Here is a 121,896-nt window from a genome sequence, read left to right as displayed (position 1 = left end):
GCACAGCAAGATAGCATCAGTATAAGTGAAAGGCTTTGAATTGAGAAAATTTTGTAGAAAATCATAAAAGAGGATACTATTTACTTTCTCTGTCTTCTGCTTGAACACATAGGCATGAACACACAGACAGACAGACAGACAGACACACACACACACACAAACACACACACACACCATATCACACACTAATTCTTGGTGGTCACGTACTGAGGAATATTAAATTAAAAATTTATAACCTTGAACTCATGAAAATGTCCTCTTGACCTTTATAATTGCCATTGATCATGAATACTATTTTGTAAACCATGGATCCACATATGTGAAATAAATCAGTTGTCAGAATAAAGTAAGGGCATGACATATTAATATTAGAAAATTCAAAAAAATAGTTTATTATTTTTTGGTGTGTGTGTGTGTGTGTGTGTGTGTGTGTGTGTGTGTGCATGTGTGCATGTGTGTGCTGCATGTCTGTGTGTTCACATAGGTCTTCTGATTCCACAGCATGTGTATAGGCCAGATGGCCAATTTCTGTAATGGGTCATTATCTATGGATTCCTATGATTAAAGTGAGGGTGTTAAGCTTGTTCTGCAAGTCCTTTTTCCCTTTTGCTGGCCCAACATAATTGTCAAAATTTAAATGAATTTCTTATAAGCAATTGATGAAGGTTATTTACTCATCATGAAGTTAGAAGTTCATATTGAAGCTCAGCAAGCCTCTGGAGTGACAGTTCCATTTTATGTCAGCATAGGAGACTTGGATATCATTTGATAAGGGCTTATGACTAGTTTTATTAATATTCGTAAAATGACCAAATTGTTTGATCCTTGAAGAAGATACCATTAAATTGGAAGACAAATAACAAGAGCCAAATAAGTCAAGTAGCTACTGAGATGCAGTCACTGACTGAGCTGAGTGTGAGCAAACATCAAAGAAGCAGGGAGCTGTACTGAGCCTAAGTAACGATACAAGCAAAAGCACTAAAATTGCTTGAGTGAGTCATATAGGTATGGGCAAAGCACTTCAACTTGGGACTTCACTTGACTTAGGCTGCATAAAATCTACCTTCTAGAAATATACCTAACAATGAAGTAGCTCATCTCATCTCACCTGCATGAAGCTGTATACATATCAAACAATGGACTAAGACTCCTTGCACATAACATTATTTATTAACTTCTCTTTCATGATCAACTTCCATTCAAAAGTATTCAAGAGCATATCCACATACTGGAGGGAGAAGTCTGTTTCAACTGGCCTGAGCCAGTTTAGAATATATACTCAGTAAGTCGTATTGAATCCTCTGGAAAAACTTTCAAAGGAAACATCCTGTTTAATGTCATATACCTAGTGATAATTGAATATGCATTTGGTTAAATCAAATGCATCATGGAGACTGATGTTCACAGTAAATTAAGGCTTACTTAATCAAAAAAACGTCAATCAAAACAGAAATATCCACACTGAACTCTGAGTAAGCAATTCCTCCTTCTCAGGAAGTCCACAAATTAAGGCTACACTGAATACCAGTGTTTCTCACTTTGCTTTTGAATAAAATTTCTTTGTCACCTTGCTCTCTGTGACTTCTTATAATAAGATTCAAACATCCTGGAAACACCTCACCTAGACAGTAAACTCAGATAAAACTGGTAAGCATCTTCTTCAAATAATGACATGAATCACTGAAGCTCTGAAAGAATTCTCCTGTTACTTTCTTGTAAGAACTTCTAAGAATGACACAAGCCATGTCTAATCTCATGCCTATTCAATGAAATCACAAGTTGTAAAAAAATTCATCCTAGTGTTATGTTTTTTACCAATTTCAACTTTAAGATACTAAGTACAATCACATTAGTATTCCTTTTTTCTCAGAAGTTTTGATAATGTCACCTAAAATTAAGCAAGAGGAGGATCCTTAATGAATTTCTCTAAAATACATTTGCATGATAGATAAAATATTAGCTCTAGAATGAGAATATTAGAAAATGCTTGTTTCTGTGTTACTGCATTGAAAATGTAATTTATAACCCTTTGTCATTTTCAAAATGCAGATATTCATAGTATACATATTAGTTACATGGACTATTAATAATAATAAAACTTTATAATAATAATTGAAGAACAGAGCCAGTACTTTGAGACAATAATGCTTCTGCCACCTTTAATGTATATAGTTTTTGCTATAGGTACACAATGATTTCTACATATGAAAGTCTAAATGCTCTACAGCTCATGCTTTCTGGTTTCAAGAAGTGAAAACATCAGTAATAGCTTTTAACTTCAAAATCAAAATGAAAAGAAAATGCATGAGCAGAAATCACAGAAGGAAAATAAAAAAAGGGAAAGAAGAAAGCATGGAAGGAAGGAAAGAAGGAAGGAAGGAGGAGAGGAAGGAAGGAAGGAAGGGAACAAAGAAGAAACAGGAAGAGATTGGTAAGTTGTTCATTTGACAGGCTACATGCCAGTATGGAAGACACCCTTGGATGAGTTCCAAAACTGTAAAAGATCAGGCATGGTTGTTTGTATCTATAATTTATTGGTGAATATCAGACATTAAAAGTCATCACTGGATATATAGTGAGCTTCAGGCAAGTCTGGGATTTATGAGACCCTGTGGAAGAGAGAGAGAGAGAGAGAGAGAGAGAGAGAGAGAGAGAGAGAGAGAGAGAGAGAGAAGGAGCAAGGGACCTAGGGGTAGAGGAAGAAAGGAAGGACTGACTTTGAGCGATAGCGATGCAAGATGGCAGCCACCACAGGCTCGGGAGTAAAAGTCCTTCGAATTTTCCGACTGTTGGAAGAGCTGGAAGAAGGCAAGAAAGGAGTAGGTGACAGCACAGTTAGCTAGGGTCTGGAGGAGGATGAAGACATGACACTCACAAGATGGATAGGCATGTTAATTGGGCCTCCACAAACAATTTATGAAAACCAAATATACCGCCTTAAGATAGAGCGTGGGCCTAAGTATCGAGAAGCATCCCAGTCTGTGAGATTTGTAACAAGAGTCAATATGAACGGCTTGAGCAGTTCCAATGGAGTGGTGGATCCACGAGCCATGGCAGTGCTGGAAAAGTAGCAGAATTCCCACAGCATCAAAGTCATCCTGCAGGAACTGAGGCGCTTGATGATTTCAAAAGAGAACATGAAGCTGCCACAGCCACCAGAAGAACTGTGTTACAGCAATTAGTCACCAAGGCCCCGGCCTCCCTTCCCCATCCAACCCAAGTCTTCATTTTCCACAGTAGTGAATTCTCTAGATCCATCTGTCGACCTCAAAGTACTGGAGAGGAAGCCCCACTCAGACTTCATCCGGAGACACTGCTCTAATACTAACTTCTTGTCCATTTGAAATACCTAAGTTGTGCTGTGTAACATCATCTGTCAAGTATAACTGCTCTCTGCCTGGTTGAACTTCTGGGATCAATAAGGTGTGTTGAAATCGGTTTCCTTTGGGAGCGGTGGGCACAGCTAATGCAACTGTGGACAGCCAGATCTCACACAATCACCTGCTGCTGGCAATTGGCCTGGGTATGCCTTTGACCGCCCTGCTATCCACCACAGCTGTGTGGTGGCCCTTAGAATAGATGGGGAGGCTTCAGATAGCAGCTGTGGGACTGACCACCACTAGGCTTGGGGTGCTTTGGCTGCACCCCTGCTTTCTTAAGTCTTAAGTGATTGCCCCATCCAAGCCATGGTCCCCACTCCTTCACTCCCACCCTTGGCTAAAGCTTAGATTGTAACCTCCCCTCCCTCTGAAATTGGCCGCGAGTGAGGAATTCACAGCTTCCCATCTCCCCACCTTTATCAAGGGGTGCTGCTTTCCCCTCCTCAAGTCCCTTGTTGCCCATCACCACCCAACACCTGCTGTGGACAGAAGCCACCAGATGAGGTTGAGAAAGGCTGGCCTCCCTCACTTAGCTCCAGACCACACATGTTCACCTGCTATCAGCCTGGGAAGGGAGCACCGGGTCCTCGGCCCTGCCACCACCATCAGCTCTTGAGCTTTGAGCTCAGGTCTAGAGGTGAACAGAGCAGTCACATGGCGACTCAGATGGGCCAGCACTCAGGGTCCTTGGATATATGCCTAGTGAAAGGCCATGTGGAGAGTCCTTGGTGCACATGGTTCTGAGTTGGTTCCTTTTCCCATAATTGCTTTGCTTTTACACACTGAAGAGGTTTGAACAGGGCTTCAGCCACCCTGACCACCCATCTGGTCTGGTGTGGAGCCTGACAGCTGGAACACGAAGCCCTGACCCTGCAAACATGGGTTTCAGTGTTGCTCCTCAGACCCTCAGCAGGGACCCAGAGGAGCTCTGTGTCACCATGTTCACAGATCGTTTGCAGATTGGTGGGCCTGGCTCCTGGCTCACTGTCATGCTCCCCAACCTGTTCAGGACCACTAAATGTTGAAATGTGGATGCATACTGAAATAAAGGCAATTTGCTGTGTTGCGAAGGGGAAGAAAAAGGACTGAGCAAATGAAGGAAACAATGGTGATTCTTTCTTAATCCATTCAAGCCTCATTAAGTTTCAAATTTTTCAAACTAGACATATGTACAGCAAAATTCAAAAAGATAATGATTAGAAAAACCACATGGCAGTCACCTGGGCAGGGAATTTGCTCACAGTGGTAGAATATAAATGAGCTGAGTTGATTGTATAAGAATAAGGCAAATCCTCAACTGATTGATTTGAAGTATCTTTTCCCACATATGAGCTTACTTTAATGTGATGAATGGTGGACATACCAAGCTTTAATGAATTATAATTTTTAAGCCTTCTCTATTCCTATTTTTAGTCATGGTGACTTCATGCAGGATTTTCTGATAGTATATGTCAGTATGATATCATCTTACTAAAATCAATAGGAAATACAGTTCAAAATTATGAATCCCAATTTATTAAAGATGAATATTTACCCAAAATTGTTTGTATCAAATGCGATAAACTTGTTTTCATGAAGAAGAAAGGCACACAGAACTAAACCCTTAACAAAAATTAAAAGCAGGACCTATAGAAAAGGCTCGTGGGTTTTACTTGGTCTCTAGTAGAGAACCTAAGTTCAGTGTCCAGTATCTATACTTGGTGGGTCATTACTACTTGTCAATCGAGCTCAGGAAATTGGGTACCCACTCCTACATTTTGCAAGCAACTGTACTCATTTGTGCACACATGTTAAGATGCTTCATGCTTTTAAATATGAAAAACTAAAAAAAAGTCAAAAAGAAAATGAAGGACAAAGAACAATGATTTGAATGCAAGCCGTGTTAATACTGTACATGTCTATAAAAAAATTCACTTAACATAACCTTGAAACAGCATAATTCAGATAGTTAAAATGCAATCCCATACCACTACCCAGTATTTAATATCAAATTATTATCTATAGTGATTCAAATCAATAATTTCTACAGGTGCATTTAATAGTCTTTGTTCATTAAACTAATCAAAATTTATGTTGTAGTTTTTTGAAGAGAAAGAATTTTATGGATCATGTTTACTACTTGGTCTTTTCTTCCTGTGTCATAAACACATGGGAGAGGCCTCTGTCCAACAATCCCATGACTTTTACTGTGGCCATGCAGTTACAAAGCAGCCAGGCCCAAATCCAATATGGCTCACTGCATATCCCCCGTTATTCTTTTATAAAAGACTATTAGGTGGAAGTAGTGGTCTGAGAGAGATCAGACATGCCTCACAGAGTGCCCAGCTCGGCCATGGCGAGCCACTCTTGCAGTTAGGACTGCAACCCAATGGCTATGAATGAACTTATGCTGTAACACACCATTCTGGGCTATACGTGTGTGTTTATTGGGGGAGAAACTGGGCAGAGGAGCATTTGACTGGCCCGTACATTTAAACGGGATGTAGCCACCTCTGTCTTAGGATCGACCTCTCAAACCCCAGCCTTATCCGTCATAGGATCACCTTGTCACCCCCAAGGTTCCTGTCTTAGATTGGTCAAGGGTCAGAGGAAGTTGCCCGTCCCTGAGGATAGCTACATTGGATCATCCTCTCATTCCTCTTACTTTACCCCAGGGGCGAAAGAGCAGGGGCCAGATGGCATTAATTTAAGAGATTGTGGAAGTTGAGCCTCTCCCGATAAGTAGTGGGCACCTCATCTGGTTCTCCTCAGCTGCTACCACCAAGGGCCGTAGTCAAGCTGCTCCTATAATAAAATTTAGAATTCCCAATTGTTAGCAACTACTCCAGAAAGTTCACCCACTGTGCTTGCCTAACAATAGATTGGGGGAGGGTAACTCCAGACACTGCAGACACAATGGCTGCAGCAGTAATGGCTGCTACAATAGCAGCCATTCCCAGGACAGTTCAGGATCGGTCATTCTTCTCTGGAACAACCAGCAGACAATGGAACCATTTCTGAGATCTGCACAACCAGGGCAGAGTTCCCCAGTCCACAGCAGCTTCACACAGATGGCATTCCTGTGAAGCTACAGACTGCAAGATAACAACACCAGTCAAGGCAGCAAGAGTCACCAGGGGAATGAGGGGGGCAGGGGTAACAGCTGGAGTCCAGTCTTCTCCAGCAATCAGCAGTGCACAGAGGGTTGGAGCGCAGGCCGCAGTGGGACGGGACACAATGACTGCAGCAACGCCAGAATTTCTGTGATGACAAAAGATGAGGGGGAATCCTCCGTCTTCCTCTAAGGGCACAGGAATGACTCCAGGAACCCGAACCATGAGAGCTGAATCTTCATGCTCCCAGGATCAGCATGTCTCACCAGCCACTCAGGCAGCTGGCACACTCCTGTAGCATCCTGTAGAAAAAACACAAAGATTCCCTCTTCCCCATATAAAATACCTGGACAGGATCATGCCAATATGTGGATCTTTCTATTTCACCTAGGCAGAAGTATGCCTAGTTGTAGGGTGCCATAAACCTTGGCATTCAAATTTTAAAATTGAAATAAAAAGAGTATTATTTAGCATACAGGGATAACTCCCCCTTTTTATTTATTGAAATTTTGTTAAAATATTATTTATTAAGATAAGTCCTCGAGGATTAAATTGAGGACACTGAGTATTTATAAATTGACTTGTTTACCAAATTATTGTTTTGGTGATATAAAGAATGAGATTTTTTGACTAATTGTTTCTATGTAAGGCCTATAATCTGCCTGGTATCATTGTCCTCCCTTGCTAAGGGGTCCAGGCAATCCAGTTTGAGTTCTTAAATGGCCTATAAAGGAACAGTACTTAGTGCTCTTAACCACTAAGCCATCTCTCCAGCCCCTCACCAGCTTTATTTGCCTAAACATAAGCATTAATTAGAAATGTCAAATCCTGTAAACAAGGTCCAGATTTAGCCTTATTTAGAAATCCCTGAGTTGGCAGGGTGAGGCTGGGCATTGAAAGTAAGCAAATGGAGTCTTCCTCTTTTCGTGAGGGTGTGTTATCAACTCCATTACCATTTTCAAAGAGCTGGGTCTATGGTTTTGTTTAGTTCTCTGAGCCAGAGCACTGAAAGGACAGTGAGTTGTCAGACAATTTACACTGAAATCATCACTCACTGATTTCATGTAGAAAACTTGCCTCTAGCAAAGTATTAAGTAATTGAAATCAATTGTAAACCACAAGCCACACATTGGCTATCTGTATATGAATTGAAAGCTTGATTTTTTAACATTTAAAAACAGTGGCTGCAGGACATAATCTAATAATCTGTGCTGAAGCAGCAGAAACTCAAGAGAATAAACAAGTGATCCAATCATAAATGTAGCCTTTTCATTAGATGAAACACCTATAAATACAGTAAGCACATTTTCTATGGGTTGCATGAACAATTTACAGTAAATCCAAAAGCATGCAAAGAGTAAAATTATCAATTTTGCCTGAAAAATTTGTATAAGTGATAGGCCAAATATCAGTATTTTGTAATAACCAATTTGATTGATGTTTGGAATAAGGTATGTTTCACCAGGTTTCTTTTTAAAATACTTCCATGACTCTAGCCTACAATTCTGTATTAACACAACTGAAGCTATATCTCCAATGAGGAAAACAAAGTTAAGTCCTCTGGTAAGGTGAGGTACTTTGGCAATTAACATATCCTTAGAAGCTTAAAATTAGTTTTAAATATTCTTTTCTGGAGTAGTGTAACAGCTATTCCCCAAATATTAAAGCTCATTTTGAGAGCAAAGATTTGTAGTAAAAATTTCCATATACACTGAAAGATTTAAAGTTCTAACTTTTTACATTGAAGAAGCGACAAAATTACATAATACAAGGCTGTTAGCAATCCTCTAAATCTATCTTGAAATGGCGGTTGAAGTAAGCAAACAGGCTGTAATGCTCTCACAAGTTCTAAAACCTCATCAATCCTTCGTAAATCCTGTAACAATCTCTACCTGTTTGATTTTTTTCTCAATTATAAATAAGTTTGAGTTAGTCAATGTAACACTGGCAATCCTTAATCACAATCCTTAAATTCTCCTTGAAACACCAGAGCACAACCACAACTTTGGGAAGTCACCAGAGTTCTGAGTATGTGACTAGGCAGCTGTCCTTGGGGCAGTGGAATTAGCATTAAAATACAGATAACTTCAGGGCAAACCACAACTTTAGAAAGCAAAACTCAACCTCTAACAATCTAGTCTCCAAAATCCAGTCTCCAAAACACCAAGTCTATCCTTCATGCTACAAAGTTTGACTGCCAATTCCTACATATGAATGCACGATGGTGTGGTCTCCAATACCTCAATAAAGAGACATTGTCCTAAATTCTTTTAGAAGCCTGGTTTCTAGAATAAGAGTTCCATAAAAATATTTTCTCAATTTAGACCTATTTCCCTAGGTTGGCTCAGGCTGCATGTTGTCTAGGATGACTTTATCCAAATTACCAGCTTTATGTCAACTTTTTGGTACTGACATTATACCTTTTTAACCATATCCTATAACTTAAAAGCCAATAGTCCATAACCAAGGCATGTAGAGCATATTTATACATTTAAAACCAATAAGAAACAAAATTGAAGTGGCTACACATATCTTTAATATTTAGACCAAGCACCAATTTTACTTTTTCTAGCTGTAATATTAAGAGATGTACCTTGTCACCTGCTAAGAATAAGTCAGGGATTTTTCTAAGAGAAACAACCATCCGCTCCCTTAACATAGAAGCTGAGGAGCTGCTGGCGCCTTTAAGATCAGCTCATGTAGACGCTCACCCCCGGGCAGCTTCTCCAGCTGACCTATGCTCCTAGCTACAGGTGCAGGGCTCTAAAGGCCGATTGAAACTGCTCTTTATTCATTTTTTCCTTTTTGAAACGAGTTAAAACCAAATCAAGATGTGAACGATTGACAGATAAAGTTTTTACCATTTTTTCTTTTGAACATGAAACATAAAACATTTAAACAAGAGAAACAAAAACCACAGACATAAACTGACAGACATGGACAGCTTGGTACACCAAGGACAGACAATAGACATAAAGGGAAAAAACTAGATGGTGTCCCACCGAAGGGACACACATATCCTACCTATGGAACCCAGAACCAGAAATAAGCATTTCTCCAATAGGAACCAGCAGAGAGGTAGGACGTCTCCTGCTTTCCCTCTGTTCCTAGGAGAGCTCTGAAAAGGTTTTTCTCTTTCTCCAAAGCATCTGCGGAGAGTCCGGGAGGACTGTTTTTCCCAAACCCATTCTCTCTCATGTCTAGGGTGTAAACTATCTCTAGTCAGGGTACAAAGACTAAAATATAACTCTAACAGAACGCATATGCAAAAACACTTTACCGTTACCTTGTCCCTTTTTTATGACAAGATTTACTCAGGCTAGTCCAAATCATCCAGGCCTTTTCTGGCCCATCTTACCCCAATCCGTCCCTTCTCCTATGCCGGCCGTGCTCCAGGGACGTCCCTTAGGTGGTACCCCCTTTCTTCTCCGATCTCGGTGGGACCTCCATTTGTCGGCGCCAGCACTGACACTGTACCGAGAATCGGGCGAAAGCCTACGGGATGAAAGAAACACACATACACACACACAGGTTATCGTGTCAAGCCAGGAGAGGAAGAGAGAGGAATATATATTAGAGACAGAGACAGAGACAGAGACAGAGACAGAGGAAGAGTTGAAGAGCGAGAGTGAGGAAGAAGAGTGAGAGTCTCCTGTAGCTTTATTCACCACTTATATACCCAAGTCTCCAGGTAGAAAATAACTGGGAAGCACAGTGGGAAACCCTGGCTCGTGACTACCTGGCTCATGACTTCGGTAACAAAAGACCAACTAGGAGACCTGAATTAATTAGGGAGAAATCCGAGAAGACCAGCCTAAATCTCCAGGATAAAGGCTGAGGAAGCAAAAGGCAGAAGTAAATTGACCACCACCCAGGTGTGGTCCAGGTGTGTTAGTTCCACATGCATCAGCCGGGCTCAGCAGAGGTCATGCAGTGGAGACACCGGGTTTACTACTTGGTCTTTTCTTCCTGTGTCGTAAATACATGGGAGAGGCCTCTGTCCAACAATCCCATGACTTTTACTGTGGCAGTTACAAAGCAGCCAGGCCCAAATCCAATATGGCTCACTACACATGATCATGGTGAAGCCAATGAGACACACCAGAATCTTCCAGGGGGATACCTCTATTCAGGTACAGTGAAGGAATCTAATCCATATTTTTAAAATAGCTGGATGGTTTAAGGGTTTGTTGAGACAAATAAGAGAAGGGGCTCCTCCTGGAACAGGACAAGTGATGCAAAGATTGCTTTCCGGCACAAAACAGAAAGCTTCATGTTTGTGGAGAGATCTAGCTCAAATGACTAAGGTAGAGAATGACTGGACAAAATCACATGTCATTAACTGGCCTCCCCACATGCCCCTGAAGATGCAGGTCCTCACAGCAATGCACCTTTCTTAGTGAGAATTGGGGGTATATATGAATAACTTTTTTCTTGATGTCACAACTCTAATGCCAACCCTCAGCCTTTGAGAAACCTTTTCCACATCCCTGCTCTTCTAACCAGCTTCAGGTTGTAAGGCCCAGATATGAACTCTCCAGGAGCCCTCAAATGAGATAGAAATGACAGGCTGCTACTCAGACTCTGTCAGTTATCCAAGATCTATGAAGCATGAAGGCACCATCTTCATATACGGGGAAAAAGGGGGAGGAAGAACAAAATCACAATAAACACCATCTATTTGGCATTTCCACCATTCTCTCCTCCTTACAAACTACTTAATTCCTGGATTCTCACACGATCTCTGTTAAGAAAATGAGCTCTGGGCTTTTTCTTCATCCCTCAAAGCCCTGTGCAAGTCTAAAGAGAAGCTCCCACATAGCACCCTCCACACATAATGACATGTAGTGTTGTGATGTGTGATCAACCTATCTTCCTAATAAACTGCAGATTCTCGAAGAGCAGGAGCATTTGCTTTACAAACATGCAGTTTCTTGAAAAAGGGCTATCTCCACAGAAAGCCTTGTAAATTTTCATATAAATGAACACTTGGATGCGACCTAGGTCAGTCAATAGACAGTTATAATGGTTTGTCAATGTTTATGGTGAACACGAGGACAACCTGACCCTGAGACCTAACCCTACCTGCTGTTGCTTGGCACTGTGGACACAGATGTTCATTCTGGACTCTTCACAGAACCCCTTTGCCTCCAAATAGGATGCTGGCAGTTCAGACTGCTCCACCAGCAGTTCTCTGTTCTCATTCAGCAAAATCTGTATATGGTTCTTCAATTGAGTTTGTTCACACAGGAGCTGGGAGTGCCTGATGCTGAACCAGAAACAAAAAATGGTAAATCCCAGCCAGCTTCTATGTACCTATCACTCTTGCCAGTACAATCATTACTTCAAGGATCCTCATCCCCAGATATCCCCAGAATAACAGTATACAAGTTAGCACCAATTACAGGAGGTCAAGTCCAGAATCCACATTCCACATGAATCAAAGTACTTCTGAAAATCCTGACACTAAGAGAGTTTATATGAATCAAGGAAGAAGAAATGGTCCATATGGGTGCTTATATGTCCATGGTATGCTAAAACCAACTTCACATAGTGGGGAAATCACCTCTGAGGGGTAATTGAAGACCCAATAGCTATACAATCTTTCCATGTGTTTCTCATGGATCACAGATCTTTAAATCTCCTGTCAGAGACCTAGAGGTTCACAGTTGATTGATATTCCCATCATGGTGCGAACCTCTTCTATGTAGAGGATCATTAATGTGGAAAACAATTGGAGGGTCTTAAACACTCTTCACAGGTAGGACGACTGAGTCCAAGAGCTACAAATCTAAGACCCTTGCCAGGAGGCAGGTTTCTTGTTAAGAGTCAGACACTACAGAACCAGAGCCCTGACTTTTGTTCAAAGTCATACAGGACAGAAGCATTCCCTGCCTAGTGCTGGGTTCTCATCTCTGTCAGTGACTCACCGGTAGGAACTGTTCACTCATATGAGCTCCTTGTACCTCTCCATAGCATCACTTATTGAGTTGGTTATCATTTGCAAAGCCATCATTCTCATCGCATGTTCAGATTGAAGTATTGGCAATTCAACATCCAGACTGTGTTAGGGCATGGCCCAAGGAACAAATAACCATTTGAACCCATGATTTCAGAATTAGGTGAAATGTAAAAAAAAAAAAAAATCCAATAAAAATTCAAATTTAAGAAATGAGAGGGGAGGGAAGAATGCGACAAACACAAAGACTGGAGTAAAAACACAACAGTGAGACTCCAACAACAATTCTTTCAAGGAAATATTTCTGCGCAAATCAGCAAACATTTATTTTGAAATAAGGACTCCTAAAAAGGCTATGGAGATGTGGTTCTGCAAAGACCCTCTGTACTGGAATGGGTGGAACCTGTGAAATGCCTGTTTGGGAACAACAAATGTTCAGAATTTGTTACCACAATCACCATTTCTAGGTCCGTTGATAGCTTAAAAAAAAAAAAAAAAGAACAATAGAGTCAAAAAAATAATGAAGTTCAAATCAGTCAAAAAAGATTACGTGAAATCAGACTATTGACTGGATTACTTAAACCCAGTTTATACCACATACTTGCTCCTTTGAACTGGGTCCTATTTGTGCTGATTAAACTTATTATCCTGAGCACAGGACAACAGAGCCAGGTTACCAATTCCAAGGAACTGACTTTCAAGAGTTGGCCAGGTAAGCATGAAGGCATTGACTAATTCTGTAAGAAGTTTCCTCCAGTCTGTGTCACAGCCTTGGGTCCAACAGATAATTATGATGAGATTTCTTTTGTTTGAAAACAGGGATTCTCAAACCTTGTTTCCTATTCTTACCTGAATTCCCAGAGGGCATAACTACTTTGACAGGGAAGAGGATTTGTAACCCCTCCTTCCCTCAGGAGAGTCCTATCTACCACCAAAGTAAATAGAAGATGCAAAGAGTTCTGTTGATCCATGTGGGCTTCCACACTATCATGACCTGCAAACTGTCCATCAGACAGATCCTTAGATCCCATCAAACTCCCCACACTCCCTGACCATAAGCATAAAACCCACAAATACTTTCACATACATATATACCATCCCATATACAAACACAATTAGGATGCCAATTACATCAATGGAGGTGCCATAGAATCTGTGTATAATGAACAAAATCAGAGTAAAAGAGTGATGGCATACAGGAATCTCATTCCCTCACTTAGATGCATCAAGTGTGACCAGGTCCTTCCGTCTGTTGACAGAATCTACCTTAATACAAGCTCAGGGACAAGTGCAAAGGAGGTTGACCCAAAACACAGCACCTAGGTTATCTCACAAGCCAATGCCTGCCAAAGCTTCTTAAGATCCAGGATGAGAGGTGAAACTCTCTCATGATATGAGGTAATGTTGTGTTAGCAGAGAGAGAGAGAGAGAGAGCACAAGACAGCGAACAGGTTACTGGGCATAATGACTACCTGTAGTCCCAATCATCATAGATATAAAGGTCCAGGATTTGATAAAGTTCATGCCTCTCGAATTTACATTTCTGGATTTCAAATTTGAGTTCCTCCAGTTCTGATGACATTTTGGGATGATGCCTTCCTACCAAAACCTGTAGATAGATAAACCCAAGTGAATTTGCATACTTGATGGCCCATAGGAGGAAAAGACAAATGTAAATCCCAAAAGGCAGTTGAGGAAGAGGAAATGGTAGAGACTGGGTGAATCCCTCCAGCTAGGCAAGTCCCGGGCAGTGGCTGCTCAGTGTGTGGAAGTCAGATCCACAAAGGCATAAAGCAAAGAAAGAAATAAGCATGGTTTCCTATAACCCAATTCCACTTTGGGGTTGTTGTCTGGAACACAGTGTGACTGTTGATCTTACTTGGAACTGGAAGAGATTGCAATATGACACTAACCTCAAAAGAGACATTTGTGCTTTGGGTCCCTTAATTCACAAACTCAGTTCCACAGAAGGCTAAGGTTTTTGCCAGGGGCTGATCATATTTAGCAGGAGAAAAAAAGGCTACTCCTCAATTTCTTAAGTACCAAACATACACACACACGCACACAGGCACACAGGCATGCATGCACGCACAAACCCAAATCCCATGGTTGCTATTCGTTTCATCAGATAATCTATCCCCAAGTAGCCTGATGTTCCCAAGAACATTCCATGCTGCAACATCTCAACAGGTGTTTTCTTTAATCTTTTACCTTCTACTCCAAAGTTCTGCTCAGTTTGAGAAAGTTCTGTGGATCGCTGCTCAGAAACTTTCTTCTTCAATGTTTGAATCACCATTAAAACAGCAAGAAGCAGCTGGTGGAATTAAATTCAGTAATGTCATTTACTTAAACCAATTTATCCTAAACATTAGTTCAACATGGAGCCATAAAACTATTTCGGTATTCATTTCTTCTGTTGTGCTAAATACTTTGAATATAAGACATATTTTATTCTTCCAGCATAGCTCACTCTGAACTAGCCACATTGCAAGTACTGGGTAGCCACAGGGCTGGTGGCCATGGGGTTGGTAGTGAAGCCCCAGCGTTTGTGGTTCATTAATGTGGTTCATTTTACTACCACAAGTGTGAGATCTCCTTGAATAGTTTGTTTTAATTTTTAAAGATTTTGTGTATAATTTAGTGTAAAATGATTTTGCTTCAATTCCTACTGTATTATTTCCTTCTCTAGAAAATTAGTTATTACTGTATTACTTGTTTGGAAAAAGAATGATGTTAGCCCCATGGCTCTGATTATTGCTAGTATATTATCTTGAACTCAAGAAGAACTGAGCCAGGACCTGGAAATTTCTGTTTAAACTTGAGGAGAGTAGATGAGTTAGAAACCTGTAAGTTATGTGTCTTAGTGATCTTCATTTCCAGAGATGAGTCTCTCCCCAATTTTCCTTTGAAAACTCTGAGTTCTAAAACTCCTGTTAGGATGAGTTTTCCTTTGGGGGGGGGAGGTTGCGCTGAATTTTATTATTGTTGATTTTTATATGTGTGTGGGGGTGTAGTGAGCACACACACACACATGCACACATTTGTGTGCACATGCATTTGCCAGAGCACACAATGTAGATGTTAGAAGAATGTTGAAGAAGTCATTCTCACCTTCTGCCATACAGAATCTGGGAATGGAACTCAGGCTGTCAGGCCTGATGACAAGTGCCTTTACTTCCTGAGCCATCTCACTAGCCCCACCAGTGTGATATGCTAAGAAAACATAGCCTTTTGTGTTGTTGCCTGTCAAGTAATCTGCCAAGTATTTGGAGCCACTGTTTCCAGGGCAGAGAATAGATCTTCTCTGTCCCACACCCTGCCCCCATGGCTGGCCATCTAAACTCCCTGTGCTAGTTTTGCCAACTTGATACAAACTAGAGTCATCTGGAAGCAGGAACATCAGTTGAGGAAATGTTTCCATCTTACTGGCCTGTAGGAATGTCTCGGTAGATTGTCTTGATTGCTGACTGGTGTGGGAGGCCCCCTGTCCGCTCTGGGCAGTGAAGTGCCTGGGCATGTGTTTCTGGGAGGTATAAGGAAGGCAGCTGAATGTGATCCTGGAGAGAAGCCAGCAAGCAGCACTCCTCTACAGTCCCCAACTCTGCTCCTGCCTGAGTGCCTGCTTGGCTTCCCTCAATGATCAGACCTGTAAGTCAAATAAATCCCTCCTCCCAGAGTTTACATGGTGTTTAACATAGCACTACAAAGCAAACTAGGCCCACCATCATGACTGAACAGCAACTAGCAGATGTTCGCTGGTTGAGCTGCTCAGTGGACTCTAAGACACCCACGGCATGTGTGCTAATAAAGGGTTGTCTGAGTTTTAGAGATCCAAAGTCAAGAAGTTGTTGGCCATGGCTGTTTGTGAAAAGGATTCTGAGAGATTCCCTCTTTGCCATTCATGTTGGAATCTCACTGTTTACCTCAAAGCAGGAATAAAGTCTAGAGCTCACCGCCTGTGAGTGAGTGGTAGGGTCCTTCAGAGTCCAGAGTAATTATTTGAACACGAGAAGGGGAGGGGAGAGGAAATGTCTCGCTTTTATCCAGTGCTCAGTGAAGTCAGCCCTGGACAAATGTATATATAAAAAGCACTAAGTGAGATCAGCAGGTTGGGTGTGTGTGTGTCTGGGTGTGTGCTCACGTGCATGTGTGTGTGCCCGTGAGTGTGTGTACATATATACTTGTACAGGAGGTTATGAGTTTGAGAGGAGTGTTAATGGAGACATGGGAGGGGTTGGAGGAAGAGAGGGAGTGGAAGAAATGATGCAAATACAATGTGAAATTTTCAAAAATTAAAAAAGTATTTGAAATTAAAATTTTAAATGGCAGAGAAATACACATTTAAAAATATTTAAATTAGACAAGAATATTATATGGCTGGCAAAATTCCTGAATTTTCCAGCTACCCCAGCATTTATAGAAAGAATCATTTCTCAATCAAAATAGTGTGGTCTAGAAAGAAGAGTCATAAAATATCAACAACTTCAAATGTGTAGCCATATATACCCTTGTGAAAAATTTTATGTGTTTTATATAATGAAAATAATATAAACCCATTAAATACACTAAGAAAAGCAGAGATAGTTTTAGAGACATGTTTAGCAAGGAAACTGATTAAAGTGAATGAATATGTATCAAGAATAGTTATTCTACTGGGATGACACCATAATATCTAGGCAATATGAAAACGTTTACACTTTACATAAATGTATATAGTGATGTTATTTTTAATTTTGGGAAGTTATTTTTGAGGTTTTCTTTTTTTCTTATTTCATTTTAATGTAGCTATTTTGTGTGGGCGAGGGGAGCACATAGGCACAAGGAGGACAGAAGATAACTTGTTAGAATCAGCTCTGGTCTCCTACCATGTGGATCTTAGGGAATTAAACTCAAGTTGTCATATGCCTGTGGCCAACCCTGGCCTTCACCTACTAAATCATTTTAGCAGACTTGTTTTTGAGATAAGTTTTAAGTGAGAGGATTTCGAAGGTTCCTAAATATAATGAAAACCAAACAAACACTTAAAATAATTGATGCAATTACTTAATTTGAATTCACTTGCATCTCTTTTCATACTTAAAGCCATAAATTATGGAGTCTCTCTGAGTTTATCTCCAACCTGGAAGCAGGGCCCCAATGCCCGTAACACAGTGAAGGACAGAGGTTGCCCGTTCTGCCTCTGTGAGAAGCAAGAGAGGGCTGTACTCCCTTACTGTCTTCTTTGGCATCTCCTAGAAGTGACTTATGAGGCTTTCTAAATTGAAATGCACCATGTGCCACCATGATGTCTGAAGTACCTAACCCTACAGGGTAACCCTGTGATGGATGAAGAAACAGGCTCAGCTGAAGCAAAGTTTCTGGAAACCATCAGTTCTAAAGCAGGAGAACTTTTTTTGTTAACCAGCATCATGTTTTCCTTTGCCATCCTGCTCTGACCATCAGATTTCTACAAGCACTTAGGGTCACTCAAGTATTTGGTCAGTTGCTCTCTTGTTCTGAGTCGGTGCCTTTGTTGATGGGGCTGGAGAAGATGCTTCAGTGCCCAGATTCCAAGTGGAAAGACCCGAGCCGGTGTAGCATAGGGAACTCTGGAAACAACTTTGAGCTCTGTGGTTGGGTGAGCCATTGGCTAATCCTTGCTGTTTGGTTGAAGGTGAATAGAATTCTGGGAAGAGCAGTATTGGAATATTTCTGATGTTGTACTGATAGACAGGTTAAAAAAAAAAAAACCTTTACACATGGAGCAGGGTTTGCAGGGCACTGCCTCAGGAGTTGAGAGTTCTTGCTGATTTTACAGAGGACCGGAGTTCAGTTCCTAGCATACAAATCAGGTGGATCAAAACCATTCCATTTCCAGAAGACCCAGTACCATCTTCTGTCCTGTATGGGCACATGCATATATGTCATATATGCTCAAAAAGGAGCACTTGAACCAGTGCATATGTATGCACTGGTGCACATTTTGAGAATACACATGCACACACAAACACACACACACACACACACATACACAAACACATGTACACACACATGCCCAAACATATACATACACATACACAAACACATGTACACACACATGCCCAAACATATACACACACATACACAAAACTGTACACACACACACACAGAGAGCTTTAAAAAGAATATAGCATGTGTTTGTATATTTCATATAATTATTTTAAGTACCAAATTAAAGTGTTTAAAAATATATCAGCACTTCTCACAATAGACACTCTTTTAAGTAGATGTTATGGTGTTTCCTACCCACTTCACTCACTCCTGGGGTGAGCCACTCTCAAATTTCCTTCCTGGGAGTGGTTTCATTATAAAAGTCCCTAGCAACAGAGCCTGTGCTTTTCTCACACAGGATTTTAGGAGTTAGCAAAGGTCTTCTGGTTTTATGGAACAAAATAACTTCAGATTGCTTAAAATTTTATTTGTTTTTTGTTTGCTTTTTTAGATAATGAGTGCTCTGCTGCATGTACACCGGCATGCCAGAAGTGGGCCCCAGATCCCCTCATAGACAGATGGTCCTGAGCCACCAAGTGCTTGCTGAGAGTTGAACTCAGGACCTCGGGAAGAGCAGCCAGTGCTCTTAACCATCTCTCCAGCCCCCAGAGAATATTATTATCCTAGAAAAAATGAACATGGTAGAAATTGAAGTTTTTCCCATTTACTTACGTATTTAATAATATTTGCAATTTTAAACTTCTTTATGATCGCCCGGGAGGGCCTGAGCATTTTTGTTCAATCCTTTGTAGGAAGCAAGGAGGAAATTATAGTTGTTTTCTTGGCTATTTTCAGTTCACGGAGTTTATGCCTCCAGCAGAGCACAGGGAAAGCACCTTGCTTGGACCAAACCAGCTACCAGGTTCCTCTCTTCTTCCTGCAGAGGAGAAAGTTCAACCTCAGAATGTACTATTTTGCTGCTGAATTTATGTGGTTTGAAGGTTGGGGTCCCAGAGAGCTGATTAAAAGTAGGGTATTAGCTCTTAGAAGTTTATCTCCATGTAAAACACCTGCAATATTTTGTTTCTGCTACACCCACTGCTCAGTCTGTGAGGTCATTTTCAGAGGATTTGCTGACATAGGAGGGTCCACCTGAGTGTGAGCAGCAGCATCCCATAGGCTGGGGTCTCATCAGAGTAAGGGGGAGCAAGGACAGCATGCCTAATCCCCTTTTTATTCTGTTCCTGTGTGCTGACACGGGCTGAGCTGTTGAAAAAATGCCTGCAGCTAGATCCTTCCCAGTTGAGAGCCACCTGACATTAGTGCTAAGAATCAAACATGGGTCACCTGGAAGAGTCACAAACGCTCTGAACTGCTGAGCCATCTCCCCATCACCCAAGACTCCAGCTTTTATACTAAGGCAAATGACATTACAAGGAACACTCTCTGACTGACATCTTACAGGAGCTACTTTGACTGTTGTAATCGACTACTATGGAGCAACGCAAGGAGCAGGGAGATACTCAGGAAGCCATCACAGCTGAGGTCAGCTGATGAGGACCTGGTGGGGCTGAGCAAGAGCAGAGAGGGTGAAAAGTGGACGGAGGCTCAGCACACTTGGATCACAAACACTGTGGACCGTGGTGCATTGCCTGGGACATGAGAGAAAGAAGGAGGGGGAGTCAGGTAAGACATTGACCTAGTAAACAAGAGGCTGGACTTGTCATAGACTCAGAAATAGAAGACAGAGTCGTTCAAGTTTCAGGAATGTCCCTGGCTAGTTTGGGACAAGCTAAGTTTTGAGAGATCTACCAGACACTGGAATTCCCAGGGGAAATGAGCAACTGGCTATGAGTCTGGGGACACTGCCTTTGGATTACACAGGGCAGCATGCCAGCATGTAGCTAAAGCCATGAAAATGCATGGGAATGGGAGAAGAGAAGAGATGACGAACAAGAGTCTGTGTGGCTCTTCAATCCAGGGGAGAACAGTGGGGAAACTGAGGTTTCCTCAGCAAAGCAGGGTTCCTGAAGACCAAATGGAGAGCAGATACAAGACAATGGAGCAGCCAGTATCAAAACAGAAAACAGGACTAAGAGCCACTGGATTTCTGGATGTAGCAGTCACTGCTAATTTGAACAAAAGCAGTTTGTTACACAGTGAGTCAACTGAGAATTGCAAAAGGGGATAGGACACAGAAAGGGATCTCCAGGGAGTTCTGCTCTAGAAGATAGGAGAAGAAGGGTTATTAGCTGTGGCAGTGGGGTTGACAGAGGTGTTTGTTTGTATAAGAAGGTAAGTAGCACATAGTGTTTAAAATGGGAATTGTGACGACTGCTCTTGCTTATGGAATTGATGGTATTAAGCACCTAGGAGATTAGTAAAGCATGCCTCTGAGTGGCTGGGATGCGGTCTTAGAATGGAACAGCTCACCGTGGATGTGGGTGGCTCTCCAGAGGCTGTGGGTTCCAATTCAGATAAAGGATGTTGGGAGATAGGTCAAGATTACACTCTGGTTCCTGGCCCCCATGTCAATTGGCTGTTCCTCGATTGGAGCTTTCCTCCCACCCTAGTTTCCTCCCAGGATATTCTGCCTCTCCACAGGAACCAGCTGACCTGGACTGAAACCACAAGCAAGGAAACAAAAGCAAAAGATTTCCCTCCTTTACATGATTTCTAACAGACAGTTTGTCCCACCAGTAAGTCTGACAAACACAAGACTAACCCTGGCACTCATGGGCTGGGAGTTTAACAGAAGAGAAAGAAATAGCTTCAGATAAAGGCAGCACTGTTCACAGATGGGAACACGGGGTGCATGGGACACTTGTCCGAAGGAGTTTGGAAAGCTTCTTTTCTTTTCTAGCCATTTCTGTTTTCTCTGAGAAATAGGCCAATGGCTGAAGGCACAGATAGGAAAGGAGAGTGAGGAAGATGGAGAGCAGCCACTGTCATGTAGGAAAGTGTAGGATAGAGTCAGAATGTCTAGACTAGGGAACAACATATATACACTCGAAAGACAACTTAAAGATCGTATGTATTGGTAAGTTTCCTCTGGCCATTTCTCCAGTAGCATGTGTGCAGGTTTAGAGAACACTCAGGGAGTCAGCTTTTGAAAAAGTATATCTTATGCATGTGTTAGTTCAGGGAGTAACCAGGTCAAGGACATGGCCCTGAGGCTTGGATAGAGTAGTCACCTACATTGTTGGAAGAACATATCTTTCAGAGCTGTGGTAACTGAGCACTGTTTACATTTGCTCACGTGATCCCCATTCCGCATGCTCTTCAAATTATTGTGGAAATGAAATGCAAGATAGAAACAAGGACGGAGTCTACTCTTCATTAATGTGAAATTATGAAGTGCTGGGCTCCCCTACAGGTAAAGGAGAGCCTGATGGGTGGGCTGGATTCCTTGTTGCTATGAACTACAGTGATGACTTAGTATGTTCACAGTTTTAGCAAGAGCTGAGTGAAATGAAGGCTATGGATATCAACTGTGCCCCTTCACAGAACCATAATGAGAGGCTGGCATGTGGGTGGAAGTGTTTGTGCTGCAAAATTAGAGTCCCAATCCCCCTCTCACACTTCCATTTTTAATACGCTCAATAATTTAATGAATGACGTGGAATTCAGTTTTGCTTTGTGATTTGAATCCACCTAGTCTTTTGTGTGTGTACAGCATTGATGTGTACAAGAAGCAGTGCTGGCAAGAGATGCTCTTAAATGATCTTTCATCTATTTTAAGAATATCTGGGATCTTGGTGTGGGAAGGGAAGTGATATGGCACATGCGGCCTGTCCCTGGGACCACATAAACTTTTAGCGTCTTGGGTCTGCTGTTGCCAAGTAGTGTTCTTGGAACCTCACTTTGTGCATCTGGGAAATGGGGTGATGACAGCCTTAGGGGTTGTGCCCATGAGAATGATGATGACCATGCTTGCAGAGGAGCATGGGTATTATTTATTGTCATTGCTGTGGTTGGCAGTGAAGAGAAGAAAAGAGACGGGGATCTGCCCTGCCTTGTTTCAGAGTACTGACCATCTTGGTTTAATTAAAAGCTTTATGTCTACTGATAATTTTATTCTCAACCAGTTATTTCTTCTGCAAAACCTTCACATATTCGAGATTGGAGGTGATTTTAACTGGTATCCTTGCACTTAAATAAGAATAAGATTGTCGGCCAGTTTGGTAACAAAACAGCTTATATACAGTATTTAAGGATGGAGTTGCTCTCTCCCATATATAAGCCATTAGTCATGCAGCCATTGAAATGCAAACCCATCACAGTGAAATAATATAAAAAAATTTCTCCTTCTCACTTGCACGAGCTACATGGTGTATTCGAGTATTTGGTCACCACACATTGCCTGGTGGCTGCAGCACTCAACAATGAGGACAAAGAACACATCTGTCACTTTTCTGTTGCCCTCAGGCTAATGCCCTAAATAAAATTCCTTAAACATACAGCAGAAAACCAAAGACATCAGGGCACCTTGTCAAGAAAGACAAATTTTCCCACAAGATTGAATAAAATTGGCCATAAGTTTTTTATGGAAGGTGTGGGGAAAAAATAAATATTTTAAAACTATTTTAGAAGTTTTAACAGTATACTTCATTTTTCATAGCAGAAATTCATGCAGTCAATAAATATTCATCAGGTTTATACCATGTACTATCCTCTAAGTGAGGGAATGGGTGTGGATAGATGAGAGAGGAGTGTTCAGGGACATGTGGGGGAAAGTAGACTGGATAACACTGGGAATAAAGAGAAGGAAGTAGACTTAGGAGAGCAGAATTAAGCAGGTCCCCTTAGATAGGAGTTTCGAGAAAACTATGATGAGTGGACATGGTGGGGCTCTCTGAAGAAGAGTGTCTTCAGAGGGTATTATGTCCCTGAAACTGGAGTTAATGTGTTTGGAAGTCACCATGTGAGTGCTGGGTACCAAACCTGTGTTATTATAAAAAATAAAAATGGTTTCTTTTATTCCCCACTAGTATCAACACACGTGTCATCTGTGGGTTATTTTCATCTCAGTCAGCAAATATGTCACCTGCTAAGCTCCCTCCCATCTCACACTGCTGATGGCTACTCTCTGAAACCGGCAGCAATCTATCTACCCATTAAGTCCCCAAGGCAGGTTGTTTCCACACCAAGCATACACACCCCAATTTCGTGGCAGGCTTGGTGCTTCCTGCCATCACACCTTCTCTTGAACTCAATTAAGTCACCACATGAAAGAACACATCACATAATAACCTCTGATCCAATTGATAAGATAATTTGCCCATCTAGACAACACAAAGTCCTGTACATACCCATCCCTTGGAAATATTCACTATTACCTGTATCTATACACAGAAAAGAATCTTAACATCTGCTGCCATGTTCTCCCAGGTCCTTTCCCTCCCTCTGACTCCTTCTCTCCTGATTCTCCTTCACTTCTAAAGAGAGTTCCCACTTCCCTTCCTTTTTGTCCAATGACAGGCCTTGTTTTTTCTGGCCTACCTTCACCTGCATAATACCATCAACCTACAGACCTGCATGCTCTGTAATTGTACCAAGCATTCTTAACTACTTGGCCAACTCTCCTGTCCTGACTTGTGCAGTTTCGTGCTCAGTCTTAAGGAAGAGTGGTCTGTCATAGAGAAATAGCATTGGAGGCCAACTTTTAGAGTTGAGAGCTAAATTACCTAAACTGTTGTTCATAAATTACATAATCTATGGCTTTTTAGTACAAGGAAGAGATTAAGATTAAAAGAGTAGAGTGCTCTTGTCACCTGAGTACAGGAAAGTCGCCTCTTAAAATGAGGGTCATATTATCTGGTATGGGGAAGGAAAATGGGAAATCTAGGAAAACTTTCCTAGATGTTATAGTTTGTGATAGGAAGAAGGGAAGGTGAGAATTACTTTTCTTATGCTGCTGTTTTTACTAATACTAAGGGGTCCTGTGTTGGATAGTATGTCCTGAACCAACCCAAGAAGGCTGATGTGAAACAAAAACAGACATTTAAAGTTCGTAAACTTACAAGAGCTTTTCAAGGTAAAACTATCAAGACTGGGAGTGATGGCATCCACCTACAATCCCAGCACATGAGAGCATGAGAGGCTTAGATAGGGAGTACAAGGTCAGCCTGGGCTATGGAAGGAAGGAAGGAAAAGCAGAGCAAGTCTTTCTTTGATTATATATATATATATATATGTATATATATATATATATATATATGTATATGTATATATATCCATATATATATGGATATATATATGGATATGGATATATATTAGTATTGGCTTTATTATATGGGGTGCACCTTCGCCTGGAGTTGTATAGATGGTTGGATACAAATGTATAGAGATCACTTCAAAAATAAGACATTTAAAATAGAATAGCATGAAAACTAGTAGACTAGCCAGGCCTGGTGGCACATGTATGCCCTGTAATACTAAAAGCACATTACAATACTTGCAAGCATGTAGAAGTTGGGCAGAAGCAGAAGTAGAAAGATCAGGAGTTCAAATCCAGCCATGGATTCCCCATGTCTTCTCTTAGAAAAATTAAAAGAAAAACAAATAATATGAAAGACTAGTAAGTAGTATTTATATAAACCCTACAGACAGATAAATCACCCACTAAATTCTAAACACTGCTTTCAAACATAGGAATAATTCAGATCAGGCTGCAAATTATCACCACCATCGTAGCATCAGATGTTCTAAGGAGAGACATCCTTGTGCCTTTTGCCCCTGGGAATAGAGGTTCCAAGGAATTGTATTTTTCCAAGGAGTCTCCTTGGGGAAAAAAGAAGTAGAAGAAGAAAAGAAAGGAACTTGTTCCCTAGAAAAGGTTTCACAAGGAGAGAGTGCCACTGAGACAGTGCCAGGATCAACAATGGGTGGAATGGACCACATCCTGACCACTTTGTATTCAAGCCTAATCCTGTGCAGGAGCCTGAAGATGGACTTGGCTGGATGAGTCAGTGGGTCTCATTATTTGGTTTCCTCCTAATGTGGCTAGTTGTATATGTACACACACACACACACACACACACACACACACACACACACACACACACACACACACACACAGGCACAGGCACAGACACACACACATTTGGTGGTCATTTATCCAAACTTGTTAGAGCGCCCAGGGCCCAGACATTGACTGTAGGACTTGGGTTAAGGGATGACTCTGTACTTAAGGTGTTTGCTATTTACTTGAGCAAAAGCTGAAGTAATGTGGAATTACATGTCATGCTCCTAGAAATCCTGGATCTTATTCTTAAGAGCTGAGTAAAGCAATGTGTTGGAACTCAGAAAACACAAATACTTCAAAGTGAAGCCTGATGTTTTTGTTTGTTTGTCTGTTTTTTGTTTGTTTTTTAAATTAACAAACCAGCTTTAGGAGTTCTGGCTTGCAATCAGTCCTCCTTTGCACCTGAAATAAAAGCTAGGTATCATTTCTGAAGCTCCTTTATCTGTGTAAAGGTCCTAAGGATGAACTTCCTGATGGATAACAAGCAGGAGACAAGAAGAGAACTCACGCCCATAGATCCCAGACAGACTGTGCTCCCAGATGCTGTCACTTCTATGTGCCTGGCCCATGTCCCCTATAAAGCACTGACTCCTCCTCTGAAATTGGTGTGGCCTCACTTCTGTCCTCCTCATAAAGAATCCTTAAGCCACAATCGTCAGGGCTCGTCTCTGAGTTTCATGCTCAGCGTGACAGCTGTCTACTTGCACATTAGTAATTCTGTTCCTTTATTTCTGCCAATCGTTGATTTGTTTCTGCAAACTCAATTACCAAAGCCCCAAAGACTGGATGGAAGGAAGGTCAGTTTCTGGAGATGCACACCTGCAAGGACCTTAATCGGCATCTGTTTCTGCTCTGTCTCAGCACAACAGGAGCCACTGTAGAGCATAAGCCACATCTGAGTTAAAGATCACAGTCTGATTAGAATGTGGAAATTGTTAAGCAATGAAATGTTCTAGATCTTGTCCTATATTTACTTCCTTCATAGTTACTTATTATCAATGCCTATATGTTCCCTGATATCACTGTTGAGAAAGGTAGGCTGATTCCACAACAGGCTTCAACTTGGCAGTTAAGGAGACTAGGCCTAAATATCTGTTTCCATGAACTGGGCAATTCCAGGCCTCAGCAGTTAGCCTGAGGCAAGGACTAAGGGTCACCAGCAGTTTTCAGACCTGCCTGACAAATTTCCAGTCCTGACACTCCCATATAGTTGAGATGGACCTGACATTATCATAGAGGTCACTCTCTTAGTCAGATTCCTATTCCTCCACAAACATCAAGACCAAGAAGCAAGTTGGGGAGGAAAGAGTTTATTCGGCTTAAACTTCCACATTGCTGTTCATCACCAAAGGAAGCCAGGACTGAAACTCAAGCAGGTCAAGAAACAGGAGCTAGTGCAGAGGTCATGGAGGGATGTTACTTACTGCCTTCCCTCCCCTGGCTTGCTCAGCTTGCTCTCTTATAGAACCCAAGAACTCCTGCTGAGGGACAGCACCACCCACAATGGGCTGGATCCTCCCATCTTGATCACTAGTTGAGATCACTGCCCTGCATATTGGTCTCATGGAGACATTTCCTCAAATGATTCTCCTTTCTCTGTGATAACTTCAGCTTGTGTCAAGTTGACACACAAACCAGCCAGTACAGTCACCTACCCCAGGATTCCCTAATGTACTTTAAATCATGCCTGCAAACTCATTGGTAGTCTCTCTGACTTGCTAATGGGGGACTCCAGCATGCTGGATTTCTGCAGAATAACACACTCAATGAGTCCGGGTATCATTCTTTGGCAAGCCATGGGCCCTCATTCTTGTGACTATTATGTAAAATGTTTGAGATGTTGTAATTTAGATCACAACAACCCTAAAGGTGCAAATGTCATCTGACAGCATCTGAAACCTATACCAGAGATTTCCCTCCTGGGGTATTAGCCAACTTATCCTATATTTCCCTATTAATTCACTTAGTAAATTGATTCTAGACTGTCTTTTGTTTTATTATTATAAAAGATCATGTTACTATCCCCCTGGTGTCAGGTCCATAGGAAACTTCAGTTCCCCGAATCCCAAGGGGAAGTCCAATGAGCTCAGCCTGTGGCAGTTAGGTAAGAGTCAGCATTCCTCTGGAACTTGTGAAACTACCTTCTGTTCCTCTTACCCAGGAGAAGGGACACATGGGTACCTGTGGTTCTCATTACCCTGTGAGAGATCCAGGCTTCTTCAATGTTACAGGTAACCAGGTATTATTGCACATTTCAGAGTCCATGCCAGCATACCAGCCTCCTGCGTTCACAGGCTCCCTGCCCCCAGCCAGTCAAATTCCTTACAACCCTGCTATTCTCCCTCTTTTATCTGTTCTCTATGCTCCTGCAGAGAGTCTGGCCCTGTCCAGTCTGTTGGCAATGTTCAGTTTACAGCTTTCTTTTTCTGCTCTGGACTCTTCTAGATTCCTCTGTCTGCGCTCTTGCGCTCTCTCTCTCTCTCTCTCTCTCTCTCTCTCTCTCTCTCTCTCTCTCTCTCTCTTTCTCTCTCTCTCATCTTATATCCAGCAAGTTGAATCCACCTTTCTGGTCACATTTATTTGACTCTTAGCCCCTTGGATGCAAGACCTTTGCTTTGTGCCAACATGTGTAAAATGCATATCTGAATACAGAGCTTAATACGAAATACATCAGTGTTAATGACGTCATTGGTAATGTCTATACTGATCATATGTTAAATGATAATGCATTGACTAGAACCATGATGTATTCCTCAAATTTCGCTCATTTCTTTTGACCTATTATTTTTAAAATATAGGACTATTAGAAAATTTGAAATCACAAATGTGATTTGTATTTTATTTCCATTATGCGTTGCTGGTCTAATTTTTTCTTTTGCTTAACCTTTAAAAAAATGCCTTTTCATAGAAGAAAGTTATGTTTCTCCCCAGTGTCTTTCTGTTGTGGAGGAAAGGGATCCATGAAGCACTGGTGACATGGTTCCTTCCTCCAGTAGGCTTCTCTGCTTTAACAAGTGGCTCCCAAGCTGGTCCTGCTGCAGAGCCCTACTCATAAGGTTTTTGACTGGAGACTTACCCTAAAGCCACCAGCTAGCTAGCACACTGAATTAATGTCTCCATCTCCTGGCTCAGTGTTGCTGATGCATGCCATTTCTGCTGACTCTGGAGAGCAGAGCTGTCGGCGCCAGCACAGACACGGTACCGAGAATCGGGCGAAAGCCTACAGGATGAAAGAAACACACATACACACACACAGGTTATCGTGTCAAGCCAGGAGAGGAAGAGAGGAAAAGAGAGAGAGAGAGTGGAAGAGCAGAAGGAAGAGTCAGACAATTCACACTGAAATCATCACTCACTGATTTCATGTAGAAAACCTGCCTTTAATAAAGCATTAAGTGATTGTAAAATTTGAGGACTAGTAGTATCTAAAAAAAAAACGAAAACTTTTAATCAATTGTAAAACCACAAGCCACACATTGGCTATCAGTATATGAATTGAAAGCTTGATTTTTAACATTTAAAAACAGTGGCAACAACACGTAATTTAATAGTCTGTGTTGAAGCTTGGGGAACTGAAGAGAATAAACAAGTGATCCAATCGTACATGTAGCCTTTTCATTAGATGAACCACCTATAAATACACTAAGCGCATTTTCTATGGGTTGCATGCACAAATGTACAGGAAATACAAAAGAATGCAAGGAATAAAATTATCAATTTTGCCTGAAATTTGTATATGTAATAGGCCAAATATTTGTATTTTGTAATAACCAATTTGATTGCTGTTTGGAATAAGGTATGTTTCACCAGGTTTCTTTTTAAAATACTTCCATGACTCTAGCCTACAATTTTGTACTAATGACAAAAGCTTTATCTCCAATGAGGATAACAAAGTTAAGTCCTCTGGTAAGGTGAGGTACTTTGGCAATTAACATATCCTTAGAAGCTTAAAATTAGTTTCAAATATTCTTTTCTGGAGTAGTGTAACAGCTACTCCCCAAATATTAAAGCTCATTTTGAGAGCAAAGATTTGTAGTAAAAATTTCCATATACACTGAAAGATTCAAAGTTCTAACTTCTTACATTGAAGAAGCAAAAAAATTACATAATAAGGCTATTAGCCATTCTTTTGTAAAAATTTTTAATGATATCACTTTATGGGCTCTCTAAAATTATAAGCAAGCTCACAAAATAAAAACAATCGCCAGGATGTAAACAAACTGCATAAAAACAATCCTCTAAATCTGTCTTGAAATGGCGGTTGAAGTAAGCAAACAAGCTCTAATGCTCTCACAAGTTCTAAAACCTCATCAATCCTTCGTAAATCTTGTAACAATCTCTACCTGTTTGATTTTTTCTCAATTATAAATAAGTTTGAGTTAGTCAATGAAACACTGGCAATCCTTAATCACAATCCTTAAATTCTCCTTGTAACACCAGAGCACAACCACAAGGTCACCTGAGTTCTGAGTAGTGACTAGGCAGCTGTCCTTGGGGCAGTGGAATTAGCATTAAAATACAGATAACTTCAGGGCAAACCACAACTTTGGAAAGCAAAACTTAACCTCTAACAAACTAGTCTCCAAAATTCAGTCTCCAAAACACCGAGTCTATCCTTCATGCTACAAAGTTTGACTGCCAATTCCTACATATGAACGCACGATGGTGCGGTCTCCAATACCTCAACAAAGAGACATTGTCCTAAATTCTTTTAGAAGCCTGGTTTCTAGAGTACGAATTCTATAAAAATATTTTCTCAATTTAGACCTGTTTCCCTAGGTTGGCTCATGCCACATGTTGTCCAGAATGACTCCATCCAAATTACCAGCTTTATGTCAACTTTCTGTCACCAATATTATACCTTTTTAATCATATCCAATAACTTAAAAGCCAATAGTCCATAACCAAGGCATGTAGAGCACATTTATACATTTAAAACCAATCAGAAACAAAATTGAAGTTGCTACACCTATCTTTAATATTTAGACCAAGCACCATTTTTACTTTTCTAGCTATGATTTTAAGAGAAGCACCTTGTCACCTGCTAAGTCTCATAATAAGTCAGGGATTTTTCTAAAAGAAACAACCATCCGCTCCCTTAACATAGAAGCTGAGGAGCTGTTGGTGCCTTTAAGATCAGCTCGTGGAGACGCTTAGCCCTCGGGCAGCTTCTCCAGCTGACCTATGCTCCAAGCTACAGGTGCAGGGCTCTAAAGGTCGATTGAAACTGCTTTTCACTCATTTGTTCCTTCTCGAAAGGAGTTAAAACCAAAACAAGGTGTGAACGATTGACAGATAAAGTTTTTACCATTTTTCCTTTTGAACATGAAACATAAAACATCTAAACAACGAGAAACAAAAACCACAGACATAAACTGACAGACATGGACAGCTTGGTGCACCAAGGACAGACAATAGACATAAAGGGAAAAAACTAGATGGTGTCCCACCGAAGGGACACACATATCCTACCTATGGAACCCAGAACCAGAAATAAGCATTTCTCCAATAGGAGCCAGCAGAGAGGCAGGACGTCTCCTGCTTTCTCTCTGTTCGTAGGAGAGCTCTGAAAAGATTTTTCTCTTTCTCCAAAACATCTGCGGAGAGTCCGGGAGGACTGTTTTTCCCAAACCCATTCTCTCTCATGTCTAGGGTGTAAACTATCTCTAGTCAGGGTCCAAAGACTAAAATATAACTCTAACAGAACGCATATGCAAAAACACTTTACCATGACCTTGTCCCTTTTTTATGACAAGTTTTACTCAGGCTAGCCCAAATCATCCAGGCCTTTTCTGGCCCATCTTACCTCCAATCCGTCCCTTCTCCTATGCCGGCCGTGCTCCAGGGACTTCCCTTAGGTGGTACCCCCTTTCTTCTCCGATCTCGGTGGGACCTCCATTTGTCGGCGCCAGCACCGACACGGTACCGAGAATCGGGCGAAAGCCTACAGGATGAAAGAAACACACATACACACACACAGGTTATCGTGTCAAACCAGGAGAGGAAGAGAGGAAGAGAGAGAGAGAGAGGGGGGGGGGAGGAAGAGCGGAAGGAAGAGTGAGAGTGAGGAAAAAGAGTGAGAGACTCCTGTAGCTTTATTCACCACTTATATACCCAAGTCTCCAGATAGAAAATAACTGGGAAGCACAGTGGGAAACCCTGGCTCGTGACTACCTGGCTCATGACTTCGGTAACAAAAGACCAACTAGGAGACCTGAATTAATTAGGGAGAAATCCCAGAAGACCAGCCTAAATCTCAAGGATAAAGGCTGAGGAAGTAAAAGGCAGAAGTAAATTGACCACCACCCAGGTGTGGTCCAGGTGTGTCAGTTCCACATGCATCAGCCGGGCTCAGCAGAGGTCATGCAGTGGAGACACCGGGTGTTACTACTTGGTCTTTTCTTCCCGTGCCGTAAATACACGGGAGAGGCCTTGAAAGACCCCAGCTTAGCAGCAGTAATGCCATTTTGCAAGGCTGTACTTAAGATGACTGGTTCAGAGAAAGGTTAGAACACTGAGTACACAGCGGTTGCCAAGCAGGATGTGTTTGGTTGAAGGCCTGGCAACAGGACGACTGCGGTTGAGCACCTGACAATGAGAAAAGCCCCGGGAGAGGTCCCACACCCTGGTGGGGGGGCCGAGTCAGCCGTTATGTTTCAGGAAGGTAGCTAAGAAACTTGCCCCTGGGCTGAACCCTTGCCACATTAGAATCCACCAATTATATCCCTGTAACCATGCATCTGCTTCTGTATGCTTGCTTCTGCTCCCCAAAATCCTATAAAAAGCCCATCCTTGGTTCCGTGGGGCGCGCCAGTCCCCCGAGTGACTGAAGCGCCCTCAGGTGCCTGTGCCTGTGTATCCCGACAATAAACCAAATCCTCTTGCTGATTGCATCCTGTGGTGTCTCGGTCTGGTCATTAGAGTTGGAGGGTCTCCATCCCGAGGGAAAGTTCTCCCTGAGAGCTTTTCATTTGGTGCGTTGGCCAGGAAAGGAGATCCTCCACCCAGGGACCACCGACCACCCACTGGGATGTAAGCCGGCCGGCGTCTGTCTGATTCTGTCTCGTTCTGCCTTATTCTGACTTTTCTGTGAGCGCTCAGCCAGGTCTGTTCTGTGAGCGCTCAGCCAGGTTGTTTGGAATTTGGGCGGGACGAAGAAGGAGCTGACGAGCTCGGACTTCTCGCCCCGCAGCCCTGGAAGACGTTCCAAGGGTGTTAGGGGCCCGACTTTTCGGGGCCCAATCTGGGACTCTGGTTAGAGGAGGAGGATCCGGACTTACGGCACCTCTGTCTGTATTTTTGGCTTTCAGAGGGCCCCGGACCTTTGCCACCTCCATCTGACTTTTTGCTTTCAGTTTGGTACCAAAGCCGTGCAGCACGCCTGTCTGTTGTTTGTTTGACTGTTGGTGTTGTTTGTTTTCTCTGTGTCCTAATCTTCCTTAGAACTAACATGGGACAGTCTCTACCTTTGTGAAATCAGAGCCTTCTAAGAAACCTGTCCTCCCGGCAGACCCAAACTCCCCTCTCATAGATCTTCTCTCTGACAGGCCCGGCTGAAACGGAGGAGGCAGAGCCGCCGGCGGGCCACAGTCTGATAAGGGTTTCTCCCCTGTCGCAGGGAGATTGCGCAATAAGCGCTAGGTGATGCCAGATTCAACCTCCCAGACTTTCCCACTTAGACAGGGAACCGGTGGCCAGACCCAATACTGGCCGTTTTCAGCAGCTGACATTTACAATTGGAAACAACACAACCCTTCTTTCTCCAAAGATCCGGTGGCACTCACCGACCTAATAGAATCTGTTTTACTTACCCACCAGCCTACTTGGGATGACTGCCAACAGCTCTTACAGGCCCTCTTAACCTCAGAAGAAAAACAAAGAGTGTTCCTAGAGGCCAGAAAGCATGTTCTGGGAGATGATGGGCGTCCCACCCAGCTGCCTGAGGAAATTGATGCTACATTCCCACTTAAGAGACCAAACTGGGATTTTAATACAGCTGAAGGTAAGGGACACCTACGCCTTTATCGCCAGTTGCTTCTAGCGGGTCTCCGAGGGGCTATACGACGCCCTACTAATTTGGCTCAGGTAAAACAGGTATTACAGGAAGACTAAGTTACAGAGGTTAAAAAATTTACAGGGCTATACATTACAGGATTTACTTAAAGAAGCTGAAAGAAAAAGAAGATAGAGTTCGCAGAGAGAGGGAAGAGAGAGAATTGAGTCGAATCTTGGCCGCCGTAGTTCAGGGCCAAGAAAGGAAGGGAGATAGGGGGGAGCTCGAAAGGGGCTGAAGCTGGATAAAGATCAATGTGCCTATTGCAAAGAGAACGGGCACTGGGCCAGAGAGTGCCCCAAGAAGCCTGGCGGACCCCGAAAGCCTCGACCACGAACCTCCCTCTTGGCTCTAGATAAAGATTAGGGAGGTCAGGGCCAGGAGCACCCCCCTGAGCCCAGGGTAACGCTTAAAGTTGGGGGGCAGCCAGTTACTTTCCTGGTAGACACAGGATCCCAGCATTCAGTCCTCACCCAAGCTTCAGGACAACTCAGCGACCGGACGGCCTGGGTACAAGGAGCTACTGGTGAGAAACAATACCGATGGACTACGGACCGCCGGGTTCAGCTGGCTAACGGTAAGGTGACCCATTCCTTCTTACATGTTCCGAACTGCCCGTACCCTCTGCTGGGCCATGACCTGCTCACCAAACTAAAAGCACAAATTCATTTTGAGGAAGGAGGGGCCCAAATAACTGGACCCCACAGAACTCCCCTTCAAGTTCTAACCCTACAATTAGAGGATGAATATAGACTATATGAACCGGGACAGGACAAGCCACAATCCCTAGAAATAGACACTTGGGTCACGAATTTTCCACTGGCTTGGGCAGAGACTGGTGGGATGGGGTTGGCGCTCCAACAGCCCCCCTTAATTCCAGTCTCCATAAAACAATACCCCCTGTCACATGAAGCTTATCAAGGTATAAGGCCTCACATTACGAGGCTTCTGGATCAAGGCATCCTAGTTCCCTGCCGGTCGCCTTGGAATACGCCTCTTCTGCCTGTTAAGAAACCCGGCACTGGAGATTATAGGCCAGTACAAGACTTGAGAGAGGTCAACAAGAGGGTAGAAGATATTCATCCGACTGTTCCAAACCCTTACAATTTGCTCAGTAACTGTTCATCGATGAGAAACAGGGGTATGCTAAAGGGGTCCTAACACAAAGGTTGGGACCCTGGAAACGCCCTGTGGCCTACCTGTCTAAGAAATTAGACCCTGTGGCCTCCGGCTGGCCACCGTGCCTAAAGATGGTGGCTGCTATTGCTGTCCTGATCAAGGACACTAGAAAATTGACTTTGGGACAGCCACTCACCATCCTAACATCCCACGCAGTGGAGGCCTTAGTAAAGCAGCCCCCAGACCTCTGGCTCTCTAATTCTCGCATGACCCACTACCAAGCCTTGTTACTGGATGCAGAACGGGTTCAGTTTGGGCCCGTAGTCGCCCTCAATCCTGCCACCTTGCTTCCTCTACCAGAGGAGGCAGAACAGCATGACTGCCTACAAATCCTCGCAGAAGTACATGGAACCAGGCCGGACCTATCGGACCAGCCTCTTCAGAATGCTGACCACACATGGTACACGGATGGCAACAGCTTCTTGGCAGAGGGAGAGCAAAAGGCTGGAGCTGCGGTCACTACGGAGGACAAAGTGATTTGGGCGAAAGCCCTGCCTGCTGGTACCTCCGCACAACGGGCTGAACTCATCGCCTTGACTCAGGCGCTCAAGACGGCAAAAGGTAAGAGGCTAAATATATATACAGACAGCCATTATGCCTTTGCCACGGCACACATCCACGGGGAGATCTACCGGAGGCGGGGGCTGCTCACATCTGAGGATAAAGATATTAAAAATAAGGCTGAAATTCTGGCCCTCTTAGAAGCCCTATTCTTGCCCAAAAGACTGAGTATTATGCATTGTCCAGGACACCAGAAAGGGCATAACCCAGAGGCACGTGGAAACCGGCTGGCCGATGCCACGGCGCGAGAAGCGGCAATGAGCAAACAAATCTTGCCCTTAAATAGCCCAGACCAACCCACGCCCCCACCAGTGGGACAAACCAGTTGGGTTTATGCCCATGAGGACATAGAGCTCCTAAAAAAAAAAAATGGGGGCCATCTACCACCCTCAACTAAAACAGTGGGTCTACAAAGAAAAGACAGTTATGCCAATAAAAATGACTTTTGAATTGATCTCCTTTCTACATAAATTAACCCATTTGGGGTTTAAGAAGATGAAAACCTTACTAGATCGAGAAGAGATAAATCTGTGTTTTTTAAATCGGGACAAAGAGATACAAAAGGTGACTGAGAGTTGCAAAGCGTGCGCTCAGGTTAACCCGAGAAGGACCATGATTGGACAAGGAGTTCATCCTAGGGGACACCGTCCCGACATCCATTGAGAAATTGATTTTACTGAAATTAAACCAGGTATATATGGATACAAGTATCTCCTAGTGTTTGTAGACACCTTCTCAGGATGGGTCGAAGCCTTCCCCACAAAGCACGAGACTGCAAAAATGGTCACCAAGAAGCTCCTCGAGGAAATCTTTCTCAGGTATGGCATGCCTCAAGCGTTGGGGTCGGACAACGGGCCCGCTTTCGTCTCCCAAGTAAGTCAGTTGGTGGCCAAATTGCTGGGGATTGATTGGAAATTACATTGTGCCTATAGACCCCAGAGTTCAGGTCAGGTAGAACGCATGAATAAAACAATTAAGGAGACTTTATCCAAACTTACGCTTGCAACTGGCTCAAAGGATTGGGTGGCCCTCCTTCCCCTAGTTCTATATCGGGCCCGGAATACCCCGGGCCCCCATGGTCTAACTCCTTTTGAAATAATGTATGGAGCACCACCCCCATTTGTCCATTTCTTTGATTCAAACATTGCTGATTTTGCTGACAGCCCTTCTCTGAGGGCCCATTTACAGGCCCTACAGATTGTGCAGAGAGACGTCTGGAGACCTTTGGCCGCTGCTTACCAGGACAAGCTTGAGCATCCGGTGGTGCCACACCCGTTCCAGATTGGAGACACCGTGTGGGTGCACAGACACCAGACCCTCTACAACACCACTCAGAAGATTCCCATCGGGAACTACTTCCTGCAAGCCCCAAAAGGCACATACTGGGCCTACAATACCGGACTAACACCCTGCATCTCAGCCACAGTCCTCAACCAATCCTCTGACTATTGTGTATTAATAGAAATTTGGCCCAAAGTCACCTACCATGAATCCGAGTATATATACTCATTTTTCGAGAGACAGACTCGTTTCCGACAAGAGCCTGCCACCCTGACTTTAGCTTTACTCCTAGGAGGAATCACCTTGGGGGAAGTGGCCGCGGGTATAGGGACCAGGACCACTGCACTCATTGAAACTGGCCATTTCCGTCAGTTACAAGCAGCCATGAATGCAGATCTTAAAGCTATAGAAGAGTCTGTGAGTACATTAGAAAAGTCCTTAACATCGTTGTCTGAAGTGGTCCTCCAAAATAGACGAGGGCTAGATATGTTGTTCCTCCGCGAGGGTAGATTATGTGCTGCTCTAAAAGAAGAGTGCTGTTTCTATACAGACCATACTAAAATAGTAAGAGATAATATGGCTAAGCTTCGAGAATGCCTGGCCCAAAGACAAAAACTGTTTGATTCCCAACAGGGATGGTTCGAGGGGTGGTTTAACCGATCCCCTTGGTTTCCTACCCTCCTGTCTACCCTGATGGGACCCCTACTTATTCTTCTCCTAATTCTTCTTTTTGGACCCTGCATCCTTAATAGGCTGGTACAGTTCATGAGGGATAGACTTTCAATCATTCAGACCCTCGTACTGACGCAGCAATACCATAGGCTGAGACAACAAGAGACAGAAATTTCTTGACCAAGTCGAGTGAAAGATTTCACTCAAAGTTAACAAAAAAAAAAAAATGAGGGAATGAAAGACCCCAGCTTAGCAGCAGTAATGCCATTTTGCAAGGCTGTACTTAAGATGACTGGTTCAGAGAAAGGTTAGAACACTGAGTACACAGCGGTTGCCAAGCAGGATGTGTTTGGTTGAAGGCCTGGCAACAGGACGACTGCGGTTGAGCACCTGACAATGAGAAAAGCCCCGGGAGAGGTCCCACACCCTGGTGGGGGGGCCGAGTCAGCCGTTATGTTTCAGGAAGGTAGCTAAGAAACTTGCCCCTGGGCTGAACCCTTGCCACATTAGAATCCACCAATTATATCCCTGTAACCATGCATCTGCTTCTGTATGCTTGCTTCTGCTCCCCAAAATCCTATAAAAAGCCCATCCTTGGTTCCGTGGGGCGCGCCAGTCCCCCGAGTGACTGAAGCGCCCTCAGGTGCCTGTGCCTGTGTATCCCGACATTAAACCAAATCCTCTTGCTGATTGTATCCTGTGGTGTCTCGGTCTGGTCATTAGAGTTAGAGGGTCTCCATCCCGAGGGAAAGTTCTCCCTGAGAGCTTTTCAGCCTCTGTCCAACAATCCCATGACTTCTTAACTGTGGCCATGCAGTTACAAAGCGGCCAGACCCAAATCCAATATGGCACTACATGTTCCCACACCTCGGTACATTTTGCTCTCTTTTACAAACCCATATTTGTAATCTCCCATGTATCTTACTTTCTTCTGAGCATGTCTCTTTCTCTTAAGCTTCATGATTATGTCTAAAATAAAAATTATCTTTAATAAAAGGCTCCAACTCTTCTGATAAACTGTTTAATCCCAAAATTCTTTTCAATATTGAAGCTGGGAATCCTGGATTGTCCTTAGTCAAAGTTCCTAAAATTCCCAGGGAACTCATCAAGTTGCCAAGGTCAGCAGAATGGAGTTGTGTCTCTTTTCCCTCAATGCTGAGGTGTGCTGGCATTTGAGAAGCGGCTTTCGTTGAGAAGTTAGTTCCCTTAGTATACCTGAGGAAAAGGACCAACCTCATCCTGTCAGACACAGGGACACAGAGGAGAAAACTACTTACTAAATTTGATACAATCCTTCCTAAATTCCCCATTGGATCCCACTTATTCCTTTATCATCTGATGTAAGCTGACCTCATGCCTGTCCACTCTTTATCAAAATGGTATCTACAAAACAATACAAGCAAAAAAAAAAAAAAAAGCAACAACAACACATTTGCTGGGGCCTCCTGCATTAGCCCTTATTCAAGAAAATTCCTCCACAGACTTCTGTATAGCCACGTTTAAGGGGAGAATTTTTCAACAGAAGTTCCTTCTTACCTGTTGATCCTGGTTTTTGCCAAGGTGACCAAAAAGAAAAAATAAATCTAACCAGACAATCTGTAAGCAGCTGCATCAAGGGAGGGGTTCCTGGAATGTATAAGTACATCAATTCATCGAAGGGATAGTTATCTCTTGTATCCTTTTAAGGTCTTTAGATGACTTATGTTTCAAGGTTATAGTTTTCTAAGTTTGTTTTCTGTCCATTTGATTGACAAATCCATCTGAATTAATTTGATGGGAGGAGCCTATGCTATGTATCTATATTATAGGCCTTGAATAATTCAGACTGTCATGTTTCCACTCAGAGACAGAAATATAATTCATATCTTATTCTTTTGACCAAAAACCATGTAAGGGACTGGAGCGATAGCTTGGTGATTAAGAGGCCCAGTTGCTCATCCACAGCACCCAAGTTCAAGTCTCAGCACCCACTTCATGACTCATAACCATTTGCAGGGTATAAAAACACCTAAATGAAATGTAAAAAACAATGTTATTGATCTTGGTGACACACATACCTTAATCTCAGCATTTGGAAGGCAGAAGCCCAAAGATCTCTGTGAGATTTAGGTCAGCCTAGTCTACAGAGTGAGTCCCTGGATAGCCAGGGCTGCACAGTAAAACCTTGTTCCAAATATATACCTTTAAAAAGCAATGATATTGAAGCTGTAGTAAAAAAAAAAAAAGTGTCCAACTTCTCCAACAAGGATAAGATGGGACAGATGCACTGCTGAATTATACCAGATATTTTAAGACTTTACACGTGTGTGTGTGTGTGTGTGTGTGTGTGTGTGTGTGTGTGAGTGTGTGTGTGTGTGTGTGTGTGTGTGTGTGTGATGTACTTGTTATGGAGAGAGTCAATTTATACCTTCGGGAGAGTGAGGTCAAGTGTGTGGGTGTGTGTAGAGTAACGTTTTGTAATTTGTGGATTGCAACCACTTTGTAAGGTTATAGTTAGGGGTCACCAAAGCACAAGGACTCTATTAAAGGGCTACAGCTTTAGGAAGAGTGAGAAGCACTGATATACAGGCTAGAGATCAATATTAAAGGACTTTTTTTATTGTTAAAAAAGATTCTTTTGAATAGCCAGAGGAATCCTGATCAAAACCACAAATGCTCCCAGTATCACATTACCTAATTTCAAAATTAGACTGAGTCAGGATAATAAAAGGCAGGATTTTATTTAAACACATGCATTATGTGTCAATGGAATAGAAGAGAGGACTGAGAAATAACTCATGTAGTTACAGCCATCTGATCCTTACTTAATAAAGGTGTGTTGGAGAACAGGTAGTCTTAAACAGGTGATGTCAGGCAAATTGAGTAGCTACACATTGAAGAGTAACACTAGATCCCCGTCTCTCCTGCTCTATGCAAATCAACTCAAAATGGATCAAACTCGGTAACTTAAGACCCCAAAGTATTCTGGAGAGGATATCTTTGCTCAATCATTCATGTAACCCAGATTAATCTCCATCCTATAAAGAAGTAAAGTAGGGAAAGACAGTGTGGCACATTCCAATCCTAACCAGTGCCTGCATAAACAGGCAAACTCTGTGAAGTCTAGGCCATCCTCTTTACATAGCTTGTTTTAGACCATCTAGGGCTTTACAGTAAGATCTTATCTAAAAACAAAACCAAAATAAAACAATGATAGCTAATAAACAATATAATTAGATGGGCAAATGATCTGAATAAAAATTTCTGTCTCTCTATCAGTTTCTGTTTCTCTGTGTCTTTGTGACTCTGTCTCTCATATGTGTGCATGTGTGTGTTTCTGTGTGTGTGTGTGTGCGTGTGTGAGGGTGTGTGTATGAATCGGGCCTGCAGCCAGAACTGGATGCTGGGTAAATATTCTACCACTAAGCCACAATTCCAGCCTTAAACTCCTAAACAGATGTACAGAAAACCAATAAATATGATTTTAGCCACCAAGGGAATACAAACAGAAACTCCACTGAAATTCCATGTCGCCTCATGCAAAAGGATGACTCTGTATGTAAAGAAACTTAGATCCTGGCCTGTTGACCCAGGTTCAATTCTTCGAACCAATGTAAAGGTGGAAGAAGGAACCGATTCCATAAAGACTCTCTCCAACCCTCAGCTCTGCCCTGTGGTACACATATCCCCTGACATATATATCAGTCACACATCCAAATAGTATTTGTGGTTTTAGTTTTTAATACAGAAATAAATGACTATAGGTTTACATAGCTGGTAGGAATGTGAATTATCATAATGGCTGTAGAGACTAATATGGAGGCTACTGAAGGAATTAAAAACAAAACCACTATCATAATCCATATATACCACTTCTGGTGGATACTCAAGGAAAAATATGGGGTCATCCTCAGAGTTTATCAGAACATGATCCGATGAAAAATTATTTTTTTTTTGCAGAAATGCCTGATGTCTAGAGTGTGCCTGTGACTGAGCCTCCAGCTTATGTGGGACTTTGTCCGGGATCCAGACTTCCAATTCCTACAGGACCAGAGAGTACCTTGCAACCACATTTCCAGACCAGGTCAGTACAGGGCCTGAGGTTTGGTTCCAGTTTGCTCAGGTTTCCCTCGAAATACTGCAATTTTGCTTCCAGTGGTATCTGACACCAATATGGGTATGAAATCCTGAAGTCTGAGGTGCCAAAGGTTACTGTCAGGCCTCAAGTCTTCCTTTCTATGTTTCTAGAGGTTACTTTGGGCCTGTAGCTCTGTGTTTAGTCACCTGATTGTAGACAGGCTATCTGGTCTGCAATTGGGTATCCAGTCTCCAACAGGTTTGTAGAATCTGGGGGTGACCAAACTTTTGACTCCATCTGGTCACCTTGGTGCTTAAGGTGTTGCCCCATGCTTGATCCTGTTGGCACATAGCGAGTACTAGATTGCCTAAGTCACTCATCTGAAATCAAAGTCAAATTCCCCCAGTCATCATAGCTGGACTGCATGCAGATCTAAGTTACAGAAACCAAAGTATCCAATACATAAATAATTGAAATGTCCAAGAAAGAATTTACAGCCTTACTATTCAAAAGAATTGATGATCATAGGAGTCAAATACATTCATGAATTAAGGAAATATATCTAAAACCTTGTCCAGATAGCCTCAAAAGTAAACGTAATAGTTAACAGAACAGTAGTAGAATTTCAAAATATAGAGGAAAAACTTTGGAAGGAGATTGAATCTTTGAAAACTAAACTAGTAAAAATATTTGAAGAGGATGGTCAAACTGGTAGAAACCACAACAAAGACTGTCATTAAGAGATAAGATTACTGGATTCAGTCCCCACCTCCAAAATAAAAATAAAGGAAAAGAAAAAAAAAAAGAGATAAGATCATGCACAAGAACAAATCTCAGGCATAGAGGACAAGAGGGAAAATAAGAAGCATAAACAATATTCCAAAGATCCTGGGACACATTAAAGAGTCCAAACCTAAGAATTCATGGGGTATAGCAGGGAACAGCCGAAGTAACATTGATTGGATGAGACAGACTTATATTTCAGTGAAATTCTAGCAGAAATCATCACAAATTTATAGAAATAATTAAGCTTGCAAGTATAACATCCATGTAGAAATCCAAACAGACAGAACCAGAGAAGAAATTCTCTGTGACATACAATCAGGATGTCAAAAATACAAAATAAATAAATAATTCTAGCCAGGCAGTGATGGTGTATGCCTTGTGTTTAATCCTACCATTTGTGGGACAGAGGCAGGCAGATCCCTATGAGTTCAAGGCCATACTGGTCAAAAGATCGAGTTCCAGGAAAACTAGAGCTCCACAGTAAAACCCTGTCTTAAAAAAGAAAGGAAGGAAGGAAGGAAGGAAGGGAGAAAAGAGAAGGAAAGAAAACTAAAAGAAATAATCCTAAAAGCAGCATACAAGAAAACAACAGCTAACAAAGAACTGAACCTTGAAGCTGTGTTATGCTCTGGGAGCTAGAGATCTGAGATTAATGTCCTAACTTCCATCTCATCTACAGCCAGGAGTGGGTGGGAGCAAAGTCCTTCACTTCAAAGCTCAAGCTTGCTCCTCTGGTTAGGCAGCTGCCTTGTTCCTGAGATTCATGCTAGGGGCTTCTGTATTTAATATTCCTGTAACTCTCCCTCCTTGGTATTTCTGCAGCTGGGTTTGAATACGCAAAGGCCGTCAAACCTTGTATTCCTCTTGAAGTATTCCTGGATTAGAAGTTAACTCAGAGCACACCAAGCAATTAGTAGTAATCAGCTGAGCTATTTACAGGTATACATGTAGAGTCTTTCCTGAATTATGAAGTGCATATGGGCTCTCAAATGTTGAATAGAGAAGTGGCCATCTGTCTATCCACCCTGTCTTCCCCATTGGTTATCAGGATCATATGCAATCTGAGTGCCCTGGCTTCTTAGATGTTTTCCTGACTCTAGAGTCTCCATTGTCTGGTGTTATTCCCATATGCTGGGAAGAACTCAACTGTGTTCTGAAGGATACACAGGGTTTGTGGAAGGAGATGAATATGAATGAGCCTTCTAGATATAGAACAAGGGGGCACCTGGGAAGAAGCAGATCTGGCTGAAGAAAAGTGTTCTTCAGGCATCCGTCATGTCAGTGACATAAGGTGGTGGAAATTAAGAAGGTAGCCTGAGCAAGGTTTCCCTGTAGAGACAGTGGGTTATCTAGAAGACAGCTAGAATTTTTAACCCAGAGGCCAGGGAGTTGTTCTAAGTATATCCTCTCCAAACTCACTCTATGGTGCCTGCATTAGGTTTAAAATGGACCTAACTCATCCACTAGACAGCAACAATGATGCATATAAAAGGCCTAGTCTACTTGAGTTCTGAAACTCAAAACGAGCCAACACAATTCCAGATCCAACCCAGGTCACCTAAAAAGCAATTTTAAAAAGGAATGAATGCTGCCATTTATCAAGAGCTTAAAAGCAGGACAATTCCACTTATTACCCCTAGAAATTCATTTTTTGGGTTCGATGGCAACTCTCTATGTAACTGACGAGACCAGCGGCAACTACACTGCCTCAACACAGAGACCCGATCGGACAAGGCACAAGCAGCGGAGGGTCAAAGAAGGATACGTGCTCCAAGAATCCCAGCCTATGAAAACAAGTATGTGAAGTTTTTCAAGAATAAACCAGAACTTCCCCCAGGGCAGTGCCCTGACGCCACCACACAGGTCACCCCATCCAGACCTGACAGTGGTGAAGCAGGCCTCTCCAAGACAGACAAATGCAACCTGAAGGAGAAGAGGAGCCAGCCACAGGAGAAAGATGCAGAGGCCTTGAGCAGGACCCTTGATAAGGTGTCTGTGGGACACTCAGCCCAGACACCCAGTGCTCACCATGGCCCCCAAGCCACATCTCTAGCTGCCTTCCATGCACCCGATTCTGCTGCTACCACAGAGAAAGCCAAGAAGATCAAGCACCTAAGGAAGAATCTGATAGGTGGAGGAGCTGCAGTAGCACTTCCAGGCCGGGAAGTTCAGCAGAGAACAGCTGAAGAAGCTGACATGGCACAGGGTTCTGGAGGAGGAGCTGGAGGACTTGGAGTTGGGCCTCTGAGGCTTCAGGAATAGTGGAGTGGACTGAAGAACAAACCATGGGGTGCTCTGGGGTCCAGGGAGCATGGGCCACAACAGTCAGGAGGGGCACTCCCATACTGGCTCACTTTCCCCTCCTGTGGCCTGACTCTGTCCGCTAGAGGCTAGGATCTCTCTTCTTCATCCCTTCTCCTTCTCAGCTCCCATTTTTGAACTTTTCCCTTCTATCCCATTGTTCACAATCTCAGTGATGACCCCAGATACCTCTGCTGCTGATATAGGTGTCTTGTTGAAAAGGAACCCTGAGAGGGTGGGAGTCTGTCAGGGATCTGAGACTGAGGGTACAAAGAGTACCCAAGATTTGGAGTCTTAGTTCCTGTTCAGTGTTTATGAATAACTTCTGTGGCCACCAAAACCACCACCATCTCCACCAACTACTCCTCCTCCTCCTCCTCCTCCTCCTCCTCCTCCTCCTCCTCCTCCTCTTCTTTCTCCTCCTCCTCCTTTTCATCTTTTATTTAAGAATGTAAGAATAAATTCAAGTAGATGACAAAAAAAAGTTCACTTACTGTTTGTAGCAAACCTATGTCCTGTTGAGATATAGTGGTTTCCATAGATTTATTTATTCGCTTGTATTTGTTTGTTTCTTTGTTATTATGTCCACAGGTGTTTTGCTTGCATGTATATCTGTGCACTAGTGTGTGTGCCTGGTGTGTAGAAAGATCAGAAGAGGGCATGAGATCCCTGGGACTAGAGTTATGGAGTGTTGAGAGCTGCCATGTGGGTACTAGGGATCCAAACCAGGTCTTCTGAAAGAGCAGCCACTGTGCTTAACTGCTGATTCATTTCTCCAGCTCATTTCCATATTTCAAATACAGAAAAGAGGAACTCTTTTGATTAACCATCCAGGTAGACAAGGCCAAACAACGACCACACCCAGATTCCTTTTTCCAGTGTATAGGCTCTGAACTTTTGTTTTGTTTTGTTTTGTTCTGTTTCCAATGACATGTGAAGGGACAGCCTGTATCTCTTAAGCTGAGAAGGGCCTGAATACATAGCCCTATTTTTATTGAAGCAGGGAATTTTGGGCGCTCCTACCCTAGAAATCTGTCAATCTGAGCTTCTTCAAGATCTGATCAACTTGTGAGGAATTAACCCAGCACCATTGGTCACAAATTCATTTTTTCAGTATTTTTTTCATTTATTGAATATTTTTACTTACATTTCAAGTGTTATTTCCTGTCCTGGTTCCTGGACATAAGCCCTCTATCCCATCCCCCTTCTTCTATAATGGCGTTCTCCACCCAATCCCCCCCCCCAATACACCTACACTGGGGGATCCAGCCTTGGCAGGACCAAGGGCCTCTCCTTCCATTGGTGCCCAACAAGGCCATCCTTTGGTACATATGCAGCTGGAGCCATGGATCAGTCCATGTATAGTCCTTGGGTAATGGTTTAGTCCCTGGGAGCTCTAGTTGGTTGGCATTGTTATTCTTATGGGGTTGCAAACCCCTTCAGCTCTTCCAATACTTTCACTATTTCCTCCAATGGGAAGGCCAGTCTCAGTTCAATGTTTGCTGCTAGCATTCACCTCTCAAGAGGCAGGACCACCGAAATGCAGATGCTTCATTCCTTGTTAAAAGGGAGAACAAATATATTCATAGGTGGGGATATGGAAGCAAGAGGTTGGAACAGACACTGAAAAAATGATCATTCAGAGACTGCCCCACATGGGTATATAGGTGTGTGTGTGTGTGTGTGTGTGTGTGTGTGTACACACACACACACACACACACACATATACACACACACACACACACACACACACACACACACACATATATATATATATATATATATATATATACACATATATATTGCAACCAAAAGTAGATAAGATTGATGAAGCTAAGGAGTGCATGAAGACAGGAGCCTGCTATAGCGATCTACTGGGAGGCACAGATGAACCATGTCAATTATAGAGGTGAATGCTAGACACACAAACACACACATACACACATACACACAAACTCACACAAACGAACACACACTCATACAAACCCATAAACACACACATACATATATACACATAAACACACACACATACTCACACACATACCCACACACCCTCTCAGACACCAACACAAACACACATGCACACTCACACAGACAGAGACACACATATACACTGACACACACACACACATACACAAACACTCACTCACACACTCATACACTCATTCACACACAGACACACAGACACACACACACATACACACATACACATGCACAGACACTCTCACACATACAAACACACAAACACTCACACATACACACACAGACATAGACACACAAACACACACACTCGCATACATCCACAAAAACACACACACACACAAACTCACACACTCACTCACACACACATAGACACACACACAAACGAACACACACACATACACACACATAAACACACACACATACACACATACATATACACATGTAAACACACACACATACTCACACACAAACACTCTCTCACACACCCACACATGAACCCTTACACACAGATTCACACACACACATATACTGACACACTCGCACACAAATACAAACACACACACGCATACACACACACACCCTCACACACAAAGGAAACTAAGTTTTTATCCAGCAGGTTTCCTGTTCAGTGAGGAATTAGTGGGAGCTATGATGTGTACAAGTCTCTTAGACTCCAGCAGGCTGTGCTGTCCTGGCCTGTACTTATTTCCACTTCAGAAAATCTTTCTAAGCAGATACTTGCTGGTCCTACCTGAGTTACAAACTTTGCACAGATAACCTAAACAACACAACACCAAATTCCCCAGAGAGAGGATTTGAAGAAAAGCCTTCAGTAAGCTTTATGTTGACTCATCATAGGCCCCTCACTAAAACTACCCTGCTGCCTTCATAGAAGACCTTGGAAGCATCAGAGGAAGACAGTGACTCAATGCCAGTTTTCAGGAACTTTTCGTAACATTATAGTTCACGTGATATTAAAACAACCTCAATATCAGTCAGAAGGAGAATAATGAAATAAACGACAGTGACTTTTCTGAACTACAACTTTCTGTACAGGACTGACAGGGAATCTATCCTGAAAGAATGCCAGGCCAACGATATAGTCAGGAAAACAATGTCAGCAGAGGGATGCACACTATAAGATTCCATGTAAGATCATGGTGAAGCCAATAAGACAAACCAGGATCTTCAAGGGGGATACCTCTACTCAGGTAAAGTGAAGAAATCTAAGCCTTATTTTTAAAATAGTTGAATGGCTAAAGAATGTGTTGAGACAAATAAGAGAGGGGGCTCTACCTGGAACTGGACAAGTAATGCAAAGACTGCTGGCCAGCACAAAATAGGAAGCTGAAGGTTTGCTGAGAGACCTAGGCTAAAAGGTCTAAGTTAGAGAATGACTGGACAAAATCAGATGTCATTATCTGGTGTCCCCAAATACCCACAAATTATAGGTCACCACAGCAATGTACACACACACAAACACACACACACACACACACACACACACACACACACACACAAACACACACACACACCAAAAATCAGAAGTTGGCAGAAAACAATGAAGTTTGCATCATGCTGGAGGAACAACATAAAATAGACTACTCAAAGCAGGTATTTTAAGAATATCTACTCAGCTCTTTTTCCCTAGAGGAATAAAAGGGCCTAGATAGCACTCTTCTTGATGAGAATGGGGGTATATATGGATAACTTTGTTCTTGAAGTCTCAAATCTCTCATGCCAATTCTCTGCGTTTGAGAACCCCTTTCCACATCCCTGCTCTTCCAACCAGCTTCAGAGTATAAGGACAAGATATGAACTCTCTAGCAACACCCAAACAAAACAGGACTGACATGCTGCTACTCAGGCACTGTCTGGTACCCAAGATTTAGGAAGCATGAAGAGATGGTCTTGATATACAGGGAAAACGGGGGAGAAAGTACAAATCCACCAAAAGAGGACAATGAGAACCATTTCTTTAGCATTTCCACCAGGCTCTCCTCCTCGCAAACTACTATCTTCCTGGAATCTCACAGGATCCCTGTAAAGAAAATGAGCTCCAGGCTTTTGCTTCATCCCTCAAAGCCCTGTGCAAGTCTAAAGAGGGGCTCCCACATAGCACCCTCCACACATAATGGCATGTAGTGCTGTGATGTGTGATCAACCTATCTCCCTTAATAAATTGCAGATTTTCAAAGAGCAGGAGCATTTGCTTTCCAAACATGAAGTTTCTTGAAAAAGGGCTATCTCCACAGAAAGCCTTGTAAATGATTACATAAATGAACACTTGGATGGGACACAGGTCAGTACATGTAACAGTAATGGACAGTTACATTGGTTTGTCTATGTTTATGATAAGACATGAGGACAACCTGTCCCTGAGGCCTAACCCTACCTGCTGTTGCTTGGCTCTGGGGACACAGATGTAATTGCTGGCCTCCTCACTGAACTTCTTTGCTTTCTCATAGGATGCTGGCAGTTTAGTCTGCTCCACCAGCAGTTGTCTGTTCTCATTCAGCAAAATCCTTATATTGTTCTTCAATTGAGTCCATTCACGCAGGAGCTGGAAGTGCGTGTTGCTGAACCACAAACAATAAATGTCAAATTCCAGGCAGCTTCTATTTGCCTGTCACTCCTGCAAGTACAATAATCCCTTCAAGGGCCCTCATCTACAGACATCAACAGGCTAGAGCCACAGTATACAAGTTAGCACCAATTAGAGGAGCCAAATCCAGAGGCCACATTCACTGTGAATCAAAGTACTCCTGAAAATCCTGATACTAAGATGTTTTATATACATCAAGGTAGAAGAATTGGACCATATGGGTGCTCATATGTCCATAGTATGCTAAAACCATCTGCAAGTAGAGGGCAAATCCCCTCTGATGGATGATAGAAGACCCAATAGCTATACAATCTTTGCATGTGTATCTCATGGACCACAGAGAACCTGTCAGTGTCCTAGAAGTTCAGAGTTGATTGATATTCCCATCATGGTGCAAATCTTTTCTATGTAGAGGAGCGAACGTTAATGGGGAAAATAACAATTGGAGGGTCTTCTAAACTCTTCACATATAGGACCACTGAGTCCTAAAGTTACAAATCCAAGACCCTGTGCCAGGAGGCAGGCTTTCCTGTTAAGAGTCAGACACTATAGAGCCAGAGCCCTGATTTTGTTCAAAGTCATATAGGACAGAAGCACTCCCTGCCTAGTGCTGGGTTCTCATCTCTCTCAGGGACTCACCGGTAGGAACTATTCACTTGTATGAGCTCCTTGTACCTCTCCATGGCATAACTTATTGAGTTGGTCACCATTTGCATAGCCATCATTCTCATCTCATGTTCAGATTGAAGTATTAGCAATTCGAGATCCAGCCTGTCTTAGGGCATGGCCCAAGGAACAAATAACTGTTTGAATTCATGATTTCAGAATTAGTTGAAATGTAAATAAGAAATATCCATTAAAAAATTCAAATTCAAGAGTGGGGAGGGAAGAATGTGGCAAACACAAAGACCAGAGTAAAACCACAACAGTGAGACAACAACAACAATTATTTCAAGGAAATATTTCTACGTGAATCAGCAAACATTTCTTTTGAAATAAGGACTCTTTAAAAGGCTGTGGAGATATGGTTCTGCAAAGACTCCTCTGTACTAGAGTGGGTGGAGCCTGTAAAATGCCTGTTTAGGAATAACAAATGTCCAGAATTTATTACCACAATCACCATTTCTAGGTCACAATAAACGGTCCCTGATAGCTAAAAAAAAAAGTAAAGTCAAAAAATAAATGAAGTTCAAATCAGGCAAAAAAAGATTACCTGAAATCAGACTATTGACTTGATTACTTAAAACCAATTTATGGCACATACTTGCTCCTTTGAACTGTGTCCTATTTGTGCTGATTAAACTTATTATCCTGAGCACAGGACAACAGAGCCAGGTTACCAGGTCCAAGGAGCTGACTGTCAAGAGTTGGCCAGGTAAGCATGAAGGCATTGACTAATTCTGTAAGAAGTTTCCTCCAGTCTGTGCCACAGCCTTGGGTCCAACAGATAGTTATGATGACATTTCTTTTGTTTTGAAAGCAGGGATTCTCAAACCTTGCTTCCTATTGTTACATGAATTCCCAGAGGGCATAACTACTTAGACAGGGAAGAGGATTTGTAACCCCTCCTTCCCTCAGGAGAGTCCTATCTACCACCAAAGTAAATAGAAGGTGCAAAGAGTTCTGTTGGTCCATGTGGGCTTCCACGCTATCATGACCTGCAAACTGTCCATCAGACAGATCCTCAGATCCCATCAAAGGTCCCAGTCTCCAGGTCCTGAGCAAAACACCCAGAAATACATTCATATAAATACATACCAACCCATATACAAACACAATTAGAATGCCAACTACTTCCATGGAGATGCCATAGAATCAGTGTATAGTGAACAAAATCAGAGTAAATGAGTGATGGCATGCAGGAATTTCATTCCCTCAGTTAGATGCATCAAGTCTAACCAGGTCCTTCCAGCTATTGAGAGAACGTATGCTAATCCAAGGAGCTCAGGGTCAAGTAAAAAGGAGGTTGACCCTAAACACACAGCACCTAGCTTATCTCACAAGCCTATGCCTGCCAAGTCTCCTCAAAATCCAGGATGAGAGGTGAAACTCTCTCGTGATATGAGGAAATCTTGGGTTAGCAGAGACAGAGCACAAGACAGCGAACAGGTTACTGGGCATAATGACTACCTGTAGTCCCAATCATCATAGATATAAAGGTCCAGGATTTGATAAAGTTCATGCCTCTCGAATTTACATTTCTGGATTTCAAATTTGAGTTCCTACAGTTCCTTTAGATGCTTCTCTTGCTTACTGATGACATTTGGGGATGATGCCCTCCTACCAAAACCTGTAGATAGATAAACCCAAGTGAATTTGCATATTTGATGGCCCATGGGAGGAAAAGAGCATTCTGAATCCCAAAAGGAGGTTGAGGAAGAGGAAATGGTAGGGACTAGGTGAATGCCTGAAACAGCAGAAAAGCTTTCTTCGAGCTGGATTCCTTTTTTTTAAGATTTATTTATTTATTTTGTATATGAGTACACTGTTGCTGTCTTCAGACACACCAGAAGAAGGCATCAGATCCCTTTACAGATGGTTGTGAGTCACCATGTGGTTGCTGGGATTTGAATTCAGGACCTCTGGAAGAGCAGTTGGTGCTCTTAACCACTGAGCCATCTCTCCAGCCCTCGAGCTGGATTCTTAAGCTACGTCCCTCTTTCCAACCTCTAATGCCATACATGTGCCAAGCTCACTATTATAGAACCCCTCACCCTGAAACGTATAACCTGACTCAGACATAAACATGTGGGACATTGTTATCTCATATCAGATGTGGTGCAGGTAAATCCTGGAGTTCATAATGTTTAGCACCATCAAACTCTAGTCATATGTGTTCCAGCCCAAAGTGTCTAAGACCTAAACTCATGACTAGGGGTGCATCTTTCCTTGTTCTTGTCATCAGAGACTTATGTAACCTACAGTAATCTAGAGGATGAAGTGCTTTAACTCCCAACCATTTATGGTCACATTGTTAATCTCACAGTGCCTTCCTCTGGCATTCATTGACACAATTAAAAAGCTTCTAGAAAAGAAACTGAAGGCTTACCAATTTCTCACTTTCTCTCAAATTAATAATCAGGAACTCCTGACTCTTGGTTTGCCTTTGAGAAATCCTAAGGCTCATGCTTGTAAGGCCTAGTCTTAGAAGGCACATCTCAAACCTACCTCCTCAAGGAAGTTCCCCAACTCTGCCCAGGACTCACCAAGCCTTCCCCAGAATGATTTCATCCTTCCTGTTTTACTAGACAGGAGGTCAGCTTCCTTCTGCCTTGGTGTGGTCTCTCCTTGATCTCCACTCTCCTTCCAAAATAGCCTGAGCAGCTGGCAAAACATGCCTGTTTGTGAGCCCAAAGGGAACTGAAGGAATTTCCCAAAGGCAGTTGGTGTCACCACAACACAATCACAGAAGATTCTAGGGATCTCTTAGATACAATAGATTGTCCAATGAAGGGCTTACTGATGATGTCACTGGGAAGTTCTATGGCCTACCTGCTAACTAGCTTTCCCCAAATTGATCAATTTCTGTGGGGGCCCTTTCCTGCAGTCTCTAATGTGTCACCAGAAATACCGTTTGGCAACAACTATTCCAAAGCTAGATATTTCTCTCTCTTTCAAAAGTCATCAATGCTTTTGCTGGGGAGAATGGCTTACATCCCTGAATTGGATAAGAGATTTTTCTTAGCACCCAAATCTCTAGGGACCATGGATGAGGGAGATTTTTCTACCACCTTAGACAATGGATGTGATATACATTTCTATTCCCAAGGGTTTCCCTTTTTCTGGAGGCCAATATCTTTCTTCTATACTTTGATTGTGTAAAACCTGGAAATATTTGCTTACTGTGCAGTCCTTGACACGTTGACATTGTTTCATTTAGACATCCATGTATTCCACAAAATCAATGGTCTATAATCCTATTTTTTTGTAATAAAACTCCCTTTTCTTGGGAATATAGGGATCAACTACAGGGCATATATAAAATTATAAATTTCTGTGCCTTTTATTTACTAAGTTGGACATCCTCACTTTTTGAAACACAACAAGACAATTAAATTGGACATCAGTGAGCAAACGTCAACCTGGACCTTGTGTTACTACATTGTAACGACATAGCCATCACTTCTCCAATACCATTCTTCCTGAATTTCCAAGTCCTATCATAAGGATATTGGGGGCTGCACTGTGATCTTTTACTCATATCACACATAAAAATCAGGAGGATGGGCACAGAATGGAAATGCCTAAGGTCAGGTTAAACCTCAATTTTAATGGGTCCATAAGTTCAGGAGGGAGTCCATTTGGCATTGTCATATATGGATTCTGTGTTCTTATCCTAGGTGTTGTAATGCCACCTGAATGTGTGCTATAATGCCACCTAACCTCACTAATGTCAGAGTGAAGCTCATGTATGACTTTTGTGGGAAGAGCAATGCTTTTTACTACCATCTCCATTTGTACAACATCACTATGCAAAGCTAAAAACAGAGGGGTGGAGATTGTGGAGTCCTTAGAAGTTGAGGGTCTTTTCTTTTGATTAAGGCACATATTTTTCCTATGTAATTTTTCCCTTGCTTTTTCACTAGTGATGGTGACATCTTTCCTGGCCTGAGATATACTGGGGTCCAATTTTTGGATTACCAGAGCTTCTATTTTAGATATGACAGGCCCACCAAGGATCCTACTGCATACAGAAGGTATGAATAAGTCCCAGTTGCTAGAGTAAGTTCAAAAAGTCTGTGACAACAAAGACCTGATTGAGAAAACAAGCTGTTCATCAAGATCATAGTTGTATGATAGTAAAAAAAATGTGAATAAGGCATCAGGTGAAAAGATCAATTAGGAGGTCATAGGCCTAGAAGGGGTAGCCTTTGCTCTCAGCGGAGCTGCCATTCTTTCACCCATTCCTTGACCCCTGCCACAAGACCAGAGATTTCCCCAAACAACTGGCTGGCCTTACTCAAAGACCTGGCAGGGCTTCTCCCTGTAGAATAGGAACTGCAGAGTCCTTGAGGATCCACCAAGAGGTCTCCTCCACACAAGTTCCTTGTTGTCAAAGGAAAATATTCCTGTAGAATCCTGCCATAGCAGTAGGAATTTCAACTAGGCTGCTCTTAGGTCCAGCTCACTGGATGCAGGCCTGAGGCCCAGAGGTATCTGGGGAAAGAAGCAGCACACACTACCTCACAGCTCTCTCTTTGTTGGATGCAACTGCTAGAACTGTAATAGGATTTTTGTTTCTTCGTTTGTTTAATAGAAATACCTACAAAGCTGGTTAAAGTTGCAACATGCCTTTAATACCAGCGTGCAGAATTTTTTTAAATCACTGTTTTATGTCTGGATATTGTTTTTACTCCCCTCAGCAAATATCACTGTGCTTAGAATGTTAAGCACATGCTCTGGAGAGACCTATTATTCAAGTTAGGCAAAGCTTTTGTTCTTCCCAACCAGTCCACAGATGATGCCATTACTTACTTTCAAATAAGAAAACAATAATAGAGAGGTGAGTTAATCTGTAAGCTATCACAGAAGAAACACATCATGACTGTGGAATGGCACCCCAATCTTTTGCATTTTCTAAGTTCTTTTATTTCTTCTTTTTGTTTTTGACATTTTTATTGGATTTTTTTGGGTATATTTCATTTTTTTTTTCAATCCTCACAGGTATCCTTTATTCCTCTCCTCCCATTTAAAAGTAGGAATTTCACCTGTAATTGTTAGTCCAGATAGTTCGGTCTCTGGCTTAGATGTCCCCTTGGCCTGTTGCCTTAGCATAAGCTGTGTTAGAGGCAGGCTCAATGGTTCAGGACTGAACAAATAATAAATTCCACTACATCTGGATTCCTAGCCTTACAGTCAGAAAGGGACTATATTTCTATTCACTATGGAAAAAAAAAACAAAAAAACAAAAAGCAGACCCAGTTCATTAACAAGTAAAAAAAATTTCTCAAGTATATTAAAGGGTTTACCATGGTCATACAGTTTTTCAAATACCTGGCATTCATCGTTTTTCAAATCCAAAAATTTCTTTCTTGTTCACATTTTCTTTTTTTGATTATTTCTTAGTTTTTTTTTTAAATTTGATTTTTAATTGATATATTTCTTTATTTACATTTCAAATGTTATTCCCTTTCCAGGTTTCCAGTCCATAAGTCCCCCTCCAGCGCCCCCCCCCCGACCCCATGTGAGTCTTTCACTTGTTTCGTTAAAGTAACTGAAAGATAATTTATATTATTTGGGCCTATTGTGAAGGGTATCATTTCCCTAATTTCTTTCTCAGCCTGTTTACCCATTGAATAGAGGAAGGATACTTAATTCTTTGAGTTAATTTTATACTCCAACAGTTTGATGAATTTGTTGATCAGATTAAGTAATGCTCTGGTGGAAGTTTCGTGTCACGTAAGTATACTATCATATCATCTTCAAATATTATTATTTTCACTTCTTCCCTTCTAATTTGTATCCCTTTGACCTACTTTCATTGTCTGATTGCTATAGCTAGGACTTCAAGTGCCATATTGAAAAAGTAGGGAGAGAGTGGGCAGCCTTGTCTAGTCCCTGATTTTAGAAAACCTGATTTTCCTTCAAGTTTTCTCAATTTAGTTTGATGTGAGTTACTGGATTGCTGTATTTTGCTTTTACTATGTTAAGATATAGGCCTTGAATTCCTGATCTATCCAGGACTTTATTCATGAAAGGGTATTGAATTTTGTCAAATGATTTCTCAGCATCTAATGAAATGATCATGGGTTTTTTTCCATTGAGTTTGTTTACATGGTGTATTTCGTTGATGGATTTCCTTATATTAAAACATTCCTGCATCCCTGTGATGAGGCCTACTTGATCAAGATGGATGATTGTTTTGATGTGTACTTGGATTCAGTTTGCAAGAAATTTATTGAGCATTTTTGCATCGATATTCATAAAGGAAATTGGTCTGAAGTTCTCTATCTTTGTTGTATCTTTGTGTGGTTTAGGTGTAAGAGTAGTTGTGGCTTCATAGAAGGGACTTGGTAGTACTCTGTCTGTTTCTGTTTTGTGGAATAGTTTGCACAGTATTGGTATGAAGTCTTCCATGAAGGTCTAATAGAATTCTGCACTAAACCCATCAGGTCCTGGGCTCTTTTTGGATGGGAGACTTTTAATAACTGCTTCTATTTCTTTAGGAGTTATGGGGTTTTTCCATGGTTTATTTGTTCCTGATTTAACTTTGGTATCTGGTATCGGTCTAGAAAATTGTCCATCTCTTACACAATTTCGAGTTGTGTTGAATATAGGTTTTTGTAGTACAATCTGATGAGTTTATTTAATTTCTTCAGATTCTGTTATTGTGACTCCCTCTTCAGACGTCATTTTATTAATTGGCATACACTCTCTGTGACCTCAGGTTAGTCTGCCTAAGGGTTTATCTATCTTATTGATTTTCTCAAAGAACCAGCTCCTGGTTTTGTTGACTCTTTGTAGAGACCTTTTTGTTTCTTCTTGGTTGATTTCATCCCTGAGTTTGATTATTTCCTGCCTTCTACTGCTCTTGGGTTTATTTAATGCTTGTTCTAGAGCTTTTAGGTGTGCTGTCAAGCTGCTGACATATGCTCTTTCCTGTTTCTTTTTGCAGGCACTCAGAGCTATGAGTGTTCCTCTCAGTGCTGCTTTCATTGTGTCCCATAAGTTTGGGTATGTTGTATCTTCATTTTCACTAAATTCTAAGAAGTCTTTAATTTCTTTCTTATTTCTTCAATGACTAAGTTGACATTGAGTTCATCTTCCATGTATATATGGGCTTTCTGTCATTTTTGTTGTTATTGATGACCAGCCTTAGTCCATTGTTATCCAATAGGATGAATGAGATTACTTTTATCTTCCTGTATCAGTTGAGGCCTGTTTTGTGACCGATTATATGGTCAATTTTGGAGAAGGTACCATGAGGTGATGAGAAGAAGGTATATCCTTTGGTTTTAGGGTGGAATATTCTATAAATATCTGTTCAATCCATTTGTTTCATAACTTCTGTTAGTTTCTCTATGTCTCTGGTTAATTTCTGTTTCCCCGAACTGTCCATTGGTGAAAGTGGGGTGTAGAACTATTATTGTTTGAGGAGCAATGTGTGATTTGAGATTTAGTAAGGTTTCTCATGGTTTAGGGACACAACTGCTATACAACTGACAACTATAGCAATCACCCAGAACATCTGCACAAAGCCCGTGACGGTTGGCCACATGAGGATGAGTGGCTTTCAAAGTTCATCATGATTTTTGGTAAGATCTTCCTTGTAATTGATGGCTTGACTTCCCACAAACATGTTCCAGTTTTGTAGAATCTCCTCCTTGGTTAGCATCTCATCCTTTCAGTGGCGAATCTCATCCTTGTCCAGCTTCCCATCCTTGTTCAGATCTGGGAAATCATTGAACTGCTCCCATTTGGACAAAACCCAGTCTGGCTCAGGGCCATTGTCCTCATGGGAAAAACATATCCACAATATACTCATCCTGGTCCACAAGTCCTTCCCTGTTCTTGTCGATATCCTCCAGGGTTTCCAGAACTACAATCTCCTTCATATGTTTCAACTGCTCTGGGTTCAGAAAGGCAATGAATCCCTCCCGAGTACCTGTCAGGTTGCTGTCAATGTCTGAAGCCTTAAACCTCCTCTCATCTCATGGAGGCATTTTTTTAAAGGTGTGATGATCAGAGCTATCTTGGAATTCAGCAAGGTTTCCCAGGTAGTAGCCATAAGTGGACTGCTTGTATTCTTCCCAGGAGATCTTTTCGTCTATGTCCCTATCATAATCCTTCCAGAGTTTAGCCACATTATGGTAGATGTATCTTTTTGGTACCTGTTTGATCCAAACTTTCAGCTGCTCAGTAGTAACAAGGCCGCCTCCATCACTGTCTATTGGATCAACAATTTTCCCCAGCCTCTCCTTGCTCTCATCCAGGCTTAGCTATCAAAGGTCTTGGAATGCTCCTTGCCCAGGAAGACCTCATGATCATACAGGAAGGTGTGCTTGTCCTCTGGTGGCCACTGGCGCAGCTCTGAATCGGGACAAACTATGTGCTCCTTGCTCATCATGCTCTTGGACCTGAACGCCAGCACCAGTGCCAGCAGCAGCCCATGGAGAGTCCCAGGCTGACACCTGGCACCAGAGTCACGAACAAAGGGAGGCAGCAGGGAAGTAGGGGGCTAGCAGCACCTTATCCGCTGTCCCCTCCCCAGAGAGGGATTTTGTTACATTTCAAATGTTATCCCTTTTGCTGGTTTCCCATCCATAAAACCCCTTATTCTCCCCCTCCCCCTTCTACTATGAGGGTGTTACCACACCCACCCAACCACCCAGGCCTACCTGCCTCCCTGTTCTGACTTTCCCCTACACTGGGGCATCAAGCCTTGATAAGATTAAGGGCTTCTCCTCCCATTGGTGCCCAACAAGGCCATCCTCTTCTACATATGCAGCTATAGTCATGGGTCTGTCCATGTGTACTCTTTGGATGATAGTGTCAGCCCTGGGAGCTCTGGGTGTTCCTTATTGTTGTTCTTATGGGGCTGTAAACCCCTTCAGCTCCCTCAATCCTTTCTCTTACTCCTCCATTGAGGATCCTGTTCTCAGCTAAGTGGTCGGCTGTAAGCATCTGCCTCTGTATTTGTTATGCTCTTTAGTCTACTTATTGAACAGATCACCACAGAAGAACAAAGATGTATTGTCTTGGAGTGATGTTGTATCGACAAATAGATGATTTCTTACTTCTTAATGATGATTGTAAAAGAATTCCTAAAATTAGATTAGTAATTCAAAGCCCGTTTATAATAGGACTGCTCTTATGTTCTCTCTGATAATCAAAATTGCATTGAAAACTCTGCCATTCTTAAAGTGTCATGAGTAAATTACTTCTGCAATACCAAGCGGGCATCTCCAAATTAGAGCCCATTCTAAGAGCGTATAAACCAATTAACCAAAGTTCATAAAAAGAGAATTAATGACTTAATATAGGTGCAAGGACCAAACATAAAAAATTGACTGGATTTGCCTATAGGTAATTTCACTTACTCTTTTCTCACAAAAATTACAGTTTTTACTCTCCACGAACCTGTAGAGCCAGTGACAGATGATGACAGTTTATCCTGATAATTACTCTTAATGGATATGCATGTAAATATTCTCTGTTGTAAACTTATTATTCAACTTATGATTTGAATTCGTGTGCAAACTTGTGGTGAACTTTTTACCATGTGATGATGTATTCAGAAAGATATACAAATGCTGAGGACAAAGCAAGAGAAAGCTTTTTACACAGAACTGAACCGAAGAGGACAAAACTCAAGAAGAACTTAGAAGTAAAGGCATAGTGTTGAGAATAAGGCCTTGAGAGTAAGGAAATTATTGTGACATAAGAGCAAGAGGAAAGGAGATAAGAAGAGTGCAAAGAGAACTTTTTAAGCGATCTTTTTGGAGGCAAACTTTTGTACAAACTTTTAGGAAAACTGAAGAACTTATAAATAAATGTTAAAATCACTGTTCATTAGCCTTCAGCATGGCTCACTGGCTAGCCTCTGCTCTTCAGTCAGGCTCACTGGCTAGCCTCTGCTCTTCAGTCAGCCTCATGGGCTAGACTCTGCTCTTCAGCCTTCAGCGAGGCTCACTGGCTAGCCTCTACTCTTCAGTCAGCCTCATGGGCTAGCCTCTGCTTTTCAGTCATGCTCACTGGCTAGCCTCTGCTCTTCAGTCAGGCTCAATGGCTAGACTCTGCTCTTCAGTCAGGCTCACTGGCTAGCCTTTGCTCTTCAGCTAGGCTCACTGGCTAGCCTTTGCTCTTCAGCTGGGCTCACTGCCTAGCCTCTCCTCTTCAGCTGGGCTCACTGGTCTATGGGGTCCTAGCACATTGCTTAACCATCTGCTCATGACTGCCTGACCACACTGACCACCTGACCGCACTTATTTCTTAAAGCCATTCTCTAGAAAGATCACAAGAAACCAAAGAGAAACACCACCGGGACCTTTTCCCATGGGCTCCGCTTAACCTTAAGTAATTTTGTTACTGCTTTAAAAAAGTGAAATACAATTTTTGCTATTCATATGGCCAAGAGAGCTGTGCAGTAGTCATTGCTTTATGGAATTTGGTACTAAATCAAAAGATTCCTTTATTCTATTACAATGTTATCTGTATGTTGTATGATGTATCTTTAGAAAACACAACACTAAATTCCTAAAATTTACATGTTTTAAGACATCAGTTCATGGAGAAACATAACTGCTTACCTATCTAGACTGACCTTTTTTGCTATATTGCAGGTACAATCAAGTTTCTACACTACTTCCATGATTTTCAAGAAGGCTTAAGACAAAAATAACTTGAACATAATGGCCAGAAAGGGGATTCTGTCAAGTTGTCTTATGTGGGACAAGATACCAAGATATGACTGGTAAACCTAAAACCACCTGTTCCCAAAACTAACAGAACGTATAGAAAATACATACTTTCTTACCATTCCTCTGCCCTGATGGTTAAGTGATTTATTGAGCACCTACTATGATCTTACCACTGTGCATCTAAGGGTGAAATGGTGAATAAAAAACTTAATAAAAAGCTTCATTAAGGAATAAAGAAAAATGAAACATAACTTTGAAACTCAGATTCCATTTAAGCAACACTACGATTTCTTAACTGGTGATTTCTGAAAATTTCATCATTTTTTACATGGGCTTCAACAGTAATGATACTCAGTCTCGATTTTGTTAGTCGCAAATATGCAAGTCACACTTCTTTCTTGGCTCCCACAACTGTCAACGGGAACAACACTGTCACTGTCCATTGTGCTTCCCTATCAATCCTGCTCTGGATGGTATAAATTCGAGTCTTTTAAATGTGAATACAGGCCACCAAAAATCCTTGAGGGGAAATTACACAAACCGGTATATTCTCTAAAACATTCACATAGAATTTTACTGATATCACAATGCAAATTCACTAAATATATTTAACCAATAAAAGCAGAAATATTGAATAGGTCTACAAAAAGGATCGGTAATCATATATACTTGAAAACAACTATCATGGAAACAAAGGATGTAATAGGAGATAAGATACATCACTAAAAGCTACACAAGCAGCAAAAAAGACACTACATTTCTTGGTTTAAAAGTTAGGTGATGGGGGTTGGGGATTTAGCTCAGTGGTAGAGCGCTTGCCTAGCAAGTGCAAGGCCCTGGGTTCGGTCCCCAGCTCCTGAAAAAAAAAAAAAGAAAAAAAAAGTTAGGTGATACACTTGATCTTTAAAGACAGGCAATGAACTTGATCTTGAAGCTCTCCAACTGTGCCCTGTCTGCATAGAAACTAAAGCAGTAGACGACAAGGCTAGATGCAGTTTTACAATGGCCTCTTTTTTTTTTTTTTTTTTTTTGTACAATATACTTACTTATACGTTAGACAATGCAGCTGTCTTCAAACACACCAGAAGAGGGCATCAAATCTCATTACAGATGGTTGTGAGCCACCATGTGGTTGCTGGGATTTGAACTCAGGACCTCTGGAAGAACACTTAGTGCTCTTAACCACTGAGCCATCTCTCCAGCCCTCATAACGGCCTCTTACACGGCATCAAAGTGCTCTACTTCACTAGATGGATCCAGGGTGATAACAGAGAAACGTTCACAGTTCCTGAGCACTTCTGAGTTCAAATACCTCCAGCGCCAACTCTGTGCTCTTGGCACATTCTGACCTGTATCCTAATTGTTATCAGCCACAAAAAGGACGGGTTAGCACCACACAGTATTCACTGCCCTATTCTAAAAACCCTTTCGATTCTGAAAAAGCAACATTCCATGCTTGCTCCATATTTGAGGAAGCCAAATGGTTGGTCTGGCTCAAGGCTTTACTTTTCTTAGCTTAGCAACTTTCTTTTTCCACTTCTTGTCACAGGAAATATTTTTTATGCTGCAACTACACTGCAATATTTGAACGAAACCACCATAAACTCTGGGTGTCACCTCCTGAAATTTAAAATTCACCTAGCAATTCGTGGCCTTCTAAACAGCACCATGGAAAATAAACGAAAACAAGCAAAACCATTCCAAAGGCACTTGCTGATCTGGAGGCCTGCTCAGAGCAGGTAGGGGAAGAATTAAATTATGCGGAGCTGTAATCTCTCAGAGCTTTGCAGGCTAAAAAAGAGGGAATCTCTGTTTCTGTTCCCTTTCTCCAAGTAATTGAAGGAGGGGTATTTTACATCCTCCCAATACAATCCCTTGCAAGGGGCAACCAATTACAAATAGATTAGAAGAAATCTATTAAATAATATATATATTCATTGCCTGAGGTTTTAAGAAAATATATTCCCACGATCCCCGATTCCCGTTCTTTAACATACAATAGAAATATTACAGGGAGCCCGCCACCAGGCTAAGCTGCCTCTGAAAAGCCTGTCCTGCCCTGGGAGGTACAAGGCCATTTAATTCAAGTCAATCTAGAGAGAGGTGAGAGCCCCAAGTTGCTCTGGGGATGTCAGAGCACAACTCTCATGCACACTCCAAATCACCTGTCCAATCTTTCTCAATGCCATGGGCTTTGCAATCCCTGCTTCAGCTCTCCAAACATCCCTGAATCCTCGCTTCCCCTACCCAATGGGCTCACTTTGCAACGCCTCCTTTTGGCACTGCTTCCCCAGGGCTGGGAGAGTGAGTTCAAGAATGCCCGCGGGTCTCCTACCTACATTGATGCTGCTGCTCTGGCAGCTTGCTGTCCCTGGGGACCAGACCTGCGGCAAGGCTAGGGGTCTGTGCGAATGCCATGCCTCGAGGTACCCTGGCAGGACTGGCCCGGGCTATGTCCCTGGACACTCCGAGGCTGAGGTCACCATTGGAAACCCCGCCACTGTCAAAGCACGCCGGACCGTGGCCCAGGTGACCCCCAGCGCCGCTACTGCCCCCTTACCTGGCTGCTTCTTCCACGTTTTCTTTTCTTTTTTTCTTTCTCTTTTTGATCGCGATGTGGCGCCTGCAAAGAGCTCGCCTCCAGCAAGGAGGACATCATGCAGGCAGAATCACCTCTTTGGCCTGCGGCGGTCGGAGAGGGAGAGAGAGTTTAGTCACTCTCAGCGGCGGCCCCACTGCTGGCACTTGTGAAAGAAAACCACGCCCAAGCACACGCGCCACTGCAGTCGCCAAAAATGTCGTGCGCGCTGCTTCCCGTCAGGCCCTGCGCTCACCTACGAATTCCCAGTGCCTTAAGGTCCCACGCTCACTGAAGAGCTCTGTGTGCCCTCAGTCCAGGCTCATGCTGGGTGGAGCCGGGGTGGGGAGGATACATGCAGCCACTCCGCAACACGGGCAACGCGGGGAGGCGCGTAATGCGGAGGTCCGGGCTCCAACAAGGCCCCTAAGTCCCCTCTCGTGGCTCTGTGGAGGCCCAGGGCTGCTTCTGAGCGCCCCCAGGCACACCATGATCTGCCCACGGCCATCGCCTGCTGAGCTGCACGCTGCCCCCTACAGGCCGCGGGGATCTGTTCAGGCGCCAGTGCGAGCATTGGGATTGTGTTTGAAACTCTCCTAAACCGGCTCAGCAGGGCACAAGCCACCCCCACCTGTCCTCACCTGAAGGCATCCTTAGGGGGCAGCTAGCTCACATCCCACAGGTAGGCCCCTGGGCACCTGGCCATGGTCTTGGTTCTGCACCTTGTTGCCAGCCCCCCACTCACAACCCGGTCCCTTCCATCCTGCTCCCACCGAACTTCCTCAGTGGAGCAAACCCATTTCACATACAGAAATCAATTCCTTATATGTCCCTGGACTGCTAAACCCAACAGGACAGAATGAAGGGGTCTTCCTGTAGGAGTTCTCTAAAAGTAATGTTTTCACTAATCACCTAAATGATCCTGCCATTCCTGTAGTAGACTCTAATCTTCTGCATTTACATGTCAATAAAAAAAATTGATGTAGCCAACAAAGATTCTTCAACCCTTTCACTGAGAGCTCTGAAGTGAGTAGGGGCATCCTGAGAGTCATACACCCAGAATGGGTTGTTGTTTTAGTTGTTTGTTTGGCTGTTGTTTATGGACCTACTGTCTAATTCACAAATGCCCTCCAAAATGAACACTTGTCTAGTTCACTCTAAATTCCCAACAGATCGTATCAGGGAGATTTCGTTGAAATAAACTTGGGATTTAAATTAAAACCTTCCCCAAAGCATTTTGGCAGATCTGTAACTAATGATGCCAGACACCCAAGGCCTGTACCAGGTTCTGATTGATCCCTGACCTAAGTACTTGTCTCCCACAAACTCCTGCTCACACATGGGTTAGAAAGATACTGGCTCCACAAGCAGCCAACGGTTTGGTACCTTGATATGGTGACAGGAAGAGGCGTGTTCCTGGAACATGCAATTCTTGGCTCGCAACCGGATTTTTAAGCTCAGTTAAGAGGTTTTTTTCCTTACAAACAATACAGTAAGCAAGTATTTCTCCTCCTTCATGCCGATGCCTCTTCAGTTACTAAGGGATTTCCATCACGCCTGTTCTGTGAGGAATGGTGTTCAAGACATTGTAAATAGTATGCCAAAATCTTTGCTGAAGTGTTTTCATGGCATTGTAAATTTCATAGAAGTTAGAGTTCTTTGCACATGCACTTATCCATCCATATTGACCTATAAAACATTTTAGTCTTCTACTACAGAGTCAACTAACTGGGACTCACAGGGGCTCACAGAGATTGAACCAGCAAACAAAGAGCATACAGGGAGCTAGACCTAGGCCTCCTACACATAGTAGCAGATGTGCTAATTGGTCTTCATGTGAGTCCCCTAACAATTGGAGTAGAGATTGTTGCCAACTCTGTTGCCTGCTATTGGTTCTTCTTCCCCTAACTGGACGGCCTGTTTGTGCCTCGGTGGGAGAGGATGCGCTTAGTCTTGCTATGAATGGGAGTTTCCAGGGTGTGGCAGTACCCAAGTGGGACTTCCCCTTCTCTAAGAAGAAGGGAGGAGGAGGAGGTAGTGGGGGAAGGATTTGTAAGTGTTGAACTGGGAGGAGAAGAGGGATGAGGGGCTTATTAGGATGTAAGGTAAAAAAAAAAAAAGAAACAAGGAAAAAAAACAATAATCCCTAAAAAATAAAAACTGCTTTAGTCTTCTAAATCTAAGCTGCTGATTCCAAAGAGAGAGAACTAGAACCCTGAGAGAGACAGATGATCTCTTTGAAAAAGAAAGGTGCCTGCTTAGCAAACAGAGACTGTCTCAGAGAAGTGCACTCATCAATTCTGAAAGGCAGGTTGGTGTAACAAGGATCACAGGTTGGGAATATTCCCAGGATGAAAATGAAAGAACATATGAGAACTAGGGCATTCCTTGTGCAGCCAGCACAGTCATCGAATGCAGGCAAGAACAGAAGAGCAGAGAGGACTGAAAGGTGTATTAGTGGTCCTCCTGGCATGTGCGGCTGATTCCAAGCCTCAGGTAAGAGGCTTGAATTCTAAGAATTCAAGAATTCTAAGAACATCTAAGATTTCTGGGGTGAGTAGGACATCAGAGAGTAGTTCACATCCAGGTTGTCCGCAAAGCATGCTTATGTCCGTCTGAGCTGACACCACTCCCTTGTGACAGAAGGAAAAACAGCATAGCAAGAGCAGGCACACATTTGTTCCCATTTCACAGACAAGATGCTAAGGCATAACTGAAATTATGCAGCTCTTCTAGAGCCAACCCTGTTTATGTCACAACTGATCAATTTCAAGGACGCCATCCACTAAAGTACAGGTCAATAGAATGGGTAGTTGTAGACAGGACCATCGTTTCCAGAACAGTCCCACGACAGTCACCTGGATAGTTAATACCTTAACCAGAGCACTGAGGTTTGGAGAATGCCCATCTTCTTGTTCTTTCCCCATTTTCCTCCCTGGAACCACAGGACTAAGAAATACTTCCGAATATCCAGGAACCATCACCATCTTGGTAAGCTTGAGGCTCGTCCATGTAGCTCAGCAAAGAAGCAGTGAGTTTGTATCAGGCACGTGGTTTCATTTGACGGTTTCTCAAAGTCTCCTCTCTTAACTCACACAAATACACATGGGCTGTTACTGCTCTTTCCCCATTTTATGGAGAGAAATAAGGAGTCAGGATGATGAGTGTCCTGACAAAGAAGTGAGATCTCTCTTATACTCATGAATAGCTTAAACCTCACCTTACTCTACCAAAGACATCTCCAATCTCTGAACTGCACAGAGAAGACTCTGCTGCCTCCTCCACTCCTCCTGTATTTAAAGGAGTGTGAGTCTTGAACCTCCAGGATGATGGTGGGATGTATATAAGGCAGAAGGATTCTGGAAGAAAAAGATTAAAACCAGAGCTTCCTTTTACTCCAGCTGCTCCAAACTAAAGAACTGGTGGGGCTTGAGCTCGGTCCCATCTGGTGGACATCTGACCTCAAGCTCCTCTGAAAGGGAACATTTGAGATTAAATGAAGGAGACACAGAGAGAACTGCTTGTACTAATTTCACCCTGGTCGGGGTGGAGGCTAACGAGAGAACTTTCCCCAAACTGCCTGCCAGAGTCCTGTTTCATTTAGATGATGCAATGGCTTATCTAGGAAGTCCAACAAAGTGTCTCCAATCAGCCTGTGACAAAATGTTCCTCAGCAAGGCCATTGACTGCACAGGGTTGGCTACATGACTCAGGCAGGAGGGGTCTCTGCAAAGGGCAAGTGCTGAGATGACTAAGAATCCCAGGACACTGAGAGCAGATGATCAGCAAGAATTAAACTGAATGCTGAGAATAGGAACCTATGGGTGGGTCATAACATCCTGGAAGCTCCCTCTGTAAGCACATATGGGAACAGCAGGGGACCCTGAGAAATATGACTGCAGGTGAAGGCACTATAATATATGACAGAATCTTCAGACAAATTGAAAAGAAAGTCCACGGCTGACAGGGGCACAGGAGAAGTAAAGCAGACTACGCAACATATGGAGAGTATACAGAGAACAAAGGGTTAAAACATGCTCTTTCGTTACACAAACTAATTGTATATAGAAATAGACAAATGCCCTTCTGCTGAAACAAGAAACAAGAGCATCAATTCTACGACACCATATTCTCCCATTACATTTACAATTAAATAAAAAGAATAGTGTTCTACAGAGACAAGGTCAGAAAAATAAAAGCCAATGTTCCACACTAGTCCTCTCAGAAGGAAACTAGAGTAACAACGAACACATATTAACTCTGTACCCAAAATGCCTAGCACGGAAGTAATGAGCCAAAACACAGTAAGAAAGTAAAAACACAATCATATAAAATAATCCAACACAAAAGTAGTATGCATTCTGACAAATCAGGACAAACTGGCAGACTATTAACCACTAAAAAAACAGCAAAAAGGTACTGTGATCAGCGAAAGGTTAAATTGATTTTTATTACATTTTAAGAAACACTGTTCAGTGTTAGTTATTCAGCTTAGTGGTAAAGGGTTTGGCCTGGGTTTCATCCCCAGCCTGCAAACAAAGGAACCAAAAAAAGCCATTATTCTGAGCTGCAAGTGTCTGACTAATTGATTTAATAGTCATACTTTCCTGACTTTGCACAGGCATGTAATAAAAACACATAGTCATAAACAGAAAACAGTTGGGTGAGCTAGGTGATATTTTCCCAGTACATTAGTTATGAGTTCTTTCAAAGCTTTTAAACAATAAGTCATTCCTATACTACTTAAATTGCTCTAAGATAAAGTTTTAAGGTACAGCATGCTTTCTTCAAAACAGTATGAATTTTTTGAGCCCCAACTTCATCATAAAATTACAAAACCTGAGTAACATTTTACAATTAAAGAAAAAGAGGAGGGAACCCATCCTACAGAGAAACAGTCAAGATTCTCCCTGGAGTAGAGTGTTTGTATCCGTGTACTTGACTATAAAAAATTAGCAACACAGGTATGGCTCCTTCTACACCAACTGCCACTAAGTACCATTTGGACATTCCATCACAATGTTCTCCAGAAGAAAGATTGCAAACAAACACAAAAAAGAATGAAATTTAATATCTTTTTTATCAGGCTGGAGAGCCAGCTTGGTGGTTAAGAGCTCTACTTCTCCAGTGCTCCCAAGTTCAATTCCCAGCAACCACATGGTGACTGACAACTATCTTTAGTGGGATCCAATGCCCTCTTCTGTCTGGTGCTCTCTTCTATCATGCAGGCACACTTGCAAACGAATGCTCATGTACATAAATAAATAAATCTTTAAAAACTAAAACCTTCTAATCAAGTTAATGTATCTACATCTAGAAGCTAGAAAAGGGTCACAGCAATATTAAAAATTAAAATAATTCAGAAATGGCAAAGGGATGTAAGAGAGTCATAAAATTCACTGGACAAGATAGTGTATGCCTGGAATCCCAACACTCACAAGGCTGAGGGTGGTGGATTGCCTTGTGTTCAAGGCTAGCCTAGACTACAGTCTGAGACCTTATATTAGAAAACAAAACAATTGGGGAGGAGATGGAGAGAGAGACAGAGAGACAGAGAGACATAGAGACATAGAGGGAGAGGGAGACACAGACAGAGAGAGAGAGACAGGGACAGAGAGAGACCTCGATGTCATTTCTTGCACTGATGGCAAGCTACTGAAGAATGTGAATGTCTCCTACCAAACACTGAGATAAAGCTAATAACAGAATGGGTTTCTTATTAAGGTACCATAAAATGTAGATGGAAAAGTAAAGGAATGTATCATAAATAAAAGAGAAATCACACATTGGAAAGCCTAAATTTAGAAGACTATGTATGTTTAAGTCATAGGGGAAGGGATGAGATGATGTGGGGGAGAGAATAATTGGAATAAATTGTATAGTGTATGAAAATGTTAACTAAGAGCAACCAATGAAAAGAGAAAAGCAGGTTTAATTTACAATGAAATTGAGTTCCCATATGACACTATGTAACATTTTGTAAATATTAATTATATTAATTATCTGCAATAAAAATCAATTGTTATTAATGATGTGGTTGTGTTCATACAAATTTCAAATATTTTAGATTCTTTTTATTTATTTGCTTATTTATTGATTGATTTTTTAAGATAGGGTTTTGCTATGTAGACCAGATTAACCTCAAAAAGGAGATCCACCTGCCTATGCCACCCAAGAGCTAGGATCAAAAGTGTATACTCACCCATGAAATTTACATTCTGAAAGTGATAATAAAATTACAGCTATCAACTTGGTACAATTACTGAACAGTGATCAACTGAATAGAAATATCAGAAACACATTTAAGGCATTAGATTACAGTTGTCAAAAGAATCTTGAACAGCATATATAATTCAAAACACCCAGGAGACACATTTTGAAGAAAAAAACAAAAAAGTGGGAAAGATAGTTGAAATATTTTTCATCTATTAAACATTTTAAAGTGCATTCGATATGAAGGCTGTGATATACTTCACATTTTTGCTTATATACCACCTTCAATTTTATGTGCATTCTGCAAATATTGTCCATGTTTATTCAGGCTCTTACTATTTCCCCATGACTGATGACATTCACAGAAATCAGATTGAGCAAACTGTATATGTTGAGGTATAATAGAATTGGATTCTAACAGTATAGCATAAAAATATGTATATATAACTTCCCATATATGTGTATATGCATATGTAAATGCCTAAAGAAAATGAGTATCACTATATCATTGTGGTAATATTTTCGTCAAAATCCTGAGAACGTTGAAATGGCATCAATAGTAACCAGATTGGCAAAAAAAAAAAAAAAAAAAATCCACAAAGTAAAACACTTATAAAAAAATCTAACAATACTAGCAAAAGATACAAAAATATTAAAGTCTCAATGAAATACTGTATAATATTTTTCAACTCTAGAATATGTATTTTTGTACAACTATCAATAAAAGGCATGAATTTTGAAGAATTCAAAAGTAGTGCAGTATAATTATGCAGTGGTCATTACTGTTGCATACTATTTTACATAACTGCATACACTCTCTTTCTTTTGTTCCGTGGTCTAGTGATGAACTTGGGTAGATTTATGGGGAACCATTGCATTGTAGACTTGAACTGGATTAATTTGGGGGATAGTAAGTCATATATTGGTAAAGTTGCTTTAAAAATAAACCTCTGGATATTGGTAACAGCAAGTAATTCTCCCTGAAGGAAAAACCAGACAGCAGGAATCTAGACCACTGTTGTCCATGAGTAATTTCTAGATGATAGAAATATTCAATATCTGCTGTGCTTCTGGCTATGGATTCTGGCTGGCTATTTGCCTCCTGCTTTGCCTGCTGTGACTAAAGAGGAAGATTTTAGTTCTAAGTTTAGTTCATCTCAAATAGCCATGTGTGACCAGTGGGTGCCATTTGGACAGTGTAGCCACAGAAAACTGAAGCAGTATAACCAAAGACTCACCTAGGAGTCAGTTGACCTCCTAGATGTGACTTGGGAAAAGGTTGGCAATGTAGCCTCTTGTGGGGCTTACCTTTACCAAAAGCAAACTGTGAATCCTTTACTCTTCTGCAATAGTCAGAATGTAACTGGTCTCACACCCACCCCAACCCTCACCAAAGACACTTGATAGGGAGCTTAATCCACTGTGTCCTTTAGATTTCAGTTTAGTAAGCACTTCCTTCAAAGTGGAGCAGACTGAGATTGCCAAGTCCAATGAAGAATGAGATTGGACACACATACTTGGGGAAGGCTGGGTCCAAGGGCTGGAGAAAATGCAGTATCCCAGAAGCTGAGCATGTTTATTATATAGTTGGCCAGGAGCAGGGTTGTTGCACACAGCAGCAAGGAGGTGGGCATTACATGCTGATAAACAAGGAGGGGAGGACTATGTATATGTAAATGACAAGGGGCAGATTTAGCTAATCTCAGTAGGAGCAGTCTCTGCAGGGAGCAGTCTTCAGGCTGTAAATATCCAGATGGGGCCAGGGAGAAAGGTAAAGTAGACTTTTTCTGCACACACTATCAACACCATCCTGAGAAGGATTTGCCATGTGTCTGAGCCTCAAGGGCATGGGGGCCTTTGCCTTTTCCCCATGGATAAATGGCTTTGTGTCCTTGGCATGGACATGCTCATGGTTACTGCACACATTCACTCAGGGCTTCACTTCCTTGGGGCTTCCTCTGCTCCCACAGTGAGATCTCCAAAGAAAAACAGAAACCAAAAAAAAAAAAAAAAAATTGTGCAGTGAAGTGGTTAATTCTCTAAGGTGTACAGATCCAGTGTCCTAAATCTAGGACTTCCTCACAAGCTACAGAAAATCCTGTGGACCTAAAATAAGAAAGAAAAATTAAATAAATAATATAAAATACAACAACAACAACAACAACAAAATCACCACCTCCAACCACAACAAAAACAAAATACAAACAACAAAAAAATAAAAAAAAGACCCATGCTCCCCCCCAAAAAATGAAAGGGAGAAAAAAATTCTAAAAGTTTTTCATAGAAAATTGTTTAAGCAAAACACACGGGAATTGTACATAAAAGTGTTAGTGTGCTGAGATGTGAGGCCCACTCACAGCATGCAGCATTTGGAAGTCTCAGACAACTTAACAGAAGAAGACTCCTGATTATTCTTTGTGACCACTCTCCACATACTACTTACAGCTTAATACTAACCTTCATAATTGAGTTGGGGACAGTATTCACCATAGCAGCATATTGAAGCATTAGTGCACAAAGACACACACACACACACACACACACACACAAACACACACTCACACACATGCACACACATTCGAACACACACACACTCACATACACAGTCACACACACACACAAAACACACACACACAAAACACACACACACAAAACACACACACACAAAACACACACACACACACTCAGTAGCACACAGGAGAAATGTATATTCTATGAAGTTTCTTGGCATATTTTTATTTGTAAGCCTCAATGCTGGAGTAGTCTTGGTATTCCTTAAAGGGGGGCGGTGGGGTCAGGCTTCATTTTCCCCTTTTTGAAATGACAGATATCTGTGTGTTTAACTTACTCTGATGGCTTTTAAGGCTGCCTCAGCCTATTTGAAAGCATCCAGGTCACCTTGGTAAGGACAGTGGTTGTTCTTCTTATTCGCAACTGGTTTGTATCAGAAGAGTTTTTCGCATCCTTACCAATATTAGAAGTTTGCTGACACAAGCAGCTTCACAAACAGTAAAATTATTGTGGTTGTGCCTTTCTGGAGGACATTAAAATTTACATGTTTTCGATATCGCTTTTTTTTCTTATCACTTAGTCCTACTTTAGTGCTGTTCAAATGTGGCAATTCAGCCAGCATCCCTTTGCTCCAGGCACTCAGCACCCCATTCCAGTCACTGATCTGGTGTATACTTGGTCCCAGAGATGGACAGCAGAGGGACTTGACACACAGCATCCACACTGCTCCATTGCTTTGCTTTTTGTAAATTCTTTACAATGGCTATTTCTTGATTTATAATTACTATGACCATGACTTGTCTTGATATTTCGAGACAGCATCTTATTACGTGGCCCAGGCTTGCCTTGATTTCCCAATTCTCTGGCCTTAGTCTTCCACCATTTCCTGATTCTCAGTTTATTATTAGAGGTAGTTGTATGGCTCTATTTTCTAATCAAATGTTCTTCTGGCTTTATTACTTTGCCCTTTCCACAGACTTTTACTAATTATGCATAGTAGATGGTATTTAATATTTAAATACTGGTACATTAACTCATTAGTCCCCAAGACAAGTCTGAATTAAACACTCGTTTTCATCCTCACCGTGCAGATACGGGAATTGAGTCAAACACAGGTAAAATAACTTCTCCACAGTTGAACATCTAACCGGTGTGAGAGCCAAGGTTTGAGTCCAGCTACAAAGTAGATTGGCATATAATGGGTTGGTCTGGTCCTGCTGTATATTCAAATGGTAAATTCTGTTCCCTAAGGTCTGGTCGCTCCAGGACAAGGAGATCCTCATGTGTACCAGATTTTTGTTTCTTTGTTTGTTTGTTTTTGTCTCTCGAGTTATCCCTTACTGGTTAATAAAAATCCCTACAACATGGGCTGGGCAGAAGAGAGGGGACAGAGCAAAGTTTTCCAGGGCTTGGGGGCTCTGGCAGGGTCCACAAGGAGAAGAAAAGGACATGGGAGGAGAAGGAAGGAGACACCACCCCATAGGGTAGGTGGATTGTGAGTATATTTCCATGAGGGCCAGCCTGTTAGAACAGGTGTGGCCCAGGCAGGGCATGGTAGGACATACCTCAGGGTTATTGACAGGGAAGCAGGAAAATTGCACAGAGGGTTGATGCCTGCCCAGTTCTAGTACTTGGACGCTTATTATAAATCTAAAAGTTTTGTGTTTTTTATTTGGGAACTAAATGATCTATGGTGGGGTAGAAACCCCCTAATAATATTTATTGTTGCAATGGACACTCAATTATTGTGGTTTTAAATATAACACACATTGAATTTCACAGTTCAGATGAGAGGCTTTTTATATTTCCAATGTGACTGTACACCTGAGGTCATATCTACATATAGAGAAGTAACATGGCAGAAATACCTAGAACATGTTAAGGTCACCACACCGACCAAATGAAAGCTACAAGCTCTACAGACTATGATGGATGAGGAGAAGGCTAAGTACTCTCTAGGAGTCCCCTTCCCTAGACTTGGGATAATACTACCAGTAAGCCAAGACTATATTCCTCTTTCATTTCTCATGGAGCCAGTGGTAGACCCACATGTATGATTTCTTTGACTGCAGTGTTTTTTTTTTTTTTTTTTTCCAAGCGCTGCCCTGTTTGAGGACTTGGAAATGGTAAGCACCATCAGAGGAAGGCCAGCATATGAATTCTGTGTAACTCTGCTCTGACAGCATATAGCACAATCCTATCAAGTACTGGAGGCCTTTCAAGAAAGATTAATAAACCTCTAGGATCAAAAGGAAGCAACCCGAGGGCCACATGGCTATAAATCAAGTCTGAAACTATAGCCGAGTATGAAAGTTCAGCCTTGGATTTTATGTCAAACAGCATTAGCATCCAAAAGAAAAACAAAACTGAAATGGCAAGATGGCGGGGATATCTAAGTCATATAGAAAAATCCCAGTGCAAAGACATCTAGGAAAGAGACATATCCACAAAGCTTTCACCAAGAATCCCTATTCTGTGTTCTATAACATTATATATACATACACAGAGTGAATCCTCATTTATGGTCAGTTATGGGGATTGATTCTTGGAACTTACCTTTGAGATAGAAATAGATGTATTTGACAAGTGCTCTTGGGGACCATGGCTGTGACAAAGAGGAGAGAAGAAGATTGGGCAGAGAGCACTCTGCCTCTATTGCAGTCACAAGAGTCTGCAGGCAGCCCTGTGTGGGGCTCAGGAGTGTGGCCTGACCCTGAAGCCTTAGCCTGAACTGGAACAAACAGGAGGCCCAGCCTTAAATTCACCATTGACTAAGGACTAGGATCCTGGTCAGAGGACATAAGCTCAGGAGAGTTGAAGGCCCTTGGATTGAATTCCAGGCAGCTGAGAGAACATGTGCCTCAATCCTGATAGCAGAGTGAGTTATACATGATAGATTGTATTCCATTTCAGCTTTCACAGCTCTAGGGGATGGGCTGGGCACAGGGGAGGGCCAGGAGAGGGGAAACAGGCAGACTTAGGTATTCTAGTTTTGTTTATTCAAGATTCCACTTCTCTGTTGTATCCCTGATAGACAGACAGGTAGGCAGGAATATTTGTTTGTTTGGCTTGGGGTTTCGGTTTGGTCCATTTGTTGGTGGATTTTGTTTTGTTTTGTTTCATTTTGTTTTTTGTGAAGTGTGGTGACTTGGTGCCTACACGAGCCATGGCAGGAAAAATAAATAAGTAAAGATCTCTGAAACACAAATCTGGGGTGGGCTCTAGCATGTCCCTGGGCACGAACGCATGCACACTTTGTTGACACGCACTCAAGGACACACTGGCTTCTACAATGTTTGGTTTCTGAGTGTGTGTCATACAGAACCTAACAGAATATATAATGAACTCTGGCAGTGACAGCAGAAACAACCTATGAGAAGGCGTCCTTGCAATATTAGTAACTGTAAAAAAGGGCAGGCTAGCCAGATGAGAGTTATCTTAACCAATCTGATGTAGGCCTCCTTCACATGGCATCTAGGCCTTAACGGTTCCCTTAGGCCATCACATTGTTTTACCTAGACCTTTAACAGCCAGCAGCTTTGCCCTCTGAGCCACCAGTCTACAGAGGACTTCATAGAGAAACCCTGTCTGAAAAACTAGGGGAGGGAGACAAACAGATTAACAGATCTCCCTCCCTCCCTCCCTCTCTCTCTCTCTCTCTCTCTCTCTCTCTCTCTCTCTCTCTCTCTCTCTCTCTCTCTCTCTGCGCATGTGTTTGTGTGTTCAACCGGGGAGGCAATGGCAGATAAATGTTTGCCCTTCCTCTGTAAGCCAGGCCATTCCATTACTGCCTTTCCTTTTTCTTAGTTTGTTTGGTTCATTCCAAGTTAATTGTATCTGTCTCTTTATTTTCCTCTTCATTTCTTTAGTGGAGTCAGGGGTATTTGCACAAAAGCCCTGGAAATCAGTACGTGGATCAGGTCTGCAGCCTGCTCACAGAGTTCTACCCACCTCCACCTCTCAAGTGATGCAATTAAAGACCTGCAGCACCACACCTGGCTTATTTTCACATGTGCATTTACTTTAGTTCCAATGTTCATTCAGGTCTGTTAGAGGGGGGAGGGAAGGAGGGAAGAGAGACAAAGAGTGACAGAGAAACAGTGACAGAGAGGGAGAATTGTAGGTTATTGTTCCATCTCTTCAATTACTGTCTATTGGTCGCCATCGTGACAACCATGCCCTGCAACCCTACCTTGGGTAAGATCAAGCATAATGGCGGCAACCATATAATTCACGCTTAGTCGCACTGAACACTCCGGTCATCACTACCTGTGGAGAATTGTAAGGGGGCTCCTCTGATCTAGAGAGTAGTACCCTTGAATGAAATGAGGATCACAACAAGCATTATTTGTTTTGAAATGTAAGACGTGGAAAGAACTATATGTGTGGATTTACAGAGAGACAGACAGGACAGGACAGGACAGGACAGGACAGGACAGGACAGGACAGGACAGGACAGCAGAAAAAAACAAGAACACAAACAAAACTCAAAATGGAAGTCTGATTACAAATAGTCTCTGTCTGCACTGTCCCTCTAGTGTTGGTGGTCCAGCTTATAAAAGCTTATACATGGGTGGGTGCGGAAAATGCTGCTGGGTGTTCAGTTCAGTCCAAGATTATTGCGGATAACTAGACAACAAATAAAGCAGTTAGACTGACTTCTACAGTGTTTGGTTTCTGAGTGTGTTATCACACAGAAGAACCTAATAGAATATTTAATGAATTCTGGCAGTAACAGCAGAAACAACCAATGAGAAAGTGTCCTTATAATATTAGCAAGTGCAACAAAATGGCAGACTAGCCAGGTAACAGTTCCATAGCCATTAACTCATCTGACATAGGCCTTCTTCACATTGCATCTAGATAAGCCTTCCTATCTTCCTCTCCAGTGCTGAGACCAAAGTGAGATCAAAGTCATGCATCACCATGGGTGCCTTCCTTTTTATTTGTTTCTTTCATCCTAGGAAGTGTGTGTGTGTGTGTGTGTGTGTGTGTGTGTGTAGGGGAGAGAAAGGAGAGGGAGAGAGAGAGAGCTTTAGAGAGAGAGAGAGCTTTAGAGAGAGAGAGAGAGAGAGAGAGAGAGAGAGAGAACTTTAAAATCAGCACTCAAGCCTTTTTTCTTCCTATCCCTATCCTAATACCCACAAACCAGCAATAAAACCACCAGCACCAGAGCAGTAGAAGATGAAATCTCTAGTCTGAAAAACTAGAGGGAGATAAACAGATCTCTCTCTCTCTGTCTCTGTCTCTTTCTCTCTCTCTCTCTCTCTCTTCCTCATAATTTGTTAAAGTGTTCCCTTTGTGCTGTGTGGATTCTACTTTATTAGCAAGTTTCACATCGTACTAGCTACAAAGAGGAGTCAACAGTCTCTTGGCGGGCAGGCAGTTGTTGCCTGCTTTAAATATTTTTTGGTGTGTTTGTTTGTTGGTTTGTTTCAAAACCCAGGGCCTGTCTTCGTTCAACAGATCCAAACCCAGTTCTCCAAGGGGAAAATGGAGTCAAGTCCGAAGTCACTGGCATTTAAGTCATCTGCCATTGACAGTCATAGGAGATGGGAATATCGTGCTTTCTCCGATGGAGATTCAGCTGGGTATGCATCAACCACATATAAGGGCAGGCCTTGGGTAGAACGGGGTGGTGGATGGGGAGGAAGGATCTGGAAAGAGCTTTGAGATGGGAAACTATGATCAGAATGTTGCACAGAAAACAATATTTGTATTAAAAAAAAAAAAAACAGCTCCCAATATCTATCCAAAGAGGAAAGGAAAAAAAAAAAAAAACCAATAGCAGAACTTTACTAACTGCAAGTGCTCCATGTATCCAACCACCCCACTCCCAGATAGGTAGATGATAGTTTGCACTTCTGTCCCAGTTGGGCTATCGAGGTTAAGAAAAGGGGAACCACCTCTGTGGTTATGTGATCCACCCACGAAATAAAATAAAAGGAGTGGGTAGACATGCCTGGCATCTTAAGATGCTCAATTTCTTTGCAAGCTTCATTTTGTTTTATTCTTTTAAAAGTTTATTTATTTATTTTCATTTATATGAGTACACTAAAGCCCTTTAAATATACACACGGCAGTAGAGTACATGGGATATCCCTTTGCAGAGGGTTGTGAGCCACTATATGGTTTCTGTGGAATGGAACTCGGGACCTCTGGAAGAGCAGAGCAGTGAGTGCTCTTAACCTCGGAGCCATCTCTCCAGCCCTTCACAAGCTTTATTTAAGTAAACATTAAACATGAATCAGAAACGCCAAATCCTGTAGTTATGGTCCAGATTCAGCCTTACTTAGAAATCCAGAGTTGGCTGGGTGTTGAGAGTGAGCACATCTGAGGGTGTGCTATCAACTCCATTACACTTTCCAAACAGCTGGGTGTGAGTCTAACTAAGGTTTTCTTCAGTCATTTGCCATGAGCCAGAGCACTGAGAGGACATTGAGGTATCAGACATTCACACTGAAATCATCACTCACTGATTTCAGGCAGAAAACTTGCCCCTCCCCACCCCCCTGTAAAGAGGCACAGCCTGGCTCAGCACTGAAGCAAAGGATGCTAGGGCAGCAGCAGTATTTCCCGGACAGACCTTCAGGGACATGCATATACTCCAGGCCCACCCCACCCCCTCTCAGCTACCTCCAGTCCACCCCTCCCCCTCCACACATACAGGGAGGAGGCCTTGTGTGTGTGTGTGTGTGTTGGGGGAGATGGAAATATATCTTGAGTGAGAGTTCGGGTCTCCCAAACAAATAAATAACTAGAAACTTCATTTATTTACTTTATTTCATCGAGCATATCGTGGAAGAGGGAAAATGAACAGGGAAACTAGGCCAACTGGTAGAGCTCCTTTCAGTTTGTTTCAAAAAGGAAGAGCCAAAGAAACAACACTCCCTGGTTTTCGTGAAAGGAACAGAATGGGAAAAGTTGAAACATCTGCTCGCCACTTAATACTTTGGCTTTTAATAAAAGGGCCAACAGATCTACCTCCTATTTGGTAAAAAAGAGAATAAAAAAACCACAAAAACGTTCTGTCAGCCAACTTCCCTTTAAACCTCTGTTAAACAGGAAGACTGTTTTTTTAAACATCATTGTAAATATTTAAATATGTATTTGTGTGTGTGGGTCTGTGTGTGTGTGTGACCGTGTGTGTGTGTGTGTGTGTGTGTGTGTGTGTGTGTCTGTGTCTGTCTGTCTGTCTGTCTGTCTGTCACTGTCTTCTGTATGGAGAGGATGTGCTGTAACACTCGGGATGGGGTGTTCTGGGGCCCACGGGTGATGCTGCACACCCCCCCCCCCAGTCAACATCCCCGCAGGTCCTTCCCAGTGGTCCCGTAGCCGGTTTCTGCGCACCGCCACAGTGGAAGTGCGCCCAGTGGAGGCCAGTCGCTAACCCGGGAGGGGGGGGAGGGGGGGCGGTCAACCACCAACCCCAACCCCGGCCCCACCCGCGCGCCCCCACCACACCCCGTGCCCGCCGCCTGAGCGCGCGCAGAACCCCCTGTTGGGAGGAGCGGGGACGGCGACGGCGGGACGCGTGGAGGGAGGAGAAAAACGCATGGGTGGAGGGGTCGGGAGGAACGGGGAGCTGGAAAGATCCGCTGGGATCACCGGCACAGCCGAACACGTGCCTGAGGGTTGAATCCTCCGAGCGGACTGCGAGGACCCCACTCGTTTACCTCATAACGGTTTCACGCCCTCTTGAACTCTCTCTTCAAAGTTCTTTTCAACTTTTCCTTACTGTACTTGTTGGCTATCGGTCTTGTGCCGGTATTTAGCCTTAAATGGAGTTTACCACCCGCTTTGAGCTGCATTCCCAAGCAACCCGACTCCAGGAAGACCCGGGCATGGCGCTACCGGCCTCACACCGTCCACGGGCTGGGCCTCGATCAGAAGGACTTGGGACCCCCACGAGCGGCGCTGGGGAGTGGGTCTTCCGTACGCCACATTTGCCGCGCTACAGCACACGGCGGGGTTTCGGCGCTGGGCTCTTCCCTGTTCACTCGCCACTACTGAGGGAATCCTGGTTAGTTTCTTTTCCTCCGCTGACTAATATGCTTAAATTCAGTGGGTCCCCACAGCTGATCTGAGGTCGCGGTCGAGAGGAGAAAGAGGAAAGGAGGGCGCTGGCGGCCGAGGGCGGACGGATGGAGAGGAGAGCGAGAGGGCGCCAGGGTCCCAGGCTGGGGCCTGCGACCTCTCTACCCCGGCCAGCTCCCACATCCCGGGGGCAAGTCGCATTAGCGCGCGGACGCCACGGCGTCCCGCCGGCTGGCACCCGACCGGTCTGCCCCTGGCAGAGGGAGGAGGGGAGGAGAGGTACTAGAGACCGGCCCCGGCGGGTGCGGTATGCCCCTCCACCCCCATCCAACCCTCGCAGGTCGCTCTCTCTGTGCGCACAGGCCGGTGCATGGCGGCAGCGGATGCACTGAGCCAGTGGGCGGGGCCCGCCTCCCACCAGACCAGAGGCATGATGACCGACCCGGCGACAGGGCCTATCTCGCGCCCAGGCACCCGACCAGCAAACGCCGACTCGTTCCCACTGTGGGGGAGAGCGGGCAAGGATGGGAGCGGGAGCGGCTGAGCGAGCAGGAAGGAGCCAGGAGGAGGGTGGCCGGCGCGTGGCGACACATCCACCGCTAAGAGTCGTATCGGTATCTGGGGTGTGAGCGAACTCGTCTGGGTGCTAACAACGGCACCAGCTCACCCGTCCGCCCCTGCTGCATGGGAAGAGAGGGGCCAAGGCGAGGCGGCTCCACCTCAGGCCAGCCAGCGGGAAACTAAAGGATACATGTGAAATGAAAAAAAAAAAGACAGGGTCGGCAACGGAAAGGCAGGACACATGGGACATGGGACGCCGCCAACCCAGCACCCGGCGGCGGCCGGCCAATGGGCGGGCAAGTCGGGTGCTAGGGCTGGGACCCCACAGGCTCCCAGAGGGGGCTCGCGACACGGCCCCCCGACCGCCGCCTCTGGAAGCGCCGGCGGCCGGAGGGTGCCCGCTGAGTCTGAAGGAGCACCAGGTGGGAGGAGGAACCGGGAAGCCCTCCCACGGACGACCGACGGGCGGTAGGGCGACCCTCCCCCACCCCAGGGTTTTAAACCTCCGCGCTGGAACAGGACAGGTAGGTACCCGGAGAGGAGCGGGGCGGGCACGCGAGGCCCAGAAGGCGGGGTGGGTGTGTGAGCCCACCCGCGGCACAGGCACCCCCCGCACACGACAGAGCCACCCCAGCACCGTCAGAGCGGGAGAGCTGTGGTGGAGGGGCGGCAGGTGCCATGAGGAGAGCGAGCGTGTCCCGGCCACAGCCCGGGAAGAGATCATGTACCCCCCCACCCCCCCCCTCCGTGCACACGAGATGAGATTATGGAGCCGGTCCAGAAAGAGGCAAAATGACCTCGGTCCGCCTAGGGCCGTGGCTGGCTGGCGGGCAAGGGAGGAGCAGGCGGCGGCAGCGGAGGCAGCAGTGGCAGAGGCGGGCGCACGGAGGCGAGGACGGAAGCAGAGGAGGGAGAGAGAGAGAGAGAACGGAGGAGGTCCCTCGACAGACCAGACCCGACCCCCCACCGCACAGCTCCGTAACGACCCCCGCCTTTCCCGAAACGCTCACTTGGCCGACCGTCAGCGGCGTGCACAAGAAGGCGACTGGGACCCAGGGACGCGCCTCCTGGTGAGAGGAGGGACTCACACGGGCCTGAGAAAGGACCGGACACCCCCTCGGCCTTCTCCGTTAATGATCCTTCCGCCGGTTCACAGAAACCTCATTACGACTTTTACTTCCTCTAGATAGTCAAGTTCGACGCGCTCCACCAGGGCCGTGGGCCGACCCCGGCGGGGCCAATGCAAGGGCCTCACTAAACCATCCACTGGGTAGTAGCGAAGGGCCAGTGTGTACAAAGGACAGGGACTTAATCAGCGCAAGCTTCTGACCCGCACTTACTGGGAATTCCTCGTTCCTGGGGAATAATTGCAATCCCTGATCTCCATCACGAATGAGGTTCAATAGGTTACCCGCGCCACCTGTGTAAGTCAGTGTAGCACGCGTGCAGCCCTGGACATGTAAGGGCATCCCAGACCTGTTATTGCTCCATCATGGGTGGCTGAACGCCACTTGTCCCTCTAAGAAGTTGGGGGACACAGACCGCTCGGGGGGCGCGTAACTAGTTAGCATACCAGCGTCTCGTTCGTTATCAGAATTAACCAGATATATCGCTCCACCAAATAAGAACGGCCATGCACCACCATCCACAGAATCGAGAAAGAGCTATCAATCTGTCAATCCTGTCTGTATCCTGGCCAGGTGAGGTTTCCCATGTTGAGTCAAATTAATCTACAGGCTCCACTCCTGGTGGTGCCCTTCCGTCAATTCCGTTAAGTTTCATCTTTGCAACCATACTCCCCTGGAACCCAAAGACTTTGGTTTCCCGGAAGCTGCTTGACTATCATGGGAATAACGCTGCCACATCGCCAGTCTGCTTCTGTTTAGTTATGTACCCCCATTTATTTTTATTTTTCTTTCTCTCTTTCTCTTTCTTTTCCTTTCATTGGGGGAGGGGATTTTTTTTAATTCACATTTTAAATATGATTTTCCTGATTTGCCCTCTAGAAACCAGCTACTATTTCCCCTCATGCCTCCTGTTCTATGAGGGCAGTTCCTCACTCACCCACTCACTCCTTCCAACCTGCCCATTCTGACAGTTCCCCACACTGGGGCATGAAGCCTTGACAGGACCAAGGGCATTTGCTCCCATTGGTGCCTGAAAAGGATATCTTCTGCTTCATATGCAGATGGAGCCATAGGCTCATCCTGTGTATTCTTGGGATGGTTGTTTAGTCCATGGAAGATGGAAGGCAGGATGGAGGATGGTGGTTGATATTGTTCTTCTTATGGGGTGGCAAACCCCGTCAACTACTTCAGTTCTTTCTCTAACTCCTCTTTTTGGAACCTAGTTCTCAGATCAATACTTGACTGCAAGCATTCTCTCTCCCTTCTTCCCTCCCTCTCTTCTTCCCTCCCTCCCCACACCGTTCTATGTTTCTATGTTTGTGTGTTTGTGTGTCTCTGTGTGTTTGTGTGTCTGTCTGTCTGTCTGTGTGCCTGTCTGTATGTCTTTCTAAGTGAATGTCACTTTTCTTTTTTAGATAAAGTGATGAGATAAGAGTCTTACACAAGCTATGCAAATACGTCCTTTAGGCTGAGGCCAGAGTATTTTTTCCCTCTGTTCTACTATTTATAGACCTAATACTAGGAGCTTCTAGCCTCCATGTAATCCAACCTTCCAAGCTGACTGATTCAATATGGTTTCTCTTGGCATCTTCATGCGTTGTTCTACTTGTACTCACATTAACTTGGACAATGTGTTACAATCTTCTGGATCCTTCTAATTCTCCAGCTTTTTCTGTTTTCCCCAGTGAATAGTTTGTTCTCGCAGAACCTGAATCTGTAAAATCATGTCCAGAAAGCTTCCGTAAACACATGCCACACACCACAACTTCTCTTTCTTGTTCTACTTGTCTCTGTCTTTCTATTATCTATTTTTGTCTCTCTTTCTCTACTCTTGTGTATTCTCTTATTCCTAACCTGTTCTCATGTGAATTGGGCATATTTTATCTGTGATACATTCTGTCACTTTTTCTTTGAATTACTACTTTATCTGGCCCTCAATTATATGACACTTTCAAACATGGCTACTTCCTTATATGAACTAACCTTACAATGTACAATCATTTTGCTAATATTTATCTACCTAGTTCTTACCTGGACCTATTGGTTGTAAAGAATTAACCTTACAGGATGCCTATATTTATGGCAGAATCTTTCTGACCTTTCATATATGATGTCCTGTGTCTCAAAGATGAGGGTACTAGAATAAAATTATTCTACACATTTACTAGAACGTTGAAAGATTCAACTTAAGTCTTATTTTATGATCCCATTAGCAGCCATCAGTCCAAAACACAAAATCACTAAAACAAATCCTAGTTGCATCAGGTAGGGTGGGAAGATATCCCAGTGATTACACAGGCATGAAATGTTAGAGAGACATGGGAAGAAGATTGTTTATTGGTCTATATTTATGGCTTGCTCAGCCTGTGTTTTTATAAAAGCTAGAACAATAAACCCAGGAGTGGGACAACCTACAGGGAGCTGGGCCCTCCAACAAAATTATTGATCAAGAAAGTGCCCACAGGCTTTTTCATAGGACAATCTTATGAAGAACTTTTTTCTTAGTTAAGATTTCTTCTTCCGTGGTTGGGGATTTAGCTCAGTGGTAGAGTGCTTGCCTAGTAAGCGCAAGGCCCTGGGTTCCTTCCCCAGCTCCGGAAAAAAAGAAAAAAGAAAAAGAAAAAAAAAGATTTCTTCTTCCTCTTCCAAGTTATCTCTAGTTTTATATCACATTGATAAAAAAACCTTCCTATATAGTTTGTAGGTGAGAGTTTGTGGGTGTATATCTCTAAGCATGTGTATTGAAGTGATATTAAAAATTTTACAAAAAAAATGGCTAATAATAACCTGTGTGTGTGTTTCTTTAATTCCGCAGGGTTTCGCCCGATTCTCGGTACCGTCTCGGTGCGGGCATGGGGCACCGACAGTGCATGTCAGTGAAATTATGTGTGAATATGTGTTTCTGCATGCCCACAGATATTATATGTATCATAATAGGGTATTAAAGAGGACAATGACTTAATCTAAAGAAATGCTTTAGATTATAGCGTATATCAGCAAGAAAACATTCTTTTTTTTGGCATGGGGTAGCAATTGGGCTTGCAACAATAAATTATGAAATATACTAGGAAGAGTGAAATAGCTCAGTAGCTAAAGATATTTGTTGCCAAGGCTGTTAACCTTGGTTTGTTCCTTGGGACATACACAATGGAAGGAGGAAATGGATGCCATAAATTGTACTCCGTCATCCACATGTGTGCTATCACATGCAGAAACAAGCAAATACTCAACTAAAAGAATCAGAAAATTAGAATTCTATAAATATAGGACTTAAAATATATGCATAAATTAAAGTAAGGAAATAGATTGACATGAGATATGGTAAGAATTCTGTAAAGCTGATACATACCCAGACTTAGAGAAAGTATCTCTATACATATGTGTGTTCCGTTTCTCCAGTTTCTGGAGGAAGAAAAAAATTACATACATGGAATTTCTGCCTAGTATTACAGAGCAACAGAACATAATATTGAGAATTTAAAAAAGAATACATATATAGTTCATATGAAGGCAACTTGGTCTTGCAGAGATAAGCTAAACAACTCCTGGATACTATAAGTTCAGACTCATGAACATGTATTACTCAGATTGGTGAATCAAAAAACTTAAATATGGGACATGTAGATTCCAGAGACTTTGCCACAGTGGAATTGTGTAACCAGGGTGACCAGACAATAGCACTTGCATTTGTATTACTTAGATTTATACGGACTTTTCCTTCCATGGTGGAGGAATAGGCATCTACACTGAAATGTACTATATGTAACTAGAGAAATAAAACAAAATGTTCTCCTTTATAACCAAATCAGGAATACTACTAGGAGATTCCAGGTTTCTTAGTCACATCGTGAAATAGAATCAAGTGACCTTGTTCAAATATGATTTTCTTCATTCTTTCTGAGATATGAGGTAGAGGATGAAAGAAAATACCCCAACATCCTGGGTTTAGGGTAATATATTAGTTTAAAATCTCAAGTGTACGGAGTTCAAGGGGATCTGACATCCATCAGGAGTCATGGAGCACTTCCACTGGACTCTCCACAGTGGTTGCCTGTGCAGAATTTAGTTGCTGAATCAGCACTTATTTTTCAAATTTATAAGACATCAAAATGTAGACAAGAGGGATCATCCTCATATTCATTTACAAAGCACCCCCACAAGTTTTCTATTGTCTTACTTGAAAAGGATAAATTTAAAAGAGTAAAACTCCGTCATCTCTCCAGTATCCTGTTAAAATAAGTTAAAAAAAATGATTTCTATTGCCTAAAGACAAGGAGGCTGAATGAATATAATGATTCTGAGGTTATTTTTAAAGATGAAATTCATTATGATAGACAATAGGCATAATATATCTAAACCTTAGAAAAGATAAAGTGCAAACAATAAGGAACAGTGTGCTGTATGAGAGATGTTGCGGGGTAAAAATTGACATGAAACTTTCTAAAGAGGCTTGAGTCTGCTTATAAGGTCGCAGTAATTTGTGTGTACATGTTTGTGTCGGGGTACATGTGTCTACAGGTGCATGTCCACAGGTGGGAATAAGGAGGTCAAAGGTCAATACTGGGTATCATTCTCAGTCACTCTCTACTGTATTGATTTTGTGACATGGTCTCAAGCTGACCATGGAATTACCAATTTAGCTAGACTGCGGCTCTGTCAAGCCACAGGGTTTCTTTCTTCTCCATTTCACAGGCACCAGGATGATTAGCTTGGAACACAGTCCCATGACTTTTTACATGTTCTCTGGAGACTGCACTCAGATCCTCATGCATGTATTAGAAATAATTTAGCAGAGGTGCTACCTCTTTCTGGCGGTGGCCATGTAGCTGCTGCAAGGAATAGCATATGAGTGCTTCAGTGACAGGATTCTACTGTGGAAAGTCCATTTAAACCACTTTTCAGTTGACAAGGGGAATTTGGTGGTCTTTATATTTAGTACCAAGTTTGCATGCCCTACAAGCTCTCCTTTCCTTCATTGTACTGCATATAGTCATTATAAAAATTGTATCACTTCATCAGTCATGGACAAGGCCATCTGGAGTCACACAGGCTAAGTCACTGTGGATGATTCTACATCTTTCTCAAAACTCTTTCAAGGGATAAAATGTTCTTCACCTCTTTTTGAATCTATCAATCCTCCAGATGTTACCATAAATCCTGGGAATTTGAGACTTATACTCATATCTTTAGAGAAGTACCCAGTCACACTGAGCAAGTCTGTGTCAGTTGTGGAGAGAGGTAGGTCCTGCTTACATAACTATTTTTTTTATTAACTTGAGTATTTCTTATATACATTTCGAGTGTTATTCCCTTTCCCGGTTTCCGGGCAAACATCCCCCTCCCCACTCCCCTTCCTTATGGGTGTTCCCCTCCCAACCCTCCCCCCATTGCCGCCCTCCCCCCATAGACTAGTTCACTGGGGGTTCAGTCTTAGCAGGACCCAGGGCTTCCCCTTCCACTGGTGCTCTTACTAGGATATTCATTGCTACCTATGGGGTCAGAGTCCAGGGTCAGTCCATGTATAGTCTTTAGGTAGTGGCTTAGTCCCTGGAAGCTCTGGTTGCTTGGCATTGTTGTACTTTTGGGGTCTCGAGCCCCTTCAAGCTCTTCCAGTTCTTTCTCTGATTCCTTCAATGGGGGACCTATTCTCAGTTCAGTGGTTTGCTGCTGGCATTTGCCTCTGTATTTGCTGTATTCTGGCTGTGTCTCTCAGGAGCGATCTACATCCGGCTCCTGTCGGTCTGCACTTCTTTGCTTCATCCATCTTGTCTAATTGGGTGGCTGTATATGTATGGGCCACATGTGGGGCAGGCTCTGAATGGGTGTTCCTTCAGTCTCTGTTTTAATCTTTGCCTCTCCCTTCCCTTCCAAGGGTATTCTTTTTCCTCATTTAAAGAAGGAGTGAAGCATTCACATTTTGATCATCCGTCTTGAGTTTCGTTTGTTCTAGGGATCTAGGGTAACTCAAGCATTTGGGCTAATAGCCACTTATCAATGAGTGCATACCAAGTATGTCTTTCTGTGATTGGGTTAGCTCACTCAGGATGATATTTTCCAGTTCCAACCATTTGCTACGAATTTCATAAACTCGTTGTTTTTGATAGCTGAGTAATATTCCATTGTGTAGATGTACCACATTTTCTGTATCCATTCCTCTGTTGAAGGGCATCTGGGTTCTTTCCAGCTTCTGGCTATTATAAATAAGGCTGCGATGATCATAGTGGAGCATGATTCTTTTTTATATGTTGAGGCATCTTTTGGGTATATGCCCAAGAGAGGTATAGCTGGATCCTCAGGCAGTTCAATGTCCAATTTTCTGAGGAACCTCCAGACTGATTTCCAGAATGGTTTTACCAGTCTGCAATCCCACCAACAATGGAGGAGTGTTCCTCTTTCTCCACATCCTCGCCAGCATCTGCTGTCACCTGAGTTTTTGAACTTAGCCATTCTCACTGGTGTGAGGTGAAATCTCAGGGTTGTTTTGATTTGCATTTCCCTTATGACTAAAGATGTTGAACATTTCTTTAGGTGTTTCTCAGCCATTCGGCATTCCTCAGCTGTGAATTCTTTGTTTAGCTCTGAACCCCATTTTTTAATAGGGTTATTTGTTTCCCTGCGGTATAACTTCTTGATTTCTTTGTATATTTTGGATATAAGGCCTCTATCTGTTGTAGGATTGGTAAAGATCGTTTCCCAATCTGTTGGTTGCCGTTTTGTCCTAACCACAGTGTCCTTTGCCTTACAGAAGCTTTGCAGTTTTATGAGATCCCATTTGTCGATTCTTGATCTTAGAGCATAAGCCATTGGTGTTTTGTTCAGGAAATTTTTTCCAGTGCCTATGTGTTCCAGATGCTTCCCTAGTTTTTCTTCTATTAGTTTGAGTGTGTCTGGTTTGATGTGGAGGTCCTTGATCCACTTGGACTTAAGCTTTGTACAGGGTGATAAGCATGGATCGATCTGCATTCTTCTACATGTTGCCCTCCAGTTGAACCAGCACCATTTGCTGAAAATGCTATCTTTTTTCCAGTGGATGATTTTGGCTCCTTTGTCAAAAATCAAGTGACCATAGGTGTGCGGGTTCATTTCTGGGTCTTCAATTCTATTCCATTGGTCTATCTGTCTGTCTCTGTACCAATACCATGCAGTTTTTATCACTATTGCTCTGTAATACTGCTTGAGTTCAGGGATAGTGATTCCCCCTGAAGTCCTTTTATTGTTGAGGATAACTTTAGCTATCCTGGGTTTTTTGTTATTCCAGATGAATTTGCAAATTGTTCTGTCTAACTCTTTGAAGAATTGGATTGGTATTTTGATGGGGATTGCATTGAATCTGTAGATCGCTTTTGGTAAAATGACCATTTTTACTATATTAATCCTGCCAATCCATGAGCATGGGAGATCTTTCCATCTTCTGAGGTCTTCTTCAATTTCTTTCCTCAGTGTCTTGAAGTTCTTATTGTACAGATCTTTTACTTGATTGGTTAAAGTCACACCGAGTTACTTTATATTATTTGGGTCTATTATGAAGGGTGTCGTTTCCCTAATTTCTTTCTCGGCTTGTTTCTCTTTTGTATAGAGGAAGGCAACTGATTTATTTGAGTTAATTTTATACCCAGACACTTTGCTGAAGTTGTTTATCAGCTTTAGTAGTTCTCTGGTGGAACTTTTGGGATCACTTAAATATACTATCATGTCATCTGCAAATAGTGATATTTTGACCTCTTCTTTTCCGATCTGTATCCCCTTGATCTCCTTTTGTTGTCTGATTGCTCTGGATAGAACTTCAAGAACTATATTGAATAAGTAGGGAGAGAGTGGGCAGCCTTGTCTAGTCCCTGATTTTAGTGGGATTGCTTCAAGTTTCTCTCCATTTAGTTTAATGTTAGCAACTGGTTTGCTGTATATGGCTTTTACTATGTTTAGGTATGGGCCTTGAATTCCTATTCTTTCCAGGACTTTTATCATGAAGGGGTGTTGAATTTTGTCAAATGCTTTCTCAGCATCTAATGAAATGATCATGTGGTTTTGTTCTTTCAGTTTGTTTATGTAATGGATCAAGTTGATGGTTTTCCGTATATTAAACCATCCCTGCATGCCTAGGATGAAGCCTATTTGATCATGGTGGATGATTGTTTTGATGTGCTCTTGAATTCGGTTTGCCAGAATTTTATTGAATATTTTTGCGTCGATATTCATAAGGGAAATTGGTCTGAAGTTCTCTTTCTTTGTTGTGTCTTTGTGTGGTTTAGGTATAAGAGTAATTGTGGCTTCATAGAAGGAATTCGGTAGGGCTCCATCTGTTTCAATTTTGTGGAATAGTTTGGATAATATTGGTATGAGGTCTTCTATGAAGGTTTGATAGAATTCTGCACTAAACCCGTCTGGACCTGGGCTCTTTTTGGTTGGGAGACCATTAATGACTGCTTCTATTTCCTTAGGAGTTATGGGGTTGTTTAACTGGTTTATCTGTTCCTGATTTAACTTCGATACCTGGTATCTGTCTAGGAAATTGTCCATTTCCTGAAGATTTTCAAATTTTGTTGAATATAGGTTTTTATAGTAAGATCTGATGATTTTTTGAATTTCCTCTGAATCTGTAGTTATGTCTCCCTTTTCATTTCTGATTTTCTTAATTTGGACGCACTCTCTGTGTCCTCTCATTAGTCTGGCTAAGGGTTTATCTATCTTGTTGATTTTCTCAAAGAACCAACTTTTGGTTCTGTTGATTCTTTCTATGGTCCTTTTTGTTTCTACTTGGTTGATTTCAGCTCTGAGTTTGATTATTTCCTGCCTTCTACTCCTCCTGGGTGTATTTGCTTCTTTTTGTTCTAGAGCTTTTAGGTGTGCTGTCAAGCTGCTGACATATGCTCTTTCATGTTTGTTTCTACAGGCACTCAGCGCTGAGTTTTCCTCTGAGCACAGCTTTCATTGTGTCCCATAAGTTTGGGTATGTTGTATCTTCATTTTCATTAAATTCTAAAAAGTTTTTAATTTCTTTCTTTATTTCTTCCTTGACCAGGTTATCATTGAGTAGAGAATTGTTCAATTTCCACGTATATGTGGGCATTCTTCCCTTATTGTTATTGAAGACCTGTTTTAGGCCGTGGTGGTCCGATAGCACGCATGGGATTATTTCTATCTTTCTGTACCTGTTGAGGCCCGTTTTTTGACCAATTATATGGTCAATTTTGGAGAAAGTACCATGAGGAGCTGAGAAGAAGGTATATCCTTTTGCTTTAGGATAGAATGTTCTATAAATATCCGTTAAGTCCATTTGGCTCATGACTTCTCTTAGTCTGTCGACATCACTGTTTAATTTCTGTTTCCATGATCTGTCCATTGATGAGAGTGGTGTGTTGAAATCTCCCACTATTATTGTGTGAGGTGCAATGTGTGTTTTGAGCTTTAGTAAGGTTTCTTTTACGTATGTAGGTGCCCTTGTATTTGGGGCATAGATATTTAGGATTGAGAGTTCATCTTGGTGGATTTTTCCTTTGATGAATATGAAGTGTCCTTCCTTATCTTTTTTGATGACTTTTAGTTGAAAATTGATTTTATTTGATATTAGAATGGCTACTCCAGCTTGCTTCTTCTGACCATTTGCTTGGAAAGTTGTTTTCCAGCCTTTCACTCTGAGGTAGTGTCTGTCCTTGTCTCTGAGGTGAGTTTCCTGTAGGCAGCAGAATACAGGGTCCTCGTTGCGTATCCAGTTTGTTAATCTATGTCTTTTTATTGGGGAGTTGAGGCCATTGATATTGAGAGATATTACGGAATAGTGATTATTGCTTCCCTTTATATTCATATTTGGATGTGAGGTTATGTTTGTGTGCTTTCATTCTCTTTGTTTTGTTGCCAAGACGATTAGTTTCTTGCTTCTTCTAGGGTATAGCTTGCCTCCTTATGTTGGGCTTTACCATTTATTATCCTTTGTAGTGCTGGATTTGTAGAAAGATATTGTGTAAATTTGGTTTTGTCATGGAATATCTTGGTTTCTCCATCAATATTAATTGAGAGTTTTGCTGGATACAGTAACCTGGGCTGGCATTTGTGTTCTCTTAGGGTCTGTATGAAATCAGTCCTTGATCTTCTGGCCTTCATAGTTTCTGGCGAGAAGTCTGGTGTGATTCTGATAGGTCTCCCTTTATATGTTACTTGCCCTTTTTCCCTTACTGCTTTTAATATTCTTTCTTTATTTTGTGCGTTTGGTGTTTTGACAATTATGTGATGGGAGGTGTTTCTTTTCTGGTCCAATCTATTTGGAGTTCTGTAGGCTTCTTGTATGTCTATGGGTATCTCTTTTTTTAGGTTAGGGAAGTTTTCTTCTATGATTTTGTTGAAGATATTTACTGGTCCTTTGAGCTGGTAGTCTTCACTCTCTTCTATACCTATTATCCTTAGGTTTGATCTTCTCATTGAGTCCTGGATTTCCTGTATGTTTTGGACCAGTAGCTTTTTCCGCTTTACATTATCTTTGACAGTTGAGTCAATGATTTCTATGGAATCTTCTGCTCCTGAGATTCTCTCTTCCATCTCTTGTATTCTGTTGGTGAACCTTGTATCTACAGCTCCTTGTCTCTTCTTTTGGTTTTCTATATCCAGGGTTGTTTCCATGTGTTCTTTCTTGATTGCTTCTATTTCCATTTTTAATTCCTTCAACTGTTTGATTGTGTTTTCCTGGAATTCATTCAGGGATTTTTGTGTCTCCTCTCTATGGGCTTCTACTTGTTTATTTATGTTTTCCTGGAATTCTTTCAGGGATTTTTGTGTCTCCTCTCTATGGGCTTCTACTTGTTTATTTATTTTTTCCTGGAATTCTTTCAGGGATTTTTGTGTCTCCTCTCTATGGGCTTCTACTTGTTTATTTATGTTTTCCTGGAATTCTTTCAGGGATTTTTGCGATTCTTTCAGGCATTTTTGCGATTCCTCTCCGTAGGCTTCTACTTGTTCTCTAAGGGAGTTCTTCATGTCTTTCTTGAAGTCCTCCAGCATCATGACCAAATATGATTTTGAAAATAGATCTTGCTTTTCTGGTGTGTTTGGATATTCCATGTTTGTTTTGATGGGAGAATTGGGCTCCGATGGTGCCATGTAGTCTTGGTTTCTGTTGCTTGGGTTCCTGCGCTTGCCTCTCGCCATCAGATTATCTCTAGTGTTACTTTGTTCTGCTATTTCTGACAGTGGCTAGACTGTCCTATAAGCCTGTGTGTCAGGAGTGCTGTAGACCTGTTTTCCTCTCTTTCAGTCAGTTATGGGGACAGAGTGTTCTGCTTTCGGGCATGTAGTTTTTCCTCTCTACAGGTCTTCAGCTGTTCCTGTGGGCCTGTGTCTTGAGTTCACCAGGCAGCTTTCTTGCAGCAGAAAATTTGGTCTTACCTGTGGTCCCGAGGCTCAAGTTCGCTCGTGGGGTGCTGCCCACGGGCTCTCTGCAGCGGCAGCAACCAGGAAGACCTGTGCCGCCCCTTCCGGGAGCTTCAGTGCACCAGGGTTCCAGATGGTCTTTGGCTTTTTCCTCTGGCGTCCGAGATGTGTGTGCAGGGAGCAGTCTCTTCTGGTTTCCCAGGCTTGTCTGCCTCTCTGAAGGTTTAGCTCTCCCTCCCACGGGATTTGGGTGCAGAGTATTGTTTATCCGGTCTGTTTCTTTCAGGTTCCGGCGGTGTCTCAGGCAGGGGTCCTGCCGCTCATGGGCCCTCCCCCACGGGAGCCCAGAGGCCTTATACAGTTTCCTCTTGGGCCAGGGATGTGGGCAGGGGTGAGCAGAGTTGGTGGTCTCTTCCGCTCTGCAGCCTCAGGAGTGCCCACCTGACCAGGTGGTTGGGTCTCTCTCTCACCGGGTCTGGGAGCAGAGAGCTGCTGCGGGCCGGGATCCGCGGGTTACATAACTATTTTTAAGAAGCTATATCTGATCAATAGAGACATGGAAAATGCAAAGATTATGTTGGGTTGATAGAGACTTGAAAATGGCTCTTAGAATGATTACATCTTACAGAGATCTATATCTTAGATGTCTAGAAGATCTGCTTTGTAAAATGAACTTGTCTGTCTGCAATTAAAAGGGAATTATGATAGGAGGTAATAACTAGAGATAGTTTACCAACAAATGTTTAATTCGGCCTCTCACCATGCATAACTATGTAACCATATTTGCTACCAGACGGGTATGTCTTCCTGTTTACAGGACATGCCTGGCCAGACATCTCTTTTGTCTTACTGAAATTGTGCTTTTTAATGCAAAATAAGTTTAGGTGGTGATTGATCCAAGGTATGGGAGAAGGAGGAAGGGGAACTATTGGGGGCTTTGTGTAAAGATAGAGTTTTTGAAATGTGGATATTATAATTTTTTTTAATAATGTAAGCAATGATATCACTGCTTGGGTAAGCACAATTGTCATTGTATAAATATAGAAGGCTCAAGTTATTTGTGGCCACTTGCCTGAAAATCAAAAGGTGGTCAGTGTCTTCACTTTTGTTAACTCCCCTTCTCCATTTCAGGACTTAAACATTATAGCTAGAATTGGCATTGGCATCTTCTTGGTTCCTAAATTTTAATTTTTTAAAAATTTTTATTAGATATATTTCTTTATTACATTTCAAAAATTATTCCCCTTCCCAATTTCCTGTATATAAGCCCCCATTTTTCCCACCCCCCTCCTCCACACAAGTATTCCCCCTAAACATCCACTTTATTTCCCCCCCATATTCCCCTGCACTGGTGGTCCAACCTTGGCAAGACCAGGGGCTTCCCCTTCCCCTGGTGCCCCAACAAGTCTGTTCTCTGCTATATATTCGGTTGGAGCCCTGGATTATTCCATGTATAGTCTTTCGAAACTGGTTTAGACCCTGGAAGCTCTGTTTGGATGGCATTGTTGTTTTGATGGGGTTGCATGCTCCTTCAACTCTTTCAATATTTCGACTAATTCCCTCCAACGGTCTTGTTCTCATGTCAGTGGTTTGCTGCTAGCATTGACTTCTGTATTGGACATGCTCTGGATGTGTCTCTCAGGAGAGATCTATATCCGATTCCTTTCAAGATGCATTTTATAACTTCATCAATCTTATCTAGTATACATATATATACATATACATATATATACATATACAGATATATACATATACAGATATATATACACATATATATACATATACACATGTATATATATATACATATACATATGTATATATATATATATATATATATATATATATATATATATATCCCCTTTTAAGAAGGAGTGGGTGCATCTGAACTTTGGTCATCCTTCTTCTTGAGCTTCCTGTGGTCTGTGGATTGCATCTTGGGTAATTCGAGCTTTTTGGCTAATATCCACTTATCAATGAGTGCACACCAAGTGTGTTTTCCTGTCATTGAGTAACCTCACTCAGGATGATATTTTCTAGTTCATTCCATTTGCCTATGAATTTCATGACGTCATTGTTTTTGATAGCTGAGTAGTACTCCACTGTGTAGATGTACTACTTTTTGGAATCCATTCCACTGTTGAAGGGCATATGGGTTCATTCCAGCTTCTGGCTATTATAAATAAGGCTGATATGAACATAGTGGAGCATGTGTCTTTGTTTTTTGTTGGAGCATCTTTTGGGTATATGCCCAAGAGAGGTATAGCTGGGTTCTCAGGTAGTTCAATCTCTAATTTTCTGAGGAAACTCCAGACTGATTTCCAAAGTGGTTGTACCAGTTTGCAATCCCAACAAAAATGGAAGAGTGTTCCACTTTCTCCACATCCTCCTCAGCATCTGCTGTCAACTGAGTTTTTTATTTTAGCTTTTCTGAATGGTGTGAGGTAGAATTTTGGGGTTGTTTTGATTTGCATTTCCCTGATGACTAAGGATGTTGAACATTTCTTTAGATGTTTTTTGGCCATTCGATAATCTTCAGCTGAGAAAGATTTGTTTAGCTCTCTGCCCCATTTTTATTAGGGTTATTTCACTCTCTGGATTCTAACTTCTTGAGTTCTTCGTATGTTTTAGATATTTGCCCTGTATCAGATGTAGGATTGGTAAAGATCTTTTCCCAATCTGTTGGTTGCCATTTCATCCTATTGACGGTGTCTTTTGCTTTACAAAAGCTTTGCAGCTTTATGAGGTCCCATTTGTGGATTCTTGATATTAGAGCATGAGCCATTGGTGTTTTGTTCAGGAAATTTTGCCCAGTGCCCATGTGTTCGAGACACTTCCCCACTTTTTCTTCTCTTAGTGTGAGTGTATCTGGTTTGATGTGGAGGGCCTTGATCCACTTGGACTTAAGCTTTGCACATGGTAATAAGAATGGATCAATTTGCATTCTTTTACATGCTGACCTCCAATTTTACCAGCACCATTTGTTGAAAATGTTATCTTTCTGCCATTGGATGGTTTTAGCTCCTTTGTCAAAGACTATAGGTGTGAGGGTTTATTTCTGGGTCTTCAATTCTATTCCACTGATCTATCTGTCTGTCTCTGTACCAATCCCATACAGTTTTTATGATGATTCCTTGGTAATACTACTTGAAGTCAGGGATGGTGATTCTCACAGAAGTTCTTTTAATGTTGAGTATAGTTTTCGCTATCCTGGGTTTTGCAAATTGCTCCTTTTGTCTCTATAAAGAATTGAGTAGGGATATTGTATTGAATCTATAGATTGCTTTTGGCAAAATGGTCATCTATATTATATTAAGACTGCCAATCCATGAGCATGGAAGATCTTTCCATCTTCTCAGTTCTTCCTCAATTTTATTCTTAAGAGACTTGGAGTTCTTATCATACAGATCTTTCATTTGCTTGGTTAAAGTCACACCAAGATATTTTATATTACTTGGGAATATTGTGAAGGGTGTCATTTTCTTAATTTTTTCCTCAGCCTGTTTATCCTATGAGTAGAAGAAGGCTACTTAATTGTTTGAGTTATTTTTATTTTATTAACTTGAGTATTTCTTATATACATTTCGAGTGTTATTCCCTTTCCCGGTTTCCGGGCAAACATCCCCCTTCCCCCTCCCCTTCTTTATGGGTGCTCCCCTCCCCATTCTCCCCCCATTGCCGCCCTCCCCCCAACAATCTAGTTTGCTGGGGGTTCAGTCATAGCAGGACCCAGGGCTTACCTTTCCACTGGTGCTCTTACTAGGATATTCATTGCTACCTATGAGGTCAGAGTCCAGGGTCAGTCCATGTATAGTCTTTAGGTAGTGGTTTAGTCCCTGGAAGCTCTGGTTGCTTGGCATTGTTGTACATATGGGGTCTCGAGCCCCTTCAAGCTCTTCCAGTTCTTTCTCTGATTCCTTCAACGGGGGTCCTATTCTCAGTTCAGTGGTTTGCTGCTGGCATTCGCCCCTGTGTTTGCTGTATTCTGGCTATGTCTCTCAGGAACGATATACATCTGGCTCCTGTCGGCCTGCACGTCTTTGCTTCATCCATCTTGTCTAATTGGATGGCTGTATATGTATGGGCCACATGTGGGGCAGGCTCTGAATGGGTGTTCCTTCTGTGTCTGTTTTAATCTTTGCCTCTCTATTCCCTGCCATGGGTATTCTTGTTCCCCTTTTAAAGAAGGAGTGAAGCATTCACATTTTGATCATCCGTCTTGAGTTTCATTTGTTCTAGGCATCTAGGATAATTCAAGCATTTGGGATAATAGCCACTTATCAATGAGTGCATACCATGGTGTTTTTCTGTGATTGGGTTACTCAGGATGATATTTTCCAGTTCCAACCATTTGCCTACGAATTTCATAAAGTCATTTTTTTTGATAGCTGAGTAATATTCCATTGTGTAGATGTACCACATTTTCTGTATCCATTCCTCTGTTGAAGGGCATCTGGGTTTTTTCTAGCTTCTGGCTATTATAAATAAGGCTGCGATGAACATAATGGAGCACGAGTCTTTTTTATATGTTGGGGCCTCGTTTGGGTATATGCCCAAGAGAGGTATAGTTGGATCCTCAGGCAGTTCAATGTCGAAATTTCTGAGGAACCTCCAGACTGATTTCCAGATTGGTTGTACCAGTCTGGAATCCCACCAACAATGGAGGAGTGTTCCTCTTTCTCCACATCCTCGCCAGCATCTGCTGTCACCTGAGTTTTTGAACTTAGCCATTCTCACTGGTGTGAGGTGAAATCTCAGGGTTGTTTTGATTTGCATTTCCCTTATGACTAAAGATGTTGAACATTTCTTTAGGTGTTTCTTAGCCATTTGGCATTCCTCAGCTGTGAATTCTTTGTTTAGCTCTGAACCCCATTTTTAATAGGGTTATTTGTCTCCCTGCGGTCAAACTTCTTGAGTTCTTTGTATATTTTGGATATAAGGCCTCTATCTCATGTAGGATTGGTAAAGATCGTTTCCCAATCTGTTGGTTGCCGTTTTGTCCTAACCACAGTGTCCTTTGCCTTACAGAAGCTTTGCAGTTTTATGAGATCCCATTAGTCAATTCTTGATCTTAGAGCATAAGCCATTGGTGTTTTGTTCAGGAAATTTTTTCCAGCGCCCATGTGTTCCAGATGCTTCCCTAGTTTTTCTTCTATTAGTTTAAGTGTATCTGGTTTGATGTGGAGGTCCTGGATCCATTTGGACTTAAGCTTTGTACAGGGTGATAAGCATGGATCGATCTGCATTCTTCTACATGTTGACCTCCAGTTGAACCAGCACCATTTGCTGAAAATGCTATTTTTTTTCCATTTGATGGTTTTGGCTTTTTTTCAAAAATCAAGTGCCCATAGGTGTGTGGGTTCATTTCTGGGTCTTCAATTCTGTTCCATTGGTCTATCTGTCTGTCTCTATACCATTACCATGCAGTTTTTATCACTATTGCTCTGTAATACTGCTTGAGTTCAGGGATAGTGATTCCCCCTGAAGTCCTATTATTATTGAGGATAGTTTTAGCTATCCTGGGTTTTTTGTTATTCCAGATGAATTTCCAAATTGTTCTTTCTTACTCTTTGAAGAATTGGATTGGTATTTTGACGGGGATTGCACTGAATCTGTAGATCGCTTTTGGTAAAATGGCCATTTTTACTATATTAATCCTGCCAATCCATGAGCATGGGAGATCTTTCCATCTTCTGAGGTCCTCTTCAATTTCTTCCTTCAGAGTCTTGAAGTTCTTATTGTACAAATCTTTTACTTGCTTGGATAAAGTCACACCGAGTTACTTTATATTATTTGGGTCTATTATGAAGGGTGTCGTTTCCCTAATTTCTTTCTCGGCTTGTTTCTCTTTTGTGTAGAGGAAGGCAACTGATTTATTTGAGTTAATTTTATACCCAGCCACTTTGCTGAAGTTGTTTATCAGCTTTAGTAGTTCTCTGGTGGAACTTCTGGGATCACTTAAATATACTATCTTATCATCTGCAAATAGTGATATTTTGACTTCTTCTGTTCCGATCTCTATCCCCTTGACCTCCTTTTGTTGTCTGATTGCTCTGGCTAGAACTTCAAGAACTATATTGAATAAGTAGGGAGAGAGTGGGCAGCCTTGTCTAGTCCCTGATTTTAGTGGGATTGCTTCAAGTTTCTCTCCATTTAGTTTAATGTTAGCAACTGGTTTGCTGTATATGGCTTTTACTATGTTTAGCTATGGGCCTTGAATTCCTATTCTTTCCAGGACTTTTATCATGAAGAGGTGTTGAATTTTGTCAAATGCTTTCTCAGCATCTAATGAAATGATCATGTGGTTTTGATCTTTCAGTTTGTTTATAAAATGGATCACGTTGATGTTTTTCCATATATTAAACCATCCCTGCATGCCTGGAATGAAGCCTACTTGATCATGGTGGATGATTGTTTTGATGTGCTCTTGGATTCGGTTTGCCAGAATTTTATTGAGTATTTTTGCATCGATATTCATAAGGGAAATTGGTCTGAAGTTCTTTTCTTTGTTGGGTCTTTGTGTGGTTTAGGTATAAGAGTAATTGTGCTTTATAGAAGGAATTCGATAGTGCTCCATCTATTTCAATTTTGTGGAATAGTTTCAATAGTTTTGGTATGAGGTCTTCTATGAAGGTCTGATAGAATTCTACACTAAACCCGTCTGGACCTGGGCTCTTTTTGCTTGGGAGACTGCTTTAATGACTGCTTCTATTTCCTTAGGAGTTATGGGCTGGTTTAACTGGATTATTTGTTCCTGATTTAACTTCGGTACCTGGTATCTGTCTAGGAAATTGGGATTTCCTGCAGATTTTCAAATTTTGTTGAATGCACGCTTTTATAGTAAGATCTGATGATTTTTTGAATTTCCTCTGAATCTGTAGTTATGTCTCCCTTTTCATTTCTGATTTTCTTAATTTGGACACACTCTCTGTGTCCTCTCGTTAGTCTGGCTAAGGGTTTATCTATCTTGTTGATTTTCTCAAAGAACTAACTTTTGGTTCTGTTCATTCTTTCTATGGTCCTTTTTGTTTCTACTTGGTTGATTTCAGCTCTGAGTTTGATTATTTCCTGCCTTCTACTCCTCCTGGGTGTATTTGCTTCTTTTTATTCTAGAGCTTTTAGGTGTGCTGTCAAGCTGTTGACATATGCTCTCTCTTGTTTCTTTCTGCAGGCACTCAGCGCTATGAGTTTTCCTCTTAGCACAGCTTTCATTGTGTCCCATAAGTTTGGGTATGTTCTACCTTCATTTTCATTAAATTCTAAAAAGTCTTTAATTTCTTTCTTTATTTCTTCCTTGACCAGGCTATCATTGAGTAGAGCATTGATCAATTTACAAGTATATGTGGGCATTCTTCCCTTATTGTTATTGAAGACCAGTTTTAGGCCGCGGTGGACCGATAGCACCCATGGGATTATTTCTATCTTTCTGTACCTGTTGAGCCCCGTTTTTTGACCAATTATATGGTCAATTTTGGAGAAAGTACCATGAGGAGCTGAGAAGAAGGTATATCCTTTTGCTTTAGGATAGAATGTTCTATAAATATCCATTAAGTCCATTTGGCTCATGACTTCTCTTAGTCTGTCTACGTCTCTGTTTAATTTCTGTTTCCATGATCTGTCCATTGATGAGAGTGGGTAGTTGAAATCTCCTACTATTATTGTGTGAGGTGCAATGTGTGTTTTGAGCTTTAGTAAGGTTTCTTTTACGTATGTAGGTGCCCTTGTATTTGGGGCATAGATATTTACGATTGCGAGTTCATCTTGGTGAATTTTTCCTTTGATGAATATGAAGTGTCCTTCCTTATCTTTTTTGATGAGTTTTAGTTGAATATTGATTTTATTTGATATTAGAATGGCTACTCCAGCTTGCTTCTTCTGACCATTTGCTTGGAAAGTTGTTTTCCAGCCTTTCACTCTGAGGTAGTGTCTGTCTTTGTCTCTGAGGTGTGTTTCCTATGGGCAGCAGAATGCAGGGTCCTTGTTGTGTATCCAGTTTGTTAATCTATGTCTTTTTATTGGGGACTTGAGGCCATTGATGTTGAGAGATATTAAGGAATAGTGATTATTGCTTCCTGTTATATTCATATTTGGATATGAGGTTATATTTGTGTGCTTTTCTTCTCCTTGTTTTGTTGCCAAGACGATTAGTTTCTTGCTTCTTCTAGGGTATAGCTTGCCTCCTTATGTTGGGCTTTAACATTTATTATCCTTTTCATATATTAAACAATCCTGCATCCCTGGAATGAAGCCTACTTGATTATGATGGGTGATCATTTCGATGTGTTCTTGGATTCCGTTTGTAAGACATTTGTGAGTATTTTTGCATCAATAACCATAAGGGAAATTGGTCTAAACTTCTTTTTCTTTGTTGGGTCTTTGTGTGGTTTCAGTATAAGATTAATTGTATAATCTTATTATACAATTATTAATTCATAGAAGGAATTTAGTTGAGTTCCATCTGTTTCAATTCTGCAGAATAGTTTGAACAGTATTAGTATGAGGTCTTCTGTGAAGGTCTGGTAGAGTTCAGACCTGAATCCATGTGGACCTGGGCTCTTTTTGGTTGGGAGACTCTTAATAACAATAAATGCTTCTATTTCTTTAGGAGTTATGGGGGTATTTAGATGGTTTATTTGTTCCTGATTTAGCTTTGGTACCTGGTATTGTAGAACTAGAGTTTTCAAAAGGTTACTCATTGTCAGAGTCCGGATGTGCAGGGCCGGACGTGCCTGAGGGAGAGCCAGAGATAGGACTTGCCGGACCAGCTACCAGCCCCAAGGACACTGACCATCCGTAGCCACCCCCTCCCCTTCCTTCACTCCCCAGAAGTGAGTCATCCCCCTGAGTGAGATGAGCCTCCCTACCCACGCTGCTGAGCTGCTAGATAGCACATCCTCCTTGCTGATGTAGTTTCGCACCGAAAGTAACTGTGCACCATTTGAAATGACCAATCATGTGTAACCACACAAATGCCCCTAACCTCCCCTATATAAACCCTGAGTTTGGAAGCTCAGGGTCGATTCCTCTGTCTCCTGTGTGAGATACGTATCGACCAGGGATCCCTCTAATATGGATCTCGTTAATAAAAGCTACCTCTTGCTGTTACATCAAGACCGGCTACTCGTGATTCCTGGGGGCACCTCACCCCGCGATCGGAGCGAGAGACTCGGTTCCCCGTTTTGGGGTACGCTCTTTCATTTGGGGGCTCGTCTGGGATCGGAGCGTGACCCCCCTGGAACCCCGAATGCCACTTGGATGTCCGTTAGTGTGAGTGCTGGAAAGCGGCCGCTGTGTGTGAGTGTGTGTGAATTAAGTCTTGTAGTCTGTGTTTTTCGGTACCGGTTTAAGGTCTTGGTGCACTGTCTGGGCAGAGGAAGTATTCCTGCCCTGTGCACGGGTGGAAGAAGGATTCCCACCCCGTAGAAAGCTAGCTTGAGAGTGCACTGTCTGGGCAGAAGAAGGATTCCTGCCCTGTGCACGGGTGGAAGAAGGATTCCCACCCCGTAGAAAGCTAGCTTGAGAGTGCACTGTCTGGGCAGAAGAAGGATTCCTGCCCTGTGCACGGGTCGAAGAAGGTTCCCCACCCCGAACAGGCGCCTGTGAGTAGATGAAGGATTCCTACTCTGATTAGTCTTTTTCTTTCTTTTTTCCTTTCTAGAAAGAGCACAGGGGGACCCCCCAATCGCGCAGGTGCTGGGACATGTGAGAGACGTTCCATGAGCTGAATTTTGTCAGGAGGACCCCGAATCTGACAGTCAAAAAGATCTGACTGTGTTTGAAATCTTGGACTGACAATTGTGTTTGAACTGCTTGCTTTGCTCGTCGAAGAGTTTTACTTGGTCCCCTTAGTTCTTAGTGAGTAAGGAACTTAATTTTGTGGACCCCACTCTAGTGGCGGTGTGTTGGTTGATAGCCAAAGTTAGTTTTTAAAACAGTGTTTTATCTGTGCTTGTGTTTGCAGCCAGCGGTGATAAGTTGGGGAAGATTTAAATTTTGTTTGGGAGTAAGGAATCTTAAAGGCGGAGTTTCAGCCGGTTTGACACTTAGTGCGTAGCTGCCTAAAAGATCAGAAATGCTGTCAACAGGCTATATAAAAAAAAAGAAAAAGAAAAAAAAAGGGGGGACAGGCTGAGTTAGAAATGCTACTGGAGGAACTATCTGAAAAGGCTGAGAGCAAGGTGGGAGAGGACTATAAGGAAAACAAGAACAAGAAAGGAATTTCTGACATTTGCTCACAGAAGGAGAGCGCTCATTAAGAGAAGTTCTTTAAGGAAGCCTGCCTTATCTGCTGGCTTTATTCCAAGGGAGGAGTCAGTCTCCAGCACTAAATTACTTTTCTCGCTGATCATCATTAACATGGAGAGTGCCTTTGATCCTATTCCCACAGCAGCCAGTTCCTGCCCCTGTGGTCAAAATGCCCCAGGTTGGGGGACAAAAAGAGCCCCTATAATAATTTCAAAGAATATGCTTGTTAGTAACTGTTACAGGTCTTTACCAGTGAGGGAAGACGGAATCCTACTAGAGGCCAGAAAGAATGTTCCGGACACGGATGGAAGGTCCTCACATCTGCCTGTTGACTTCAATACGCCTAAAGGTCTGCCAGCCAGGCTCCCAAGGGTGGGTCTCTGGGGGGCTAGAAAATGCCCCCAAAATCTGGCTAAGATAAGGAAGGGATATGAAGAAAAAGTTACAGAAATTTAAAGCATTGAGCTAAGTTGCTGAGAGTTAGTATAAGTTACAGAGAAAGTAAGGTTAAAAGAGAAAAGAGGTAAGAAGAGCAGGAAGCTAGGGAAGAGAAGAGACAGAAAGTTAAAAAGAGGAAGTTAAAGAGCTAAAGAGAGATAAAAGATGAGAGAGGAACATATACTGGCCACAGTAGTTAGGGAACCTAGGAAGATAGTACCTGGCAACAGAAGAGAATTCCTGACTAAAGATCAGTGTGCCTAATGCAAAGAAAAAGGGCACTGGGTCAGGGACTGCCCAAGAAAGAACAAGAGGGGCCAGTGGAGAGCTTCTTGGTCCTAGAGTGCTAGCTATGTACAGAGATAGAAGGGAAGTGTGGATACAGGGACCCAAAGCTCTGTGCTCCTATGCCCCCCCCCCAAAGTGGGCCAATATCCAAAGACCTTGAGTGCAAGGGGCTACTGGCAACAAACAATACTTATGGACTGCCTGAAGAACAGTGGACCTTGGCGTGGGCCGGGTAACCCACCCACTAGTTCATGGTCATCCCTGACTGCCCCTGTCCCTTGCTCATGAGAAAATTGCTCTCCAAAATGGCTTGCGTGGGCTGAAATGGCTGGGTGAGGCCATGTGTATGCATATCTGCAGACTGTGTATGTGGAGCTTAAGACCTGTGTCAGTGCACCAGTACCTGATGCTGGGAGATGAATGGCTTAGTGCTGTTCTGCCTGGAACACACCTTTCCTGCCAGCCGGGCACTAACAATTATCACCCAATCCAGGACTTAAACTGTGATAGAGTGGCTGATGTTTTGCCTTTGAATAGAGTGTCCCAAAAGATGGGACCACTGGTCAGCTGCCATGGACTAGATTCTCCACCTGTTGGGGGCAATCTGGTCACCTTGCTGCCCAGTCCGGACCTGGAGCCACCACAGCACGAGTGTCAAGCACTGACAGAAGCCCATGGGTGGAGGAAAGACCTCTGCGACTGACTGATTGACCCCTGCTGAAAGCCGAGGACCTTGTCCACAGACGGGAACAGTTCTCTTCATGAATGAAGGTCAGAGACAAGTGGGTGCTGCCATGGTGGACAACACAATGTCATCTGGGATGGCTGAACTTCTACCCCCCCCCGCCCATCAGCACTTCAGATGCCTTTACCATCTCTTGGATGCCCTGGTGAAGCCAACAACTGCAAGAGACAGCCTCAATAGTTATCAAGAAGATACTGGAAGAAATCTTCCCCCAGTCTGGAGTGCCCAAGGTAATCTGGTCAGACAACAGCCCTATTTTCATTGCCAAGATAAGCCAGGGTGTGGCTAAGTATTTAGAGGTCGATTGGAAATTACATTGTATCTACAGACCTCAAAGTTCAGGGCAGGTAGAGTAAACAAAATTTTAAAAGAGACCCTGACCAAATTAAATTAACCATGGAGACTGGCGCAGATTGGGTGACACTCCTTCCTTCTTGCTCTCTTCAGAGCAAGAAATACCCTTTCCAGATTCAGCCATACCCCCTTTGAGACCTTATATGGAGCCTCAGCTCCCCTGACTTTATTAGATGATGTTACTGAACCAACATGTCATAGTGCCATAGTAATAATGATTTGTGTGCCAGGATAAAAGACCTACAGGTGGTAGAGAAAGAAATCTGCTCACAGCTGACAGCAGCCTATGCCACGGAGATCCCTGAGACATCCCATCAGTTCCAGGTCGGAGACTGCTGCTACACTGAGCCCAGACACTCGAGCCTTGCTGGAAAGGACCATACCTGGTACTGCTGACCACCCTGACAGCCGTCAATTCTCAGCCCTCACCAGCCGTGTACTAGCTGTTAGGGCTGAGAGCTGGGACCTAGAGGGAAATTCAGTCATGTTTGTCCTGGGTTCTATCAAGATAGGTGTGGGGATAGGCTTGATTTCTATTATGAATGATGTAACCTTACATATGTTAGTACTCTTAATACTTCTTGGGACTGTGCCTCAGGGATCACAGTCTGTATAAGTTTAGAAGTTCTAAAAGCTAGTCATGACCTTGGTGTATAGGCTTGGATAGTGTCCAGATTAGAATCCTCATGTTAAGACAACAATACCAAGCTGTTATGCTAGATGAAGCTGAGTTCTCCATGTAGTTCTAGGATTAGAACTACTCATATAAAAGAAGAAGGGAATGTAGAACTAGAGTTTTCAAAAGGTTACTCATTGTCAGAGTCCGGATGTGCAGGGCCGGACGTGCCTGAGGGAGAGCCAGAGATAGGACTTGCCGGACCAGCTACCAGCCCCAAGGACACTGACCATCCGTAGCCACCCCCTCCCCTTCCTTCACTCCCCAGAAGTAAGTCATCCCCCTGAGTGAGATGAGCCACCCTACCCGCGCTGCTGAGCTGCTAGATAGCACGTCCTCCTTGCTGATGTAGTTTCGCGCCGAAAGTAACTGTGCACCATTTGAAATGACCAATCATGTGTAACCACGAGAATGCCCCTAACCTCCCCTATATAAACCCCCGAGTTTGGAAGCTCGGGGTCGATTCCTCTGTCTCCTGTGTGAGATACGTATTGACCCGGGATCCCTCTAACAGGGATCTCATTAATAAAAGCTACCTCTTGCTGTTACATCAAGACCAGCTACTCGTGATTCCTGGGGGCACCTCACCCCTCGATCGGAGCGAGAGATGTGGCCCCCGTTTTGGGGTATGCTCTTTCAGTATCTGTCTAGAAAATTGTCCATTTCCTCCAGATTTTCCAGTTTTGTTGAATATAGGCTTTTGTAGTAGGATCTAATTTATTTTTAAATTTCTTCAGATGCTGCTGTTATGCCTCCCTGTTCATTTCTGAATTTGTTAATTTGAATACACTCTCTGTGACCTCTGGTTAGTCTAAGGGTTTATCTATCATGTTGATTTTCTCAAAGAACCAGCTCCTGGTTTTGCTGATTCTTTGTATACTCATTTTTGTTTGTACTTGGTTGATTTCAGCTGATTTTGATTATTTCCTGCCTTCTACTCCTCTTGGGTTTATTTATTTCTTTTTATTCTAGAGCTTTTAGGTGTGCTGTCAACAGTGGCCCTTAGAATTGGGGGTGATTTGGAGGTGGGGTTCTGGGTTTCCTTGGGTATTCCATTGTCTTTATAGGTGATATCTTCTGTCCTAATGTGGTCTTTATCTGGTTGGCTGTTTTAACAACTACCTCTAAGGAGAGATCTCCTTAGTTGGATGGGGGGGAGGTGGAGTAAGGGGAGAGGCAGGTGGAAGCTCCTTTGTTTTTTTAATGGAGTCCTGCCCTTGGGGGAGAGGGAGGAGCAGACAGTCTCTTTAGTGTCTCCTTTGAAGCCTTGGGAGTTTTCTGCATCAGGGCACATCCCCTAGGTGATACAGGGCTTAGAAGTTTGACCACACTTACCCCACACTGCCACAGGGTGGGTGTTGGGCTGTGGAAGGCTGCAAAAACACTGCCGGCGGGGGGAGGGGGGAGGTTTGCAGGAACTGAGGAATGTTTTTTTTTTTTTTTAATGTTGTGTTTTCGTGTGTGTCAGTGAACTGTCACAGAAAACAGGAGAAACGGTTTGTCCAACGGGAACATTCCCTTGGTATATCAGCTTTGGGGGATTCCACAGAAGTCCAAAATGTTAAGCCTTTCTGCAGATTAAAGAACTAGGTGCCCTGTGGCTTTAAGTGTCTGCTGCGTTACCAGGTTAGATAGGGAGTCTGCCAAAACCGATTGCAGGCTGTTTTGCAGGCTGTCTGGATTTAGACAGGGGCTAGAGGGACCTTCAGCCAACCCCAGAGAGTAGCTCTGGCCAGGAGCCTTCAGGTGCCCCTTCAGCTTGACCTAAGCTTGAGATGGTGCTGACTGAAAACTAACCAGGAAAAGATAGGTTGCTAGTCTCCAGAGTTGGGGGAGGTGACTCACCTTCCCGCACTGCAGTTTTGTTGATCATTGTTCGAGAACTACATTTTAGGGCTCTGGTTCCCGAGTGCTCTCCACAGTGATCTCTGACCAGGCTGGCTAGTTGTGTGGGTACAGGTAAAGGGAGAAAGATCTCAGGCAGGGAGGGGGAACATTTTTTTGCCACCCCAACTGCCGGTCCTTCTCCTTACCCCCACTGTCTGCCACTTTGGTTACCTGGGCTGGGCTGAACCAGCAGGGGACTGACTAGCCAGTGAGGAGTGCAAGGGAAATTCTGGCAGTGATGATTTCCGGAGAGCAGATCTCATCTCCAAGTGGCAGAGTAACAGCTCTTATAACAAGCTCGTAGACAATGGAATAATTCCTGCACGCCTTTCATTGTGCTTAAACAGTTTTGTGAATGGGTCAGTGTCTGACAGAAGGTAATTCCTATTGGTTTGTCCTGAGAGCTTGGGAAGACCTCCTCATATACTTATTTGTAGGTGTGATTCTGCTTCTACCTCTCATCTGTCTTGAGCCTACATGACCTGTGGAGAAGGGGCTTTCAGCATTGCCCTACATGACTGGTCTGCCTCAAACCTCTATAAAGGGGTCTTTGGGGGGACCTGATATCTTGGGAAATTGGGAAGGCACCGGCAGTCCCCTTTAAGTGTCCTGGGGATTCAACCTATCTCCAGGAGGAATCAGGGTACTTTTCACTGCCTGCCCCTCTAGTGAATTACATTGATGGATTTCCATATATTGAACCATCTCTTCATATTTGGGATGAAATCTACTTCATCATGATGGATTATCATTTTGACGGTTGCTTGGATTTGGTTTGTAAGAATTTTTTTTGAGTATTTTTGCTTTGATATTCATAAGGGAAATTGCTCTGAAGTTCTCTTTCTTTCTTGGTTTTTTGTGTGGCTTAGGTATAAGCATTTTTGGTATCAAGTGTTGCCTTTAGCGGTAACACCATACATTCCCAGAAGACGTTTTGGCTCAAGTCTCACCTCCACCTGGGCATCTTTACCTCACAGTACAAATAAAAGCAGACTCCTTCCACCCTCACTCTCTTTTCTGTTCTTTCTCTGGCCCCTTCCCCTTGTATTTTATAAGGGATTTATTAAATCCACCACATGGAACTGTGTTGGTATTGGTTTGGTGTGCTCTTTCTGGACGGGCGCAGCCAATATTTAGTAGCAACAAGCATAATTATGGTTTCAGAGAAGGAATTGGCTAGTGTTCCTTCTTTTTCTATTTTGTGGAGTAGTTTGCACCATATTGGTATGACATCTTCTATGAAGGTCTGATAGTATTCTGCACTAAACACATCTGGTCCTGGGCTTTATTTGGTTGGGAGACTTTTAATAACCACTTCTATTTCTTTAGTAGTTATGGGGCTGTTTAGATGCTCTGTGTGATCCTGATTTAACTTTGGTGCCTGGTATCTGTCTAGAAAATTATCCATTCAATACAGATTTTCCTGTATTGTTGAATATAAGCATTTGTAGTAGGATCTGATTATTTCCTGAATTTCCTCAGATTCTCTTGTTATGTCTTACTTTTAATTTCTGATTTGTTAATTTGGATACCCTGTGCCCTCTGGTTAGCCAGGCTAAGGGTTTATTATCTATCTTGTTGATTTTCTCAAAAATCCAGCTCCCACTTTTGTTGATTCTTTGAATATTCCTTTTTTGTTTCTACTTGGTTGATTTCAGCCCTGAGTTTAATACAATTTCCTGCCTTCTACTCTTCTTGGGTGCATTTGCTTCTTTTAGTTCTAGAGGTTTTAGGTGTTCTGTCAAGGTGCTAATGTATGCTCTCTCCAATTTCTTTTTGAGCTGTGAGTTTTCCTTTTAGCACTGCTTTCATTGTTGCCACACCCAACCTCGACCAGCAAGGAAGACACAACCACAGGAGATCTTCTTCAAGCAGTTTTACTCAGGAACCTTTATACAATCTTCTGACCTCTATCTCTTCTGGCTCTCTCTCTCCGGGGAACGCCCTGCACCACACTTAAATAGCTAGCACTGGCCAGTCCTATCAAGCCATGTGGGTCATGTAGATAGGCTGTCACTATGCAGAAGCTAGGGGGCCAGGCAGACATAGCCAAATAAGGACTTGTTACTGCAAGGAGCTCTCACCGTCGGGAGGGTGGAAGGCGGAAACCAGCACCATCTTTGAGGCGCGGCACATCGCAGCTCTCTATAGTTCCCCCTTTTTGTTTAATTAATGAAGCAGGCAAAGGCACCGCTGAGCATGGCGACTCCCCCCCCCCCCGTCTTAGGATCATCCCTTCATTAAACCCGTCATAGGACACCTCATCGCCCACAAGGTTCCATACCTTAGGTAGAAGGGAAGTTGCCCGTCGTTGGGCAAGGTCACTCACATATACTCAGGGGCGAGGTGCAACTAGGTCTTCTGAATGACCGTAAGCCAGGCTTGAGGGGACTGTCCTGCTTCAATGGCTGTAAATGTCTGTACCACCATAGCCGTGTGCTGCCTCTGAACAAACCTCATTCTACAGAGACACCACAGGCTCACGAGGGAGACCAGAAGCAAGAGTCCAGCTAGGGCTCCCATACCCACCCACTCTCTAAGATGATTCATAGCAGCAGCAATCCAAGATGACAATCCCGTAGCCAGTCTAGCATCTGCACATGTGGAGTTCACGGTCACGATGGCTACATATAGCTGATCCATTAAGACATCGAATTCTCCAGTCCAATTACCTAAAAAATAACTTGACAATTGTTCAGACAAATTAGAGGAGTGGGCTTAAAGGTCATGATGTATCGGCATGAGTCTCAGGAACACCGGTAGTATCCCCTACCGGGGCTTTTTTTGACCAGCATTTGGGTCACACCGAGAAGTGTCAGCAACAGCAGGATCTTCATCCTTGTTGCACCTCCTGGTCAATCTTTCAGGGACCCACAACGGATCTTGCCGGTCCTGAGGAAACACACAAACAGACCCTCTTGCCCACGCCAACACAGGGTCTGGCCCATGCCATAAGCCAGTGAGCACATCTTTCCACTTCACATAACTTTTCAATGTGCCCGCCCAACACTGATGTCCGTCAGCGGCAGAAAGGCCATCATCATCCAAAATTAAAAAATTAAGAGTAAAAAGGGCTAAGGATATCTGTTCCTTAGGAGTTCTGCCATGGCCTATTCCCCCTTTTTGTTTAATTAAGCATTCCTTCAAGGTACGATGTGCTCGCTCAACAATACCTTGACCTTGGGGATTATAAGGCAGACCATGGCTCAACTGCACATCCATCTGTTTACAAAAGGATTTGAAAGATTGGGCAGTGTATGCTGGGCCATTATCAGTTTTTAAGTGCTGAGGCTTTCCTCAAGCAGCCCAGGCTTCTAGGCAGTGTCCAATAACATTGTGTGCCTTTTCCCCACTCATAGGGGTAGCATGAATGACACCTGAGCAGGTATCCACAGAAACATGAATGTATTTTTGAGTCCCAAATCCAGATATGTGAGTTACATCCATTTGCCAAATCTTTAGAGGCAGTAAGCCCCTGGGATTAACCCCCATACTAGGGGGATGATGGAAAGTGATACACTGTTGACATCCTAAAACTATCTGTCGAGCATCTGCTCACGACAGATGAAACTTCTGCTGTAAGGTTTTGGGAGGCACATGAAATTGTTGATGAAACTGTCAGGCTTGATCCAATGTTGAGCTTATGAAGATAAACTCCATTAGGGTACATCTATCCACAAGATCATTTCCCTCACTGAGAGGACCAGGCAAACCTGTATGAGCTGTAATATGTTGGACAAAAAACTTGTGACCTCTTTTCCAGATCAATTCCTGAAATTCCCTCAGTGGCTGGCATACCGTGCTGCTAATTTTAATAGGGCCAGCCATTCTAGTATCTTAACTGCATTAACAACATATGATGAACCAGAGAGCAAATTAAAGGCAAAAGAACAATTTTTAAACACTTCAGGCACAATTTTGAGTTCAATTACTTGTGGAGAGCCAGGTTGATATTGACACAAAATTGGCTCTTGATGGTCAACCATATAGGCTCCACAGCCATTTTTGGATCCATCTGTAAAAATGTTTGGGGCCCCTGTATGGGAACACTGGAGGTAACCTTAGGAAAAATCACGAGATGTTCCTTAAAGAAGGATAGCAGAGGGTGTTTTGGATAATGACTATCTATCTCTCCATGGAATCCACAGCGTAATATAGCTCAATCACCCACAGTGCCACATAAGATCTTCATCTGCTGACCTGTATAGGGCACTATGATCGAGGTTGGGGAAACACCAAAATATTGTATGCACTGTTGAATCCCATTCAGGGCTAATCGTGCAACTGCTGTAGGATAATACTCTACTGATCTAGCTGGAGAAGCTCTGGGATAAACCCAAAGCAGAGGGCCATCTTGCCACAACAATCCTGTGGGCTGCATGTAGGTGGCTAGAATGCATAGCACAATGTCTGCACCCTCCTTCCATCGATGTAACATTGTGCCTTGTAATCCTTTTTCAACCTTCTTTAAAGCTTCCCTTGCTTCATCAGTCAATTGTCTAGGAGAATCCAAGGCCGAATTCCCAGCCAAAATATTATACAATGGTTTTAATTAATAATTTGGTAATTTTAAACAACATCTGACCCAATTAATATCTCCCAATAATTTTTGAAAATCATTAAGAGTCTTAAGGTTATCTTTCCTCAATTCAACCTTTTGGGGGATAATGATATAAGGGCTTACTTTTGTTCCTAAATTGGACATTGGCCACTTCCTGTACTAACTAGACTTCCCCTTTCTGGACATTGCCATTTTAGGTGCCCCTGTTACCACACTTAAAACACGCTCCTGAGCTGCCTCCTTTTCTCTGTGTCATCTGCATAACAGCAGCCACAAGTCCAGCATTAATCAAAGGTCCCCCTATTTCTCTACAGACCTTCATCTAAGCTTCAAGTCCCTTGTTCTTGTAAGGAGTGATAGCAGCTCGGCATTCCCTTGTCCACTGTTCATAGGCCAACTGTTTAATCAAGGGCATAGCAGTATCGGGGTCTCCAAAGACTTTCCCCGCTGCTTCTACTATTCGGGCTACAAAGTCAGAGAATGGCTCCATAGGTCCTTGAAGGATCTTGGTGAGGTTTCCACTCACTTCTCCCTTATTAGGTAAGGATTTCCATGTCTTTGTTGCAACTTCATTAATCTGCTGGTAAACCTGTCCTGGATACCCTGTCTGAGCATTGGCAAAGTGTCCCTGACCCAGCAGCATATCCCTATCCCAGGCAGCCTGGCTGCCCCCTGCTGCCAAATTTTCGGCACCCTGTTCATTGGCAAACTCAATAAGAAAACCTTTCCAGTCCAAATACTGTCCCGGACTAAGACAGGCACGAGCAAGGTTAGTCCAATCACTAGGAGTCATGCAAAATCTGTGTAAGGCCTCAACCTGAGCTACGGTAAATGAGGCCGTAATCCCATATGTCCTGACTGATTCCGCCAGGGACTTGATCACCTTAAAGTCTAAAGGCTCATGATACCTTTGTTGATTAGCATCCACATAAACAGGATAGGCCAGATGTAGTTTTGTGCGAACTGCCTTCCACACTTCTGGGCAGAATGTACTACCCGAAACTCTACTTCCTCCCTCTACAACATTGCAGAGAGGAGGAGCCAAGGGGAACCGCCCAGGAGGTTCCTCCACCATTTTAGGCTTTTTCCTTTTCTTCTTCTGTCTATTCCTTAGAGACTGTTTCTGCATTTGATCTATCAACTCTTGTAACTCTTCTTCTGAATCTGTTTCATCTGTTTCCTCCTCTGTATCTGTCTTTTCTGAGTCTCTCTCCTTTGCGCTTCCCTGCTTTTCTGACTTCTCCTCTTGAAGCATTTCTAGGGTAGCTTGCCCCTTCTCTATAGCTGTGTGACAACATTTCTGATCCTCAAGGCAACTACACACTAAGCACCATACTGTATGGACCCCAGGTCTTAGAGTCCCCTGTTCCCGGGCAAAATCAAGGTCTTTCCCTAACTTGTCCGAACTTGCCACCGTGAGATTACCAGAGGCTGCGAACCAGGGTGCAATGGCTTCGCACTCACTCAAAAATCTCTCTATGGTGCTTCTTTTTATTTTTAGTTTCTTTTGCTCAAACAGCTCTTGAAGAGCCAGAAAAATTGGACGAGACTGTGAGGTCCCCATGACCAAAACTTTCTATGCTGGTACGGCTAAATTCACCGCACGTCTTGCTGCTTTCGGTTCGCTGCTACCACGAACTTTACTTTCAGTTCGCTGCTATCGTGAACTTTACTTTCGGTTCCCTGTTACAGTGAACTTTACTTGCTCACTACCCTGAGACTTTATAGGCGCTTATTTCCCACGGTCCTTATTGTCCCACCTTACCTTGGGAACTTTCCAGTGCTGCCCTGACAGCAAGAAGTTCTGATCTCGGAGAGAGTTGAGTCTCTTTACGGTGGATTCGAGGATTCCCCGTACAGGCCACACTTGCCTCACCCAACCTCAACCAGCAAGGAAGACAGGACCACAGGAGATCTTCTTGAAGCAGTTTTACTCAGGAACCTTTATACAATCATCTGACTCTCTTTCTCTTCTGCCTCTCTCTCCCCGGGGAATGCCCTGCACCACACTTAAATAGCTAGCACTGGCCTGTTCTAGCAAGCCATGTGGGTCATGTAGATAGGCTGTCACTATGTGGAAGCTAGCGGGCCAGGCAGACATAGTCAAATAAGGACTTGTTTACTGCAAGGAGCGCTCACCGTTGGGAGGGTGGAAGGTGGAAACCGGCGCCATCTTTGAGGCGTGGCACGTCACAGCTCTCTACACATTGTGTTCCATAAGTTTGGGTACGTTGTACATTTATTTTCATTAAATCCTAAAAAGTCTTTAATTCATTTCTTTATTTCTTCCATGACCAAGTTATCATTGAGTAGAGTGTTATTCAGCTTCCATGTATAGGTGAGCTTTCTGTCACTATTGTTGTTATTGAAAACAAGCCTTAGTCCATGGTAATCTGATAGTATGCATGCAATTATTTCAATCTTATATCTGTTGAGGTCTGTTTTGTGATCTATTATATGGTCAGTTCTGGAGAAGCTACCATGAGGTTTTATGAAGAAGGTATATTCTTTTGTTTTAGGATGAAATGTTCTATTAATATCTGTTAAGTCCATTTGGTTCATAACTTAGGTTAGTTTTTCTATGTCTCTGTTTAATTTCTGTTTCTATGTGCTGTCCATTGATGAAAGTGAGGTGTTGAAATCTCCCACTGTTATTGTGTGACATATTATATATGCTTTGAGCTTTAGTAAGGTTTCTTTTATGAATACAAGTGCCCTTGCATTTGGAGCATAGATATTCAGGACTGAGAGTTCATCTTGTTGGACTTTTCCTTTGATGAATATGAAGTGTCCTTCCTTATCTTTTCTGAAAACTTTTAGTTGAAAGTTGATTTTATTCGATATGAGAATGGCTACTCCAGATTTTTTCTTTGGACCATTTGCTTGGGAAATTATTTTCCAGCAATTTACTCTGTGGTAATGTCTGTCATTGTCACTTATGTTGGTTTCCTGTTTGCAGCAAATACTGAGTCCTCTTTAAGTATCCACTCTGTTTGTCCATGTCTTTTTATTAGAGAAGTGAGTCCATTGACATTAAGAGATATTAAAGAATAGGATTGTTGTTTCCTGTTATTTTTTTGTTGATAGAGGTGGAATTATATTTGTGTAGTTCTCTTCCTTTGGCTTTGTTGCAAGAAGATTACTTTTGTGCTTTTTCTAGGGTCAGATTTCCTCCTTGTGTTTGAGTTTCCGATCTATTATTCTTTGTAGGACATAAATACGTATCTTAAAGAAATACAGCACAACACAGGTAAGGAATAGTAGCCCTTGAGAAGGAAACACAGAAATCTCCAGAAGAACTACAGGAAAGCACAAACTAACAGGTAAAGGAATTGAACAAAGTCATCCAGGAATTAAAAATGGAAATAGAGACAATAAAGAAAGCACAAAGGGTGACAACCCTGGAGATGGAAAAAGAAGGAAGGAGATCAGGAGTCAGAAACACAAGTATTTTCAATCAGAAATCAAGAGATAGAGGAGAGAATCTCATCGGCAGAAGATAACAGAAAACACTGACACAACCATCAAAGATAATGTAAAATGCAAAAAGCTCCTAACCCAAAACATTGAGGAGATCCAAGACACAATGAAAAGATCAACCCTGAGGATAGTAGGTAAAGAAGAGAGCTAAGATTTCCAAAATAAATGTCCAGTAAATATCTTCAACATAATTATAGAAGGAAACTTCCCTAAAGAAAAGAAAGTCATGCCCATAAACATACAAGAAGTTTATAGAACTCCAAATAGATTGACCAGAAAGGAAATCTGTGCCATCACATAATAGTCAAAACACCAAATGCACAAAACAAAGAAAGAATATTAAAAGCAGTAAGGGAAAATATCAAGTAACACATAAAGGCAGACCTATCAGAATTACACCAGACTTCTCACCAGAGACTATTAAAGCCAGAAGATCCTTAGAAGATGTCATACAGACCCTAAGAGAACACAAATCCAGGTTACTCTATCCAGCAAAACTGTCAATTAACAAAGATGGAGAAACCAGTATACTCCATGACAAAACCAAATATACAAAGAACCTATGTATTTATTATGTGTATCTAACTGTGTGTCAGACAGATATCTATATACACATGTAAATAAATTACATATTTACTAAATTACTCAAAAACATTTTACAAGGGCTGGAGAGATGGCTCAGCGGTTAAGAGCACCCGACTGCTCTTCCAGAGGTCATAGGTTCAATTCCCAGCAACCACATGGTGGCTCACAACCATCTGTAAAGATATCCGATGCCTTCTTCTGGTGTATCTGAAGACAGATACAGTGTACTTATATATAATAAATAAATAAATCTTTAAAAAACATTTTACAATGTTCAAGTAGACATATGTACACACATGCCTACCTATATACACATATAGAGGTGTGGCTGTTATATACCCATGGGTTAGGTATCTTTTTTGCACATCTGTCTTTATTAATGTATGTGGTCTCTGTGTGTGTGTGTGTGTGTGTGTGTGTGTGTGTGTCTGTGTGTGTGTGTGTGGCATGTGTGTGATGTGTATATATTTATGGGTAAATGCACATCCTATTGTGTGGAAACACATGTGAAAGTCAGAGGAAAAGGTCATGTGTAGGTTCTAACCCTTTACCTTGTCCTGGGCAGGCTCTATTGCTACTACCACTGAGTAGTCAAGGCTACCTTGATCAGAAGCATACAAGACTTATCTTCTTTTCTCTTTCCACCTTACCATATGACCTGTGGTATCCAATCAACCATGCCCATGCTTATTTCATATGGATTAGTTTTTGATATGGTGGGTGTTTGTGGCAAGGTCTTTTCCTTAATGGATAAATAATTCAGGGAACCAATCACTGGACATATACTTCCAGATTAGACTTCCAGGTTGGAGGGAGAAATAGAGGATGAGAATAGGGACTTGTGGATTTTTGGATTGTAGGAGAACTTGGGGTAGGTAATAGAATGAACTAGAGCCTCCCACTTAGATTTCCGATCAGTCAGGATCAGCCACTGAGGGATTTCATTTACTATGGCTTACTAATAAGATGTTAGTAGTTGTACCCAGTGATTGAATTAACTGTTGATTCTAAACTAAGTTTGTGTGGTGTTTGCCTTCACACAGCTTCTCAACTGATTTCCAGAGATAGGTACAGCCCCACTCCCACCCCCACTCCCACCCCCACTCCCAGCCAGCCGATAAATTTGGATGCTCAAATCTGAGGTTTGTCATGGTAGTAACTTTCTAAAGAGACTTAGCAAATTGGGTGAAGAGATTTCTAGAGCTACAGGCCAGAAAGTCTGTCAAGATGAGAACAGCCCACAGGGTCAAATGACCCATTGGTGCCATGTGACCTACTGGTACATGGGGTAATATGGGATGGTGCCCTCTTCGGTATTTCACGCTGCAGGTGTTCAAATTCAGTTTGAACCAAAATGAGTACTTTGGTATTAAAGCCTAAGTTTTAACCAATAACAATATTCCAGCACTGACATTATATTTCTTAGCATAAAGCATCCTATGGAATCTGTACGGTTCAGAATGAGTTCTCTGTATTTGATCTTTTCACAAGATTCAACCCAACTCCCAGCTCCTTTGGAGGTCACCAACAATACTATAGGCTGTTCTCCTAAGGCACCAAACCTGGGTATAAAATGTAAAATGTTATCTGGTTGATTGAACTCCCATGAATCCATTTCCTTTCACTTTCCTCTTTGTTCAGCCACTGATGGCTTTTGGTTGTCTTTTTAAGTAGCCATACACATACCACCTTTTACATTGTCTTTTACAGAGAGGCTCTATGGCTCACGTCTGGACAAACCACACCAGGCCAACAGGGCTCCACATGGAGAGGTTTATTGGAATGATAGAGACAAAGGCCAAGGGGTGAAGAGAGGTAGGAGAGAAAGAGAGGAGAAAAAGGGAAGAGAGGAGAGAGAAGTGGAAGAGGGCAGAAAGGATCTGCCTCTTATGTGAAATGTGGTGTAACTGTAACATGAAATGTATGCTGGAAATGGATGACCGTTGCCTTGACAACAGATGCTCAGGTGACCAGATGACATCATCATCATTGCTGGAGGCAAAAGCAGTTCCTGATACCAACATTTGGAAATTTAGGTCACCAACTTTGACCCTCCTTTGTACCTGTAGCATACCTGTCAAAAAAAAAAACAAAACTAGATGTAACCATGCAGGGATGGCACCTTGTGTTTGTACCTTAGCAGCTGCTGAACTCCTTATTCAAGAATAAGAAAAACTAACATTTGGGTTGCCTATCATGGTCTTCTCCTCTTATAACATGTCACAGCTCCTACCTTTCAAAGGTTTACAGAATCTACCTCCCTCCAAGGTTCTTTCTCTTCAGGGAGCACTAATAGAAGACTCCACACTAACCTTTCAATCAAACCTGCCTTTCCAATCTTCGTTCTCCACCAAATACTAACCACTCCTTATCTCACGCCTGCATTAAAACCTTAGAAGAGTTATTACCTCACCCTTCACACATACAGGAGGGCAATTTGCCTAAGACCATCTATACCTGGTATAGAGATGGAAGCTCCTTTCTACATGAAGGAGCCATAAGAGCCAGCTGCCCCATAGTGTCAGACACTGAGGCACAGGCCCTTCCTGCTCATACCACCAATCAACAGGCTGAAGTATTAGTCTTTACCCATGCCTTTAACCTGGCACAGGGACAATCCCTCAACATCTACACAGATGCTAAACATGCTTTCCGTATCATCCTGACCCTGCCACTAACTGGAAGGAGCATGGGGTACTTATGACTAAAGGAGGATCAGTAACTAATGCAAACCAAATTATGGCCATGCTAGAGCCTCCCATCTCCACACAGCTATAGGGTTTGTTTACTGCAGTTCCCACCTGACGAATGACTCTATTATCTCCAAGGGAAAGACGGAGCTGAAGAGGCAGCCAGAGCTGAGGCCCTTAGGGGCCTACACATGTCTCACCCTCCCCAGGACATTCTTACACTGCAACCCACATCCCCACTCTCACTCCCTAACACTCATTAAAACTCTGTCCTATCTTCGACACAGCTTTCATCCTAACAGCACGGCATTGTCTTATTTTGTTAAAACCCACTTGAAGCCTACTCCTAAGGACTTAAGTTTCTTAAAATCCATCACTGCCTCTTCTAAAGTCTGTCAAGAGTCAGATTTCAACCTCTGGTATTGTAGCACCCCTTTTTCTACCCATCAGGCCAGAGGTTCCCTTCCTGGAACTGACTGGCAACTTGTCTTTACCCACATGCCAAATGTGCCAAGTACCTCCTAGTTTTGATTGACACATTCTCGGGGTGGGTGGAGGCATATCCCACAACTAACAAAAGGGAAAAAGTTTCTGAGCTCCTCTTCCAAGAGATCATCCCCAATTTGGTGTCTCAGCCTCCCTCCAGTGAGACAGTGGTCCCGAATTTACTTCTCAAATTTGTCAAATTCTGTCTAAGGCCCTAGACGTCACCTGGCATTTTCATATTCCATACCACCCTCAATCTTCAGGTAAGGTAGAAAGAACTAACTGCTCCCTAAAAACCACTCTTGTCAAACTGTCACAAGAACTTTGATTGGGCAAAACTCCTACATATGACTCATTTAGGCTACAAGCTCTCCCCAAGTGACCTCTTTGTCTCACCTTTCAAACTCATGTACGGATGTCAGTACTAACTCCTGGTCTTTCAACTAAATGTGCTCCCCTCCTAGACCATTCACTTACCCCATTACTTTGTCACCCCCTTTCTCTCCTATGGAACTTTACTGACCACCACTGACTAAGGCCACACGCAGTCTCCTGTCCACCACCTATCAACATTTGAGACCAAGTTCTTCTGTCCCCTCCAGATCAGCAGCTCTTAGCTGTCTCTCCTAAATGGTAGGGCCCTTCATGGACCCTGCTGTCTTAAGCTCCAAAAGATGTTGAGACCACCCACCTTGTCCCCAATCCCAGAAGAATGAGACTCCACTCTAGCATCTGCACTCCACTCCACTGGATTAGACCTGGGCTTCTCCTCTGATCATTTCCATTCATGGTATCACTTACATTAGAGATTCGTGGTTCAAGGAATCCCCACTGATAACAAACAGACTTTCCCAATAGGATCAGGAAACCGCTCCATGCTGGAGCCAATCCAAATTGCTGTCATCCCTATATCTGTCATTCCTTCTGCATACTATCTTCTCTTTGTCTGCTTCCTCTTTGACCAGAAAAAAGATGATTGCAAAAAATGGCCAGACAAATATGGGGGCTGCCCATATTGGTCGTTCCAGATACATATGTTAGGATCAAGGACCAATCACTTCTGTCAGCAATGCCAGACCCTGTTCTTCTGTATACAAGACCCATGGAATGCCAGGTAGAAAACAGTTGTTGGTAAGCTCTAATGTAAAAACAAAGCAGGGTCTCCAGTGAGTACTATCCACATCCAGAGAAATTTTGTCCAATTTCCCAAACTCTAGATATCGAAAAAATAGGAGAAATAATCAAACACTCCTCCAAGGTCCTTACGTCCTTGACATCCTCCCTCACAAATGGTACTAACTTGTCATTTAGCCTTTTGATTCAGACCCTGACCTTGGTGTACCAACTCCTTATGGCAACCAACCTGGTCACTTTAAAGACTGCTAACTATGCAGTACCCCCTGAAACTAATTCACAATTGCCAATTACAGCCTCTCTAGTGATACTGCCCAATAACCTTACCTCGGCTTTTACCAGCTGCCCTGACTCCAATACTGCCATTGCCCCATACTTTTTTATATCCCTCTTATTGGTGTGACAGTTTTATGACATCCAGGACATGTTCTGAAGGAAATCTCAGTTCCCTAGACTGCAATAGAACCACAATCCTTGATAACCCATCTCTGCCGCAGTACCCTGCAATCCAAAACACGTCATTTCTCTGTGGCACTGGTATATATCATCACCTACCTGCCAGCTGGTCAGGAGGAGTTTGCACACTGGTGTTCCTTCCCTGAACTAGGAGTAATACATGGCAAAGAATCTCTACCAATTCCAGTTTTTGACATATACCTGTCCAGTATAAGAGGGCACTGCAGGTTGTGCCATTACTGGTTGCTGCAAGAGTAGCTACAGGTGCTGGCACTGGAACAGCAGGGCCGACGACTTCCCTAACCCTATACAAGAAGTTCTTATCCCAGCTTGACAATGGTTTCCAAGGAATGTATGAAACAATGCTCATAATCCAGAAAAAGATCGATTCTTTGGCAGCAGTTGTGCTTCAGAACTGACAGGGACTAGATGTCCTGACAGCTAAAGAAGGTGGTCTTTGTCTGTTTCTCCAGGAAGAATGCTGTTTCTATGTCAATGAGTCTGGGGCAGTAAGAAATAAATTCCATCAGCTGCAACCTGAAATCTAGAAATGTAGGGAACAGCATGAGGCCTCCAATTCCTGGGTTTTTCAAAACCCTACATGGAAATAGGATACTGCCCTTCTTAACGCCTCTTCTCCCCATTTTCCTGGAGCTACTATTTCCTCCCTGCCTCATTAATCTTGTTTCCACATTTCTTCAAAGAAAAATTCAAAATTTTCTCACCAAAAAGTCAAACAGTTCCTTTTACACAACTATCAAGAGGGCCCAGATGGTGAAAGTCAGCTACACCCCAAAACTGATAATGCTCCTAGACAGCAGGGAACAGTTTAAAAGGTCTAAAGCCCCTATTTCCCTTTTAGCATTGGCTTCCCCTTTTTCCCTTTTTTTCTTCTCTCTATGATAAGAAAAAGGGAGGTATGTTATCATCAGACGTGGTTTACAGCTAGCCTCTGAATCCAGCAATGACATCATCCTTAGGTAACAAAGACATGCTTGCTTCTGTTGCCACGGCAACCGCCACACTCTCAAGGCACATACCTAATTCACGTTAAAAGTACACACACACACACACACACACACACACACACACACAAATGAGTATTTACAAACAGATAAGTAAGATAGAGTACACTATTCTTTGTATTATTTTATACTATCATGTGTGTTTATAACTATGCTCACTAAAGAAAAACTATTATAAGAAACTAAACATCATTTAAAAGATGGTAAGAAGAAGTAATA

At 42.7% G+C, this 121,896-nt stretch overlaps 3 pseudogenes; 1 reads left to right on the top strand and 2 right to left on the bottom strand.

The window, feature by feature from the left end:
- Positions 1 to 6,979: 6,979 nt before the first annotated feature.
- On the bottom strand, positions 6,980 to 52,242 carry LOC134478876 (uncharacterized; annotated as a pseudogene).
- On the bottom strand, positions 6,980 to 62,663 carry LOC108351588 (uncharacterized; annotated as a pseudogene).
- LOC134481226 (partner of Y14 and mago-like) lies at positions 41,291 to 44,908 on the top strand (annotated as a pseudogene).
- Positions 62,664 to 121,896: the final 59,233 nt, after the last annotated feature.

Source organism: Rattus norvegicus, chromosome 12, assembly GCF_036323735.1.
Source record: "Rattus norvegicus strain BN/NHsdMcwi chromosome 12, GRCr8, whole genome shotgun sequence".
NCBI classification, from domain to species: domain Eukaryota; kingdom Metazoa; phylum Chordata; class Mammalia; order Rodentia; family Muridae; genus Rattus; species Rattus norvegicus.
Note: the sequence above shows the minus strand (reverse complement) of the source record. Positions and strands in the feature narration are given on the sequence as shown.